This window comes from Peromyscus leucopus, chromosome 1 (assembly GCF_004664715.2).
Source record: "Peromyscus leucopus breed LL Stock chromosome 1, UCI_PerLeu_2.1, whole genome shotgun sequence".
In the NCBI taxonomy this organism is placed as follows: Eukaryota; Metazoa; Chordata; class Mammalia; order Rodentia; family Cricetidae; genus Peromyscus; species Peromyscus leucopus.
The window spans coordinates 154,473,998-154,617,447 of NC_051063.1; the positions used below are offsets into that span (position 1 = coordinate 154,473,998).

Here is a 143,450-nt window from a genome sequence, read left to right on the forward strand (position 1 = left end):
ATGTTGTTCTTGCTGGTTGTAATCCTATTTTTGCTTAGGTTATTACCTTTCCCCTCTCCTGGTCAATACCTAATAATTGTTCCTATTGTGTATAGTTTTGTATTAGGTTAGAACTTTCTTATTTAGACAAGAGGGGGAGATGTAGTGGATAGCTGCCCTGTCTATGACCTTGAAGCATTGCCTCTAGAGCCTAGGCAGGTAACTGCTCTACCTGCCTATGACCTTGAAGTACATGCCCCTGGGGCGTGGCCTCTTGGCCACCCTTAAGACCTGAGACACAGGGTAGGCAGACTTCTTTGTTCCCTCGTGGTTTGGATGTGGGATTGACTCAGGTGGCTGGAATAGCATTCCAGAACCTGCAACAATTCTGTCCTGTACAGTGAGTTTTTCTCTCTTGCTAAATTCCTTTGCCCTTTAAGCAGACTCCATGGACTTCTCGTTATAGGGATGTTTACAGAACATGGGCGAAGAGCTTGAAGGAGTGTAGGTGACTCCCAAATAGTTGCATTACCACAGAGATGAACCCCATGGGTGGTGACCTCATCAAGTCACATCATAGGGTTTTTTCTTGAGACTAACCTTTTACTCTGAATATCAGTCTAGAATCTTTTACATCCCTTGCAGCTGGGGTAAGCAAGGGGGTGAGGGTTTTATGACTTTTAAAACATCTGTTAGGAAGTGTTAATAGACCCATTAAAGTTATCTTTACCATGGACCTGGCTACCACTGAATTGCTGTGTTCTTGTTGCCTTGGCTACTGGCAAAATCCGAGATGGTAAACATCATGTTGTGCCCTGAGGAGGAGACAGTGCCATAGAACAGCTACTCAGAAGGAAACACTCAGGGCTGACTGACCCACATGTCACAGGGTATGGCTTTAGGGTCACAAAAATGAACTCCTAAGTTTGGCAAACGTAGGTCAGAGGTACACTTTTAAGTATATGTACTTGAGAATAATTTTTATTACATATATTTATTTACTGGGAGGGGTGGGCATGTAGTGGCAAGATAGGAAGGTCAGAGGACAACTTTCAGTCGTCAGTTTTCTCCTTCTTCCATGAGGGGTCTGGGGATGGAACTCGAGTTGTCAGGTTTGGTGTCAAGTGCTTTTTCATGCAGATCCCTCTGGACAGACCCTATATGTTTTTTTTTTTTTTTTTGTTGCTGTTGTTTTTTGAGACAGGGTTTCTCTATGTAGTCTGGCTGTCCTGGAGCTCAGTATATAGACCAGGCTGGCATCAAACTCACAGAGTTCTTTCTGCCTCTGCCTCCTGAGTGCTAAAGCCTTCATGGCTATATGGGTTTTTCTGTTTGTTTGTTTTTTGTTTTTGTTTTTGTTTTTTGGATGAAGGAAGTAGCCCATGAAGTGCACAAGGCCCATGGAATTTATTACACAGTCTTATAAACAGTGATGGATATTAAACACATAAACTAGGTAAAACAAACAAAGCAAAAACCCCACCCAGGCAGTGGTGGCACACTCCTTTAATCGCAGCTCTCGGGAGGCAGAGCCAGGCAGATCTCTGTGAGTTCGAGGCCAGCCTGGTCTACAGATCGAGATCCAAGACAGGCACCAAAACTACACAGAGAAACCCTGTCTTGAAAAAAAACAAAAAACAAAAAACAAAAACAAACTCCGAAACACAAGAGTAGGTGCCCTGTGATACTCAAACAAGCAAAGCTAATCAGATTAGAAAACTCTGGGCTCCCAGTGGGGGGAGGGGGGTCACCAAAGCAGAAGAACAAAGGCATGTTCTGGGGTACCAGCATTATAGATCTTGTGCTGGACTGTGTACCTAGCCATGGTATCCAATGTTCTGGAATCATGACCCGAACCTTAAGGACCTGGGCATTTTATGTTATGTACATTACATCATAATTTTGAAAAAGAAAGAAGAGAATGGCCTTGCTACAGTTAATAATCTCTGCAAGGGATTTAATTCGTGAATCTCCAAGACCATGTGGGCTGACAAGAGCTGAGGGTGTCTTTTTGTATGACAGTCTCCAGGAAGGCAAAGGGCAGAGCCTCTGACAGCCTGGCACTGTGACAGGTCAGTGGGAGGTGCTCCCTGTCGCCACGGTTCTAAACTATAAGCAGCAAAGTCCGTCTGACAGCAGTGAGTGGGAAGGTAATTTATAGGCTGAGTAACAGGAAGTCTTCCAAACAGGCTCTGCAAACAGGCCCAGTTGAGCAGGCAAACCAGGGCAGGGGCTCACAGGAGAGCATCCATCATCCTAAACACTCCCTGTCCTTGCCTAGCTGGTTCCACCCTTGGCTTTCATTGATTCTTTGTATTGCTCCCCTATAGTGGAAAAACCCGTGTGGAAGCATTTGATTGGCTAAGCCTAGGCCAGGCCTCTGCCTAGTAATCAGGTGGGGGTAAGATACATTTCATTTTGACTTCTAGGTTGAGTGAACTGTGACCCTTGGTCCCCCAAATTCTAATTTCAATCCTGTATTGGAAAGCATCATTTCACCCCATGTTGAAAAAAAAATGCCTCTTCTCAGGCTGGGGATGTAGCATGTAGGTCAATAATTAAAGTATTTGCCTAGCATGCATGGACCCCTGGCTTCCATCATGCTCCTGGGTTACATCATGCTCACAGCACACTCCATCTTTGTTCAGACTCACATTCTTGGGGCTGAGAGATGGCTCAGTGGGTAAATGTGCTTGCCACCAAGCCTGAGGACCTGAGTTTGATCAACCAAAACCACATCGTGGAAAGAGAAAACAGAATCCTGCAAGGTGCCCTCTGACTTTGATACACCCACCATCACACACACACACACACACACACACACACACACACACACACACACACGCGCGCGCGCACACACACACACTTGAAAAAATATCGTAGTCACAGCATTGTAATCTCTATGCATCCAAAATCAGGGCAGGCACTCTGTGGATAGCTGTGTTCTAACCATTGATCCTGGATCAAAGATCAGACTACAGGATGAGGTTTGGAAATTCTTCCTTGCTCATCCATCCAGAAGGGCGACCAGGACCTGGGCAGGGAGAGCAATCAGAAAACTCTCAGGTCAGCCTGGCTTCTGACCTGAAAGAAGAGGGTATGCATCCTTAAAGAGCAAGATATAGTTTAGTTTTTCATGGAGATTTGGATGGAGCTAGGCTTTTTATTTTTATTTTATTTTTTAGTATTTTACTTCGCTGACAATTTCGTATGTTTATATGTTTTGATCTAACCCGGCACTACCCTCTTCCCATATCTACTCCCAACAAGTCCGCTCCAGCTCTTCAGACAGGAGCTCATACATGCCAGGCTGTCCTAGAACTCAGAATTCACTAAGTTCCCAAGGAGGATGAGCATCCTGCCTTTCCTGGCTGGTATTACTTGTTTGTGCCACCACATCCAGTTTACCTAGTGCTGGGGATGGACCCAGGGCTCCGTGCATGCCAGGCAAGCGCTCTACTAACTCAGAAGGGGCGCGTTTTTAACATGGGGTGAGATGATGCCTTCCAATACAGGATTGAAATCACACTTGGGGGCACCAAGGGATGCCTTTTAGCTGACACCTGAAGGCTCTGGCACCGGGTAGTTAGGGAGAGCACGCAGGGAGGGTTATGGAGGAAAAGGCCAGGGGTGGGGTGAGGCGCAGCGCCGCCCCCGCAGCACTAGGCACCAGGGATCAGCTCGGGGCCTGGGTGCAGCTCCGGCGCAGGGGCGGGTCCCGCGCTCAGCTCCGGCCCTCGGTGGGGCGGGGCCGCGAGCACGCCGTCACCCGGAAGAGGCCGCGACGGGTAGGCTCTGGCTGGGCTTCTCGGGGGATCCCGGCCGAGAGGGGAGGCTGCAGAGCCGCTTGTGGAGCGATGCCTGGCCCCTTGGCTCTGGGCGCGGTGGTAGCCGCGCTGGTGGCCTCGATGCTCCTGCTGCAGCGTGGGGACGAGGGGTCCGGGGCTGGCCCCAGGTAACCCTGGGTTGGGGATGGAGCTGGACCCTGCAGCCCTGCCCGATCCCCGATAGGCCCGGGGTTCCCTACTGTAAGGGGTCTGGTGGTGTAAACACCTGGGCCATCCAGCTGGGCACATTTGTGGGTTGGCCATCGTCCCGAGCGAGCCCCGCTGTGACTCAGCACTTCCCCTGGGCTGGGACTGTGTAGATACAGTCTCTTCTGTCCAACATATCAACCACCCTTGTCCCCTAGGGTACAGACCGTCGCCTAGCACTCTGAGACAGTACCTGTGGGTGTTGTTTCCCCAGCATGGCGGACAGGGAGGCTCTGCCGAAGCTTCGGGAAGACTTCAAGATGCAGAATAAATCTGTCTTTATTTTGGGCGCCAGCGGGGAAACCGGCAAAGTACTTTTAAAAGAAATCCTGGGACAGAACCTGTTTTCCAAAGTTACGCTGATTGGCCGGAGGAAGCTCACATTCGAGGAGGAGGCTTATAAAAACGTGGTGGGTATTTGAGCTGGGGCTAAAAAAAAGTGTAGCAGCAATCATTTTGCTGAGGGGAAGGTGTCTGTATCCAAAGCCTGACCCTTGCCCGGTGGTGGTGGAGACGGAGAAATGATCAAAATTCTAGAAGAGCCCTCCTAGCAAGCCCTGGGTTGTGCCTGGCTTGTAGGCCTGCCTTCTATCCTATAGCATCCTGCAATGCCGTTCAGGTGTCTGGAACCTGGATTGGAATGGAGATTGACGGAGCCTCTGTTTATAGTTCCCAGAGCACACTGCTTGCCCATTTTCTCCACCTGTGTGCTTCACGATGTCAGAGTGGGGGAGTGTGACAAGAACAGGTGGAGTTTTTCCCAAGCAGGAATCTGCCCCCACCTTCACTTCCCAGGCTTGTGTCTGTAAATGCAATATTGCCTTCCTTGTAAGTTACACTTTGATGGTTAAGCAAATGGTACTGCCAGACTTCCATCTGGTAATAATGCCTAAGCATCTGAAGTCAGAGCTTCCGTGTATATTTTGTTCTCCAGTAAACAAGAGTTACCTATCAACTGCAGCAAATTAAACAGTGCAGTGTGCTGCTGGGACCACAATCCAGTCCCCTGGGTCCCACAGAGGGACGTTTGGACTGGTAGGCACACTTGCAAATACGTGTTCTTGACTCCTGTGGTTTCTTGGTCATTTGTTTTACAGATGCCTGGTGCGTCAGACTTGCTGACTTAAATAGACCTCTCTATTTGGGCACAGGTGGGTGCTGGGTAGACTCCACAGTCTATAGTTTCCTGAGCCCTGGGGAGACTCCTGTCAAGAGGAGCCTATGATTGCAGTTTTCTTTGAGAGTAGAGTCTTGGTGGCACATCTCATAACCAAGCCTTTTTGTTTTGTTTTTCTCCAGTATATACTGTGCCAGAAAAATCCTTAGGAAGGGACTGAAGATAGAGACAGCCCCAGGATTTCATTTCATACTGCCAGTTTGACGGCCAACCTATACTCTTAGATAGAGGGTTAGGTTTAGATATGTTTAGGTCTGAAACAGTGTTTCTCTGGCTAGTGTAAGCGGGCCTTGAAGGAAGGCAGGTTCTCTGTCTCTTTCTGTCAATGCTGGGATTACAGGCAGGTGCCACCGCTCTTAGCTTGCCTGGCATATACCAATCTCAGGTAGACCAGAAAGACCAGGGAGAACAACAAAGTGGGCTTAGGGATGCAGCTCAGCTTGTAGAGTGCTTGCTTTAGCAGGCACAAGGCCCCTGGTTCAATCTCCAGCACTGCACAGAATGGATGTGGTGGTGCAAACTTGTAGTTTTAGCATTTGGGAGGTAGAGGCAAGAGGATCGGGAGTTCAAGGTCAGCCTCAGTTACTTAGGGAGTTTGAGGCAAGCCTGACCTGGAGAGGGAGGGCTGGAGGGAGAGAGACAGAGACACAGAGAGAGAGACAGATACTGAGGAGGGAGCTGTAGGACGCAGAGGCTGACTCACAGGTGTTGGAACAAGTCCCAGGAAGACGCCTTTGTCTCAGGTTCTTTCTGGCTAATTCTAATGAAGGTAGTTCATGAATTGAGCAGAAGGAACATTGTCACCCAGACATTCCAGATGAACAGAACTGAGGCATACATGAGATCAACAACTTAGCCACAGGTTTGGAGAGATGGCTCTGAAGAGCACAGGCTGCTCTTCCAGAGGACCTGGGTTAGATTTCCACCACATACATAGTGGTTCACGACCATCTGTTAACTCCAGTTCCAGGGGATCTAAGGGGCCCTCTTCTGGGTCTCTTGACTCTACAGACATGTGGTGCAGAGACATGATGCAGGCAAAGTACCCAAACACATAAAATAAGTTTTAAAAAATTTAGTTAAAAAATAAAAACTTGGCCACAGTTGTATGTCTGTGAGTATCAGGCCTAAGATTGGAACCTGGATCTTCTTTGAGATCCTACTTACCACTCTGTGTCCACATCCAACCTGAATGGTTTTCTTCCTGGTAAAGTACAGTTCGGGTTTTTTTGTTTTCCCAAAGGTAAGGTACACATGACCTTGATATTTCGTTGCTGGGCATACAACCCAGGGCCTCACAGGTACCCTACAAGCACTTGGCCACTGAGTTCCATACCCAGCTTCAGGTTTTTGTTTTTGGGTTTGTTTGTTTTTTGTGGGTAAAGGGGAAATTGGCAAATTTGATGTTATGAGTTTAGACCCTTCAATAATCATTTGCCATTTATCCTTTACATCCTGAAGAGTGTTTTGTCTCTTTTTAAGTGTATGCAATTATATGCCACTGTGCCCTTCCTTGTCTAGAATCAAGAAGTGGTGGACTTTGAGAAGCTGGATGACTACGCTTCTGCCTTTCAAGGTCATGACGTTGGATTCTGTTGCCTGGGTACCACCAGGAAAAAAGCCGGAGCGGTGAGCAAGAAATACCCTGTCTCTTCTCACTGGCCAGTACTATCAAGGATCTCTTCCTTTCTTTCTTATTTTATTTCTCTTATGTGTTTCTGGGGAGGATGTGGGGGGGGGCAGGGAGCACCGGTTAGGGCCACAAGAGAATGCAGGTGCCTGCAGAGTCCAAAAGAGGGCATCTGAGTTACCGGTGTTATAGGTGAGCTACCTGGCATGGGTACTGGGAACTGACTTCAGGTCCTCTGCAGAAGCACTTTGAAACCCTAACTGCTAAGCCATCTCTGCAGCCTCGAGGATTCCTTTCTTGCTTACTCCTTTTTTGTTGGTCATACTGCAGTGCTTAAGTGTAGAATGTGCTTAAGAGTCCATCTGTTGTCCCATCTGTATTATACAAGGGACATTGCAGAGAAAGGTCATCTTCAGAAGAACCTCTGAGTTAAGGCCTGACTACCGGCTACCTCACAGCTATTTCCATGATCGTGCCTATGGAGATATAATCATCACAACATCCCCTGACTAAGGGAAGCAGCCCACAGTCTGGGGGCGGGGGGAAGTAGTTGGCTCATGCTGTGGGCGGTAGGCTCTGTGTTGCTTTCCATAATAAATGGTTTAGGCTTGAAGCATTTTCTCTCACTCATTTGCTTCATCATGCTTTCAAGCTATCCTTTAAACTTGGGAGCTAGATCATCAGAACCCAGAGGCACGATTCAGTCAGCCCCCGTGATGATTTAGCCGTCAGCAGTGATTCAGCCCAGGGATGACTCAGCCCTCACTGACGCAAAACTGCTTTCGTACGCATTTTATTTTCTCTTTAGTGGTGTACTAAATTGAGTCAGCCCCTATCCAGCAGCTATAGTGTACTTCGTAGTTAAAAGTCATGGTTTGTAATATAGATCCTGGGCAAATACTTCTACATCTTATTCAGTTTAGAGATTGAGTGTGGGTTATGTCTCTGGCAGGATGTGCTTGCTGGAGTCCACATAGCTACTAAATATGTAGGATCCTGACTCGGCCATAGTGATTGTTAGCCACTTTTTCATCCCTGTGACAAAGAACCTGACAGAAGCCGCTTGAGGCTGGAGAGGTTTATTTTGGCTCAAGTGTGAGGGCTCAGTCCATCCGGGAGGGGAAAGCGTGGTGGAAGGAACCTGAGGCAGCTGCTCATCTTACGTCCCCAGTCAGGAACTAGAAAGATGATGCCAGAGTCCGGTTCACTTTCTCCTTCCCATTCAGTTTAGGACCCCAGCCCGAGGGATGGTGCCACCCACATTTAAGGTTCAGCTCTCCTCCTCAGTCAACCAAATCTCTACATGCTCTCCAGACATGCCCAGAGGTTTGTGTCCAGGTCAGGTCAAGGTGACAATATTAACTGTTTTTTTTTTTTTTGAGCTTAGGATCGAACCCAGGGCCTTGCTTTGCTAGGCAAGCACTCTACCACTGAGCTAAATCCCCAACCCTGACAATATTAACCTTTAGGGTTGTTTACACTAGTTTTGTTTTGTTTTGTTTTTTAAAGATTTGATTGTGTGTGTGTGTGTGTGTGTGTGTGTGTGTGTGTGTGTGTGTGTAAAAACAGGTAACCATGGAGACCAGAGGTATGGATCTACGTGGAACTGAAGTTAGAGGCAGTTGTGAGCCTCCTGGTGGTGTGTGTGTGTGCTGGAAATTGAACTCAGGTCCTCTGAAAATGCAGTACCTGCTCTGAGCCACCCTGCCAGCTCCACTTAGAGTAGAGTCTATAAACCTGTAGATCAATGTGGTTCTGAACAGCGGTTTCTGTGAGCAGCAGTGGCTTGGTTGTGTCTGTCTAGGCTTCCTGGCGCTACCAAAGGTGATTCTAGAAATGGTTTCAGTTGAGGTGGACATTCCTGCCCTGTGCAGTTTTGTGCTTCTACCCTTGGATTCCAGAGAAGTTCTATTTCCCCAAGAACTGCATCTCTTCCTCCAGAAGGGGCCATGTGCCTGCTCAGCTAGTGCAGTCCTTTCTTTCCCGGGTCAGCCACAGGAAGTGTGTCCTCCAAAAGCAATGAAGAGCCTTTGTGTCGGGCACACTGCAGTCTCCAGCTCCAGGCTCAAGCCTGGGTTTGGCGATGACTCAGCAGAGTGAACTGCAGCATTAAGCACAGAGCAAGGCAAAAATAGTGTGTGGGGGAAATGATAAATGTCACATTGAGCTGGAGTTCTAACCAGAGGAAAACAGGTGTGTAATTGGAGTAGGTCCCACCTCTGAAGCCACTCAGTACCTTTTGTTTGTCTTTAAAATCAGTGTGAAAAGATAAAGGCAATTAGTGAACAAGAGAGCAAAGAACAGCCAGGTCGGTAGTCCAAGGACCAAGAGGTGACGTGTGTGTGTGTGTGTGTGTGTGTGTGTGTGTGTGTGTGTGTGTGTGTGTATGCACATATGCATGCTCGAGAGTGCCACGAATTAGGGTGCACATGTGGAGGTCAAAGGACAACTTTGGGATGTCTCTCCCTCTACCAGGCTTCATGTTAGCCGGCCGTCAAGCTTCCAGGGTATTCTCTTGTTTCTTGCCGTAGTAACACACTGCATACCACCTCAGGCTTTTTCCTGTAGGTTCTAGGTGTGGCGCTCGGCTCATCAGGCCTTTTAAAGCCTGGTGCTGTATGTGCCTGTAATCCTAGCACTTGAGGTGGAAGCTGAAGCCCTCAGCCTGGAGTTTGTGAGGCCCCATCTCCAAAGCAAAGAACAGAGACCTTAAACAAGAGATAATTTGGATTTAGACAATACACTGTTTGGAGGTTGCAGTACCTTAGTTTCAGAGATGACACTACACAGGTGGCTAGGAATCATGGTTCAAAGGGGTTTGTGACTCTGAGCTCTTCCCAGCTGGGATTCTGGGTTAGCAGGCCTCTTTGGAGAAGGACTAGCCAAGTGGTTAATCCGATGGACACCGCAGAGCTGGTGGCAGGCTTTCTATCTTCCGGTAGCTGTTTGTTCCACGAATACACTGTGTTTTTATCCCACAATCCGAGTTTTCAATAGAGAAACTTGGAGAAGTTCAGGTTTCTGTTTCAGTGCTCAGATTCTCTGAGTAGCTGGCTAGGTGCCCTATGACCCTTTGTGGACTGGTCTCCTAAGACCGCCCTCAGGAAGTGGCATTGGGTCAACAGCAGCATGTGTGGCCCCACAACTTTGCAGATAAGGAGTCTGAGGTCAAAGTGTTAGTGGGTGGGTTCTTTGATGGAAGGGTTCTCTCTCTGCCTTCTGATGGTTGCCTTCGCACATGACATTTTTCCTCCGTGCTTGTGTCTGTGTCCACATTGTCTTGTTTTGTGAGGACATGAGTTGTTGACATTGCATGAGGGGCCAGATTGCTCAAGTACAGCCTCTTCCCCAGTTACATCTGCAGTGACTCTTTCTCCAAGCAGGACTGCACACTGAGGTATAGGGATAGGACTTAAACTGTCCTTGAACGCTTGAAGTTCAACCCTTGGATTTCAGGCTGCCCAGATTTCCATTGGAGCTGACACTAGGCAGAAGCCTTAGCTTTCTTCAGCTGTTTGGAAACCAGTTTCTTTCAGCGGTAGCTGATTAGATGCTAAACTTCTCACAGGCCACAGCTGTGTAGCTGGTGCACTGGCCTTCTCACTTGGCCCTAATCCAGACCTGCTGCATGATCATTTCTCAGGCTAGAGGCTTGGAGTCTGTTTTGCAGTTTCCTTGGGAGATCCTTGTTGGACTTGCTTTTGGGAGGCATGAGTTTGTATTCGTCTTCTTCACCTGCTGGTTTTCCAAGCACTGTAGTTCTAATAATCTTGTTTTCCCCAGGCACATGGGCCAAGTGAAGGCTGAGACACCCTTGGAAACCAAATGTACCTTGAAGAGCAAAAGTCAAAGACACTGCTGGGCATAATGCTGTCCCCTTGTGTGCAGTATGAGGTTTGGGCAGTGAGTGCGTAGTTTCACCCCTTCGTGTAGCTCTGTTAGCAGTGAACTCTAGCAGCCCGGGTTTGTGGATACTGTCAATGCTTAATGCTGTTGAAGTGATTAATGCAGCCACTGCACTGTTTATCAGGCATCTGTGGAATCTCGTTGCTTCTGACTCCAGTAATACACTCTGCTACTCCAGCCTGGGAGTTGACTGCCACTAGCCATCAATTTTTGTGTGGCCTGTGACCAACAGATGTTTTCAAATGCCTGAAAATTTTATACCACATGAAAACACAGTAAGTTCAAATTTTAGTATCCATAACTACATTTTGGTTAGAACACAGCCAAGAGGTCCATTACATTTCACATCACGTATGGCCACTTTTATACAATAATGGCAGGTCTGTGTAGGCATTAACAGTCCGTTGCAGCCGACACATTTGTTCCCGTTCCTTTGCAGGATGAGCTGCCCAGCCCTGTTCTGGGCTCCACTGGTTTATTTGATTTCAGGAGGAGGCTTATGAAATGGTGAAGTCCTTGATAGTGCCAAGGACCCGGATCACAGGACCTGTGGGAAAGCAGGTAGCGGTGTAGCCTTGAGCGTGTAGGTTGGTGTCCGTTGAGCAACCCTCCTTGTCCAGCATGGAGCTCCCTTCCACCTGCAGAAGTCCCTGACCGCGAAGCGGGGGACGGACTGACTGGAGTGAGTGCAGTGATGGACTCAGGCATCCTCGGTTGCCATTTGGCTTGGGTTTCTATGCTTTTTCTCGAAGCACGAGCTGCCTCTCATTTCTGTACATCAGCTAGTTGCCCTGCAGGACACAGGTGGAATTTCAGGGGATACCATTTTTCTTCTCTCAACATCTGTTTTCTACTCTGATTTAGGGTGGAACTGAAAAGAGGAACGAGAACCCGAAACAGAATCACAGCTGAGACCATTTACACGGTGATAGGTCTTCTTTCTCAGGAAGGGCCTGCAGAACATTGGTGGTTCCAGAATGTTCTCTGGTCCTATCACTGCTTAGCTATCTTGTTGCATTAGTTACCTTTCTATTTTTGCACCGTGACCAAGGCAACTTATAGAAGGGTTTATTTTGGCTTACAGTTCCAGAGGGTTAGAGTCCATGCTGGTAGGACAGAGGCAGCAGGCAGCAGGCTTGGCAGCTGGACCAGCAAGCTGAGGGCCCAGGTTTTGAACCACAGGCAGGAAGCAGAGAGCCCACTGGGAAGTGCGCAAGGCTTTGAAACCACATTTATTGACATGAGTTGCTCCTGGCCTGTTATCTCCCCACTTGGGAGGCAGAGGCAGGAAGATCAGGGCTTCAACATCATTGCTGGCTACATAAGTGAGTTTGAGGCCAGCCTGAGACCCTATCTCCCTGAGACCCCATCCTAAGCAACAAGAAAATGACAGCAAAGACAAGTTGTTCCAGAGCCACAGTACTGTAGTGCTGTTTTGTACACTTGGATTTTAATGAGACTCGAAAGTATCAGGGGAATTGCCTGTGCTCATGGTGGAGCCCCTGATGCAAGGTGTATGCATTCTTTTGAGTGGGTCTGGGAAAGAAACAGCGTGGAAACTTAATCGCTTACTCTAGAAAGCTTCTCCATCTTAAGAGTAAGGCACATCGGCTGTGGCTGTGAAGACTCACTAACATGATGGGCTCAGTGCTCTCACAAGAGAGGCCCGGCTTTTCTCTGGCCGTGTGGTTAGACAGTGAGGTGCAGTTGTTCAGAAAAGCTGTCTCTGGGGTATGGAGTAGCTTCAGAAGTTTGTTTTTCTACTGTTTTTAATTTGAGCATTAGAGAGCAAAAGACCAGGAGTAAGATGAAAGCTAGGTCCTTCCACGGATAAATGGAATCCTCCTTAGGCCAGCTGCCCCACCCCCCCAACCTGACACACACTGGTGTCTCCAGCCAGCCCCAGGGACCTTGTTTCTGCTTGCTTTTTGAGTCCTTGGGAGCCGTTGACCCTTTTGCTTTCCAGTCTAATTCAGCAGCTCAAAGGCCACGCCATCAGAGTGAAGGAAGTGAAATTCGAAATTTAGTGTGCTCGGAAAAGTACGGATTTATAATGAGCTTGAGGGCTCAGAGGATTTGTGAAGTCGGTTGGGATTAACAGCCATTGATTGCTAATAAAACAATATTTAGCTTTGTCTGGAGAACAGCCCTGGAGAAAGGTGTGGGCACCTTGTCACCAGGGCCCATTGAGAGGGGATGATGGGCTGAGGACGGGGGTCCACACGTTGGCGTGGGTGCTGGTCCTTCAAGAAGCTGTTGTCAGTTGCTAGCCAGGCTGGTGAAAGGAAGGACGCCAGAGCCTGATGGCTGGGGTGGTATTGATGTGTCTCCGCTGACTAATCAGATTGAAAGGGTCCCATGGTATTTATGTCACTTTAATTTCCATCAAACAATTGGGGGCGACAGCACTCTATTACGGAGAGGTTGATCCAGAACTAAAGCCAAATAAATTAGGGTCTCAGTTTAATCAAATTATCCCTCTTCTGGCCCTGGATTAAAGTGAGAGAGATAGCATCGGTCTGGAGGCCTGTGATTGGCTGGCTGAGCCTCTCTTATTTTTTAAAGAAGCTGCTGAAAAAAGAAAAAAAGCATCGGAACACAGACAGCTATAATAATCCAAGCATTGTGCTAACAGAAGACAAAATTTATGTTACTAGCCAACTATGCATTGTGAATAGTAAGCCCTTTATTAAAATTGCTTTTCATTAGACAAAGTGCAAGAAATAAATATGAGAGAGAGATCCAGTGGGGATTTTTCTCAGTAGTTTGGGGTTTTCCCTGTCCACTTGCAGCATATCTAAAATCTCCATTTAGAGAAATCAAGGGAATCAGCTTTCTCTCTCTCCCTCGGGAAAGTATTGCAATTTGGTTTGCTTTACGTTTATTTATTTTTTCATTTATTTATTGTGTTTTGGAGACATGGTCTTGCTGTGTAGTGCTGGCTGGTCTGGAACCTGCTATAAAAAGCAAGCCGGCCTCAAAGTTGCCACGGTTTTCTTGCCCCCCTGCTTCCCCAGGGCCGTGACTGCAGGCATGCGCCACCTCCTCCGGCTGTTCCACACGCATGTTAAAAAGCAGAAACGTGAATTCGAGTCAGCACACGGGTCGGGCTGGCAAGTGTGAAGGTATAAAACACCGCAGAAGACAGTGGTGCTTCCTGGGCAGAGATGAGTTCCAGGCCTGGAGAGATGGCTCAGCGGTTTCCCGCTTTTGCAGAGGATCCGGGTTCAGTTCCCTTTGGGAGTGAAAGCATGTGTCCTTCAGTTAGACCCCATTACTATGTAGTTCTGTTTGTTTGTTTTTATCCTAACTGGACTTAACCTTTTTGTTCAGAGATTTTTTAGAGCTCTGACCCTATGATGTAGATAAGAATGAAGATTCAGCGCTGTCCTCACTGGGCTAAACCTTGGGTGGATGGGGGAAGGAGTCAGGGAGTCGCCAGCCTTGTTGGTTTTTGTAGCTCAGGCTGTCTTCAGACTCATAGCAGTCTTCTCCAAACATTTAAAAATTGTGTGTGTGTGGTGTGTGTGTGGGGGGGGGTAGTGAGTAAACCAAGCACACTTATGGAGGCCCGAGGACAATTCTGTGGGGTTAGTTCCCTCCTTCTACCTTTACATGGGTTTGGGGTTGAACACAGATTCAAGGTGGCAGGCACCTTTACCCACTGAGTCCTCTTCGTGGGTCCCTCTCCAAAATTTTTTATTACACACTTACCAGGTTTTTTAAAAATAGAAAGCTATGCATTGCCATTTACTCTGCAAAGGTTTTGTACAGGCCCCACATAAACCCGATGTCAAGGTTTCCATTCTCCCAGTGCCTGGGTGTTCCGGTGTGCTACTCTGAGACCCCAGCATGGTAGAGCCGACGCAGGGAAAGAAAAGCAGAGAAAGCAGAACTGTAAAATTGTTACAAGAAATGGGCTGGGGTTGTGGCTGCCTGGCGGTGTTTGCTTGTCATGTGTGAGGCCCCGAGTTCAATGCCAAGCAGTACAATAAACACACAAACAGGCAATCAAGAAAGAGGTGGCACACGCGTGGCTGAGAGCGAACCTCTCAGTGCAGCCCTACCATTGGTTCGGCTCCCTGGAGGTTTGTTTGCTGTCGGGGTAGTCGTCCTGTGGTGTGGTGGAGTCCGTCTTTGTCGCTGAAGGTGCTGTGTCCATCTGGAGGACCACACTTGCAGCCTTTGCCCAGGGTCGAAGTCTGCCCCCAGGCCTCCCGGCCTGCTGCCCAACCCTGGGAACCATCTCTAACCCGAGCATGCGACATTAGGAACTAACGCGGGTCCTTTCCCCCAGGAAGGATTCGTCCGTGTTGACCGAGATTACGTGCTGAAGTCTGCAGAGCTGGCGAAAGCAGGAGGCTGCAAACATTTCAACCTGCTGTCCTCCAAGGGGGCCGACAAGTCCAGCAGTTTCTTGTACTTACAAGTAAAGGTTTGTGCGTGTTCTCTCTTCCACATACAGAGGGGAATTGACAATACTAAGTAACCTGTATAATCCTTAAAAAAAAAAAAAAAAAAAAAAGAAAGAAAGAAAGAAAGAAAAAACAAAACCCCACATTATATTGTGGATTTTTCAAAGCTGCAGGGACTGTTTTGGGAGAAACATCCTTAGAAAGCAGTCATGGTTTAAAAGATGTCTTGCCCATGAATTATTCAGTAAACTGGGTGGAGGAAGTAGAGGCACCCTTGGCCTTGGATGGCATGGTTTCTGGGCCTCGGAGATGACGTTCCCTCCATTTTCCTCAGGCTAGGGAGACAGAATTTTGTGCCTCTTGCCAGTACAATACATGGCTGTTGGTGATTTTAACCAGAAGTTTCCATTTCCTAACCTTGAGGTAGAGTTGCTGCTGCGGGACGGCAGACCCAGTTCCGTGCTGTGCGTCTCTAGACATGGCTCTCTGTCCTCAGGGTAAGAGCAGTGCCTGAGGGATTACCAAACCACAGACTCCTCAGTGTGAAATCCTGTTTCAGAAGCGCACTTGCCTTTTGCTCAACTACTCCAGCAGAAGGGACTTTCGTCTAGTTAGGCACCATTTGTCAGTGGTGCTCACCTGGACGTGGAGTGGATGCTTTGTACATGCCCGTCAGTTAGAGACTCAGTTCCTCGCTGTAGTCATAGCCATCACTCGGGATCCTCATTGCCTTAACTACTTTTTTCCAGGCACAGCACCCTGAAGTCTTGGCTCCATTTTTTTATTGGTTCCTATGCCTACCCACTTCACGCCTTGGTCTCTTTACTGAGTAGACTTTGAAGAACACATCACACTATAGCTCCCCTGGCCTCCCTGATTACATGCCTGGTGTGGAAATCCATGGCTTTGTAATTTAAAGCACCTTCTATTTGGAACTTCATTATTTTTTTCCGGTCTGGGTGGACGTTGCTAATGCTTAGAAGTGATTGACATGCGGGGGGGCGGGGGGGGGCGGGGGGGGGGTTGCCTATGCCCTGCTGGGTGGAGGCTCATCTCCTGACCACCATATTTTTCTGACCTATCACAACTGCCTGCCTGTATGCTAAAAGGTGGCTGTGGGGCCTGTGGCTCTAAGGACGGACTGAAGGGGGTTGGGTTGATGCTTTGTTTACCCTCTCCGGGTCTGTTTAGACACTAATAAATGGAGTACTGTGGAGCATGGCCAGCCTACCAGGGGTCCCACCCTGAAAGAAAACTCACTTTCCTGCCTCTAGAAGCCATCAGCTGTCCACAGTGCCTCAGTTAGGGGAGGGAGTTTGTCAGCCCCACCCACCTGCATGCTAGACTGTCGACCAGCTTGATCTTGTTCAGGCAGCCACAGCTGCTGAATTCATGAGTGCAGCGGCCCTGTCATGTCCAGAAGACACTGTCTTGTTCAGGTCCGTCCTAACCTCTGGCTCTTACAGTCTTTCTGCTTCTCCTCCTCTACAGTGGTCACTGAGCCTTGGGGGTCCTGGGTGATGTCAAGCATTTGAGGTTGAGCATTCCACTGATGGTTATTCTCTGCGTTTTGACCGTTAGCAGATCATTCTCAGTGTGCCAGGGTTAAATGGCCTCTTCCTCCCCTCCAGGCCCTAGACTCAGGCTGTCCGTTGGGACTGATGTGAGTCTTGACAGCTGCAGAAACAGATGCCCTTCAAGCCCAAGTGATGCCCGCTCAGGCTTTAGCTGAGTGCTTTGGTCTTGGTCAAACACTGATTTGGTTTTACTTTATTTTTTTTTTTTTTTAAATCTTAACAGGGAGAAGTAGAAGCCAAGGTTGAAGAATTAAAGTTTGATCGCCTCTCAGTGTTTCGTCCAGGGTAAGTTTTATCCTGCCAGGAGTAAGTAGAGAGAGGCTGACAGCTAAGAAATCTGTGAACAAGGCTGGCTAGTGATGAATTGCTTCTCTGAGGGACCCACCCTGCAGCTTTGAAAAAAAGAGCAGCTTGGGGCTGCCTCAGAATCATCTGGAACTTTCTGGAAGTAGTTGGTTGTCATGTGCATTTTTCTTAACATTTTAAATTTTATTCACTTAATGCCTTTTTAAACCCCCACCCCTCACCCTTTATTTAACAAATCAAACTTTATAACCACATGAGCCAACTGATTTTCTTGAAGCTGGAGGTTGGTCTCTGCCGAGGTGCCCCTCCTTGTTGGCAATGCCACCTTCTAGATATGGCCTCTCTTGTGCATGTGCAGAAAGACGTCTCATGTCTTTCTCATGAGAACAGCAGCCCTGTCCTCCCTCAATACGTCTTAACTCTAATTACCTCCATAAGGGCCATTTCCAAATACAGTTACCTTTGGGGTTAGGGCTTCTGCTGACAGGTTCCCGAGAACAGAACTCAGTCTGAAGTATCTGTAAAGTCTTGAGAGTATGTGCCATCTCCTCCTCTGCCTTTCTCTGTCTCCTAGAGTCCTCCTGTGTGACAGGCAAGAGTCTCGTCCCACTGAATGGCTGGTTAGGAAATTCTTCGGCTCTCTGCCGGCCTCCTGGGCCAGTGGGCACTCTGTGCCTGTGGTGACAGTGGCGAGGGCAATGCTGAACAACCTGGTGAGTCCCAGCAGTGGACAAATGGAACTTCTGGAAAACAAAGCCATCATCCACCTGGGGAAAGACGGTAATGTGCCCCAGCTGTGACTGCGCAGGAGGACAGCTTGTTCTCAAACCTCAGTGCCTGTCACCAAATCAGTCATCTGGGGGTCTATAAAACAGCCTCTCTCTAGTCTTTGTGGTGTCCCCTCTCCTCGTCCATGTAGCTCTCTGGAAACAACAGTGCTCTGCCCCAGTTGTTGGTGTACATTTAAGTCACCCAGGGAGCTGTGGAAGGACAGGTTTGTGTCGCAAACCTTCCGGACTTGGTGGGTTGAGGACAGGGATCTGCGGTTTTGACTTCCATGTTCACTGGAGGCCTCTGGGCCTCTGGTTGTGAGCCCACCTTTGAAGCACTCCTACAGAGACACCTGAGCATTGGTGCCCTCACACTCCAGGCAGGCGAGTGCTGGTGAGGCTTGTTGACAGTCTAGTCTCCAAGCTGCATGATGCTGATGAGCTGCACAGTGCTGGATGGACACGGCACCTTTTCTGCATGTCAGCACAGAAGTTATGAAATGAGCTCCTGTGATTCTTTGAGGAATAAAAGTAGATGAACAAACACTGGGTGCTGTTTCAATTGCTGAAAACTGTGGAGGTATGAGTGGGAAGGTGCAGTGATGGTCCCCGGGGATGGCGTCCCAGCCCCCAACACTGCAGGTGTCTGCAGAATCGTAGGTTTATGTTCTTAGCGCTCCTAACTCGCCAGCAACCTTATAAAGCCATACTGTTGCCCTCACATATTTATTTTTTTCATTTAAAGTTCTACTCCCACCTTCATATTGCAGGTGGGGAATCTGAGGCACACAGTGGTCAAGCACCTTGTTCAAGGGTCTAGAGCTGAAAAGCTAAAGCTAGGAAAAGGCAGGGTCGAGATTAGCCCCACTCAGCCTGGTCCCATAGCTTATATTTATTTTTTATTTGTGTGTCTGCCATATGTGTGTGTTCCCTCAGGCCAGAAGCTGGTATCAGGTCCCCTGGACCTGGAGTTACAGATCCACCTATGCGGGTGCTAGGAACTGAACTCAGGTCCTCTGGAAGAGCAGCAAGTGCTTTTAACCCCTGAGCCATCTATCCAGCCCCAGAAGCTGGTTTCTTTAACCACTCTGTGAAAGTACCCCATGTCCATCTATTTCTAGAGGGTTCCAATTAATTTAGTACATTGAGGATGCATAAAACTTAAATTCTTGGGTTTCTCCATTGGTCCACGGTCCTTACAATTAACTGCCAACAGTGGTTAATCTAAAATACTTTGGCACTAAACTCAAAGACTCAGTATGATGTACTTTTCTATTGTTTTGTTTTGTGACAGGGTCTTGGGTAGCCCAGGCTGTCCTCAAATTCAATAAATAGTGCAGGATGACCTTGAACTTCTGATACTTCGGCCTCCACCTCCCAAGTTTTGGGGTTACAGGTGTACCCCATCATGCCTAGTTTCTATAGTACTGGATTGAACCCAAGGCTTCATGCATGCTAGGTAAGCAGTTTACCAACTGAGCTATGTTCCAGTCTGAGCTGATACAATTTAACCAGGCTGGTAAGGAAAACAGAGAGTGGGAAGGGTCAGTGCCCAGAGGAGCACACGGTGCCAATTCCATCACCATCACCGCGAAGGTACGACTTAACTTCTGTGCTGGGGAACCAAGTCACTTGACTTCAGTGACTGAGTCTATTGTCCCAATTACACCTCACGTTCTGGTGGACACTGCTGACTGAATACCATCCCCTGCTGTATGTGGGTGCACATTCTTGGAAGACAGTACACATTATCAATGTTAATTCTTCTAGAGCAGACCGAGATCTTGGAATGTGTGTTACAAGGAGACAGTGCTGGATGCATGCCTGTAATCCTAGCACTGGGGAGGCTGAGGCTGGAGGACCATGGCTCAAGGTCAGCCTGGACTAGAGTAAAACCCTTCTCAAAATTAGAAGTTTACTTCCTGCCAGTGGGGTTCCCTTGTGGCTGGGCTTGGAAGAGCCCGAACGTGTTACCAACACATTGTCTTGAGCCCCCAGAAGTGAAGCAGCCTTTGGGGGTACTTGTAAGGAGCCGCCATTCTAAGATGGCGCTCACTTCCTGACAGCCTAGTTGTAAACAACTCCATATTTGGCTATGCTCTCAGGACTACATGTCCTGTGACCTGCGCATTCGCGGGTATGGTAATCGACCTTATGTCCTCAGCCTATCCCGTGGCTCCCCGTGCTAGCATTCTGGCGGGATCCAATCACGGACTGACCCGTGTGCTTGAGTCCTCATATAAGCAGCTGCAATTTAGTTCTCCGGGCCCCTCACCTCCCGCTCTCCCTTAATCAAGAGGCGCTCCAATAAAGTGTGATCTGAGAAGAATCCTCGAGTGGTGATCGTTCTTCCTCGCTGGCCGAGGAGCTCGCCGCAGGTACTCATAAGAATATGCTGAGCCTTGTAGGCTCTGAAAGCAACCAGATTCCATGGCCAATTACTATACCATTTCTGCACATCAAACATTAAGGAGCAAGTGAGTCCACACTCAGATCTCTGTAACAGTAGAGTGATGTTCATGTTTGGAAGAGAAAATTAGCCCATGCCCAAGCCCTGCACCATGGTGAAATGTCAGCTTCATAGAAGCTTCTGGCCCCTCCAGTCTGGCATTGTGGTCACTGACAACATCTGGGCATCACTGTGATTCAGCAGGTTCCTTCAGCAGAGAAAAATGGGCCTTGCTGGAGAGAAAAGTTACACAATGGAAGTTGGATGGGCCAGGGTAAAGAAAGGGCATACATTCATTAATTTCTTCAGCAAGTGCTTATTAAGTTGGTGATGAATTAGTGAGCAGTGTACTAGCCAAGATTTCTGGCGATGTCCTAGAATGTCAGGGTGCTTCAGAAGTTAACATTTGGTGGGCTCCATCCTCTTCTGCGAGTCATTGTGGAGTACGGTCCTTGGGAAAGGAGGAAAAGAGGAGAAGGGGAGGGAGAGGAGATAGAGAAGATAAGTAAATAGATGGTGGCAGTAAGAAAGACACAGGCTATGCCTGGAGTAACACAGCCTGTTTCTAGAGATGGTGGAAGACCAATCACACCAGGGAGGACTGCAGAGAAACCGTGTCTTGATACTGGTCATGATAGGACCTCTGCACTCCAACTCAGCAGCTGTGGCTGCCTGTACAAGATCGAGCCAGTCAACATTCCAACCAGGAGGGGGCGGGATTCATGAGCTCCCAACTGAGGAGCCATGAGAGAGGGAGAGGGAGTTTTCTTTAAGGATGTGGCCACTCCAGTGAATGTCCCCACTCCCAGAGTATATGGACTCCAGAAACTGGAACCCATGTTACTATTTTTTTTTCCAAAGGATGCAAAGGGGAGGGACATGGGAGTGGGTAGATCTGAGAGGAGTTAAGGGGTGGAGTGGGAGGAATATGATCAAAATACATTGTATGAAATTCTCAATAAAAATATTTTAAAGAATATAAATGGCGGCGATGTGAGCAAAGTCCTGGTGGTGGAGCAGACCAGGAGGAACCGCCCACTGGAGAGCTTCAGAGATGAGCAGTGCACAGGCTTGAGGGTGTGCATGGTGAGGAGCTGAGCTGAGCTGATGGCGAGCTATGCAGGCCTAGCTGGCCATGTCCTCAAACATGCCCCGTGCACAGTCCAGCCTTAGACTGCAGCTTGGAGGCATTACCTCTCCAGAAGTACTGCTGCCCACCTGTCTGAGGGAATCCCATGGTTAGATACTAGGAATATTAGAAAGGAGGCAGCCTGAGGGGTGGCAATCACCCCATCGCCAGGGCAGGACGCCTCCTTTGCCGGCGCGTATCAAACAGTCCACCTGTTTCCATGGTGTGGGATCAAGTTAATGTCTAAACTTCTCACACACATGTATCCATGTAACCCTTACTATAGCCCTCAGGCTACCGCAGTCGCGATCATGTTTTACCAGCCGGGAAACTGAGGCTGAGAGGAGGCAGGGATACCTGCTCATGATCTTAGACTCCTAGCTAAGGTTGAAATAGGGTTCAAACTCTGTGTAGAGCCTATGTTCTCACTTTCCCACTTTAACGCCCCTAGTAGGGGGTGGGGCTTGGCTCCATTTGACTTCAACAGTGCACATCTACCTATCAGGAAAGTTGTTCCCTGAGCCTTCTCTGTCTAGGGACCTAGAGTTCTGAGCCTAGCCTGCACTAGCCGCAGCCGCCGCCAGAGGGCGCTGCGGCAAGTCGCCGCTCAACCTTGCCATTGCGCATGCGTCCACGCAGCGGTCGGGAGAGGGCCCGGCTTCTCGCCCCACCCGGTCGAGAAGCCCACGTGACCCGGAAGCGCTCGCCTGCCGGCGCACGACCGGCGTCTAGGTTGCTCCGTGACTACCGCGCGCCCGCGCTCGCTCCCGGCTCCGGTGCCGCGCTGTGCGGCCGCGCGCTTTGGTCGGCGGCCATGTGTTCGCTGGAGGCGGGGAACGGTGGGTCCCTGGCGTGGGCGGCGGGGGAAGGGCGGCCGGGCTCGGGACCCGGTGCTGACAGTGTGCCCCGCAGGCCAAGGCGCCGAGCTGGGGCCGGAGCCCCCGGAGCTGTCGGACAGCGGAGACGACGCCGGCTGGGAGGACGAGGACGCCGAGCCCGCGCACGGCCGGCAGCACACGCCCTGCCTGTTCTGTGACAGGTTCGTGCCCGCGTGGGAAGCGCGCTGTGGAGCTAGCGAGCACGTGGCGGGCCGGAGGCCGTGGTCCACGCGTGGCCGCTGATTGACAGGGGCCGCTCACGTGGCCCGGGGGGCGGAGCGGAAGCCGCTCTGGGTTTGTCTCTGCCTCCTAGTCAACTATCTCCCCCCCAACACACACACACCCCAGGTCCGCTTCCCGACCCAGATCCTAAACCGGGTCTGGCATACCATCACTCTGGAGGCTGAGGCAGGAGAATGGCCACGAATCCCAGGCCAACCTGAGCTACCTAGTTAGACCTCCCTCTCAAACCAAAAAACCAGAACTCCACACTTTAGTCTTAACTCATGAAGACACAGTGTGGGTAGTTTTAATCTGTTTTACTCGGTAACAGATTCTGGGTTTACTTGGGTAACAGATTTTCGGAGTGTGTAGTCTGGAAGAGCGCTTCTGTTTCTACCATCCTATGAGGATTGAGGGAGAAATTGCTGCCTTTTGTACTTAGGGGAAATGAAACTACAGAACCACCAACTTGTTCAAGGTCACGAAGCTGCGTTTTGTATTCGCAGAACACACCTTCTTTTCACTTAAAATCCTGCATCTTAGTTTCAAGAAAGTGACTTTGGGTGTGTGGGCAGGAAAAGGGGGTGTTTGACATTGATCAGTGCTGCTGGGCTCCCAGTATGGGGGAGGCATGGTGCAGACTGGTGACATTGGTGTTCCTAGGTGGCACCTCATTGGAGAGGAGGAATAACTGCACACTCATATTTATTGAGCATCCGTGGTGGTGCAGTGCCCTGTGATAGGTTGTGAGGACGATTCAAATGACCTATCTTGGCAAACACGGGTTGAGAGTTACCTGTGTGCTAGGCATACAGAAGGGTGCAGAGTCTGTCTGCATATTCTTGTCGTTCCTGCCCTTCCGTGTTGGAGGTTACATACAAAGAGGTGTGATTCTTCACCTCCAGTGCAGGTGCTGTGGGACATCCAAGGTCGCTTGAATTCTCTGTCAGCTGGACAGCTGTGTGCTGTGTGTCTAAAAGCATGTGCTGTGCGGGTTCACAGGGAGGAGGAAGAGAATCAAGTAGGGGACTTTTGTGATTTGAGAGACACAAAATGCATCAGAGAACGCTGTGTCCACCCAGAAGCCTTTGGGAGGTTTTAGGGTGGTCAGCATTTTGACTTCTTCCCTGCAGATTGTCCCATGAGGCTGTTGCTTGTCTCTTCAGGTTGTTTGCATCCGCTGAGGAAACATTTTCACACTGTAAGTTGGAGCATCAATTTAATATTGATAGTATGGTCCATAAACATGGTGAGTATCTCTTAGAATAAAGACAGTTTTACTTGGGAAGTTTAGGCTCAAATTTTACCATTTTCCAGACCCTTCATTTTCTTTGTGTGTGTGCTTACCCAAAGTGGATGTCAGGTGACTCCCTGAGTTGTGCTCCACTTCCCGGGATTGAGGCAGGGTCTCTCACTTGAACCCTGAGCTTGCTGACGTGGCTGGTCTGGCTAGCCAGCGTGTTCGAATGATCCCTGGTCTCTGCCTCCCAAGCACTGACATTATAAGAGGCCACCACTCTACCTGGTGTTTTGTGTGGTGTGGGGAATTCGAACTCACGTCCTCCTGCTTGTCATGTAAGTGGGCTTACCCAGTTAGCTACACAAGTCTAACAGCCCGAGTTTGCTCCCGAGAACTCACACAAAGGTGGAGGAAGACAGCCAGTACACCTGTCCCTCCCTGACACTCATACCATACCCCCACATCATACATTATAATAATAAACAAAAAAGGCAAGGAAAGCACTTTAACACTCGTTCAATATGGCTGTTCCTCAGATAAGATATTTACAAGTATCAAAATTATAATTTCTAATTCTTAATACAAAATTCCAAATACAAGTGATACTTTAGGGGTCAGAAATACCTCATTGGAGGAGCGTTTAGTATCAGTTAAAACAAATATATTGTATTAAAATCAGTGAATTATTTCTTCTTCTGTTTAGGACTTGAATTTTATGGATACATTAAACTAATAAATTTTATTAGACTTAAGGTAAGTTGGAAATGTAATAATTTTAGGAATTTATGAAGTTCCCAGAGGCTGCCATGCCCCTGGGCTGATTATTAATGGACGATGAGTGGTTGTTTCAGATTTGGCATTTTTCATATTGTGAGAGTTGTGGACATGAGGGAAGAGGGTGGGGTGAAGCTCCAGGCAGGGGTGTTTCCCGCTTACTGCTGTCATGTTTAACTGTATTGAGTCAGTACTGTGCAAAAAGCAGTTGTCAGGTAAAAGGAAAACTCAGTTTTTCTGTAAAATCAAATAATTTCTAGTCTGATTCCAGGTACTTTGGATGTACTTTTGTTTTATTTTTTCACAGTTTATTCTCTTTTTTTAAATTTCTATTTTATCTTTTTTTTTTTTTTTTTTGGTTTTTTTTTTTCGAGACAGGGTTTCTCTTATGTAGCTTTGCGCCTTTCCTGGAACTCACTCTGTAGTCCAGGCTGGCCTCGAACTCACAGAGATCCGCCTGGCTCTGCCTCCCGAGTGCTGGGATTAAAGGCGTGCGCCACCACCGCCCGGCTCTATTTTATCTTATGTGTATGAATGTTTTGCCTGCAACTGGTTCCTGCAGAAGCCAGAAGAGGAGGACGTTGGATTCTCCGGAACTTGGGTTATAGATGGCTGTGAGCCACCGTGTGGGTGCTGGGATTTGAACCCAGCTCCTCTGCAAGAACAGCCACTGCTTTTAACCTCTGAGCCATCTCTCCATCCTACATTGTTTAATCTTTTTTCAAATGTTTTGTTCTTTGACCTATTTAAATGAATGTTTGAGCTGGGGTCACTTTGCCTACATCAGACAATGTAAGAAATGCTCCAGCCATTTAAAGTGGCTGCTAAACACAGATGTACCAGTCTTGTGCAGAATCGGGTTCTTTTTTTTTTTTTTCTTCAGTTCCCCACTTTTTTTTAGGGGAGCTTTGTCATTACATGCAATGAATACAGTGTGCTTTCACTTCATACCCAGAATCCTACGGTTGAGTATATGAATTCCATATACAACCCTGTGCCTTGGGAGAAAGATGAGTACCTGAAGCCAGTATTGGAAGATGACCTTTTGCTTCAGTTTGGTAAGGTGAACCTTCTTTATCTACTTTAGCCAGCCTCAGGCCATTTGTTACACCAAATGAAAGCAAAGTGCTTTGTGAAAATGGATCTTAATTGTCACCCCCATCCCTGCCACCCCCCCCCCCCAAATGATTGTTTTTCTCCTTTCCATTGTTTTACCTGGTCGATTAAACTGGATAATTCTGAAAGTAACCAGTTTGTAAGTTTTAAGTTAGCTGCTGTTTGGGGAGGCATGTACTGTGCCAGCCTGCTCTCTCTCTTCCTGGCCTGCACTTTCTGGTTTTGTTCAGTATATCCACACTGAGTGTGTATGCCTCTCACTCTTTAGTTGTAGATATAGGATTGACTATTGCAGTACCACAGTGCTCATGTTCAAGTAATCCTTTCAGGAGACTATATTCGTACACTTTTTACTGTAGTGCCTTGTAATTGTTAATTTTTTTCTGCGTCTTATTTATTGACTAAACTTTATGATGGATATGCAGTATGATAAGGAAAACATGGTTCATAGAAGGTTCAGTTCCAGGCATCCACTGTAGATCCACCCTCATGGATAATGGCTTCGTTTCATAGGACCTCAGCAGGCTGTCAGTTTTCACAGGTCTGGGGATGTAGCTGAGCCGATGAGGGCTTGCCTGTCATATCCTGGGTTTGACCGCAAAGCACTCCCAGCCTCAACAAGACTGCAGTCTTCCTCCCGATCATTGTTACTGATTTACTCTCTCATTCCACATAGACACACACAGAAGTTTTTATTGCAGCATTGTAGCTTATTTCAGAATATGGAAAGAAGCTAAATGCCCCCTCAGAAGAGAGTGGCTGAGTAAACTGTGGGCAGCCACACTTGGAGCAGTATATCCTTAAAGAGAAGAGGCATCCCTGTGAACTCTGTAGAGTTCTGCACCCCACAGGACTCAGTGCTTCATGCAGTAGGGCCACGCCTTCCAGGGCTGCCCCTGTTGACTGCTTCTCTTTCCCTCCATTTTATAAGATTAGCATCACTGAACGGTGCTGCATATTAATGTTAAATTATGGCTTTTTTTATTGTAGCTGAAGTAAAACCAAGATTGCCAAACAGCTTGAATTTGGAAATAGAAAACAAAGTAAGGATTTGTATTAGTTTTGTAGTTGATGATCAAGAGATGCAATTGGAGGAGGAAGGGCTTACTCTGGCTGACCATTTAAGAGGACCATTCTGCACTGCAGGGAAGGCATTGCAGAAGCAGCTGGTCACATTGGGTCTACATCAGAAAGTCTAGGATAGGACGTGGGGTTTAGGTTGGGGTTGGAGAGATGGCACAGGAGTTAAGAATATACACTGCCCCTTTGGTTCCCAGCATCCACATGGCAGGTTACAACCTAGTATAACTTCATTTCCAAGGGATATGACACTCTCTTCTGGAGGCTTCTGTGAGCACCTGCATGTGTATATACATACAGACCAGCAGGTAAACATACACAAAATACAAATAAAAGTTAAAAGCTTATTGTCCTCTCCCAGTAACCCACTTCCTGTAGTGAGTTCTACCTCCTAAAGATTCTACAACTTTCTGAACATGACCACCTAGGGACTGAGTGTTCCAAACACATGAGATGACTGTTCTCTGAATTGAGGTCAGTGATGTGGCATTGTGTGTGTGGTGGGGGGTGGGTTCAGCTTGGGCTCTAGACTCCGGGAGCAGCAGTGTGTCCTGGTTAGCTTAGCTGTTGGGTCCCAAAACTGAAGAAGTGTCTTCATAAGTATCACAACAGAACCCCGAGTGGGGTTGGAGTACTGTCCTTAGTCCTGCATGGAGGACAGTGTCAGCAGTGTTTGTTGCTATAGGTAGACCTGAAAGTTAATGAAGTCTCCTGCTGATTCTGGGGTTTCTTAAGACTCACTGGCTCTATCTCTACAGGGTTATTTTTACACTAGATGTTAATGATGGAATTAAGATTAAATCAAGATTTTGTTTGTTTGTTTTGCTTTGGTTTTTCAAGACAAGGTTTCTTTGTGTAGACCTGGCTATTCTGGACCTCACTCTGTAGAATAGGCTGGCCTCGAACTCACTGAGATCCACCTACCTCTGCCTCCAGAGTGCTGGGATTGAAGGCAGCACCACCACTTCCCGACAAGATTTTTTTTTTTTTTTTTGCCTAAGATTTTGGCTGCATCATAATATCATAATAAAATGTTAGTGTTTGCCTGGGATGGGAAGGATTTGGATATATAGTAGTCCTTATCTGTACTCCATCCTTAAAGAATGACCTGTCTTCCTCATTTGATGAAGGTGTGATTGAGTATAACCTTCGGGGATGCACAGTCGTGATCCTGTGAATATAGACGTTATGAAATGGCTATTGCAGTCAAGCACATTAGCATCCAGCATTTACCCACCATTTTTATGATGGGAACACTTAAGCTGTGCTGTGTTGGCACATTTCACATGTACACCAAGGCATCAGCTGTCGTCACATGGGTGAGACGTCCTGAATGTATTCATCTGAAGGGAAATCTTACAGTCCTAGCACATGGTGGCCCAACTCTCTCTCTCTCTGCCTTGGTAGGCTGTGTTTTAAATGCACTTCTGAGTGAGATTTTGTGTTTGCCCTTTGGTATTTTGGCAGGTTTTCCTTCACACACTGCCCTCCTCTTGTTTCACCCAGCAGGATTACCTGTGTCTGCATGTGCTATCTGCCATACTGAGGCTAAGGACACAGGCTGAGAGGTGACTTTGTTAGGGTCAAGAACCTGGCCTGGTAAGGCAGGTGTTGAGTTTTCTCTTCTCCAATGAGTAACTGTATGACTTTTGAGTTGGTCACTAAGCTTTTTCGAAATTTATTTTCTCTGTGTCTGAAGTAGGAATAACTGTTTGCATTTCAGATTGTTTGAGAGTGAGATGTGATGTAATATGTGCACACTTGAAAGCTTAGTGGTGAACACTGGAGTCTCCCGCCTGCGTTTGGTTCAGTGTATCCATGCATACACATGTTCAGTTTAGCTAGCTAATGAAAGGCAGACTATCATACTCCATGAGGTCAAATCCATGTCAGCGTGGATGACAAGTATGTGAAAACTGCTTTTCGTCATTTTTCTCACTTGACCGTGGTAGGCACTTAGGCCTGTTGGTCCCCACTGTGCTGCTGTGAGGTGGCCTGATAATGATGTCCGTTTACCTTTTAGATGTAGAAGATCTTTATGAGCCAGTGTCGACTCCCTTCTCATACCCCAATGGACTCAGTGAAAGTACATCCATTGTGGAGAAATTGAAGCACATGGAGGCACGGGCGCTGTCTGCTGAGGCTGCATTGGCTCGGGCGCGCGAGGATCTGCAGAAGATGAAGTAACTCCCTGTCCAACCAAACGCTGCTTTAGGTGTAGGGTAGTTACCAGCAAGAACACTTGGGATGCTAGACACTCAGTGCATATACTTACTTTAGGAGCATTAAAGACACACAGCGTTTCATGGCATGTGAATATAGATCACTGTAGCATTGCATTTTTATGTACTTGTACATACCTCATAATTACTTTGCATGTGTGACTGTTCTAATTTCCTCTTGAATATTTGTTTTTTGTTTTGGTTTTGGTTTTGTTTTTTTTTTTTTTGTTGTTTTTTTGTTGTTGTTGTTTTTTTTGAGACAGGGTTTCTCTGTGTAGCTTTGTGCCTTTCCTGGGACTCACTTGGTAGCCCAGGCTGGCCTTGAACTCACAGAGATCCGCCTGACTCTGCCTCCCGAGTGCTGGGATTAAAGGCGTGCGCCACCACCGCCCGGCTTGAATTTTTTTTTTTTTTTTTTTTTTTTTTTTTTTTTGGTTTTTCGAGACAGGGTTTCTCTGTGTGGCTTTGCGCCTTTCCTGGAGCTCACTTGGTAGCCCAGGCTGGCCTCGAACTCACAGAGATCCGCCTGGCTCTGCCTCCCGAGTGCTGGGATTAAAGGCGTGCGCCACCACCACCCGGCTTGAATATTTGTTTTTAATATTTTCTGCCTTTCAAATTTTGTTTTGTTTTGTTTTCTTACTGAACTTTTTTTTTAAGTTTTTTTTTTGTTTGTTTGTTTGTTTGCTTCTAGTTGGTTTCGCCTCTTTGATTGTCGTATCCTAGTTTTTCAGAAATGGAAGAATTATTATTATTATTATTATATTTAGGTACTGGGAAAACACAGTGTTGAAATTTTGTTTTGTTTTGTTTTTTAAGATTTATTTATTATGTATACAACATGTATGACTGCAGGTCAGAAGAGGGCACCAGATCTGATTACAGATAGTTGTGAGCCACCATGTGGTTGCTGGGAATTGAACTCAGGACCTCTGGAAGAGCAGTCAGTGCTCTTAACCTCTGAGCCATCTCTCCAGCCCCGAAATTTTGTTTTTAAAAAACCAAAATGTGACAGTTGTATAGAATTGAACCCAAGAACCAGATAGATGGGGAAAGTTTTTCCTTGCTGAGTTGGCATTCTCCAGGAGTCCTGCATCTCTTGGGGGAACTTGTTAGTCTAGAGGTGGGCACAGGCCTTCACATGTGGATCCATAGCGTGTCCACCTCCCAGCTCCTCCCTTCTGGATCTGTAAGCTGGTCCTTAGTACCTGAGTTCCTATTTGATGACTGGCCAGAATGGGGCAGGGAGAGCAGAGTCCCTTCAAGTTCCTGGTCCTTGTTTCTGACTGTCATGCTCGGGAACGTAGTCAGCTGTCACCAGCTCAACTTTCTGCCCTTTTGTGCTCCTTACTCTTGTGTAGCTTGTAGCTCACTAAGATGTCATCACCTGAGTGAGATCTGGAGTGGGTGGGGTCAGCTGACTTGGGTCTGCTCTGCTCTGTTCATTTAACCCGTTTCAGGAACATTCAAAGTTGAAATAGGCTCCATAGAACAGTAGGAAAAATACATTTGAATAAAGCAGTGTATTGACAGGTCACCCAGATATTGCTTCAGATCCAGCAGGGGGCGCTGTTGGGGCTTCAGCTAGAAAAGGATTTAAGATGCTGGGCACACTGTCCCCCTCCCTCTCCCCTCCCTCCCCCTCCAGCCTTGCCTTTTCTCATGGTCCAATAAACCTGTCTCAAGGGTATATTTCAAATTGATTACAGACAATTTGCTCAGGACTTTGTGATGAACGTAGATGTCAGAACCTGCTCCTCCACGACTGCCATTGCAGACCTGCAGGAAGATGAGGATGGTGTCTACTTCAGCTCCTATGGGCATTATGGGATACATGAAGAAATGCTAAAGGTTGGACAGAGTTCATGTGCATCAGATCCTCCAAGGGAGAACACTATAGAACAGGCCTTAATACCCAAGAGTGAGTGAGTGTGTGTGTGTGTGTGTGTACACCTCTGGTGCTTAGATAACTGCTCCTCAGATGAAAAGATTACAGAGGTGTCAAGTCCCTGTGAATCCTATTAACTTAAACATTCATCTTTTCTTTATGAAGCTACTTTTTGCTTGAAATTGAATATTGAAAAAAAAAAAAAAAACCTGCTTAGTGGTTCTGGTCTTCCCAGGAATATCTACTGTGTGAAGTAGGAATTAAATGACGTTATAGTTCTCACAGTATTCATGGTATGACTGACTTATAACCCACAAAATCATTGATAGTATAGAAATGTTTCCTAATGTGGTCAGACCTGGTATTTGAATCTGTTCAGTTTTAATAGTCATAGTGGTAATGTCCATATAAGATAGAAGTAGTTTCTAACTATATATACTGACAGTACATTTTATCCAATAGTATAGATTACAATAGTAAGAGTTTTAACTCAGCAAAACCGAATCTACCTGACTAGCATAAAATGGAACAAATTTTGGATTGTAAAATTGTTAGATGTTTGTCTCTAGGAATTTTAGATGTTACATTCTCTTTTCCTAAAATCAGTCAATAAAAATCCTTCCTACAGCCTCTCTCCAGATTATTCTATTTAAAGTTGACCCAAGGACTTTAAAGCAGTGTCATGCAATTACTAATGCCATATATCAGTTGCTGTCACCTGGGTAATGATGGTATAGCATTGCAGACAGTAGATATCATATAAATGAGTGAATTTATGTAAAGTAAATGGACATGCTGTTATTTTTATCTAAGTTGTTCTGTTACCAGTAAAGACTAAGGAGTCAGATATTGGGGTTAAAAACCTGATAGATCAAAGAAGTGGAGAAGGAGGGGCAGGAGGAGCAACCAGCTGACCTTCCCTTTTTTCCCAGAGACCCAGCAAGCGCACCTCTCTCCTCTCTCCAGACCAAAAAGGACTGCGCATCTCTAAGTCTCTCCCTATTCCTTCATGTGTGTCTTCTCTGTCCGTCTGTTGGGTCCTCTGTATTCTCTGTGACTAATTCTTGTCAACTAGTTGCTGGCTCTGCCCCCAATCCAAGGTTAATTTTATTAACACAGTCCTAAAGTTGCACAGTGTGATCAGATATCCCAAAACAGCATGCTTCATATTCGGAGTAGACTATTTTCTGTAAAGATGATAAGCTGTCATCTAAGCCCAGTTGGTTGTTTTAGATCTGTCCACTTAGTGCTTCATGCCCTTTGTATCTTTAGTGTGGAACTTATGTCGCCTTTTCCAGACAGGTCATGGTCACTGCAAGTCCTGTGGATGGAAGTGTTTCCACTGCAGTGATCAGAGAAGGCTACTTTGTATAAAAGAGAGCTCTGCCTAGGACTCATGCGCCTACGTGTCAGCACTTAGAGACTGTGACATGTGACCAATGCTAGACTCCTGGATGCACATGCGACTCCAGCTGGAAGGCTCTTTACTTTTAGAGAACCACTTAGGTGCTGTCTGCCTCAGTTTAACTTACTGTGGTACAGAATTACTCTTGGAGATGTGGATGGGTTTGATTGGCAAAGTTAAGGAGTAGCATGCCCTGGAGCAGGTTGTATTTCCTGATTTTCACCAGAACAGCTCTCAGCACAAATGAACTGTTCCATGGTGTCTTGCTACGGAAAACCTACCTAATTCTGTCAAGTCATTTCAGAGTGGGAAGCATTACATTAGTGTAAGACATTTAAAGACTGACTGGTGGGTTTTCTTGTTTGGTCGCAGACATTTTATCGTAATTGCAATCTCATTTCTAGGCTTTGGATGAATGTAATTGTTCAGAGTTTAAAGACACAGTTGACAGAGGTGTGGGTTAAATGAACTTCAGACAGCCCTTGCTACTTTGTGCCTTTGAAGAGGGGCTGTTGACTGTGATGCAGATCTCAGCTGCACCCCAGTCTGCCTGTGTTTGCTGTGGCAGTCGCTGTCTGGGTGTGCAGGTGTTCTGTCACATGCTGTTGAGAGTGAAGTGTGAGTGCTTATTATGTTGTCTCCTCGCACCTGCAGCTGACTTGGGCTTTGTGTTCCCTTCCTACGCCAGGGCACCTTGATGGGTGGTGTGTGGATGTAAAATTGTCTCGGTGGCTTCTCTGCCTGAGGCTCAGCTGCAGTGGTTTGTTTAGAGGGATGGAGCTGAGCTCCGGTCACCTCCACACAGCCTCCTGTGTATCAGAGCTCTGATTTTGTCCTTTGCATCTGGTTGATGAGAAAGACGCCTTCCAAGTTTTATTCTGTACTCTTGTTGGTCTTTTGTTAGAGTAAGTCTTCAGAACTTTTGTTCTATTTTGAGGATTTTCTTTGTTGTTTTGTTTGTTTGAGACAGGGTCTCCTGTAGCTTAGGCTGGCCTGAGACTCTGTGTGTAGCCAAGGAGGACCTTGAACTCTTAACCTTTCACTTAACCTCCCACTGCCACATGCTGCAGGGTCACAGGCCTACACTGCCATCCTGGTTTGGAAGCAGTTTTTAAGGCGAGTTCTTTAGTAGCTTTCCTGTTCAGGATCGTGGTTTTTTTTTTTTTTTTTTTTTTTTTTTTTTTTGTTTGTTTGTTTGTTTGTTTTTTTAGCAAAACATCAGTTATTGAGCTGAGGCTTTGTGTGATGAGCTTCGGAACAGGGCAGGTGATGGGGGAGACCACAGGAGGAGCATAGCCAGGAGGCAGTGTGGTTAGGACAGCAGCTGGGATGCGTGGATTATTTGGAGTGTGGAGAGGCAGGGTGATGGGCAAGAGCCTCGCACGCTGCTGCCCCTGGGACTGATGCACACTTAGAGTTAGTTCTGTTGTGTCAGCAGAAAATGTACAAGTGGTGTGCATTTAAAGGGGCATTTTATTTTTATGTTTTCTTTATTCTTGGAAAAGGCATAATCCTACCCACTCTCTCCTCCCCTCCAATTTGCCCCACACCCAGCACTAATTGGACCAAGTGGACTCCCCACCTCCCCCCAACAAAAAGAGAAAATTAATTTTGAAATAGGTCTGTTCGAGGGATTTTAGAGGAATTGTCTTTGTGATGTAATTCCTGTTTATTTTGTGGGGAAATGAGAAGACAGGTCACTGTGGTGTACATTATTTAGGGAAAGATAACAAGGTCGAGTGGGCTCAGGACAGATTTGGTTATTTGTCTGAATCCTTAAAAGTGACACACACAGGTAACAGAGGGTCAACTGTTTTTATTTATTTACTTAATTTATTTATTTGTTTGTTTGTTTTGAGACAAGTTTTCTCTGTGTAGCCCTGGCTGTCATGGAACTTGCTCTATAGACCAGGCTGGCCTCAAACTCACAGAGATCCATCTGCCTCGCTTCCTGAGTGCTGGGATTAAGGTGTGCACCACTACTGCCCAGCAGACTATTTTTGTTTTTTATGTGAAACCCAAAGGTAGAATTTCTCACTTGGTGACACCTATCTTTACCATACTCATTTTTCCTCTCCTCATCTGCAGGCTGTGTGTGTCTGACTTGGGGATGCAGCTAGGTCACCAGCCAGCAGGAATGTGAGGATGCTGCAGGCCTGCATGGTAACAGCTTATGAGGAACTCCTGAGCATGGAGTCTGGTAATGGATACTGCAGGCTTCACCTGAGTTCCTTCTAGGCCTACAGGCTTTGAAGCATCATTTCCTACTGCAGACATTTCTAGAAACAAAATAGTACTCTAAATCAGATGCTGATGTGGATTTCTTAGAAAAACTTCATCAGTGTGAATTCATGATCCTCGTACCTCACCTTTTCATGTATCTGTTTTATTTTTTCTGTTCCTAATTTTCAGGTAGCTTCAGTGCAGGGAGCCAGGCTCAGCTTAAAGGGTGCCTTCTCTTACTATTTATCATCACTTGAGTCTGACAGTGACCATGTGTGGGAAGAGAAAGACATGCACATTTCAACTAATGGCTAGATCTAACTTTCACTGATACTTTTCATATAAAGATTTTTATGTGTTGCTGCTATTTTCCTTCTTTATTGCTTTCTTTTAGAAAGAAAAAACATTAAATAGCTCAGTTTTCCAGGCAGAATGTAGTAGCTGTGGAAGCTAGCAGTGTGTAATACAGTAGCCATAAGTTCATAGAAGAATTCATTTGCTCAGACTGTCCCTGTAAACATAGTGCTTTGCTCTCTACTCTAGGACAAAGTCCGCACAGAAAGCTACAGAGATTTCATATACCGAAATCCACACATCTTCAAAGATAAGGTAAGTGAGTGTCTTGAACCGTCCGTCCTGGATGATTGACTCAGGCTTTGCTTCCCAGGGGCCTTTGATGCACTGCTGTGTGGTGCTGTATTCTGATGTCCAAGATACTGATGAGGCTGCCATTCAGGGGGTCTTTTGTAAAGCTGAAAGTCGTTCATTACAAAAATAGAGCCTAGTCAAACTTCACCTATCCAATAGTCTATACATTATAGTTTTTGATTTGTAGTGATTGTGTGCTTGGAATGTATCAGATAAACCCCATGGCAAAGCACACTTTTAGTTATTATTCTACTGTGTTGTATAGTTAAAAATTCATAATGTTGATTAGAGTAAAATATAAGAGCTAGAATTTTTTTCTGTAAGATTTAGTCCTTTGTGAGTTAAATGCTTAATTGGGACATCTTGTAATCAGTTTTAATACTGTCTAACTTATTTAAAGACATTAGTACATTTTACTTATTTCTTCTTCCCTCTCTCTTCTTTACATGTATGTGTTGTGTATGGTGGAGTGGGCATATGCGTACCACAGAGTGCGTGTGGTGGACAGAGGATGGTTCTGTGCTTCTACCATACAGGTTCCAGGTTGTCAGACTTGGCAGCAAATGCCCATATCTACTGAGCCATCTTGCCTCACCAGTCCTGGTGTGTGTGTGTGTGTGTGTGTGTGTGTGTGTGTGTGTGTGTGTGTGAGAGAGAGAGAGAGAGAGAGAGAGAGAGAGAGAGAGAGAGAGAGAGAGAGAGAGAGAGAAAGAGAGAGAGAGCGCACAGATGGAGTATGGAGTTCAGGGACAACTTGCCAGAGTTCATTCTCCTTTCTTTTTTTTTTTTTTTTCTTCCCTGAGACAGGGTTTCTCTGTAGTTTTGGGGCCTGTCCTGGAACTCACTCTGTAGACCAGGCTGGCCTTGAACTCACAGAGATCCGCCTGCCTCTGCCTCCCGAGTTCGGGGATTAAAGGTGTGCGCCACCTCTGCCTGGCTCTCCTTTCACTATGTGGTTCCCAGGGATCAGACCCAAGCTTACCTGATGAGCCATCTTGACAGCCATGTTGTTTATAAAATGATGGTCATATACTTTATGTGTGTGTCTCTCTCTGTGTCTTGGTGTGCATTTGTCTCTCTTTCTGTGTGTGTCTATGTGTGTGTGTATGTGTATGCACACACATGTACACGTGTGAGCTTGTATACATCTGTGTGTGTCTCTGTGTATGCACATGTGTACATATTTATGTGTGCTTATGTACATGTCTGTGTGTGTGTATGTGTGTGTGTGTATGTGTGTAGTAATCCTTCCTCACAAGTTCTCACATTTTCTTCTCTCCACTCTGTCCTTTCCTTCCCTTTCTACATTGGCATGGTTGCCTACAGCATCATGTTTCTGTTTGTCTTTGTTAGAAGTCACCCCAATTTGATCAGGAGTTACCAGTTCTGCCATTGGAATACCTTTCCTGGAGTTTCTCTTCATGGTTCTTCCTTCACAGGCGTTTTTAGTTCTTCAAGCTCCTGTGGATTATTTTCTGGGCTTTTGTCTTGGAAGAGCAGAGAGTGGAGACCTTTGTTGGGAGAGCCGCTTCTGTTCACACACTGGGGCGTGTCTGGAATGGCTTTCTATTTACTTGCTTTTTTTTTCTGTGTACATGTGTATACCTTCTTGTCTGTATGTGTGCCATGTGCATGCAGGTGCCTGTAGATGGGATCGGCCCATGAACATGTCACTTTATAGTTCTAGTTTGGTTATTTGCAGGTTGTTATTTATTTTTACTTTATTCTTAACCTAGTAAACTGTAGAAATGAAGCAGTCCTTATCTGGCCAGGCAGGAGCCAGCCGTAGGATCCGGGCACATGGGGAATTGCTGTGTGCCTCACCTGCAGACTGAGTTTTCAGGTCCTTCCTCATTGACGATGCTGTTGTCAGAGTGCTCTCCTGTCTTTGAGGCATCTTCTCATTGCTTTGTGATGTGAGTGCTGTAGGAATTGAGGCGGTGATTTAGAAGTTGTTCTCTCATGCACTCTGGAGTAGAAGGGATCAAATAGTTACTAGAGGATTTAGTCTTTTGAAATAAGTTTTTTGTGACTAGGAAGAGTTCTTACTAAGTTCATGAACCTGTACACAGTGACTTTTGCTCATAGTTTCTTTGTTGCAGTGCTGTGTGTGTGTGTATGTTTGTGTGTGTATTTGTGTGTGTGTATGTATGTTTATGTTTGTTTGTGTGTGTGTGTGTGTAGTTGTGTGTGTGTGTATTTGTGTGTGTGTGTGTGTGTGTGTGTGTGTGTCTGTACTGGGGCTATGGATCAGTACTAAAGCACTCGCCGCACAAGCCAGTTCACATTCCTAGCATCCTTGTAATTACCAAGTGCTGTGATCCAGGTGCAGTGGAGGCACAGATGGGTTTCCTGCAGCAAGCTGGCTAGCTAGAAAAGCTGAGTCATCGGCTCTGGGCTCAAGTGGTGGAGAGTGGTAGAGTAAGGCACCCCAAGTCAATCTCTGGCCTCTATGTACAAACATACATACATGTAAATGTACATCTGGACATACATGTGCATGCACATATGCACACACACACAGAACAACAATCAAGCAAATAAAACATGGTACTTTTGCCTCATCAACAAACCATGGCAAACTGTGGAGTCGGTTTGTGATCTTCCACTTCTCTTATTGAGAGAGCCTGCCCAGGGAAGGAATGGCAGGCTAGTGTGAGCACCTCCTTGCTGCTTTGCCCAAGGTGTTAGCCATTAACTTTATCAGTGTGATGAATTTTGCTTGGCATTTGTGGCTTCTCAAAAGTCACTGTAACGTGAACTATTTAAGCTTCTTAAAGCACGTTAAGGACACACGTTTTTGTGATGAAGGATATTAAATAGCCTACAGCTTTTATCTCCCCTTGGGCTGTGGCTGTGGCTGTGGCTGTGGCTGTGGCTGTGGCTGTGGCTGTGGCTGTGGCTGTGGCTGAGGATGCAGTACCGTGTATTTAAGTGCATCTGATAATGCATAGGTCATTGTGTAACACCATGGGACTAGATGGCATTTGTCTGCTTTACCTGTGGTTTGTCTTAAGTTTACTTTCAAACTGGGAGGTTAATTGATGTCTTCAAACCACAGAACTGAAAAAAAAAAACCTAGGCTTTGTGTTCTAGTATAGTGCTTACAAGCCTAATTCTTGGCACTGAGAAGCAGTGTGTCAGTGTAAAAGGGATGGTAGTTAGGGTGGGACTTGTTAGTTACAGTGTGGCTATTAAGACACGTACTTATGTGGTTGTTGCTGTGTGGCATGGTCATGTAAGTTTTTATGTGTCGTTTTAAAAGTCCACTTTTTCCTGCATTTTATTACTATGTTTCCCCTTTTATGTATTTATATGTCGTTGTTTTAAAAGTCCATGAAGTTCATTTTTTCCTGCATTTTATTACAATGTTTTCCCTTTTATGTATTAAGTAAACTTCATGTTACAGCACTGGCTTCTATAACTGTACAGTGCATAGTAGAGATGTGTTTCTCCAAGTGTTGTTAGGGGATGGGGATGGCTTAGTGGTTATACATGCAAGCATGAGGGCCCAGTGAATTTGTATCTCCATAGCCCACATAAAGCTAGATGCAGTAGCAGGTCTGTAACCCAAGAGCCCCTTGGGCAAAGGGAGGCAGTGCCAGGAGACTCCCAGGAGCTCTGGACAGCTTGCCTGGGGCACACAGCAGTTGATAACAGAGATGTTGTTCCAAACTGCAGAAGGCAAGGATGGCACCCCAGGTTGTCCTCTGACCTCCACAGCATCCTGTGGCACCTCATCTTCACAAGCACACAGGGCACGGTTGTTGTTTTTTAGGGTGGCTGTAATTAAAAATGGTCTTCTTCTTCTTCTTTTCCGTTCCCTCCCTATCTTCTCTCCTTCCTTAATATTGTTTCAATTCTCAAAATTCCTGTGGAGACCATATGGTAGCTCAATTAATTTAACTTTGGGTGACATTTAATCATCCTCTCCCATGCTCATAATTAATTTGTTTGGAGTCCATTGAAGAAATTCCCAGTCAGGTGCCTTTTTTATGTTGCTGGCTTCTGTCTACAGTTAAGGTTTGTTAATTCTCTTTATTTGTTTATTTTAAAAAGAAGGAAATCAACTTCTTTTATCATTTTATATAGTAGCACCAACTTATTTTGTTATTTTTACTACTTTTCCTGAGTCAAGTTTTGCCTGTCTGATCACTCAGTTATCAGCTAGATGTAATTAACTACTAAAGTTCAGTGGAGAGTATAATTAGGCTCTGGAAGCAACTTGACCTGTATTAGAAGCTAGTCACATGGTTCACCAGCTGTGGGGTCCTGGACCTGCTTCTTCCTCTTTGGAATTTACTTTGATCATTTGAAAAATGAGGATTAAATAAGAAAGCGTGTGTGTGTGTGTGTGTGTGTGTGTGTGTGTGTGTGTGTGATCTGTGTGGTATGTCCCTGTTAGCACAGGCCCCAAGGCCAGTAGAGGGCATTAAGTATCTTCCTGTATCATGTCCCCCTCACCGCAGTCCCCTGAGTCACATTCCCTGGGGCTCCCATTTTATTGGCTAGGATGGAAGCCAGCAAGCCCCAGAAATCCTCCAGTCTTTTCCCCACTCAGAGATGTGGTTGCAGGCATGGCTGCAATACAGGGCTTGTTGCGTGGGTGCTGGAATCTGAACTCCAGTCCTCATGATTGCCTAGCAATCACTCTTACCACCAAACTCTCTCTCCAGCTTGGAAACATATTCTTAATTGAACTATGCGTGTATGTCCTAAATCTTTTTGTGCAATTATTCTTTATAGAAATTTTCCCTTATTAATATTTCTTCTCTCGTTTTCCAGTGTGATTAAACAATAGACAAATTTTTCTGTCTTAGTCATTTTAAGTATACAGTTGAGTGGTATTCGGTACAGTCCAAATGCTGTGGCCCATCACCCCATCATCTCTAGAGCTGTGTTCATCTTACAAAGCTGAAACTGTACATTGGTGACTCCCCACTTCCCCTCCCTTCGGCTCCTGTACATCACTATTTTTCTTACTTACTGCTGTGACTATTCTAAGCGTCTTATGTAAGTAGAATCATGTGCTCTCTCTCTCACATAACAGTGGCTCCAAAGACTTCATATTGGAGCATATCTCAGAAATACTTTCCTTTTTAAGGCTGGGTAAACTGATGACACTTATATGCCCTGGTATCCATCCATCAGTCCATGGGTGGTCAGGTTACTTCCATACTGCTCTCTGTTGTGGATATTGTTGCTGTTAACATGGGTGTTGAGATGCCCTCTGAGAACCTACCCTCTTTATTTGGAGATGTGCCCAGAAGTGGAATTGTCTTAAAGGCTGCCACATAGTTTTTTAAAGTGGGTTTTTTCTCTTCCATTCCCAGCCATGCACAAGGCTTCTGAGTCCTTGCTAACTTTAGTTTGTTTTCTGTCTTGTAGCTAACATGTCTGAGAGGTTCTTATAATTCAGATGTGCATTTCCCGAATGACTAGCAGTATCTTTCCCTGATACATTATAATTGTTTATATATCCAGTGTCCTTAGACACCTTTGCCAGTGCAGCATATGATCAAGCTTCTCAGGCCCTTTCCAACCTTTTATTTCTAATTCTACAAATTGTATTTTAATGCGCATTTTTGGAGATGCTATGGATTCTGTCCTTGCCACAAAAATGAACTTTTTGGGGAGCTTTTGCCACACTGTCATGCTGCATGTAGCCACAATGTACATTTGTACTATGTGCTCTACTGCTTTCTCTCTGTTTTGGTGTTTGTTTTTTTTTTTATTTTTTTTTATTTTATTTTTTTTTTTTGGTTTTTCGAGACAGGGTTTCTCTGTGTAGCTTTGCGCCTTTCCTGGAGCTCACTTGGTAGCCCAGGCTGGCCTCGAACTCACAGAGATCCGCCTGCCTCTGCCTCCCGAGTGCTGGGATTAAAGGCGTGCGCCACCAACGCCCGGCTGTTTTTTTTTTTAAAGATTTATTTATTTATTGTGTATACAGCATGTATGACTGCAGGCCAGAAGAGGGCACCAGATCTCATTATAGATGGTTGTGAGCCACCATGTGGTTGCTGGGAATTGAACTCAGGACCTCTGGAAGAGCAGTCAGTGCTCTTAACTGCTGAGCCATCTCTCCAGCCCCTGTTTTGGTGTATTTTATTTGGAACTTGACAGAATTATTTAGTTTTCAATGGTATTAAAAGAAAATTCTTAGAGATTGCTGATGTTGCCTCATGGGAGGAAGAGGTCCAGCGGGTCATTGGGCCCTCACTGAGATTCCAGCCTCCCCTTCCTGCATTGTCTTGCCATGGTCTGGGGAGGTGCTAGAGTATGTAGAGGGAAGAAGATTAGCTATATCCCAGCATTTAGGAGACTGAGGCAGGAGAATTGCAAGTTCAAGGTCAGGCTGGGCTACAGTAACATCCAGTCTCAAAACTACAAAGATAGGGTTTTGGTTTGCTTGGTGAACTTACCAAGATCAGAACCTGGCGCTTAAAGTGGATGGGCCCTGGAATGGTACTTATTTGGGACAAATTTATAGCATTGCGGTCATGTCACTGACAATGAAAGATCTAAAGCCTGGCAGTTTACTCCAGGTATTTCTTAGGTTAGCATAGAAGGCATTAGATACTACTGTGACATTCTCAAGCAAAGTGTTTGGCAGATTCCCTCCCCACTCATGTCCCTAGCCCTTCCTTCTGGTCACCTCCCTCATGTCCATTGTGCCCTTTTGCCTTTGTAACTGTTTCTAAATTGTATGGGATCTACTTTAATTCCTTTTGCTCAAACTTGAAAAGCTTGTTTCTACCCAAATTTAGAATCACTGAGCCTCAGTTAGACTCTAGCAATTAGCAGGGTAAAGCACCTTTACATTGGCAATGGAGTTACTCAGTTTGTGCAAAATGTCTTTTAATTTAGCACTATTGGCCTAATTGTGGAAGACCATGGCCAACTGCACCATTATTAATAACGCATAAATTAAAATAACCCATAATATGTTGTTTCTGCACATAGAAATCACCATGTTTGATCAATAAAGTTAAACTTTTTAATCAAAAGATATTCCTGTCCCCAAATACTCTCACATTTTGTGCAGGTGGAAATAGAGGCTGTCCTCAATAGTAGCTGTTTTATTTTCCAGGTTGTTCTGGACGTTGGGTGTGGAACTGGAATTCTCTCCATGTTTGCTGCCAAAGCTGGGGCAAAGAAAGTGATTGCAGTTGATCAGTCTGAAATCCTCTACCAGGCTATGGATATTATAAGGTAGGTGTACGTTTAACACTCAATTTATAATTAATTTTGGACTTGAAAATTTACACATTTCCTAATTTTTAGTAAATGTCTAGTAAGAGATAGTCAAGATATTTGTCTTTTTGCAAAATCCACCAGCACAGTGTTGAGCTGGAACTGCATGCCGAATCATCCTGACAGTTGTTATGGAATTGTTTTTATGCTGTTTTGACCCAGAGGATACTGATTATATATAAAACCAGGAACTATCATAGGATGATATTAACTCAAGATGCCCCAGAGCGAATCTGTCAGTGATACTTTCTTTAGGACTCAGCAGTTATATTAAAGTTATATCATATATGCACACATATATTAAAGTTATATTAAAGACTGAGCTTCCGTTTTTATTCTCTGACATCAGCTGGATTCCTCCTGATTATACAAAGTAAATTATGGAGTGTCTAGAAGTGAGCTGAAGTTGTGGCTGTGTGTATGCCATTCTGCAGTTTTGTAAACTCAAACTGCAGTTTGAGTTTTTATGTCTCATTTATAGGATGCACAGTTAAGTAGTCACTGTCACTCTAGGGGTCATTAGCAGGTATCTCAGTCGCTTGTACAAACAAACATGAGAGACACCATCCCAAGGAAAAGCTATTTTAGAACAATTAACAAACACTCACTGTTGGTAGTAAGATTATAGGAAGGCACTTTTGCCAGAAGTTCCAGTGTTCAATACCCTGCTTCTTTGTGCACTAGCTTGATCCTGCAGGACTGGACCACCTGTGCTTTCAATTGAATTTTGTGTTTTATTAAAGTGATGGAAAAGGATAGTTTGTTTCAGTTCCCAAGAGTTTTAGATACATGTTTATACACAATCATGTTCACATTCATTGTATCTGAACTGTAGAACTCAAGTGTATAGTGTTCAAGTTTAGAAACACGTTTAAAACTTTTTTTTTAGTTTAAAGGAAAATTGGATGTGTTTGGCCTGTGTGTATGTATATATGTGTACCGTGCACATGCCTGGTGCCTGCAGAAGCCAGAACAGGACATTGAAGCCTCTGAAACTATAGTTCCGGGACAGTTGTGAACCACTGTGTGCATGCTGAGAACTGAACCCAGGGCCTCTGGAAGAGCAGCCAGTGCTCTTACCTGCTGAGCCATTGCTCCAGCCCAAATTTATGTGTACATGTTCAGGTTTCAGTTCCATGATGAGCTCTGTTCTGCAGGAGAGCTTAATTCAGCTCACTGTTTCAGAGGTCATGGCTCAGGGTCAGCTGGATTTGTGGTGTTATGCTGGAGTTGAGGCAGAACACTGCTGTGGGATAATGCTAAAACCTTCCGACTACAGAATACTTTGGTAGAAGGGTGTGGAGGAAAACTCACTTGATGGTATGGGTCAGGGGAAACCCAGGGGGCAAGGTCTCGTCTTCAAGGTTTGGTTCCAGCTAGTTCCTGCTCCTTAGTCCCATGTCCCTGTGACATCATGAGGTGGACTTATCTACCCATTGATGAAGGCTGTGCCTTCATTACCCACGCACTTCCCCAAAGCCCCACCAGCTGGCAACACAGCCTTGGCACCACTGCCAGAAGGAAGGTGTCTGTGGTAGACAGGGCAGCTACTTTTTAGTCTCTTTTCCTTTGTGGTCATCTTAACACTTTGTCATGACCTGTCACTCATGGAGGATGACAGTGACATTTCAAGCAAGCAGTAGATTTTGGAGTGTGGTGCCCCTGCACATGCTTCTCTTGCATCTATGTGGTGGGAGCTGAGAGGTAGGTGGACATCCAGGCCAAGGAAGTAACTTCCTGTCACAGTTCTTAGTGCTGTGGCAGGCCACTGCCTCTGGCTGCTTGTTGAATGAATACCTTGTCACTTTAGGTTTTTTGTGTTTTTTTAAAGATGGATATTTTCAGAGGCAATAGTTGTATCCTAATACTGATGTTTCTATAGTCTTTATCTCACTGTGCTAGGTGGTCTTGCTTAAGTTACAGTATGGACATTTGCCACAGAGAGGAAATCAGGCACATTTTGCTAAAACTCTAATTTTCTTGAAACTGTTAGATAGCTGTGTAGCCTAATCCACTGTTTCAGCCATACATGATACATGGATCATGATTCCCAGCGGTAGCAGTTCTGACTATGTTCTTGTCTATCACAGCACATCCTGTTATTTATCCTGTTATTTATTTTTGTGGGAGAATTTTAACATTATCTGATACACCATATCAGTAAGTGGATCATCAATCATGTATTGAATCTTAGTTCAAATTAATTACTAGTAACTTACCAACAGTGCTCAAACTATAGGTTCTGCCATTTAGTAATAAACTACTAACATTTCTTTAGTTCTTTCTATGGAGTTTAGAGTGAGATACACTTTAGTTATTTAATTTGAGTCATTGTGTTAAAGTGTAAAAATAGTGTGACCACCTGTTCTGAGGCTGCCTGTGTGAAAAATATGCTGAGGATTTCAGAGGTATTAGTATAGCAAATAAAACTAAAACATGGAAGAGAAAGGCATTGCTTTCCTGCTATTGTGGTTTTAACTGTGCAGAGAGTAATCATTTCAGAAACATAAACTTACATGAGGATAGCAAAGCTATTCAACCGCCAGACAGTTACATACTGCGTTCACTCTCAGATCTGCTGGTTGTATTTTGCCATTTCTCTAGTTTCTCCCCGACTCAGCCATGGATGGCTAGCTCATCATTCAGACTTTGACGTAGCTGGAGAGTTTTCATGGGAAAGCTGATATATCTCATGTTCACAGTGTGGTACTTTCAGCCCTAGTGTGAAATGGAAGGTGCAGTCTTTCATGTTGCCTCTGTCTAGTGTATTAAACAAGATAAGAAAAGCCTGGGGAGGTGTATAGCAGCCAAGCATCTGCCTAGCATATGTGAGGCCTGGGCTTGACCCCAACACCACAAACAGAATACAGAGAATAACTGAGGCCTGTTTGACCTGCTGTCCTGTTTATATAAGTGTCCTCCAGACTCTCATCTTTTCTTCCCTAACACCTGCAAAACAAAATGATGGTGGACACTTGGCAACACTTTGAATAGAACTGACATAGACTTCCTGAAATGCCAGCTCCTCTGCTTTGGCAGGGACATGAGGGGCTCCTGTGGACACCTGTCTGGTGAGTGAGTAGATTAAAGAATTTTCAACACCTAGGACACCACAGGTTCAAAGCCAGTTAAGTTGCCCTCCTCGGATCTGGAGCCTCCTATCTGCTTGAATCTGATGATTGTTTTAACTGAGGTAGAGACTGAGTTATTGTATTGTGACTTGTGCCAACGGATGCACTGGGAGTGGAGAACTCAAGTAGAAGCCTTGTCCTGGCCCACTTCTGAGGTGTGTGTTGTGAGGAATGGCTTTATCCAGTCTGCTGTGCACTTGAGTGCTGGGTTTTGCATAGGTTTGCCTGATTGGATTTTTCTCTCCCACCAAATAACCAGAATTTTTTGTTTTCTGATATGCTCTTATAAAAAAAAACCTCTGTTTTTATTATTACATTTTAAATTGTCGTTTCAATATGTTTGGGCAACAAAAGATGAAGAAATAATGTGGTTTTGGTTCACTGAACTGAAAGCTCATCAGTGCTATACCTATTAGAGTATTCTCACCTGCTGTCATTCACTTTCAACGTTTGTTGACACACCTGTGTTCTTTTCTGCATTTTAGGACTGTCTGTCACCACTTTTAAATGTCATTCACTTGATTGTGAATTCCCCTGATGCTCTGCTTTTTACTTGTGTATTTTCTTATGTTTCTTAAAATGTTTCTTAAAACCGTGGGCAAAAGTGGATAGCAAACTTAACGCTACACTGCTTATTCCAAAGATACATAAATGGTTCTTCATTGTCTTAAGGAAATATGACTGTCAGCCTCACCTTTCAACTCTTGGTGTGACCCCTGCCTCTTCCATGTGGTATGCTACTAGCTCTTTTCTCCCTGGGGCCTCTCCCAGCACCAGCTCCACCGTGGAGATCCCATGGCACCCTGTGCTGCTCATCATCCTCTTCCCCTTCTGACCTTCTCCATAGGGAGGGCACTGGTGTATGTCAGCTCTCTTGACACCTCCTCCAGTAGCTTAATGAAGTAGATGAGGTTGCTGCTCTGCAGACAGGAATAAGTGGAGAGGGTTTTGCTCTAGTGCAGTTTCCATGCTGGAACAAATCGATAATTCGGTGCTTATTGGATTAGTTGAGAGCTACTTAAAGGGTTTTTTATTACAGAGAAATATTCCCACAAGTTGAAGCTTTACTAGTTTTACAGCAGATTTTGCTAAAGAGATTCATTTAGAAAGCTTTTAGGCTCAAAATAAGACTGGGGTGCACTTGGGTTTCTAAGTTCAGTCTGTAGATTTTTTCCTTAATGGGAGAAGTCAGCTGGTGCTGAAAACTGTGTGGAGCACTCTAAATCCCCCTGGGTTCCTGGGAACAATGGAACTTTGTCTCTTCTGTGTAGCCTTGAATTATCTTCTCTGCATCCATATCTGAGCAGGTGATTGCTGGTGCTAACAGCATTGTGAGTTGTGGCAAGATTGTAAATTGCCCAAGCAGACAGTTGTTCACAGAGCAGGCCTTGTCTCCACACAGCCTTCCTGAGATGTGGCTGCATGGGTGGGTAGGTGGATGGGGTGCTGCTCCTTTCAGAAGCATGAAGTGTTTATAGTTGCTAGAGCCTTAGTGTTGTAGAAAACAGCAAGCAGATATATATATATATATATAATTTTCAAAGTATTTCTTGGAGAAATTCAAAACTGAGCAGTTTTTCCTTTTTTGTTTTGCATGAAATACAACATAGATATAAACAAATACAGAAACATAAGTGAGCAGGAAAATGCATAAGTATTCAAAAATCTCAGAGGAAAATAAACATACAGTAACTATCACCCAGGATGAGAGCCTGAGTCCGCTTTATCCTCTGCCCTTCCCCCATCAGACAGGCTTCCGTAACTGCTCTATTACAGTTATCTTCCACCTGTGCCCTCACACATGTCTGTGGGATATGAACCTACAAACAGAACAAGAGTCATCTGGATAGACCTACCTGCTGACTTCCTGGGCACTGCTGTCCATCCTCTAAAGTCTGTTTTGGCATCAGTCATACTTACACGTTCTCATTTGAAGTATCTGCAGGGTTGTTAATAAGTTTTTGTAGGGCCCACATAATTCTCCTTGACACCCTCCTCCCCGTGTGTGTTGGTTTTTTTGAGACAGGATTTCTCTGTGTAGTCTTGGCTGTCCTGGGACATGCTATGTAGCTCAGACTGGCCTTGAACTCACAGAGATCTGCCTACTTCTACCTCACAAGTGCTGGGATTAAAGGCGTGTACCACTACCGCCCAGCAATACCCTTGCTTCCTTTTTTTGGTTGTTGTTTTTTTTTAAGTCATCTAAACAGCCCCTCTTGGTAAGCTATTTATTGCTTTGCTTATCCTTTCTTCCAAAGAATTGTTTTCAAGATAGCCATGATATTACAGTTTGAATTTAACTGTAAGTGAGCAGGGGCCTCCAGAGAACCTAACTCATAAGTGGAAAACCCTCTTATTCTCACACCTACCCACAGACCTACTAAAGAAGCCAGGCAGGGAAGCATGTGTTTCATATGATTCCCTTAGTATGAGTCTGCAGACTAGAAATTTCCTAAGTGGTGAAAGAAAGGAAGCCGCCAGGAGTTCAAGACCAGGCTCAGTTATATAGTGAGTTCAAGATGGTCTCCAAGAGGGAGACTCGCGGGAGAGGGAGAGAATTTTCTGAGAATTAGCAATCATAGTCCTTCTCACATTGTTGATCATGGTCACCCACGTGTAAGTGTTTCAGCAAAATATACTTTAAAATGAATGCTTTAATGTACAGTAATGCCTTGATGTTAGGGCGAGTCTCTTCAGCGCAGGAAAAACTTCCATGTAATTAAAATGCATGTTCTCTAATTGAGAACGTGGTTTAATTAGATAGCAACTTAATCTACAGCTTGCTTCCTGAGATGGTCATTTTAATTCTATCCTCTTAAATTGCAGAAAAGGAGGGATTGAAAAATATGTGCTTGTCATCAAGCACATAGTAGTATGAGTACCTTTGGGCAAGGTTACAAGAAATTTCCTTTTTCTTCTGGTGGCTTTGTGATTTGTTTGGTTGGTTGATTTTCTTTGTTTGTTTGTTGTTTTATAGCCCAAGTCAATCCTGAACTTGTGGCAATTCTCCTGTCTTAGCCTCATGAGCATTGTGATAACAAACATATAACACCATGCCTGGTCTGAAAATAGTATGTGAATGGGATAGGTCCTTAGTTCTTCTGCACGGTAATGACTTTGCTATTCTGTGCCATGTTTGAGGTGTGACCATGGTGTTCACCAATTTGTGTTCCCCCAGGAGCCTGTGCATTGAACAGGCCGGGTGCTAGCACTGTCTCTTACCATGAGTTCCACTAGGCAGGGAGGTTAGCAAATTCTCTGAAGTGGGCAGCTACAGTAGGGGAGGGTGTTGTGAGCCCCTGCTTCCAGCTTCCTTATTGCTGTCACTCACTAGTTCTGGGAACCTTGCCTTTGTGTCCTTGTTGCTGTTTCCACTCTTGCTCTTTGTTTCTAAAGATACCATAACTACGTGGAGCAGAGTGTTCTTCATAAATGCAGATTTCTTTTCAGGCTGAAGTATTGTTGTTAGTTCATTGTTACTGCCTTGTTAACCAGAGATGTTTTGGGGCACCCATCACTAACACAATACCCAAGGAAAGGGACTTTAAGCAGGCTCTTTGTTCAACAAACAGTGTGAGCATTCTGGAAAAAAATATCATTTCATTTAACCAGCCTCTAGAGTCTGTTTAACAAACTAGAACAATAGGGTCCGCAAGAACTTTCTGAGTAGAATTTTCATGGCATGGGAGCTAGTCCCTGATGTCAGCAGACAGGACTACATGAAATTAAACAGCCTTTGCATAGCAAAGGAAACCATCAGCCAAGCACACAGACAGCCCACAGCATGGAAGACAAGCTTTGCTAGCTGTGCTTCAGGCAGGGGCTAATGTCTAGAATTTACAAAGAAATGCAGAACCTAAACACCAAAGCAATAAAACTTCCAGCCAACAAATGGGCTGATGAAACAGTTCTCAAAAGAAGAAACACAACTGACCAGTGATTACTTTAAAAACTGTCCATACCCCCAGGCATCAAAGAAATGCAAAATAAAACTAGTTTTCGATACCACCTCACCCTAGTCTAGCTGTCATTAAGAAATCTGACAACAAATACTGGAGAGGATGTGGGGAAAGATAAGCCCTTATTTGTTGCTGATGGGGGTACAAATTAGTACAGCCATTAAGAAAATCAGTTTGGAGAGACCTCAAAAACCTAAAGCTAGAACTATGTATGACCCAGCCATTCACACCTAAGCACTTGCCTACCACAGAGATAATTTGCACATCCATTTTTATTGCTGCTCAGGTCAACTGTCTGCAAGGAGATGGAACCAGTCTAGGTGCTCGTCAGCAGATGAATGGAGAATGAACTGTGGTGCATGTACAGAATGGAATATTATTCAGCTTAAAAATTAAATCATGAGGGCTGGAGAGATGGCTCAGAGGTTAAGAGCAATGCTTGTTCTTCCAAAGGTCCTGAGTTCAATTCCCAGCAACCACATGGTAGCTCACAACCATCTGTAATGAGATCTGGCGCCCTCTTCTGGCCTGCAGGGATATGTGCAGACAGAACACTGTATACATAATAAATAAATAAATCTTTAAAAAAAAAATTAAATCATGAAATGTACAGGAAAATGCATGAGAAATATATTAATATAGGTGACACAAATTCATGAAAAACCTCATGTTCTATTTCATATGCAGATCCTAGCCTAAAATGTATAGTGTGTATATGTAAACAGGTGTAAGTGTGGGAACCACTTAGAAAGGAAACCAAGAGAAGCTAATGTTAGGTGATGAGAGAGAACGCAGGCAAGAGGGCATGAGTCGTGGAAAAGGACATTCAGATGATTTTTTCCCCTAGTTTGAACTCCATATTTTTTTTTTCTCTCTCTTTCTATGGTATAAATGCATAAAAAATTAATTGATGGTAAATGTGTAAAACCCTAAGCTTCATGCCTTCGGAATGACCATTCTAACTGCAGAAGTTCACTGAGGTCTATAGTTCAGGACTGGACAAGTGTTGGAGTGGCTACACTAATCTAGCTGTGCAGTGTCTTATCTGAGTTAAGTAAAATATGGTGATTTTTCTATATACAGTTTGTCAATAAATAAAATATTTAACAGGCTGATCTAATTCATTATAACTTTCAGACTAAATAAACTTGAAGATACCATTATACTAATCAAAGGAAAGATTGAAGAAGTGAGTCTTCCTGTAGAAAAGGTGGATGTTATTATATCAGAGTGGATGGTAAGTAAAGTTTAAAAATGTTTCTTTTAAATGAACTTGGTCGCAGTTTTATTCATTATATTTGATAAATGATGATGGCGGCAGCTGTTTTAGATAGTGCTGACTTTGTGGCCTCTGCGGTTGTAGCAAATGTCTAGGTTTGTAGGGACAACTCCAAGGGCTAAGAAGGATAGGCTAGGGCTGTGCCTTCCAAGTGTCTCCAGCCTGCTCTCTGGCCTCTCTGGCCCACTCACTGTGCTGTGGCATCAGTGGCCTTTCACACACTGTGGAGTTCATTGACTTGTGTTATGTAGTGTTATAGGTTGTGTTAAAAGCTTGAGTCAAGGCAGAATATTTAAGTATATAATTAAATGATGGTATTTACCAACGGATAGGAATTATTGATGCAACTTGATGAAATCTTTTCAGTGACAGATTTCCTGTATGGATATTTGAAGTTTTTTTGTTATTTGTTTTTTTAAATTCTGTATGTTAAACTATATTTTCATGTAATAAATTTATTAAAAACAATGTAAGCTGCAATTTTCTATAATTCTTTTATGGACATAGTGACAATCCAGCAATATAGCAGTAACTTTTGGGAGCTTTCAGAGTGTGAGGGTTTAATAGTTGGTGTCTAGTTCAGAGCGAGTATCACCTGGGTGTGGACAGCATAGCCTTAAAGTTTATGTTTCAGTTTCTTCTTTCTTGCAAGTAGGTTTTCAGGACTTGGTTCAGCCTGGTGTATCATTCCAAGAGGCTGGCCCTGCACCCCTTGGTCTCTCGTGCTGCTGGGTGTTGTGTTTCGAGTCAGCTGGTCTGCCAGTGAAGCCCTTGCAGCTGGCACTATGAGGGTGGGCACTCTTTCCTGATCTCCTCTGCTTTAAGGGAGAGAAACTCATATGTGCATTATTATTGGGAATTTTTAAGTAATATAAAATTGAGTGTTAAGCAAATACCATTTTATTTACCACAGTGTTTTCTGAGGTAGTTAATCTAGTTGTAGTAGTGGCTCAGGATGAGGAAAGATAAAAACCAATTTCCTTCAGTGGACACTGCTTTTTTTTTCTTTACAATTCTTACTTCTCTGTTTCTTCATTTGTGGAAGTGTTTTACCTTGGACGTCTGCTGACGGCTTCTGCTTGGCTGTCTGCTCCTTAAAGACATGTGCAGTTTGTTCCTGTGTAAACTCTTTCTCCGTTTTATTTTATACTATTTGTATAAATGTTATTGTGATTATAATATAATTATATCATTACCCCATTTCCTTACCTCCCCAACCCCTTTGGTGTGTGTGTGTGTGTGTGTGTGTGTGTGTGTGTGTGTGTGTGTGTGTGTGTGTCTTCCTAGATACATATATATATGCTCAGTCCATGTAATGGTACTTGTGTGCATATGTTTTCAGGGCTGACCTCATGCTTACCTTTTGCACTTCAGTTGAAGCTTTGTCACAGCCGTCACAGCTCATGTTGTTATAGACTGTTGTTATTAAGTCTTTTCTCCAGAGGATGAACAACTCACTTGGTCCTGGCAGATTCCATCACAAGTCTTGGTGTAAATAAATAATGATGGACTCTCTTTGCAAGAGAACTTGTCCTGACAGAAGTTCACTGGCCCTGACGCAGCTGTATTTGTGAATTTGTGAATTTCTGTACGAAGGCAGATGGTGTATGGCAGGTTGAGGATGTTGCTGGGAGTCAGACTGCCTGAGCTCAGCCTCATTTCATTACCTCTGGGGCATGTGCTGGAACCTCTTTCTGCCTCGGTTTCCTGCTCTGTCAAATGTAGAAACAGTAGCACTCATTTCATGGGCTTTTGTGAGGATCAGATGAGCTGCTGCTTACAGATGTCTCAAGATGGTTCTGGTGCATCCTAACATCTCAGGAAACAGCTGTTCAGTTTCGGACAGTAGCACAAGCGAGTGAATGAGTCACTAGACTGGGTTGTGAAGCATAGAATGGCTGAGTAACTGCCCAGATGGCTCTCCTGGACAGCAGGCCCTGCAGAGACGGTCCCAGGAGTCATCCTGTTCTCCCTCCTTTTGGACATGACATTTAGGGTCATCCTGGGTTTGTCTGTTCTTAGCAACCCCTTTCAATTCTGGAGAACAGCTGTGACCTTGATTCCCTGGATGAGGAGGACAGTGGAACCTACTCCGTGTTTCCCATCTTCACAGCTGATAAGTCATCCTGTGAACGTTATGATGGGATTGTAGTGTTTGTTTCTTAACCACTGTTCACTGTCAGAATGTTGGCACCAACTCTCCTTTGACCGTGGCCTCTCCATCCTTCACTTCCCATTCATCTCTTCAGCATGACTGCAGTCCCAAGTTCTCGTTCATGTGCTCTTAAGTCCCGTATCCCTGATTTGATGGCTGTGAATGTCTGCTCTGGCCTTAGCTGCTAGACAGTTTCCTGGACCATGCTGTTTCCCACAGAACCTTTTCCTGTCTTGGAGAGAATTGGTTTCAGGCTGATTTCGTTCCCCTGCAGGTGTTTTGTCTTCATGTAGGAATGACTGAAGAGTCCTTGGATACGATATGTGTCTGGATGTGGAGAGCCTGTGTCTGGTGTCCCTGGAGGGCATGTTCTTCTGGGCTGCAGTTGTCTGATTCTTCATTTAGGATATGTCTTCAATGCATCTGCTATATCATAGCCTCTGCTTCAAGACCTCGTGTGTTGAATGTCTGGTCTCCCGATAAGATTTTTTTTTTTCAGTCTCTAGTCCTTGCCCTGTGTTAGATTTTCCTCCAGTCCTTCCTGATCATTGGTGCTTTTGTCTTATGTAGTGATTGCTAAGTCTTTCCTTGGTTCACTTTCCTGGTTTTCAGCATCTCATCTTGTTGCTTTACTTTCTCGTCTTTGAATTCCCTTCCTGTTTTATGCTGAGTAATGTCCAAGTGTTCTATAAGTTGTGCTCGTTACTAGGCTGAAATCTATATCTTTTGCTCGTTATCCTCTCGCATTCATTGTGTGGAATGATGGAAAGGAATTACCATGGAGTGTTGTGTAGCTGCTGTGCTTCGCTTTGTTTTTTCCTCCTGCAAATGCATGGGCTCTGAGCAGATTTGCCTAACATTAACATTCACAGAATGTTATGTGTCACATAGAGGTAGGTAATAAATGGCTGTTCAGGGCCTGATACTTATTGTGTACCCTAATAAACTTACCTGGGGATCAGAGGAGAGTCCACAACCAGGAGAGAAGAAGTAAAAAATCCAGCCATCTGGATCCAGCTGGTTAGGGAATCTGACGCACATGGGATGGAGACTCTGGTCATGTACAGCTCAGGACTGAGCTGGGGCAAGGGGCTTTTTCATGAATTTGTGCCACACATGTTGGGTTCCAGATGTAGCAGGACTCTTAAAAGGTCTTATAATAAAAAATCCAGTGCCAGATACTGGGGTGAAAGCTGAAAGATCAGAGAAGCAGAAGAGCCAGCCACTAGCTTACCTCTACGAAATCCTCAGCCTCAAGAGAACAAGTTCCTGTTTCCTCACACCTTATATACCTTTCTGTGTCCTGCCATATTACTTCCTGGGATTAAAGGCATGTGTCACCACTGCCTGGTTCTTTTTCTCTCATGCAGCCTAGTGTGGCCTTCAACTCACAGAGATCCAGATGGATCTCTGCCTCCCGAGTAATAGGATTAAAGGTGTGTGCCACCACTGCCTGACCTCTGTCTCTGATTTAGTGGCTGGCTCTGTCCTCTGATCCCCAGGTAAGCTTTATTGGGGTACACATTATATCACCACAGATACTGGCCTAAGATAACTTGGCTCTGAACCTGCAGGATTCTAACCTTCCATGCTCTTGGAGTTCAGTAAGTCAGCCTTTATAGCTACATCTTCTTGGGAACTTTCACTCACACAGCGGAACAAAGCCCCTTGTCAACTTGAAATACAGGAAGTACACAAGGAATTTACCTTATTGACTTTGGCAGGATTTTAGATTACTGGCTTTAGCTCAGTTCTTTGAGCCACATCAAGCATTAAATTAGGACTTTATTCCCTGAGGCTGATTTGTGCTTGAAAGTCCTTCAAAGTGGGGTAGAGTGAGGAGGAAACAGTACCAAGCTGCTTGGGTGGGTTACGGAATTCGTTGTGTTTGGCCAGCCTTGTTATATGGGGCAGTGTCTTGCAATCTCACCTGAGCTGCACCCCTTGCTGCTTCACCAGGTTTAGGGTAGAAGCGTACCGTGCATCTAACAAGACGGTCCTTCCTTCTTATACATTTGCTGTATTTGGAAGATTCAGGTCTTGTTATTTTAATTCTCCAATCATACTGCTAGTTATCATTTCCTATAGCCTTGAAATAGTGTGTGTGTGTGTGTGTGTGTGTGTGTGTGTGTGTGTGTGTGCGCGCGCGCGCGTGCGCGCGCGCATTACAGAGTCACTCTTAGTGTTTATGGTACTATAGCAAAGTACTTGAGGCTGGGTAATTTGTAGATATAGACAATAAAATTTTCCAAAAATTCACAGTTTGCAAAGCTATAAGTCCAAAGTCAAGGTTCTGGCAGGTTCTGTGTCTGGTCAAGATCTGGTGTCAGCTGCCAAGACAGTATGTTTTTGTTGTGTGCCCTAGAGGGCTGGACACTGTCTTCACATAGACAAGGACAGAAGGGGGCAAGCCCACTACCTCAAATGTGAGAGCTTCCTCCTCACAGCTCAATTTGTTGTGTAAAAGTCTCTAGTTCTATTCTTTGGAGACAGGGTCTTCCAGGCTGATGTCACATATAGCCCTGGCTGGCCCTGAACTCAGTGTTCCTACTTCAGTCTCCTCAGTGTGGAATTGTAGGCATGCTCCACCATGGCTAGCTTTCCTTCCATCTCCCGTGTTTATAGTCAACTTTTAGTTAGCATACAATATAAAGTGCTCTATTATAGTCAACTTTTAGTTAGCATACAATATAAAGTGCTTTATTATAATGTATGTCATTGTATGTTGCTCATAATCACCCACTGGCCTGCCTTCCCCTTCCCTGCTCTCCCTACACAGCTTGCCTCCTCTACACGGCTTTCATGTCATTCTTATATATAAATGTGTGTGTATATAAATCAAGTTGACTCACACGAGAGAAAACATGATTCTTCCCCTGTTGCCCCCTTAATCCCCCTTTATAGGCTCCTTTATGTTCCCTTATCTATTTTCTTGTCCTATGTATGAATTTTTTTAAAATACAAAGTCTACATATGAGAGAAAAATAGGTTTGCCTTCCTTATTTTCCGTTATGCCAGTACATTGTTGGTTCAGTTTTAATACATGAATTTGGGGAGACACATTGAGATCATAGCACACTCTGTTGTGTGTATCTGTAATACGGCTGTCTTTGCTAAAGGTGCCAGCTAATACTTTGGTTGTTCTCATAAGTGTGGAATACCCGCTTATAATTAATGATTTGATGTGGGGACTCTTGCTTTAGAAATGCATTACATTCTTCAGCCGTGAGAGCTGAGTCTGGAGTAAGGGTGTGTGTGTTCTGATCTTGAGATGCTGTTGTTCTCTTTTGAATTTCCTAAAACACTGCCACAGTGCAAGAGGGTCTTATACTGATCAGATCAGAGTGCCATCTAGTGGAAGAAAGGTTTTAAACGTCAGCATTTTCCAGTCTGAGAAGAGCAAGTAGAGGAAGGGGCTCTTGCTCTCCACATGTCCATGGCACTAGAGAGGAAGCAGTGTGTGGTCAGGGGTTGGTGGGAGGACCGTGGTGTTGCAGGACAGTGGCTAGCACATAGATGCCTGGCAGGAGCAGCCTCTGCTGAGGTTCATGTTCACTCTTCTTCACACAGAAGGCAGTCATCAGATGAAGTACTAGGAAAGAGCTCCTTTGACCAATGTTTATTTTACACATATGCAATTGTACCATCTTTTGACTACACACTAATGTAAAAATACTAGAATTGTATCTCATCTTTCCTATCTCCTAGGACTCATCCCCCTCCTCCACCAGAATCTGCGATTGCCCTCTGGAAGTGTGTGCGTCTCCATCCCCAGCATGCTCATCCCTTGACATCCTATGTGTGGCAGAATAAAGTGCAGGGCACCGTGCGTTCCAGCCCCACACTTACGTTCATGGACACTTATGTTACTGGACGTTTTCAGTATTTATATTAGGATGTCATGTATATTTCTGCCATTTCCCATTTTATTTCGCTTTTGTTCTTGTGGCAATTGAACCCAGAGTCTTGTGCATATACTAGGCAAGTCCTTGACCTCTGAACCATACCCCCAGTCCTTCCCTTTAGCCTGTTTCTGTATTTAAGTGGATTTCTTATATAACAAATACAGATGGTCCCTAACAAGATATCCCAGGTTACAATTTGTAGCTTTATGTTTAAAGTCCTCTGGTGTTTGCCCAGCAGTGGCATAGCTGGGTCCTATTGTGGATATGGTTCGGTTTTTTGAGGTCCTCTGTCCTGATTTTCATAACAGCTGTACTAGATTACACTCCTACTGTTTGAGTAAGTGTGCTCTGTGTCTCTTTCTGTGCCTTTTGATGAGGTCTGAGTTTTGATGTCAAAGTCCTTGGTCCTTTCCCCCAAGAAGGTGAAAATATTTTTCATAAACTTTATCCCTTCCCCTCATACACTTGGTCTTGAATCTACTCTCGGGCTTTCTGCAGGGCAGTTTGATGATACTGACCTCAGTGTTGAATGTGCTCGTCCAGAAATTTTGGTAGAGGTTAGATCCTGTAGGTGTATTAAGGTTAGATCTTACAGTCTTGTTACTGAGTACAAGGAATCTTTTTTTCCCCTCTAAATTATTTCAGATGACTGTTTGTCTACAGTCTTTCTCCAGAGTAACTTTATTTTTAACTGTTTCTTAACGTGGTTTTTGCCTAAGGGTGTTTTAGTCATTTGGTTATTTGAAATTAGGAAAGAGCCTGGTACTCAAAGTATCTGCCGTTATTTAGTTGCCAGTGAACCTGTACCAGGAAGATGTGAGCATGTTAGGAGCAGGCTCCCGTTTTCACAAATGTGAGTCTACATCCCTGTGTTCCATGTGTTCTTTCATGGCTCTTAAGATTTGAAGGGCGAATGCAGTATTTAATTTTATAAAGTAAATGTCAGTCTTGAAAGAAGAATGCCCCATGAGCATCATAGGAGGCAATATCAGGTATAATCCTTCCAGATGGTGCCCTACAGGTGAGGCAGCAGCCTGTGAAATTGTACTCTGAATTGCACCACAGATGATTGGGGCGCTAGGTGCAAAGCTTTCTGGTATCAGGAATCAATGACTTGATTCAGAACCAAGGACAGTTCCCAGGAAGTTAAAGGCTGTTTAGTCACATTGGAAGTCTTTAGTAGAATGAAGTCAGCAAACTGGAAAGTTAAGAAGGACAGTAGCTGTTAACAGTTCATACAACATCTTCACCCACTTTTTTTATTCTTCGCTGATATATTACATCCCGACTTCAGTTTCTCCTTCCTCCTCTCATCCCAGTCCCAAGCCCCTCCCTCCGCCCCCATGTCCACGCCTCTGTTTGCCTTCAGAAAAGGGCAGGCCTCCCAGGGATGTCCACCAAACACAGCATCACAAAGCTACAGTAAGACTAGGCACAAACCCTCATATCAAGGCTGGATGAGGCAACCCAGTAGGAGGAAAAAGGTCCCAAAAGCAGGCAAAAGAGTCAGAGAAACCCCCATCTCACTGTTAGGAGTTCCATAGGAACACCAAGCTACACAACCATTATATCTATACAGAGGACCTAGCTCAGACCCAAACAGGCTCCCTGAATGTTGGTTCAGTCTCTGTGAGCCCCTGTGAGCCCTGGTTAGTCACCCACTTGCTTTTAATGAGATGTGTTAATTAATTTTTCTCAGTGTCATGTATTAATTCTACATATAATCTACATGTCATGTAATCTTTCACGCTAGTGTTTCAGTTGCTCACTAAGATGCCACTCTGAAGTATTCTGATTCACATAGTTTAAAATTCTGATCCCATTGAACGTGTTCTGTGGGAACTTTTTCATTTCAGAATCCCTGAGTCCTGCAGTATCCATGTCATCCTAATACAAATATGTAATCTTCTAGTCAAGCAAATCAAATAGAAATTCAGACCTTGGCTTCTGTCATCAGACCAGGTTCACATTCTGCTTTAGTTCAGTCACTGTTTGTGTGACTGGATTTATTTTAGGCTTAAGCTTATTTCTAAGCCTTGGTTTCTTCATGAGGTGATGGCAATGAGAAATGTATTCTGTGAGATGATGAAATGACATTCTCTATAAAGCACAGTCAGCACCATTCTTTTACTCAGCAGTTTTAGTTTTAACAAAGAGACTATCACTTTAAATAACTTTATTTTGTTCCATTTCAAAGCAAGTCTCCTTCATTTTATCAGTGTGGATACACACTTGTTACATGCTGTTGCTCATTCAGAACTTGCTGTTCCAGACAGTGTGGGCCATGTGCTTGAACTTCTCGGAGCTTACGTTGTAGGGCCATTTATGATTGGCTGAGACAAAATAGTCAAGGAAATAGATGTGGATGAATGACAAAGAAGAGAGCATACTTAGTGACATTGGAACAATCCAATTAAATGGATTAACAATTGAGCAATTGCCTGAATAGCAGGATAACCAGTTACCAGTGAACTTGTCAAGCTGAGTCTTCGGTAGTGTGCCAAAGCTCCCAGCTGTGACATGTATGATTTGTTGTTTGAGGGGTTGTTTTCCTATTGACTGGCTGGCGCCTCTGTTTTTTGTTTGGTTATTGTTGTTGGGTTTTTTTGTGTATGTTGGGGGGGGGTGTCTCTTTATGTATTCCTGGCTGTCCTGGAACTCATTGTGTATACCAAGATGGTCTCAAACTTACAGAGATCCTCCTGAGTGCTGGAATTAGGTGCATTCCACCACACCCAGCCAACTCCCCTGTTCTGTAACTTAGGGTTTACCAAGGACTTTGACATAATCTTGCATTAGAATGGAAACCCTGATCGGAGAGAGCCATGAAGAGAGGAGAGGAGGTGGAAATGGGAAGAACTGACTTACTGTAGCTGTCTCTCTCTGTCCCTGCATCCCTGATCAAAGCCCATCACCACTGAGTCTGTCAGACTTGTTGGTCTCCATGAGTGCCAGGTACTATGCCCAGTCCTGCATATGAACTGATGGAATTCTTTGTTGCTTTTGGAAATCTGACCAGTAACATCTGGGTGGAAACTGGGGAGCAGAGACCCGGCATCTATGGAGGGTGTTTATGCATGAGTATTTATGTCCCTTGTTACTCTACGGTAGAGCCTCAGAGTTGAAATTGGAACTGATTTGGAGAGTTTGAGCAAATCATTTTTATTGTGCTTAAAATTGTATTTCTTAGTTATAAATTATAAAGACATTTTGAGAGGTTTTATATTTTCTTGTCTAGTTTAATTAAATGAATAATTCAAAAAAACGTATTGAGGGTATTAGCTAGTTTTATGTCAACTTGACACAGAGTTCTTTTACCAGAAGGCACCTAGACTGAGAAAATGATCCCACCAAATTGGCCTGTGGGCAAACCTGTGAGGCATTTTCTTAGTTTATAATTTATTTGGAAGGACCTGGCCCATTGTGAGTAGTGTCACCCATAAGCAGGTGGTCCAGAGTTGTATAAGAAAGCAGGCTTTGTGTATGAATTTTTTTGCCTGAATGTATGTGTCGACTTCCATTGACCTGTGCAGATCTTGTCTGCTGAACCTGGGACCTGAGGACCTGAAAGAATGGGGTGGGCTACAGTCTAATGCTGTAGATAACCTTACTTCAGTTTCAGTATACTTGTATTTTATTTTACAATACCATTCAGTTCTACATAACAGCCACAGATTCCCTTGTTCTCCCCTTTCTTGCCCCCTCCCCTCAGTATACTTTTATACATGAATGTAACAAAGAAAGCAGTGATCCAAGGAAGGTTGTTTGAGTTCAGAAAAACATGTAATAAATGTCAGTAAGCACATACTAAACATGAACAGAGCAGCTCTTTCCCAGAGCTTTCTCAGCACAGACCAATTTAAGCACAAATTGTCTGGTACATAGTATAGATTATATGTAGGAAAGCAGGAAAGCAAGGTAGAGGCCGTATCTAGATTCAGTATATAATGACCAGGTTGAGTTCTATAGTTATGATCTGACATCCAACAAAAATAATGTCTTATAAATTGAATGTAAATGTTTGTCACAAGAGACATGAAATCACATCCAAGAACAGTCCAGGGAACACAATGCACCTGAGGTAAAAGGCCTTCTGCTGTTTTTTCTGGAGCCTCTCACAGTTCCCCAAGGCATTGTTCACCATGGGTCATTCTTTTGATCGTGTTCTGACCATATGTCTGTGCCCCACATGCGTGACTGGTGCCAGAAGAGGGCATTGAATCCCCCTGAAACTGGAGTTACAGATGGTTGTGAGCAACCATGTAGGTGCTGGGAACTAAGCCCAAGTCCTCTGGAAGAACAGCCAGTGCTCTTAACTGCTAAGTCATCTTTCCAAGCTCCAGGCCTTCAGTTTCTTTTCTTTTCTTTCTTTTTTAATTTTTAAAATTATTTTGATTTTGGTTTTTCAAGACATTGTTTCTCTGCATAGGCCTGGGTCCTGTAACTTACTCTGTAGACCAGACTGGCCTTGAACTGAGAGGCCCACCTGCTTCTGCCTTCCTAGTGCTGGGATTAAAGGCATTTGCCACCCATGCCTGACTTCAGGTGATCTTTCTATTCCTGGGGTAACCCACTTTTAATAATTCCTTGACACAAATTATGATTCACTTTACTCAATGCAAAGATGCCCATTTACAAGCATTTCTGTGTGTAGATCTCTATGAACTGGTAATTCATTGATGGAATTCTACACATCCCCTGTTCCTGGGACACACAGGGCATATTAAAGGATGCTAGTGTGTAGTGTTTAGCATATGATGGACATACTTGTTCAGAAATTTCACCTGAGCCTTAGTTTCCATGGTGTAAACACATCTGCAACTCAGCATGGGTGCCTGGACATTCTCTTGTCTGAGTTTGTCGGGAGGAGGTTGATCCAATGCAGAGGCAGTCTTCAGACCTGTTTCCATGAGTTCAATTGGGTCACTCACCTGTGAGAACAGTTCCGGGTCTGCTGCCTTTTTGTTCCATTTGTTCATGTGATTAAAAGTTTTCTGGTGGGTGTTTATCCCACCAGAAAATAATGTGTACACAGAACAAAGGAACAGATGAGAAAACAGCTTCAGCTAGAGCACTGATGTGAAGGTGTAGCTCACACTCTCCCTGATACTGAGGGATATGGCTGTCTGCATAGTACATACTGTGCAGTTTGTTAATAGTATATGGCCTTTTTAGGACCCCCAAGAGTGTCTCCTTTCCCTGTGTATTCCATTATCCTTTCCCTGGGAAGGGTTCACCACCATTCCCTGGTTACACTAGGGTCCTGCTCCTTGAGCTGGTGCATGGCAGGTAGCAGATGAACTCCAGTGGAAAAGTGTGACACTTGCTCAGAGTATGGGCAGCAGCCCTATTCTCTCAAGAACTTCTATTATGTGAATGTGCCCTGTGAACCTCTTTGATGAATGAATGTTCCTCCTGCTTCTTGATTTTTTTAAAAAAAATTCTAGGCAATACATAGCTACAATCTGTTTAGACATATCTACCCCTCTGACATCCCTCCCAATCTCTGGCTCCCCCTCCTCCCTTCTTGGTGACCCACTGAGTCCAGTTAGTGCTGTCTGTATGCACACCAAATAATGCTCTCTAGACAGTGCTTTGGGAGATGGCACTTTACGCCCAGGTTCTCTGCCTCAGTCACTGGTCAGGTAGCACTTCCGCGGTGGGCTGTCATGTTCATGGCAGGATGTGTGGTAACATGCTGTGGCTCTGCTCAGTGACACCAGTAGTGTTTCCACCCTCACCCCCAGTGTGATACTGAAGGTGTCCAGTGTGACAGATCCCACAGAAGACAAAATCTATCAGGACCATTACTCCCGATGAATCTTGCAACATTCCACGGAGTTGCGGGCCTGACAAAAAGTTTCTGCCTGAAGTTTCCCTTGCACTGGGGAAGAAACGGTAGACTGAAAAGTGGTTGCAGATGCAGATTTTGTACTTGCTCCTGATCGAACCCCCTATGTCTACCTCACACCCAGGCCAGGCCTTCCAGTGCTCACTGTATAGAAAATACAGTGACTGGCAGAGTTGCATGACAAGGAAGAAAGTACTTGGTGACAGGGCCATGGGGGCCACTGGGTCTCTTGCAGCTGTGCCTGTTCCTGATGCTCATCATTTCCTTTCTGCACAGGGCTATTTTCTTCTTTTCGAGTCGATGTTGGATTCTGTCCTTTATGCAAAGAGCAAATACTTGGCAAAAGGAGGATCAGGTAAGTAGGACATTTCAGTCTTAATCTGATTTCAGTGTGGTGCAACCAAATGAACTTCTGAATTTCAAGCACACTGTGCATACCTAAGAGAGTTTCAGTAGAAATGAAAGATGTTCCCGTTGGAAGGAGCCTTGGTTACTTAAGATATGGGGACTCCAAGGCCATCGTTTCTTAGGACATCTTTTTTTTTTTTTTTTTTTGGTTTTTTTTTTGGTTTTTTGAGACAGGGTTTCTCTGTGTAGCTTTGCGCCTTTTCCTGGAACTCACTTGGTAGTCCAGGCTGGCCTCGAACTCACAGAGATCCGCCTGCCTCTGCCTCCCGAGTGCTGGGATTAAAGGCGTGCGCCACCACCGCCCGGCAAGGACATCTTTTACTAGGTTTTTATTGTTTGTTAGCTTGCTTGTTTAATAGAAAAATAAGGACTAGGTGTGGGAAGCTTTTAGTTTGCAAATTAAAATGTGTCAGAAGCATCTTTGCATTTTTAATCCTTGTGTCATTTGGTTCCTGTTTTCCACACTTAATCTTAGCCAGAGGCCAATAGCATGTTTCATACTAGGTTGGAGACTATTGGCTTTAATAGCAAATTTCCCTTACCTCACTAATTTATAAGCTCCTTCACTCTGTGATATAGTTCTGGTGGCTAGAAAGGTGAATCTACGCTAAGCAGATCCCTCTCAACTTTTTTCCACGTCTGTGGGAAAGTAGTGTTCTGGTTGCATCTTCAGGCAGAAGTGTACTTCCCAGCCTTGTGCTTGGATGCCTGGTGTCCTTAAGAACAGGGAGTATGCTGTTGCTCAAGCCTCCTGCCCACAGTACCCTGCAGCTGTATAGACTGTTACAGCACAGTTGAAAGTCCTCAGGCCAAACCAGGAGAGCCAGGACAGGTCCTCCGGATAGTGGAGCACTCTAGTAGCACTCTGTGTATTCCTTCCTTCTCAAGGGACACTTGTCATATAGTCCCTGCATTCACTTTAAAGTAGTTCTTGATTTCTGCTGTGAACCTGGCTAGAATTTTAGATGTCTTACCTTGAAACAGTCTCTGCATCTTTGATTATTGTGGGCTTTTTAGTGACTGAAGGAAATAATATCACTGGATGATTCTCTAGTGGTCATCACCATCACCCTTGCTTTTGTCATACATAATCTTTACCATGGCCCTTTGAGATTTGGGGAACAGTATCAAAGGTGTCCAGGAAGATGACACCATTAGGCAGCCAAGCCTGCATTTCTTTTCTTGTTTTTAAACTCATATCTGCCTGACCTAATCAATGTTCATGTTCTTTTCACTAAACCTTGATTTCCCTATTAAAATGCATTTAAAGCAGCTGACTCTTGCTGTGGGGTTCTAGGGAACCCCCCCCCCCATACCTCCCCAGTGGTGTCCATTGATCTCACTGAAGAACTGACAGCAGCTAATGCATTTAAATCGAGTGCTCAGTGAGGTGCATTAGGCCCATAGCCATGGGACCGTGGCAGCTGGAGGGATAAACGGGAGGTTAATGATTCTAGCTCAGTCCATATTTTCATAGAACTGATTAACATTAGGATCATCTGGGGGCGTAGTCAGAAGAATCGGCATTTAGCTGCCTGAGCAGTGCTGTGGAATGCTATTTGTTAATATAATTAGGAGAAAAATAAGTAAAATATGAGCAACATGAAATGAACAAATATTGCCATCAAATGCTCGTGTGTATTGTGAAGTGTTAATGTTTTTCTTAAGGGAATCTTTACCAAGCAATCGAAATGGAAGAACTTTAGAAAGAATGATTGCATTCTGGAATGGGGTGTCAGTAATATGGGTCCATGATGTGAGTGTAAGTTCATCTGTCTTCCTCTTCTCTCCCATGAAGAAGACCTAAATCAATGTACTAAGTTCTTGGATAAAGAAAATTTATTCCAGAAGATGTCAGTTCACCCAAACTTACTGCAGACTATGATGAAATCCAAAACTACTAACAATTGTTAAAATTGTAGATGAGAATTATGTATATTTTCCCCTTTTTTGATGTTAAAAATTATACAGTAGCATTTCTAAGTTTGTACTGCTGTCCCAACCAACAGGTTTGTCTTTAATTTAAGCTGATTATGAAATTGATATGGAAAAGTAAACAGCAATGGCAAGAAACCACCAAATTAGCAAGACCCTGTGGTAGTGGAGACAGGAGGAAGAGCCCTGCCATATACGAAGTGCACCCTGAAGTCTAGACAATAAAAGCAGCTGTTTCTGCTTCCTGTGTGGAAGACAAGCTGAAGAAAATTGAAAATCTGGTTAGAACGACATATGTGACTAGTACCTCTTACAGTGTGGGAAATTGTTTTTAATAGAAAATTAAAATAAAATTTATTTAAAAATAAAACCAAGCCAATTATGGTGGTTTACACCTGTAATCCCAGCACTTGTGAGATGGAAGCAGGAAGATCAGGAGTTCAAGGCCAGCTTCAGCTGTTCACTGAGTTGGAGGCTGTCCTGGGCAACATAAGCCCTTGCCTTAAAGGAAAAAAAGGTCAAATAAAGTAAGGTTCACCTGGGCTCAGTGGTACATTCTTGTAGTTCCAGCACTTAGGAGGCTGAGGCATGAAGAATGCTCAGGCCCAGAAGCTCAAGACCAGCCTGGGCAACATAGTAAAACCTTCAGACAGCCCTTCTTCAAACAGCTTAATCCAGACAATAGATTGATCATTGTAATTTACCAGTGAATCAGATAGAATGCAAGCACATTAGGCTTGAAGGAAGAGTTTTCTAAGAACTTAAATTTGAAAGCCCTGATAGATGATTTGTGAAGTTGACTGTAAATCCTCACGTGACAGACTCTACTAAAGCGGAGTCACAAGGACTGAAGTGGGGAACCCACCCAGCTCCTACCGGAAGTGTAGTTTCTTACATATTGGTGGAGCCTCCAGTAAGTAGCCAGCAAAGCCAGAGGAGCACTGGACAGAGAGTTGAATGAGAGCTTCTAGAAAGGGATGGGGACAGCTGAAAGGTGCCGCCTCTGTCCTGTTGCACGCATGTCTCATCGGAGGACACACTACTTGAGGTCACACAGGATCTTTTAACTTCCTCCTGGAAGTTTTAGTGTTTTCATGATTCACTTCAGGATCAGAGCAAGAGAGACAGAAAGCAGGGGGTGGAGAGGGGAAGGGCGAGGGGAAATGGGAACATGAAGGCCAGATCTCGATATGGAGCATCTTCGCAGTTTCTCTCCCGTGCTTTTTGAGACAAGGTCTCATTCCTTTCACCTCCACATTGTTTTAAAAAGATTTGAAATTAAAATGGCGTCTAATGAATAGGACAGTTAGAAAATAACCAGCCTCTTTGCATTGAGCCCCCTGTGAGTTTACAATGCTGTCCTTGCAGGGGCAAAGCTCTGTACTGTTTTTCATTTTGCCTGCCTGTGGCATAGAACATAGAAATGCTTTGCTTTATTAAACGTATGTCCTATGGTATTGCTGAGCTTGGTGGTTATTTCTAAAAGGATTTCCTGTGTAAACAATCCAATCGTTTGCAAAGAGTTTTAATGCTACCCTTCTGTACCTATGCTTCCTTTTCTTACCTATAACCCTTTGGTTAAAAACAAGAAATGGAATGTCCTTTCAAATACAAATGACAAATAAATAACCACAACTTGAAGAATGAGATGTTTACTTGCTTTCAAAGATCCTCCGTAGAATGTCTGCTAATTACAACAGGGCAAAGCCAGTCAGTTCGAGTGTGAAAGCCCAGCCACCACTGAGAAATCAAAGCTGACATGCTCAGGAGTGGAAGAGATTGAAATTGCATCTGCTAATAACATGGAGAAGTAATTCACTCAAAATCAGCAAGAGTTTCTAAAATCATTTTTTGCAGAATAAAGTTGAGAAGCTATTGATCTTCCTCTATCAGGAAGGAATTGTTTTTGCGCTTTGCCATTATGCTGTCCAGGACTGTGAAAGCAGGTCCCCTCATGCTAAGATCCCAGATGCATTTTGGGCTCTTTCAGGCTTTTATTCACTTTCAAGTAGGAGGGCTAGCAGCCTGTTCCAGCTCACCGCCTCTGATTCATTTTACAAGGACCAACACAGTCAGGAGGGGCTTTTCGTTAAAATATAGATGCTCGGGCTTCGTGGAGGAGGCCATTGAACACAATCAGAGGCAGAGTTTTTTTTTTTTTTTTCCAGTGGTTCTTCTCTTTATAGCAAATGTGGTGAAAGGACTTGTTGCAGGAAACAGAAATCCACCCCAGTCGGTGGAAAAAGGACTTACTAAGGGGCAGGAATGCTACAAAGTGTGAAAACTGGGAAATGATGCAGCCAGAAACTGTTGCTTTGCCAGACCTGTGGGCTTCAGAACAGAGGCTCCTGCCTGTGACTGACGCATTATGCTGTGTAGGTGCCCTGGAGATGACACTGTCTCTGTACCCCTTTACCAGAGGCTCCCTCCCCTACCAACCTGGCCTCCTTTAGACTGAAGAAAGCGCTTCTGTCATGTGCCTCCTGAGGAGCAGCAAAATAGAGCATAGGAACACAGCCAGCAGCCTCAGCCCTGCCCTGGACCTGTGCACACCAGAAGCTACCTCACGAGCATCCTTCCCTTGATGCCTCCTGTTCTCATAGCCGCTGGGCTGTTTGCCCTTCACCTCTCTCTCTGTCCTGTTACCAGCCACTCAGCCCATACATCTTTGCTTTGCTCACTTAGCTTTAATAATAGTTACAATGTACTTGCTCTTTCTCCTTTGCCTTCTACCAAGTGCTCATTTGCTTTAGAAGGGTGGAGTTGTAGCATTTGAAGAGCAAGGCAGTGGGCAGGCATGCAGTGGGAAGTCCGTGGTGTCTATGGGCAGACCTCAAGACTGCATGTCAGCTACCTGGTTGTCTTCTTAGCCAGTGAAGACTGCTTCTCCTGGCGTTACTTACCTCCGTCCCTTCAGTCTCCTGTTGTGTGAAAGCCCAGCTATAGACAGTCATCTCAAAGTCTGGCTTTTCATTATGTATTACATATCCTGTATTCTTGCTGGAAACAAGAGCAGCATTGGCTTGTGCCTTAGTGGTGAAATGGGTTTGAACATGGCACCTTCGTCCAGCACATTGAGTGTCATACTTGTACATAGATGACATCACACAGAAGCCGTGGAGGTTGATTTCTGGGGCTCAAAGTTTCCTGTGCTGTTTCTGTACTTTTTTGCCACATTTGTTATTTTGGTTTTTTTTTTTTTCTAGAAATATCCTGATAATGTTGTTTACTTTTTTCAGTGCGTAGTTTTTCAAAGCATATTCCATCTACATATTAAGTCTACCTAACTTTAATGGAGCTGACCACTATTTATAAGGTACTGTGGAGGAATAGGTCTAGTTCCCAAATGAATATTTAATTTCTAAGTTACTTGTGCTCTGTGAATTGGTGAGTGTTTGCAGTGCTTTGACTCCTGTTTGCCGGTGTTTTGTGGGGATTATATTCTCATATGCCTCAGTCTCAGCTTTTAGGGCCCAGAAGTTTGTGAGGTCTTCCCTAGGGATGAAGGAGTTCCCATCTTGGTCTGCTCACCTCGTGAGTCATTCCAGTGACAGATGAATTCTGGGCAGTGAATCGAGAAGGACACAGATGTCAGAGCCATGGATTTATAAATGGTCTGGTAACTGGCTGCTTTTGTCCAATCAGCACTTGGCTGATTTCACCTACAAGCAGGCATAATTATTCAATTATAGCTTCTATCTGACAAAAAAAAAAGTGACAAATGTATGAGACTGTGAAGGTAAAGGGTTAGTAGAGTTCTGGCAGGTGGCCCAAGATTTAGGCAGCTGTGCCAAGGTGGATGCTGAACCCCATTGACCTCTAGCACTGATTACAAACCTTTATGAATATTCATGTCTTTCTGAGGGATGAAAAATCATTTCTGAGTTTAAAAATAAAAACCAGGAATTTTATATCTTTGAAATATAATTAGCTTAAAAACTATGCTTCAACACTTGGAGAAGAAGAACCATTCTGCTCTTGATTTTTTTTCTCTAAACCTGGCTTGCAGTCAGCCACAGTTTGCCTTACGAAGGGGCCATCTTTGTTCTCCATGGTGTCCTAGCACACCACACAGCTTGTGGGGGTGGCAGATCAGCGGCTTTTGGCCAGGGTCCAGGTTGCATTGTCAGTGTGACCGGCCACATCCCTGCCCTCTCTCTAGCTCTGGCGCTGTATCACAGTGCAGCTGTGGATGATGGGTAAGCATAACTAGTACAGAGGGCTTACAGAGCATTTACAGACCTGTGCAGCAGACTGGATTGATGCATGGCCTGTGGTTGCCAAACTCAATGATGGCATTAAAAACAAACGCCAGATTCAGTGAGGATTTTTAATCATATTCTGAACTGCAGTATGTCACATGACTGTCCTTATCCTATACAATGCTGCAGTACGTTTAGTTCCCGTGAACTACAGGAGCAGTGGTACTCCTAACAGTAACAGTTAACCACTGCGGTAAATCTTACCATCATTGTCTTCCCTCTTTTCTCTGGCAGGGTCTCTGGGTCTGACCCACTGCCTGTCTTATGGACAAGGCTTTATTGAACACAGCCATTCTGCTTTCATAGTAACCTCAGAAAGTGGTCATTTCAACAAAAAAACAAATGGCTTCCAAAACCTAAAGTGTTGACTTGACAAAAGATGTCTGCTGGCCTAACTGCCTTCCTGTGTTCCTCAGGCCATATGCAGAAAGCTGCAGCTTTGGCACAGATATTATAAAGGATAGAGGAAGCTACTGAGATACCCAGTAGTGCCCCGCTGCGCTGCCTCAAGATCAGTTCTTTGTTTCACATGTTAAGGGTGTAGCTCAGAGAACTAACTGTAGTGCCTATGGCGGGTCTGTTGTTAGTCAGCATCCCAGGAACAAATTTGTATTCCTCAGACTGGAACCAGCCAGAGAGCTTGGCATGCTACTGGAGGAGTAGAGCATGACCCTGGGCACTGGGTGGCCAGCACACTCTTGTGCATGGCTCTTGGGGATGACTGCAGAAGCTGAACTGTGAGGCAGCATTAGGGCCCGTGTCCTGCTTTGATGCAGATCTTATCCTGGCCTTTATTTTAAAGAGAACTTAGAGCTTTGACTCATACAGTTTCTAAAGGTGAAGTAGAGGGTGATCTCTAAGTCGGAAGATTGGCTGCTGACCATGGACCATTTCTGTGGTTATTTTATGGTTGTCATTTGATATGGGAGCATATAACTGACTTTTTTTTTTATTCATGAATTCCCTAAAAAATTGATGTTTGAGATATTCACAGGAAAAGTTCATTTCCACGTTAGTCACCAGAAAGGAGCCGTGTGCTGTGTCATAACGACCTTTACTGTCCCACAGCATTTCTTCTAGTTCTTCTAAACCATTTCCCACCACCCTCAGTGTCCTCTTGGCTCTCTTCCTTCTCTGTCCCCTCAGCCCCTTTTGCTACTTCTCCTGGTGTTGGTGACATATCTGGTGCTGGGTCTACAGGCGTCTGCTGTGTATGTTTCTGTTTGTATGTTCACAGTCTTCAGTTTTGTATCTTAGACCCAGATAATTCCACACCTTAGGTTTCGTTCATTGACGTTTTCATCAGTGCCGGAAGCAATGCACTCATTCCTCCTGGGTCTGTGCATATCGATGCCCTTTACAGTTGACAGTCTGCTCAGCTGCTAAAGCCGAACACTGTTCCCGATTCCTCCTCATCTCAGCCGGTTTTGCTCGAGTTCTACCTCCCATCTGTCTGTCAGGTCCATTTCCTCTTCATGCTGTAGCCACAGGCCTGGTTTTCACCACCGACTCATTACATGTTTCTGGACTTGTCTGTTCTCCTCCTAGTCATTCTTCATATAGCACTTCAAATGGTTGTTCTGAAACTGAAATCTGATCACAGTGCTACCCTAGGTGAAATTTTCATCGAGTTATCTTTCTTAAAATAAAGTCTAGTTCACTGCAGTGGTTGACAGAGACCCCACTGAGCCTTGTGTCTTTCTGACTGTCTAGTTAGAATGCAAGTGCCACCCCTTAATGGTGACTGCTCCACACACTCACTCTGCTAGAACACTCTTTCTCGCCCCACTTTTGAGCTGGTTTCTATTCTTACATGGTAGCCTGCTTCCCCTGCTGCAGCCTCTTCTGATTTGGCTGATTTTGCTGGGTGATCCACAATGCCTTGTGCTTTCTCTTTTGAGGCCAGCCTGGGATACAGGAGATCCAGTTTCAAAATAAATAGATAAATACAAGTTTCTCTCTGAGGGTAAAAATTTGTGTCCACAGTCTTTATTTAGACTGTCATATAGTTAACAATCATTTTATATTAAATAAGAGTACAGTATGAGCTGGCCTCTATCTGCCCAGAAAACTCCAGGGTGGTATCCACTCCACCATGGCGCTAAATACTTTGCCAGATAGTTTGTCTCTATATGTGTACTTTAGAGGAATATATGAAATAACAGTTTTTCAAGTTGTCATATTTTAAGTTTTAATATTAGTATTTTTTTTTTTTTGAGACAGGGTTTCTCTGTGTAGCTTTGAGCCTTTCCTGAAACTCACTCTGTAGCCCAGGCTGGCCTCGAACTCACAGAGATCCACCTGCCTCTGCCTCTCAAGTGCTGGGATTAAAGGGGTGCACCACCACCGCCCGGCTGGATGCTGATTTTATCATCATGATTATAGGCACTCGGGGAACTTAGTTGTCTCCCCATCTCTGTCTTCATTGATCTCTCCTTGCTAGTGGTCTGTGCAGATAGGTTTGGTATTTATATTTAGCCATTTAAAACCGTCCTCTAAGTGAAAAGAAGATGCTACATATAGGAGCATTTTTTATTTATTTATTTATTTTTATTCCAGTCTACCCTGACATTTGCACCATCAGCCTAGTGGCCGTGAGTGATGTGAGCAAGCATGCTGATAGAATTGCCTTCTGGGATGACGTCTATGGCTTCAACATGTCCTGCATGAAGAGGGCGGTTATTCCAGAAGCTGTTGTGGAAGTTGTAGATCACCAGACTCTTATTTCAGACCCTTGTGGTATCAAGGTAGGTGTGTCTGTGAGGTTTGATGCTAGGACTCCCTGCACATGTCACAATCCATACATGTGCAGAAAACCGTTAGGCAGGATGAGGAAGTGTCTGCATGTGGCCTGCACGCATCCTGTCATGCACTTTGAATTACCACTCACTTCACTTATACTTATTGCAAAATGAGTGCTGTGTAAGTAGCAGGCCATCTTGTTTAGGGCATTTGAGAAGGAGTTCGGGTGAGAATAAGGTAATACTTTCAGTCCACAGTTGCCTGAATCCAAGGATATGTCTGCTTACTGACTTTCCATGTGGGCTTCCTCTGATTTTAGTTTAGTCTAAAATGGGATCAAACTTGCTTCTGGGCCATCATTGCTTAGAATCACTTCTCATTATTCCATTTATCAGCCTTCAGATCCAAGTCCTGGAGCTGGTTGAATCACTTATACGTAGTTTGACCTCCTGAAGGCAGAGGCCTGCTTCTGCAGTGCTGGCACCTGCCTCAGGACCACCTGGCATCACACTGGCTCCCACAGAGCATTATTCCCATCTGATGTGTCACAGTTTAACTTTTTACTCAGATTTCTTCCAGCCTCGTTAGATTAATTACCATGAACTTACCTGAAACTGCAGGGTGACTGTGGAAAAGTCCTTATGAAGTCCTTTTGTGTTTTATTTTTGTCCATGTTAACCTGTGGGTTTGCTGTGACTGTCAGTTTTACATGAGTTCACCATGGCTTGGCAGTGAGGAGTCACAATGAGTTTCTTAGCACATTGGTTGTCTAAATAGATAATGGAGCGTGTGAAGATTTCAGCTGTGGGTTTAGGGCAGTTGTCTCCTTCCAGTAAATGACTTTTGTAATATGTAACTATTCTCTGCACAAAGGAGACTCCTCAGCAAGCAAGCTTGGTTAACTGTGGGGATGCTGGGTGCCCTGGTGCACTGATGGCCATTACGGGCCTGCTCCATGCTCTGCTGCCCTGGTACCCTGGTAGGAAGGTGTGTGGAGCTATTTGAGTCAGAGCAGAGGGGAACAGTTACTGCCACCTTGGCCGTGTTGCAAAATAGGGGGAGCGTAGGGAGGGAGTGCTGAGTGCTTTCCTGCTGCCCTTTTGCTTGACCTTCCAACTACTGTGAATAGTTGATGTAGCTGGTTTAGGGCTGAGTCTCCAAGATGTTTAGTAGATGCTCTGTGACATCAAACTTGCCTGTTCAGCATCATTTGTGTTCCTCCATTCTTCCTATACCTAAAAGCCCTCACACTCTAACTTGCTTTAAAACTTTGCTTCAACTATCTTAAAGAGAGTGATGTCCCAGCCTGTGGTTATAAATTCTATTACTTGTCAACCCTTCCCACAGTGACCTGGAGAGCTTGAGCCAGGGCAGAAGACAAAGGAATGGGCTGTTTCTTTCCAAGATGAATCCTAATTTCTGCTGTTTGAATTATTATGACTTTTCCTACTACCTAACAAGCATATTTAAATACATTGAGAGAAGAATTTTCCTGACAATCTTTCCCTTCACCAGCATGTGTTTTCAACTTGCCCTTTCCTCTAGAAGATTAATTTTATTACCTGGAGCATAGCAGATATGGGTGGTGGGCAAGATGATCTCGGTGGAGAAAAGAACACTAGGTTTTAAATTTGAAGTCTTCAGTGTATCAGCAAGACTAGCAGACAGATCAGTGTGTGACTTTGTAGATATTATTGCTTACAGGAAGTCAAAGTAGAAGAGACCAACTTGATTTAAAGAAACATTAACTAACTGTTAATATTCCATAGTTTGGAAAGAATCCTCAGAATGGCTTGTGATTAGAAGTTAGGAAACACTCATTTGCAGTTGTTGTATATTAGCTAGACTTTGTTATTCATGTTTACTGATCTTTTTCTTTCTCCTTTCTGATGGGAAGCATATAGATTGCCACACTACATCTATCTCAGACTTGGAGTTTTCTTCAGATTTTACCCTGAGAATCACAAAGACAGCCATGTGCACGGTAAGTCACCCTTTCCTACTTCCACAGATCTCACTGGCAGTGCAGTTGATTGGCAGAGTAATGAATTAATTAACAGACTTGTGATAAATGAAAACGGCTATTGCCATTGACAGTCTGTCTTTGCCTTTGCTATCGCTGGACAGATCTGCTTAATAGATGAGTAGACTTCAGAAAGTCCCTGCAGCTGGGCGTGGTGATGAGTGCCCGTAATCTCAGCCCTCAGGAGATGAAGGATGGCCGCAGCTATGACACCCTGTCTCCTACAGTTAGTTTAGTTAGTAGACTGTAGTGTGCAATCTTAGTTTTTATTTTCTTTCCTTTTTTTTTTGGTTATTATCTATCATACTCAATGGAGAACATTCAACTTTATCTTCAAAAACGAAAGTTCTTATCCTGTGCCTCCCTGTAGGTCCCCACACATAATTTAGATGTGTTTAAGGACTCATCTCTGGCACAGGAGAAAAGGTACAGCCTTTGAAATGGTAGGCAGATCCAAATACACATTTGTGGGTCTGTCTCCCTACAGAGACAGAGTCTCACTGTGTAGCCTAATTCTATCTGCATGGACAACATGCTTGTGAGGAGGAATCCAGGCCATGTTAAGCCCAAGCTGTCAGGGAATTGTGGTAAGTTTTAGCTGAGAAGCAGATAGTAGTACTGAATGTTAACATTTGTGAGAGTTTTCTTTCATGTAATTTTGAAATAAAGTACATCTTCCTCTGGTGACAGGAAGAGTGCACATGTGCACTGGGTAGCATTCTGTCACTCAGTTTTCATAATCATTTAGGCTGACTTGGTCTGGGATGTTGCATTGTACTGATGAGGAATAGAAACTTTTGTCATGTTTTACTCATGTACCAAATGCCCTACATTTTCCCTGACCCCTAAAAAGCTTTGTTAGTGGGATTGTACGAGTCACCAAAGAACACAAGGAAGCCTGAACAAATAAGACAGTACAGATGTGCAATCAGCCAGACTATACACCTGAAATAAGTGTGAAATGTGTTCCATTATAGACATGGGAGCCAGTAGTCTAGCAGCTATTGATGGAGAAGAGGACGGATATGTTTGAATCCTCATGCAGTCCAAACAGAGACAGAGTTAGATTTAGCTGAGGAAGTAGGCCATGCATCTCTCCTTTGCAGCAAATACAAAGTAAATCCTGGGCTAGAGAGAGATGGCTCAGCTGGTAAAGGGTTCAGTCCTCAGGTCTTATGTAAAAGTGAAAGGTGAGAATGTGAGAATTGATTTCACAAGTTGTCCCCTCACCTGCACACATATAACAATAAGGAAGTCTTTTAAAGAAAAAGGAACAGTAGATCTTTAAGTTTTTAAATCCTGTCTTTTGGAGAGGACTGATGTTTGGTGAAGCATCTGCATTTCCAGCAAACCCTTTCCTTCCCGTGCTTGCTTGACCTGGAGTCTGAATAGGATACTTCCATCTAATGCTTCTAATAAGCTTCGTCATCTGAAGCCTGGCTCACCCCATTGGCTCTGCTTCACCTCTCTTTGGTCTGGAGCAGTTGTGCGAATATGGTCTCTGAGGCTGCTCCTGAATAGATAGCCTCTATGTTCATGAAGAATAATCCAGCATAGACATATTTCAGAGGATAGGTGTCTGAGTAGAACTGCTCCCCTGCTATTTTGGGCAGAGCTAGTGAAGGGCAGTGCCACTGATGGGCAGAGCCAGTGACGGGCAGACCTGGCGACAACCAGAGCAGGTGGCAGGCAGTACCAGTGATGGTGGAGGTGGAGGGCTGAGGGGCAGCCTGGGGAGTGAGAGGAATTTGTTGTGTGAAAGTAGAGGGAACAAAGTCTGTGGATTTGCACTGGGAAGAATAAGCTTCAGAAAAGCTAAATGCCTTTCTCATTCTGAAACTAGAATACATAGTGACAAGATGAACAATTTCTTTTTTTTTTTTTTTTCTTTTTCTTTTTTTCGAGACAGGGTTTCTCTTGTGTAGCTTTGCGCCTTTCCTGGAACTCACTTGGTAGCCCAGGCTGGCCTCGAACTCACAGAGATCCGCCTGCCTCTGCCTCCCGAGTGCTGGGATTAAAGGCGTGCGCCACCAACGCCCGGCTAAGATGAACAATTTCTAAGGAGTTAAGCATGTTTAAATATATGCATAGCCATTTTTCTCCTGATAAGAGTCCAAATTTGTGGCCTAATTAAAAAACTAGAGAAAATGGAAGTTTTCAAAATAACAAGAGCACCCTTTGCAAAGATTTAATTTCCACAGCATGTGTGCTGCCGGCTGATAGGCTTCTGTAGAGCCTCTCAAGGTGGTTAGAACCTTCTATGCATAAACACCTTTTCTTTACACAACTGTACAACCCCCCCTCGCTTGTCCACACATGTACACACAGCATGAACATTTCGAAGCCATTTTAATTTGTTAGAGTTTGTTGACTCTAAAACTAAAACAAATAGCTTCATCTTGTGAATTCTAGGTTTGTTATTGTTGTTGTTTGTTTTTTATTCTCTATGGATGATGGGTGTATATGTGCATGCCAAAGAACATTGGGTGTCTTCCTCAGCCACCTGCCTCCCTGTTGCCTGGAGACAAAGTGTCTCACTACTAGCAGAAACTCAAATTGTAAGCTAGGCTGAAGCCAAGAGAGAGGCACATGCCTCTGCCCCGAAGTTCTACTGCAGAAGGCACACAGCCATGTTCGGGTCTCTTCCTGATGCTAGGGCTCCCTCCCCTCAGGTCTCAGTTGCACAGGAAGTGCTCTTCCCTGCTGAGCAGCTCCTCAGCCCCAGCTGGATCCCTCCTTTGTCTTTGCTTTTGTTCTGTAGCTGTGTGGTTTCTTACTGTGCCAAGCACCTTTACAGAGCAGCTTCTGAACCCCTCTCCAGGAGAGGAAGTCGTCTCCACTGGGCATGGTCGAGTGTGCCTCTGAGACCAGCCTCCCTATGCCATGAGATCTGTCTTAAAAACAAACAAACAAAAAACTTTTTGGGGGACGAGGAGTTTCTTTCAAGAACTCACGCTGTAGATCAGGCTGGCCTTGAACTCAGAGAGCCACCTGTCTGTGCTTCCCTAGTACTGGGATTAAAGGCCTGTGTCGCCACCGCCACTAGCCAGTTTTAGAAGTCCCCCCCCCTTAACTACATTTACAATCATTTTTAAGGTCTGTATTTGCTGCCCCCTGAGCCAACCCTAACTATGTTCTCTTGCTTAACTTCTTCTAATTATGAGTTTTCCAATTTATTTTCATACTACATATGATTACTAACTGATTAGAAAAGTGGCTCAGTGGTTAAAATTGCTTACTGCTCTTACAGAGGACCCAAGTTCTGTTCCCAGCACTTAAATGGCAGCTCACAACTACCTGTAACTCCACTTCCAGGAGATTCAACACCCTCTTCTGGTACCCAACACCCCCCACACACACACACACAGACACATACACATAAAGAAAAGCCATGGGAGTCGTTATATAATAGGATAATTCAGACTAAAGTTCGTAGTATTCCTGTAGAAGGTCATTCTGGAGGCAGTAGTTGGGGAAAGGACTGAGTGCCATGGTGCTTGCTCTCCAGTGTCTTTAGAATGAATCAGGCTGGCCTCTGTCCAGCTTCCTGGGGAGCTCAGCAAACTAAGGCCAGGTTCACAGTTAGCTGCAGGAAGAGAACAGTGCCCTGACAAGCACCCTCAGAGGGAAGCAAAGTCATTGTGTGCAGATCGTTCGTTCCACTGGTGAGGTCAGATTGAGAGAAGGTCCCCATCAGGTACTGGACTGTTGAAGAGTTGGTAGGCAGCTAAGTGGTGGGTTCCAAATTGTTCCACAAACACTTAATACTGTTTGAGTTACCTGTTTCTTACTCTGCTCTTGCTCACTCAGTCACTTTTTCTTGAGTCAAGTTCTCATGAAAAGCCCAAGCTGGCCTTGAGCTTACAGTTGTCCTGTGTCATTTTCTCAAGAACCAGGACTACAGGAGTTTGTGAGCACACCCAGCAGCCTTCTGTTCTGGAGAAGGTTTTCACTGCGTTAGTTAACCATCCTGTCACTCATAAATAGGCTCTTCCAAGGCACCTAAAACAAATGTCTGTCTTGGGAGGGCATGTGGGACACGGAGAGCTGACTGAGGAAAGCCTCCTGTCAGTGACACACTGTCACGGTGAACTTTGGGACACAACCACCCAACCTCACCCTGCACCTGACAGTGACAACAAGAACTCTGCCCTTGGGCTTCTCTCCATTTCCCAGAGCCCCAGGCCCGGGCTCATGTCTCACTGTGCCCCAGCATTTGTCCTCAGCTCCAGAAGCCACTGTTGGTCTGAGTCTATGTGATATAGAAACACCCCTCTTTGGAAATAGCTTAGCATTCAAGGCTCCTTCCTAGTTTTTCCATTAGTTTATTTGAGACATATCTAATATGCCACATTAATTCATTTTCTGAAGAGGTTGCCCCTTTTAACACGTGCTTTGTGTTCATTAAATGGCCAAACTAAAACATCCTTACATGGTTGGTGTCTTACTCCAAGAGCCAGAGTTAAAGTTTAAGGTTATCATTACTGGTATCAGCCACTGCATCCCACTGTAAATGGCTTGTGCTTTGCCTTCTCATAGCAGTGTTGAGGGGTTCACAGGCTTGTGGCCCCAGAGGCTTGGGCCCAGCAGGTGGGGGAGGCTGCCTAGAGGAAATGCTGCCCTGGACTCTCCTGTCTGTGATCTTCATGAAAGCTGGCTGGTCTGTGTGGCTAGACAGTATCCTGAGGCCTAAAGAGAAAGTGTCTGCCTAAGAAATCTGGGCCTCCCTATCTAGGGTTTTGAAGAGTTAAAAGTAAATGAAAGAACATGAAGCAGGAGCTGAAAGTCATGTTGCCTCTCAGTTTAGTTCTGCCTCACATCATGATGTGCCTGATGAGTAGCGGAAGCGATTTTGGGAGCACAGGTCTTGCCCTTGTACAGAGTCAAGACAGGCCTTCAAGCTGTTCAGTCTTTAAGGCAAATGGCACTGCTATGAGAATAAACTTTAGAATGTTTACAATCGAACCTCAGTGATTCCTTAGTCATAGTACTTTATTTTGTTTTATTTTTTAATCAAGCTTTACATTTTTCTAATGGCTTAAGAAAGGAACCCGTTTCTTTGCAACTGTTCCTCAAATCTTCTTTTAGGGCTCTTTGACAGATCTGATGGTGGTAACCAGCTCATTCCAAACTCATTCCCGGGTAGTAAATCAGCACTTGACACTCCTTGGTGCAGTTTGACCTAATTTTGACCTTGCAAAGCTAATCAGCTAAACAAACTAATTATTAAAACACATCTGTGCTGCTTAGAAATGGTCAGATTTGTCTTGAACTTACGTCATAGATCTCAGTGAGACAGCTGGCAGATGTTGTAATAGGCTGCCTTCAGGAAGGCTTATGCTGTGGGGGAGAGTGGTTCTCACTGACTTCTCTGTAGCTGGTGTTAGGTCTCCCTGCCAGGATGGCCATGCCATCTAGACCTGAGCCTGACCCGTCTCTGCTGCTCTGTGTTCCAAGCATCACCAGGTACTAACTGACCTGTGCTAAGAGCTGGAGGCATTGGGGTGTGTGTAGTAAGCTGACAGTAGTTCTGTGTCCACAGTCAGTACTGGGAGACTCAGATATCCACTTGACACCATGGATATTAGCTAGCACCAAAGAATGACGGAGAAGTTGGTAGACCGTGATAAGAGCACTCTCATTACTTAATAAGGCCTGTTTAGAGAGGCATGCTGTGGGGTACTTGCTTCAGAATAGTTAAGCACAAAGAGAGAAGAGTTAAGGTAGAAGTAACTTGCCAGATACTGTTGGTATTGGGTAGTGGGTGCTGGAAGGCTCTATACAGTATTTGTCTTTGAAAGTCTGTAGCAGGGTGCATTCTCAAGTGTCTCACTGAGCTGTGCCTGGCAGCCTTCTGAGAAACATGAGATGGCAAAGCAAAGGCAGGGGAAGCTATTTGGTTTTTCATTTGTTTTTATTATACTTTTCTCTAGTTTTACAAGAGGTCCAAGAACAACTGTAGAAGTTGACTTTCCTTCCACCATGAGGTTTCTGGGGATTGGAGTCAAGTCATCAGGCTTGATGAAAAGTACCTTTGCCCTCTGAGCTACCTCATCATCCCAAAGAGGTCTGTTTCTATAAACTCAGCAACCTTTTCGGCCACAGAAGTTGCATAGGTCACAGCAGAAGTGCGTTCATATGCGTGTGTAAGAATATTTATTCCAGCCTTCTTGTTGCCCCAAACTGCAGAGAATCCAAGCACTTAACAGAGCAAACAGGGTATTTAAATGTGGTATTTAACATTAACAGGTATTTAACAGGGTAAATCAATGTGATGAGAACATAGCAATGAAGAAAGCATGTGTGGCCACAATATGCATGAGTCTCGGGAGTGTAAAGTTCACCCCAGAACAAAGGGAACACAGAGGAGAAAGTTTCATTGTATGAATTTTAGGTTAAATTAACATGATTTTTAAGACCAGGGGATGTGGTGGAAGGGGAAGGGGAGCGAAGTTCCCAGTCAGGGAGTGGGTCATTTGATCAGTGCATGCTGTATGCATATACAGAAGTAGCTTCTGCTCGACCCCATTGGTATGAACAGGTAACATGTTCATCTTTAGGAAGGAAGTCTAGCTTGGCTGGAACATGTAGACCGTAGCATTTGCAGAGGTGGAGAGCCTTCCCGATCATCTGCTGCCCTGTGCTTCCCTCTTAACACAATGAGAAGTGAGTAAGATGCTCTGTCAGCCCAGTGATGTGGTGATAGCGGCACTTGGAAAAGAGCTTTGCTGGATAGAGAGCTAAATGGACCAGAGTGGGTGCAGGCGCCTGGTGGGTAGGCTAGCCCAGTATAGCCAAGAAATGACCATGATTGACGTGAGCGCTTTAGAAAGGAGGTGATGGGAAAGTGAACACAGATGGGAACTAACTAGAGATGAAACCAAGAGAATGAAATCAGTAGAGGGGATGAGAGAGGGTGACATAAACCCACAGGACCGGAAGTCATAAAGTCACAGAGACGGATCCTTGGGTGAAGTGTGAAGTACTGCAGCACTGAGACAACGGAGACATAGACTGAGGCAGGGATCCAGTGCTCAGCTGCTGATAGTGCCCTTTGCCTGCGTAAGTGCTCTTGGGTGGCCTGCCAAGTAGGGCTTGCATCTCTTCTGGTCCCAATAACCATTTTGCGTCACGACATTTTGAAAATGTTTCTCAAATGATGTTGACACTGTTTGACAAAGCTTATAAAAATTGCTGTTAACAAGTGTGGTTTTGTTCTGTTGTGTTGTTTTTTGTTTTGTTTGTTTTTTGCTTTTTCGAGACAAGGTTTCTCTGTGTAGCTCTAGCTGTCCTGGAATTCATTTTATAGACCAGGCTGGTTTCAAACTGCTTCCTGTGCTGGGATTAAAGGTGTGGGCTACCACCGCTGGCTAACAAGTGTGTTTTTAACCTATGCTGTTTTCTAAAGGTTTGGGGATTCTGAAAGCTTCTTATTGGCAAGTCTATTAAGGCAGCTTCATGTACAGATATAATGCAACAGGTTGACCAACTGAACATTCACATAAGCGGTGTCCCCAGGAACAGGAACTACCCCAGTGTAGAGGATTCTACTGTCCCAAGCAAGCCTGGCTAGTGGCCATTTTCCATTCCTTAGCATCTTGCTAAACTGCACATGTTTGTGGTCTTCAGAAGGAGCCAGGAGAGTGGTGTCATCTGTGATCCCAACACTCTAGCAGCTACTGAGTACACAACGTGATATGTGTTCTTTGATTAGAATGTTGAGAATGGCCTGCAGTGTTTAAATTGCTGTTCATGCATCATCAGAGAGAATGTGAAGGTCTACAAAACAGGTAGCTCTGGAGCTGAGGGTGACTTGTCTATGGAATCGGGGTAGTTCTGAAAGTCAGCCTATGGGTGGAGCCTCAGATTTGCAGACTTGAAGAACTGGTAACCCTTGACTCCAGAAGCTCCAGACAGAATTGTACTCTAGAGGCATCATAACATCATTTGTTCTGAGACAACCTGTGTGGAACCAGAGATTCATGAGCTTTGCTGGACTACTAGGACACTAGGTGGGACAGGGGTGTCTAGGTGGGGGAGTGTCATGCTGGGACTCAGCAGTGTCAGAGTAGTCACACAGCCTCAAGCACAGTGTAAGAGCAGAGTATTTATTAAATAAGCAACGGTAGGTTCTGTCTTAATGCTGCCAAAAGGCCTCTCCCTTGCCCTGTCTCCCAGGCCACCTATGGGCATTGTTGGGTTGTGATGATAAGTGAGTTGACTAGGTGTTTCCCTGGAGTGATGACCTCTGAGAAAATCTTGCCCGTTTAGGTCTTTTTGACAGAAATCACTGTGAATACTGGCCCTCAAAAGGACAAGGCTAACATACCCAGTGTTTCCAGACCTCTCACATATGCAGGCATTGAGAGGAACATCAGTCTTTGTGAAAAGACAAGTCAAGAATTGAAAACTAAATTTCTGTTGCATAAACTAGAAAAGTCACTGTGTCGTTTATAATGTTCACAGAAGTGAGTCAGTCCATCTTTTTCTTCTCACAGCAAAGGAACAGGGACACTTGGATCCTTGTTCAGCTTTAGAGCCATTTAGGGCTCATTTGGAGGTAACACCACTAAAACCCCTTCCTAGGCATTATTTTGTTATAACACATGCACACATGGTCTACTGTGCTTGGCCCATGAAAATATATATATATATATATATATATATATATATATATATATATATATATATATATATATACTAACTAATCTGTCCAAGACTCACAAAAAAAAAATCCAAAAGGGGCTAGGTATGTGGCTCAGTTGGTAGAATGCCTGCCTAGCATATGAGGAGGCCGGGGTTCCATCCCTGGGACTGCATCAACCAGCCTGTTTTCCCAGCACTTTGGAGGTGGAGACAGAAGAATCAGAAGTCCTCCTCAACTGCACAGTGAGTCTGAGGCCAGTCTAGGGTATGTGGGACCCTGTCAGAGAGAGGGAGGGAAGGAAGACACAAGGAAGTTAGACAGACACGTGTGGCGGCGGCTGCCCTGCAAGCACTGCCACTCAGGAAGCGGCCGACGATTTCGTGTTGCCCCTTTGGAAGCCCCCCATGCCAGCAAATAGAACGGGGTGCTTGTCTTCCTAAGGATTTGCAATGGGAATCCTGAATGACTGACATCCAGAACAGGGCAGTGCAGAGACCAGAGAACTGCCAGGACTACATGACCCAGGGGATCTAGAACCCAGCAGTGTCATAGGATGACTCTGGGTTGCTAGTTCCCAGGGCATTTCAGAAATAAATTCAAAAATCTTTTCACAAGATTATTGTTATAAGCCTAAAATTGTTTCTACTGGCAATTTAAAAAATTCAGTGTATAGGAGGACATAATCAAAGGCAATCTGTGATTTTGAGAGAAAACAACATGGACCAAGAACCAGATGAAACAGGAGGGGATCAGATCAGGTCTAGCTGCCATAGCTATTAGTTAGTCCAAAATAGACATCCAGTCAACTAGACTTGATATGTTCAGGAGGAAAGGACTTAAAACATTTTGAAAAATAAGGTACCCAATGTGAAAAAGAAGCAAACATTCTGAAACTCAATAGAGTACAAATTAGCAGCAGATCTTCATAGTGTTAAAAGAGTCTGTGAGCTGGGCTTCATACCAAAAGAAAATAACTCAGGAGATGCAAGGACAAGGACGAGACATGTCCTCACTACCATTCCTATTGCTGTGATGAAATAACCCTGACAGACAAACACCCAAGGAGAGAAGGATTTGTTGTGGCTCTCAGTTCACGGTACCATTAACAGCAGTTATTCTCAGGAACTAAAATGCAGAAGGATGAGTAACAAATTGAGATACATTCAGGAAAATGCTGGAGAAAGCTGGGGTTAGGGCACACATATAATATTCACGGATCTGGGGATCAAGGCTATTCTTGGCTACATAGAGAGTTCAGGGCTACTCTGAGCTACAGGGGACTCAGTCTCAAGATTCGAAGATTGAAAAAATGAAGAAATGATGAAGTGCAGATAAAACCTGCAGCATTGTGCTTTGGGACAGAGACCGGGTACAGCATGGCGTGTTGTGTGAGTCCTTCCATGTGGGTGATTCAGAACAGGCAAATGTAGGCATGGACTAGTGTAGTATGTACTAGGGCTGTGATGCTACATAGCTCTGGCTGCATTGAAGAGCATGACTTCATGCTTATTTAAATGGGTAGCTTTTATGGTATGTGAATTCTGTCTCAATTAAAAGGGAAGAAGAAACCCTAGACCCATTCTGAAAAAAAAAAATCATAATCCAAGGAGAGAATTTTAAAAACTGTTAGTGGTAGTAGGTTTTCTGACTCCTGGTAATAGGTTTCTCCACCGACACAGTAAGCCAGACCAAGCTGAATTGAAAAAGTATAATAATAGGTTTATTTGAACAAAGTAACTCCTGGGCAGGTTCTCCAGTCTCAGAGACGAGGCCCGAGAAGCTGTGCCCACAAACAAAAGCAGGGAGACTTTATAGGTTGTAGGTGAGGCATGATGATGAAGCTGCAGTTGCTTTTTGGCACCTTTCCTTTGTCCTTAGACTCTCTGAACGGGTAGGGTTTGGAGAGACAGAGACAGAGGAATGGGGCTTTCCTGATCATGCGGGAGTGAGCTGGGGCTTCCAGCCAAACAAGTGGGGCCTGGTGGGACATGGGGTCTGTGCCTAAAGCCAGCAAGTAGACTTCTCAATGGCAATGCTAGAACCTGGAAAGAATATCCCAGCACTTGGGAAGCTGAGGCAGGAGGATTTTGACTTTCAGGTCAGCCTGGGTTACAAAGCCTAGCCTAAAAAAAAGGGGTGTGTGTGTGGCCAGGGGGGAGGGGGCGGGGAGTTAAAAGCACTCCAACAAATATTCTACCACTGTATAGTACTAAAAGAGAGTAAACCAACCCTAAGCTCTGCTCCAGTAAAGTTTCAAGGATTAAACAAAGTGCCGTATGCCTCTAATCTTTTGAGTTTTTTTGTTTGTTTTGGTTTTGGTTTTTATAAAACAGGGTTTCTCTGTGTAGCTTTGGCTGTCCTAGAACTCCCTCTGTAGACCAGGCTGGCCTTGAACTCACAGAGATTCCCTCTGGCTCCCAAGTGCTTGGATTAAAGGTGTGCACTACCACACCCAGCTGCTTTCTGTTTCTTAATTTGAGTTTGAATTTCACAACTAAAGTTGGTTTGAAAGCTCAATGAATTGTGCACTCAAGTGCATTTTTCTACATGCACATAATACATTGAGAGACTTTTAAGCCAGGCATAGTGACTTAAGCCTTTTAGCACAGAACTTGGGAGATGGGAGGATCAGCAGTGGAGTGAGTTTGAGACCAGCCTGGCCTGTATGAGATCCTGTTTCCAAAGAGCCAAATAGGAGTAACACTATTAATATTTTAAAGGTAAAAATACTAGCTACATAAAACAATAGTTTATACATGACAGATGAAATGTACAATTAGATGTGTTAAGGTAACAATGTACAAAATGTCAGATGCTTGTTTTAGGTGAGGACAGTTGTATATGTCTTTAGACATAGGTAATATAACGTGATTCTTATTTTTTTTTAAAGCAAACTCTACTGTAGACTCTAAAAAGATGATTCAGTTTGCTCCTAAAATCATGTTAATAAGTAATGTGAAATAATAAAAGGATGTGATCTAAACCTGAAAAGGCCTTCCAGCCGATATCTGGGGATAAGTTAGCGTTGTGGTGAGATTTTGCAGAAACAGGTCTTTTTAGGCATTTTGTGTGTTTTGTTGTCTCCCATGTTGTGCAGTCCTTTTCTAAACACCACTCAGGCTGGCATTGCCCCTCGGGAGTTGCACAGCACTTAGCATGCATTGTCCCCTAGAGGGATCACAGCAGCAAACAGAAACGCAAATTCACTCTTGGGGTAAAATAGAAATTAATTGAAGAAGAAAGAGTCTATAATTTAAGGCATAGTTAGCCTTGGGAGGAAGCTGTAGCTTCTACATTGGCTGATCTCTATGCCAGTCATCACAGCACTGCGGTCTGCTCAGCTGCCGTGTCCACATCCGTGCTTGTGTTTTCGTGCGTTTCTGTATTATGATATAAGCCCTGAACCTTCCCCTGCTTGCTTCAGACCCTTCCATTTGTTGGCATGTAAATTCAGTGTTGAGATTTTGAAAGAAATACTCCATAGTAGATGAATTGTGCTTTTGCTGCAGAGATCCTGCCACATGGATTACAAGCTCTGTTTCTCCATGCTTGAATAAACTCCATCAAAAGCACATTATCCTCCACGGCTGTGGCCAGCTGCCTAATTGTATCTGCTGTAACCACGCGCTGGTGGAACATGATACCAAAGAGGAACAGAAATGATGAATTACCCCCTGCAGGTGATAGTGATCATGATGATTTTTAATTTCCTTCCTCATACAGTCTAGAGTCTAGACTGATTTCATTTCATTGGCTGCCATCTTCTTCCATGCACACATGGGTGTCCCCTTTGTAAAAAGACCCATCGCACTGACACACATGAAGAAGTCATTTGTTTAATCTACCTCATTATTCTCCAAATGCATGGGTGTAAAATGAGCTGCTTACTTTTATGCATACAAAGTAAAACAAGCAAAAATGTGGCTTAAAAGAGACTTAAAATGATTCTGTTTATAACTGCTTAGTGTTATTTTCTTCTGTGACACCCACAAGAGACATGAGCAGTTCCCTCTGGAACAGTGTTCTCCACAATAAAGCTACACACTGACTACTTCCTCATGTGCCTCAAATGTCAGAATTAAAAGATTCTCAGCAATGTCAAGAGTGGTCACCTGTCCTAGAAATCACTGTCCACTCATCTCTCCTTTCATACTGTCCTCTGTCATCATTATCCATCTCACTTTTTACCAAGGTGTTGATGGCTGCCCAATCCCCCTCTTGGCCTCAGAACCTTGAAGTTAAAGCCTCTGACTGATAAAGCTGAGTGTATTGTGTGTGTGTGGGGGGGGTTAGTATTTAATTATCACTCTGACTTTGTAGATTAACCAGCTACTTTTGATACCTCTTTCTCCCAAGCAGTCCCTGCTGCTGCTGACGAGCTATCTAAGGGAAACTAACAGAAATGTGCTCTGTGCCTACCTTCTGAGCCTCCTGCTCTCCCTCAGCTCAGCTCTAGTCATTCACTGCTATTACCTAGATGTCTCCATTTCCAGTTCTCCATGGTAGTAGTCGATTTTTGTGTTTGAGTGACTTCAGTGTTTGAGTGACTTCAGGGGGCATGTAGGTCATTGAAATGATCACCTGAGCCAGCTGTGCTGGTGCAGGTCTTTATCCCAGCACTCAGGAGGCAGAGGCAGGCCTGGGCTACACAGAGAAACACTGTGTCAAACAACAAAACCACAGAAATGGAAGTAGGAAGTTAGTGCTTGGAGGACCCAAGACAGCCTGTCACAGTGCTGTCACAGGACGGTGGCGCTGTAATTGAAAAGCAGTAGCACCTTATGTCTCTGGATGGAATAGTTTTGTTCTCAAACCAACTGGCATTTGATTGAAAACAGCACTCTGCCCAATGGCTCTGTAGAAGTACGAGCTCCACCCATAGTTCAGCTGGCTTCCACAACTGCATTTGAGATTGAGTCTTCTTCCTGTTTCTAAGAACCGCTTATCATAGCCCCGAGTGCCTGAATCATGGACAGTACCCACACCAATGTACCTCTTGTACTTGCCAGCACATAAATGAATGTCTCCAGTAGTTTACCATACATCCAAAGCACAGTGCACAGTGAAAGGGTAACAGTATTAAAAGAGGACAATTATAACATTATACTATAGTAAATTACTTGAAATTTGTGACTATTTCTAGAATTGATTTACTGTTTTTAGAATAGAGTTGTCCTTGAATAACTGAAATTAAAATAAACGAGCAAGCACAGATAAGGACAGATTACTAACTAGCCACACGAAGGGAGAAGGAAAAGACTGAGGCATGGTAAAGCTTGCTCTATCTAAGAACAAAATATAGTCCCAGCACTTGGACTGAGTCAGGAGGAGCGTGTGTTTAGGGCCAACCTGGGCTACATAGTGAGACCCTGTCTCAAACGAGTCCAGAAACTGCCCCTTTGGCTTTCCAGAGCCAGTGTGTTCTGTATTTTTGGTCCTGGGAAAGCATACTGAAGAGCAGGCTGTCTGCAGATACTGCTCAACATTTCCTAAGTCCCCTCGGTTTTCTGGGGTCTGGGTCTCCAGATGCCATTGTGACGACAGACCTGACTGAGGAAGCAGAGGCAGACGTACATCCAGAGGGGAGTAGGTCAGGAAGGTTCCAGATGCTGGTCACCAGAACAAGAGAAACATTGAAACTTTTCTTCCTTTCTTTTTTGTTTGTTTCTTGTTACCCCAAGTTCATCAATATTTCTTTCACTGTTTGTGGTGGGGGTGGGCAGATCAGCTTCATCTTTGATTTTTTAGCTGAAATTCATAGGCAGTTGTTTGGGGTTAGAAGACAGCTCTAAGGTATCTTTGTACTTTGAACTCTCTCTTCAGACTGGCATTCTGTCCTCATTCTGGCTGTCCTGCAGGTGATTGGTTGACAGTCTACTTTTATAAAAAGCAGAATTAGAGAAGTAGTTTTCTTTGTGTGTGTGTGTGTGTGTGTGTGTGTGTGTGTGTGTGTGTGTTTTAATGCATCTCAGATTTGAGAAATGTCTTTCTTATCGTCTACACTTTCTCTTGCCTCTTTCTGCTCTCTCTTAATTGGAAAGTGTTGTTATTATGGTGGTGTTAATTAGGGAAGCGGTGACTCCTCCCAGGTCAGTCAGTTCTTATTGCATGTGAAACAGTTGGCCCAGTCTTTGGGGGAGCTGAGATAGGGATGGTGGTTGAAGTGTATGTCTGTGTAATGTTACAGGTAAAAAGAAGTAGTAGTCACAGTTACCTATTCCTCATAAGCTGTTGTTTCTGTTAGAAATATCAATGCAGACAGATACAGCAAACACAAATAATTCAAAGTTGTCACCCGCCCTCCCTTGGTGAGCATCTTCACAGGTGCATTGTGGTCACACATGCACACACCAGGTTTACCTGCCACTTAATAGTGTGCTCTGACTGTTTCACCAGTCCGCAGTCACCTACAGAAAACCATTTCATTGCCTACACACTGAACACCAAATGTCTGAGTTTTCCACCAACCTTCCCATTGTCAGACACCTGCTAGATGCCCTATGATTTCATTTCTGAACTACTTGGTTTATTTAGTGCAGATTCCATGCGTTAAGGTCTCAGCCTGAATAGCCCCACATTTCATTCACCAGTGGTAGATTTCCACATCACCTACACTTCTGTCAAGCTGGGCTACAGATCCCTCCCCTCCTTGGTTTTAAGCAGTTTGCTTTTTCCAGTGTCTTATGATAGACACAAGAGCAGGTCTGGAAGTTCCCAGCCCTGGAGTTGCCCTTGCCACAAAGGCACTGTGAGCCACTGTTCTAGCACACAGATGCATCCACCAGTCTGAATGTTCCCTGAATCTCCTTCTTAGGGGTTTTTAATGAAGATTCTATTGTGTGGGCATGGTTGATTAAATCTTTAGCCATTAGTACTTGACTTAGTCCCTCCCTGGTCCTCACTCTCCTCCCAGAGGAAGATTGTACCCAGTCATTCTCCTTCTTTTCTAAATAAGCCAGTCTTAAAAACATACAAGAAAACAGAAACAAAAAGACATAGTAACAAAACATGAGATTCTTCTCAATTTTCTTTATTTCTATTCATTTCTGTGGTGAATCATCAATGTACAAAGTACAATGACTTAGTCAGTTATCCTAACTACATGAGGCTAGCTGTGTTTAAGAGACAGAGAACTTAAAATGTATTTAATAATGTTTGAGAGCTACATAAAATGATGCTGGGTGAGAAGTCTAGAAATTTGAGCCATGCCTCAGCCCTGCTCTTAAGCAGACTGCAGCCTGATAGGGCAGAGTGTGATCAGTGTGGTGAGTGGTGTACTCAAGTTGTATCTACTCATTGCCATCCAGCAAATCTTCATTGCATGCAGTGGGCCAGGCACCAGGAATGTAGTGGTGAACACAGCAAGCACGCAGGAATATTCTTAAAAAAGCAGCTCCCTCATCTGTAAGGTGCTGTAGGTATTTGAGACACAGAGATGTGTTATAGAAGCTCACGATAGCCTCCTGGCTCTTCAGCATAGTCTGTGTCTGAGAACCTCGGCTTGTGATTCTGTTTGGCAGAAGTATCAACAGCATTTCCATTCCCTCTTGGTGTCTAAAATGTAATGAACTTCAAGGTTAAGTATTGGATTTGCTTCGGACTCAATGTGAATTAGCCCTCCAAGATCAATAAAACTCCACATTCTTTGCAAAAGCAGCAGTGCACACAGATGGGCCTGATGGTGAATTTTCAATAATCAATGCCTTGTTTTGAACACTTTGTAAGCTTAATTTAATGCCAGTTTTGAAAACAGATTAAGTCCACCTAATCCATTATGAAAGAAAAGGGAATGGTAACATTTAAGTTTTAAACAAACAAAGGTAGAATTGGGCTATAGAGCTGCCTTGGCGGTCAATAGGTCATGCTGGTCTTGCCCAGGACCCAGGTTCAGTTCCCAACACCCACATTCCAAAGCTCACTCCAGTTTGGGGGACCTTTGCCCTCTTCTGGTTGCCACAGATGTCAGATACACAATGAAATGACTAAGTAAGGCCATCCTGGTCTGACTCCATTTTGTGTTTGCTTAGACATTTCTCAACCCTCTACCTCCTGCCCCCCACCATTCCTCTTTCTGCCTTGGCCACACATTTGAAATTGCTATGGCCTTGATGGTCCAGGTATATTAGCCAAAATAATTGGCAAGTTATGTCTAAAGTAACTACTATCCTCTGCCAGGAATGAACTTTTCAAGGTTACTCTGACCCTCATTGAATTCTGATGTATCTTTGTGGGTTTCGCCTGTAAAATGCTGTATCCCTGAGCATGAGCGTGAGCACCAAGATACTTTTCAGAGGCTCAAGCCCACCTTGGTCTGGCCATCAATGAGAAAGACTTAAACTTTCAATTTTGGATTATTCATCATGTTTATCAATAATTATTTCATGTGAATCATTACCATATGGTACCCATACCTACATGCAAGCACACATTATTAAAAATAAATCTTTTTTCAAATGTGAAATATATATTTATCTGAATGTGCTAATTTTTTTCTGGAGACTTTCTTGTATTGTCCTAATAATCTTAGAGTTAATTTTAATGTTTTTCCTCATATATATGCTTTCCACATATATTTTGTCAAAAAACATGTATATGTTTATAGTAAGTGCAGTTTTATTTGAGTACTGTGATTTATGCTCATTATATTTTTATAATAAATAGTTACATTTAAAAATTACATCTATAGCCGGGCGGTGGTGGCACACGCCTTTAATCCCAGCACTTGGGAGGCAGAGGCAGGTGGATCTCTGTGAGTTCGAGGCCAGCCTGGTCTACAAAGCAAGTTCCAGGAAAGGCGCAAAGCTACACAGAGAAACCCTGTCTTGAAAAAAAAAAAAAAAAATTACATCTACTAATCCCATCACAAAGCTATTATAATTTGCTTTAAAGTTAGGTAAACTAGATGAAAAGAAATTAAGTGAGTTGTGTAAGAGAGCTTTTTCTGTAACCCAAACCAAACTGTAGCCATGATCTCATAGACCCTGTTTTTGTGGCTCACAGCCTGGACTGAGCTCTGGCATTCTGGCCTTTCCTAACCTGCCCTCAGCTACAGATGTCTGAAATCTGAGGAGAGCTGGAAGGTGCAGGGTGTGCCCTTGCTGTCTGCCAGCTTTTCATCTGAAGTCTGTTCAGGCAGCCTCGCTGGGCCTCTGTTCCTAGCCTCTTATGTTAGGCAGTCTTGCTTGACTATTTCTCTGAGAAGCCATTTATTGATTGTTTGATTAGCCTTGTTACCCTTATTATCACACTGTTCTATGGGGAAAAGCTAATTATATTCTTCATTTTACTTACAACATCTTTTCCCGGAAAGATAGTGACAAATAAATAAGTTTGTGAGGTGTCTAGTCTTTGAGATAGTTTCTAATTTGTCAAGTCTTAAAAGGCTGAATAGTTAATGATTGCATCATGTAATTAGTTTAATAATCAATCATATTCTTTTTTAAAATTACAGGCAGTTGCTGGGTACTTTGATATATATTTTGAGAAGAATTGCCACAACAGGGTAAGTATCATGAGTTATTCATAAGGATTAATTATGCAGAGTACTCTGTTTGATTTGTGCCCCAAGGTATTTGATCAGAAGCATTTTGCTGTTGTAAGCAGTCACAGCTTGTATTTGATGTAGTAGATTAATGTACCATGATATTAAAAATCGTGTACTTCATCAGATACTTCTGAACTTTACCAATGCAGGTCGTGTTCTCTACGGGCCCTCAAAGCACCAAAACACACTGGAAACAGACAGTGTTTCTGCTGGAAAAACCGTTTCCAGTTAAAGCAGGTGAGTAACATTGCCTTCTTTCTGGGGGAATGGTGGTTACTCATTAGAACATAAGAGATGTTGAGGTGGGAGGTATTAGAGCTGCCCACCTATGTATGTTTAAAGTATTTTAGTATTTGATTCCAAATGTATTTTAAGGAGTGAAGAGATGGCTCAGTTGTGAATAGCATTTGCTGCTCTTCAATAGACCCAGCTTCGTATTCTAGCATCCATATCTGGTGACTCACAACCACCTATAACTCCAACACCAGGGGATCCAGTGTTCTCTTCTGGCCTCAGCAGATACCCATACATACATAGTATACCAACACACACTCAATAAATAAGTAAGTTTAAAATAATCTGTATTTTAAGAAAAGTTTCAAAATTTAAGTCTCTGGTTTGTTGCTTGTTTGTTTGTTGTTTTGTTTTGTTTTTGTTTTTTTACTCTGTGTTTAGGAGCTAGGGACTAAACCTATAGTTTCACACATGCTAGGCAAGCATTCAGCCATTAAGTAACATGCTCAACCCTTACGTCTAATTTTTACCTTCTAAAATAAAGAATATTATATACCTCAAAACTAGCAGATAATTCAGAAAAAAATTAAAATTTATTTTATGTATGTGATATTTTGTTTGCATGTATATATGTGTACTACATACGTGCATATGCCTGAGGAGATAAGAAGAGGCCTTTGGAGCCCCTGGAACTGGAGTTACAGATGGTTGTGAGCCACCATATGGTGCTGGGACCCAGGTCCTCTGCAAGAACAGGAAGGAAGTGTCTACGCTGAAGCTGGTTGCTTCAACTTTCTCCATATGTGTATGCAAATAGTTAAACTCATAAAACTGCATGTAAGTGGGGTATTGAAAGAGTCTTTCACCGCCTCGGTTTTTCTCATTCTGTTTGTGATTTACACACACAGCATTATTTATCTGACCCACATCTGTTTTTTTTGTTTTTTTGGTTTTTTTTTTGGTTTTACGAGACAGGGTTTCTCAGTGTAGTTTTGGTGCCTTAACTGGAGACCAAGCTGGCCTTGAACTCACAGAGATCTGCCTGCCTCTGCCTCCAAGTGCTGGGATTAAAGGCATGCACCCCCATCACCTGACCTTTGTTACTATTTTGAGGCAAGATTTCATTCTGGAGCCCAGGCTGGCCTCAAGCTCAGAGCAATCCTTCTGTCTCAGCTCCCTGTATGCTGGCTGCTCTACCTCTTCTTCCATGTAGCTGCCAGATTTACTTACTCATCTTTTCTCTGCCATCGTTCAGCTTATTTTCTCTTTTCTCATTTCTACAAAGCACTGTAAACATTTCTGTGACCATGTGCTGAGAGACTGTTGAAAACACACCCAGGGAAGGTGTGGGGAGAGAACATCGAGACTTGGTAGTGTCCAGCAGCAGGAGCATGAGTTCTGTTGTGATAGATGGGAATGGCTCCAGACAGGTGTTCAGACTTGGCAGGCTGCAAAGGGGTTCAACGTCAGAGATACTTAGTGCTACTTTTAAAACTGAAGAATCTGTGTTCCAGTATTAGGATTTGATAAAGCCGAGCAGGGACTGCATATCGCCATTATGCTAAGCTCTGTATCCTAATTCCTGACCCTCTGAGATGGCTTTGATTTCATGGTTGCTGCACAAATAGAGTGTAGGTGCAGATGTGGCCATTAGAGGAAAGCTGTATGTCCTGGCACCTCTCACTTCAGGTTTCAGTGCTGTCTGTGGGAATGAGACCTTGATAGTCTCTGAAGCATAGCCCAGCGGACCCAAGTAACAGAGACGAGGACTTTGGATGCAGCTTGCTTTCATTTTAGCCTTGCATGAAAACTTGAAAGTCTTTCTGTGGTGAGCTAGCCATCTTAACTCTAGGATGTTAAAAGCAGGCCCCCCCACCTCTTGTGTTTTAGACTTGAGGGAGATGGAAGGTAGCCTTTAAGCTTGCTTCTCCGGTCTCTTTTCTAATTTCAAAGGAATGCTTGATAACTGGTAAGAATCTGAAATTCTACCTACTCTTGTAGTTACCCTTAAGATGACTGGTGCGTGCTTCACCTCCAGGCTTTTCCTAGTGTTATGAAGCATGTGTGTGATGCTAAGGCTGCCCTCTAGCCTCACCCACTTAACACCCTTTAATGAATAGAGGCTAGAAGTTTGTTGGAGGGCAGGGGTCTAAAGAGGACAAGCAGATGAGACAAGAGCTCTAATGCTGCATAGAAGGCTGATGAGAGAGCACATCGGCTAGGTGCACAGGGCAGACAGACAAATCCAAACACTGCAGTCCACTGTGACTCCGGCGGCTCTCAGAGGTTGCCCGAATGCTGCTTTTACCAACTGTATTCCTTCAGTAGGGACTCAAGAAAGTCCATCCCTTTGTGGTGGGAATGTGTCATTCCCATTACCGGCATGCATCCAGCAAAGCTTTGAAATGAGCTTCAGGGGACTAAAGTGCAAGAAGCACCGTAAGGGAAATGATGAAACCTGCCACTCCCCGTGAAGTCCTTGATAGCAGCATTTGGTCAGACACCAAATGCAGGAAAATAGGAGCTCATAAAGACCCAGCAATGACAGGATTAGCAGAGAAGCACGTTGAAATAAGTCTGTTTTCTACATGAAATGAGTATGTGAGAAGACATTGCACCCAAATGTCACTCTCTAGGTGGACAGAGGTATCTTAGTGGAAGACTAAGTGAGATTAGTAGCAGGACAGATCATTAAACTTGACAGTCCATGAAAGTGCTTTGAAAATGAGCTGGGCACTGGCAGATGCCTAAAGTAGAGGTGAGTGATTAGGGTCATCCCTGCTTCATAGTGAGTTCAAAGCCAGCCTGAGCTATGTGAGACCCTGCCTTGAAAAAAAGTATCTCTCAGGTAAATAAATAGATGGATAATAGAGTGAGAGATAGATGCTTGAGTGATAAAGATAATAGATTGATAGATATAGATGATTGGTAGATGTCAAAATGAGGGGGAGATTTAACAACAAGCATTGAGTTTCTCGCTGTGTAGGGAAATTCTGAATGCCCTGTCCTCAGTATAGTAACAGGAGTCCCTAAGAAAAGCAGGAAGAAGAGGCATAGGGCAAAAAATAGTTATGACATAATAGTCAAATTTTCTACACTTGATAATAACTGGAACCCACAAATTGAAAGTCCAGTAAGATAAACTCCCACATAAAACAAATAAATAAATCTGATCAGCAGATTGAACAAACTACCTTTATAGGGCAGACCAGAAGGAAATACTACATAGAGAGAATGAAGAGAGAAGAGACTCAGATCCACATCAGAGGCCTGACAAGATGGCTCAGTGGGTCTGGTGCTTGCTGTCAAGCTTGACAATCTCAATTCAATCCCTGAGACCCACATGGTGGAAGGAGAGAATCAACTCACAGGTGTGGATCTCTGCATGTGCACTTATGCACACACACACACACACACACACACACACACAGTGATGAACGTGTGTCCACATACACACATTAAATAAACAAATAAGTAGTTTTAAAAGAAAAAATGTTTAAGACCTGTACATTAGAACTACAGAACATTACTGAGAGAACTTAAATCCTAATAAATGGAGAGGTGCACTGTGTGGTTGGTTCATTCTCTGCACCATACACAAAGGCGAACACAAACACTCAATGGATTGTAGATGCCATCTGTTTTTGTCAACAAAAACTTGTATTACATTTTATTTATTTGTATATATAGGTGCACATGTGGCAGTCAGAGGATAACTTAGGGAGTTGGTTCTCTCAGTCCACAATGTGGGTCCCAGGGATTGAATTCAAGTCCTCTCACTCAGCCTTGGTGTCAATGCCTTTACCTGCTGAACCAACACCAGACCTAGACACATAAATTTAAAGGCTTTAACTATAAAGCACATGGTCAATAGATCATCTTTTGAGAGTTTTGGAGTGGCAGGCTTATGAAAGGGAATGTTGGCAAGACTCTGAATTGTATATGCCATCAAAATTTTAAACTCCCTGGTTGGACAGTTTCATCCAGATAAAATTCAGACTTTCCCAACGCTGTTTATAAAGAATTTTTGCCTTTCATCCTTCCCAGCTGCACTCTTTCAGGGCCCCCAAACTAATGCATGCTCCAGCTACATTTTCTGGTTGGGGGTTTTGTGGTGCTTGGGAATCAAACCCAGGGCTTCACAGATGCCTTGGCAAGCACTCTGCCACTGAGCTGCATCTCTGCAACTCCTAGACTGGCTATTTCTTATTAGCTCGTTGTCCTATTTTCTTAAGAACTTCCTCGGGTTTAGTCAAGATAGTCTTGTACATAGCAGCAACTGTGACTTTTCTGTGTGAGTTTCACTTCAGCTCTGCTCACTTTGGGGGAGTCTTACTGGTTGTCCTCAATCAATGGCTCCCTACTCTCTTCTCCAGGTCAACTTGTACATACATCTGCTGCTGCATCCCCTTAGGCTGTGCTGAGTTCTATTGGCATGAGTCTTTAGTCCTTCGATTTTATCTGTTAGTGTTAGGCATATCAATATTGCTGTGTTGAGGGACTACAGTAAGAGAATAATCACTCGCTTAAGTCTAATTCTTCTGACACTTAGGGTGGCACAATGCCAGGGCACTCAACTCACTGCTGCTATGTGGCCATCTTGCCAGCTCCATTGTGCTTGGGGTCCTTAATGTGTTGCTGGACTTGAACAGGTTGTTTGGATTTTATCTTGCATAGCTGAAAAGAATTTTCTGTGTGTGGTTTTATGCATGGCAGGTTTTTAGGTAGAGTTCGAGCCAAGAGTCTTCTATTTTGAAAATTATACAACATAAGAATTTTGGTATCCATCATGTAATATGCAAGCTATTTGTTTGAAGCAGGGTCTCAGGTAGCCCAATCTGGCCTTGAACTCACTGTGTACTTGAGGATAACTGAACTTCTGATCCTTTTGCCTCCTCTTGAATGCTGACATTATAGGTGTGCACCACCATACACTCATGTAATACGTTTTAAGTATAGCCATGCAGTTATTCTTCCTAGATGGTTTATGTGTGCATATATCTGTGTCTGTGCTTATATCTTCAACAATGGCCAGTGTTGTTTGGTAAACTAGATTCACTCCCTGTGAGGTAGACTGAATACCTAAAAAGCAGGAAGATGGCTGGACCCCATAGTTTACACTAGGCAGGTAGATCTCTTGAGTTCAAAGCTAGCCTGGTCTACATAGAGAGTTCCAGGCCAGTCAGGGCTATACAGTGAGACTCTGTCTCCAATTTTAAAAGAAAAAAGAAATAAAAAGAAAAGGAAAATAACAAGGGAAAAAAAGAAAGATGTAAATAAAGAATTTCTCCAATTAAGAACATGTCTGAAATAAGAATTCAGCCAAAATCCATTTGGATTGGAGCAAAACTCACTAGGTTTTTGTTTGTTTTATTTACAGACTAGTTGTAGCTAAAGTTTTCCTGGCTTGCCCATAGTCAGGACAAATCTTTGTCACCCGCCAGTCCCACAGCCACTTAGACCCAACCAAGTAAACACAGAAACTTATATTGCATACAAACTGTATGGCCATGGCAGGCTTCTTGCTAACTCTTCTTATAGCTTATTTATTGACCAATCAGAGTAATTTGACAAACAGACCATCCCACAGCAACTAGTTCTAAAAATAATTGTAAAGAAATGGCCTACTTCAGAATTTGGGGGTGCTCCAGCTTGATGGGGGGCCTGTCTCCAGGATGGAGGGTTTAGTTGCAGAAGACTTCCTATTAATGTATGGTGTTTTTTTGCATCTGAAAATAATACGTGCTTTTTTACACGGCTTGCACAAAAATTTTGTATTAAAAAATCCTGATCTGTTTCATGTTTATATTTGAAAATATGATTGTGATCAGGCCTTTTACACACACAGTGCACTTGCTTCATATTCACACATGCAGTGAGCTTGCTCAGGTTGTTTACACACAGTGAGCTTGCTCAAGGTTGTTTACACAAGCTTGCTCAAGCTTTTTCTCTATGTACAGCAAGAGCTTGCCGTACACACTCGTAGCAGCATCGGTTATTTATATCTGCCTGACACTGACTAATGACTCTTATCTAGCCGGCAGTGACAGCCACTGCCTTGGCACTTTAGTTAGGTATGGACAGTTGAAGGGGGCTCAGCAGTATGAATTATTTGTTTACCACTGTGACCCTTCACACCATTTAATTAACTTCAGTAAGTGTGTATTGCACCCTAATCTTTGAAATTATTGCTGTGGAAGAGAGGTCTTTTGTTTTATCTTCAAACATGGGAACAGCAGCAATATCCGCTTCATATTTAAAGCAGTTCATGGTTAATGTTCCTACCAGTGCTGTGACTTCTTACCCAGTTTGTTTCAAATACAGTTGGTTATTTTAGCAATTCTTTTGGGTGCATAATTTTATCTGTACTTTCTTTGTTGTCTTTGTGTCTCTGAGACAGCCCCACTCTGTGGTCCAGTATCTCCTGCTTCAGCCTCCTGAGTGCTGGGATTATGACTGGGTCACTGCCCAGCTTTGTGTTTGTATATATAATTTGCATTTGTCTGATTACTAATGACATCATTTTTCATCTGTTATTGGAATCTGTGTGTCGTTTTTGGGGATTTTTGACACAGACTATGTATCCTTGCCTGGCTTGACCAGGCTGGCTTTGAACTTGCTATCCTCTTACTCCTGCCTTTGCCTCTTAAGTTCTGGGCAATAGTCATGCGCTACCACATCCTGCCCTTTTGCCGAATTTTCGGGTGTGTTGTTTATTGTCATTTAGTTGTGAGAATTAATTGTTGGCATAAATGGAAACAAGTTCTTTATCAGACAGGGGCATTGAGAATATCTTCATCCCAATTCCTGCCATGTCTTTCCAAAGAATAGAACATTTTTATGAGTTTTACTAGGTCAGTCACCGATAGCATGTGCCTTTTGTGCTGATTCTAAAACTTCGGCTGATTCCAACAAGGATATCATGTTTCTTCTGGAACGTTCAGGCTTGCTCTCAACATTTAGGTCTATAATCTATTTCGTGTTCATTTTAAGAGTTAGTGATTCATCTTCTCAGTTGTTCCATCTTCATTTCTTGACAGAACTGTCCTTTCCCCATTTAATTACCTTGGCTCCTTTGTCAAAAATTAATGGGCCATATGCATATGGGCCTCTTTCTGAGCGCACACTTTGTTCTGTTGATCTATGTGTCTGTCCTTAAGCCAGGAGGACACCATCTTTATAACTGTTGAGTCCTCTTGCTTGTTCAAACTATTTAGGCTCTTTCAGATTCCGTTGACATAAACTTCAAAGGCATCTGAATTTCTGCCTTAAGCCCTTGCACTGGGGTTCTGATGAGGATGCACTGAGTCCACAGACAGTGGGGAGAATGTGGTCCACACAGGGCTAAGTCCATCCCCCTGCGTGTCTCCTCATTCATTTTGATCTGTAGCATATTTCATGCTTGATGTTGATACATGGCATAAGTTCCATTTCTCTCTTATATACCAAGACAAGTCCATTTAAATCATTAAGCAGTAAACGATAAATTCGACCAAATTTGTTGGTATAAAATAAAAGTTTAAAACTACAAAAGGATATAGCTCAGTTGGTAAACTGCCTGCCCTTCAAGCATGGGGACTAGAGTTCAAATCCCCAGCACCATGTAAAGAATCCATATATATATGGATTTTCAAGACAGGGTTTCTCTGTGTAGCCCTGGCTGTCCTAGAATTTGCTTTTTAGACCAGGCTGGCCTCAAACTCACAGAGATCTTCCTGCCTCTGCCTCCTAAGTGCTGGATTAAAGGCATATGCCAGACTGAATATACATTTTTAAAGGGATTGGTAAGAAAAATCAACAACATTATTATGTATTTTAAATTGCAATTCTCTTAAGATTTAGTGAAAATATTAATGCTATTGTTTCTTCTCTTAAGTTAATGCCATAATAGATAAGTATATTATAATTTATTAGAATTGTATAATGTAGACACTAATACCATTACAGGAAGATGTGACTGGGTAGTGAAACTGAGGGTGTTTCATGTCCTTGCTAGCATATTTATTTGGCTGTAACATATAGCTATACAGCAGAAGGGCACAGACTTGAGAATCAAATGACCTCTTTTATTAAATCCTGGTGTTTGGGGCAGGGTAGGCAGTTCAGTGGTAAGCGCTGGCATAGCACATGCAAAGCTCAGGGTTAGTCTTAGCACCAGAAATACAAAACAACAACAACAACTTTTTTCCCACTTGGACCATTTGACTAGGAACTCGGAATGGTGGTCATGCTGCTGTTGGTGAGCATGCCGACTTGAGATCATTTCCTTCATTTTCTTATTGATACAGAGAAAAGGCTAGGTGTGAACCTGCAAGGCCAGCCTTGACTGCATAGTGAGATCCCAGTCAGCCCTGGGCTATAGTGAGAGCCTGTCTCAAATAATAATCACAACATAGAGGAATATACTAGCTATCAGAGCCACAGGTGCACAGAACTTTTTTGTTTTGGTTTGGTTTTTCGAGACAGGGTTTCTCTGTGTAGCTTTGCACCTTTCCTGGAACTCACTTGGTAGCCCAGGCTGGCCTCGAACTCAACTCACAGAGATCTGCCTGCCTCTGCCTCCCAAGTGCTGGGATTAAAGGCGTGCACCACCACTGCCTGGCCTGTTGTTTGTTTGTTTGTTCGTTTGTTTGTTTCGAAACAGAGTTTCTCTGTGTAGCTTTGGTGCCTGTCCTGGATCTCACTCTGTAGACCAGGCTGGCCTTGAACTCACAGAGATTCGCCTGGCTTTTACTTCCTGAGTGCTAGGATTAAAGGCATGCGCCACCACTGCCCGGCTCAGGCACACATAACTTACACATCAACATATAAGTCACTTTTAGATTTTGATGAATGGATTGTGCCCTTTGCTCTACCTGTGAGTCTTGCCTCATTGCAAAGATGAGTGGAGTATGTGAGTAATGAAACTATCATATCTCAAGAATTGCTGTCTATTTTAGTCCATATTGGAGTGGGGGAAATTAGTGCCGGGCTTTCGTTTTTAAATGTGGCATATGTCATATGTTCAGTATTCAGACCGTTTTACACACACACACACACACACACACACACCTATCATCATTCTTCCCCCCACATTGTGTCCATCCACAGTGTGAAGCTGTGCCTAGGGCTGTGGTGTGGTCTTACTAAAGCAGGGAATGCTGAGGATACCACCGTCGGCCTTGCTTTGTTGCTTGAGTGACTCTGCAAAAAGATGGGGAAAGTTAAATGAGAAGGTTTCCCACTAGAAGGCACACAGCCATTCCTTTGAGTCTTCAGGAAAGCCTGGCTTTGCCCTGTAACAGGTGTTGTTTGGTGGCACTGGTTTGTGTTCACTGTTGGACCTCTGTTGGTTCTTCCTGTTTACAGTGGCAGGACTCGGAAGGCCAGCAGCCATGTCTTGTGCCTCTGTGATCACAGAAAAAGACAACCACTGGATGTTATGTTCACAACAGCCTGTTCTCACTCTGTGCTTTGCCTTTCTTTGTAGGTGAAGCCTTGAAAGGAAAGATCACAGTTCACAAGAATAAGAAGGATCCTCGTTCCCTCATTGTGACCCTGACCTTGAACAACTCAACCCAGACTTATGGTCTCCAGTGACCGTTATGGTCTCCAGCTGCCCCAAAGCCTGAAGCACACATGACTCTCATCTTTAAAGTGGGAGGGGCAGGCTCCACAGAGCTGCAGCTCCTGGGTAGTAAGTGTAGATAGAGTGGGGAGCTCAGTGGAGTATGGTGCCCTCCCGCCTCTGCTGTGGGGATCCTAGTCGCAGAAGCTTGCTTGGAAGATTAGCTGAAGGGAGTCATTTAAATTGGCTTACTTTGGGACCAGTAATAGTCCTGGATTTTTATATATATAAGTTTCTTACTGTAAATTTTGTTTTTGATAATGAGCAGCACAGAGCAGTGTTTTGTTGTAGAGTTCCTTTCTGGAGGAACAGTTTCTAGTTACACTCTTGGCTGCAATATCAGGGTATCTTAAGGCTCCTGCGGATCCTCTTTGCAGAAGCCGAGCCAGTTCTCCAGCCACCTGCAGCTCTCAGCCGTCTCTCCTCAGCATCCGCTAGCCATACATAGCACTGCCGGAGGGTCTGACTTCAGTACTTAGCCTAGGTGCCGTAGACTCCTCTTAAGGCTGAGGTAGATGTATGCCTCTCAAAAATGCTGCCTTTCAGACCAGGTTTGTGTGCCAAGATCACACATCTCCTAAGATTATTAAATCATGTTATTCAGGTTGAAAGAACAAAAATATTCAATAAAATGTATAACTATTGGAAAATTGGAAGCGTCTTTACACTGATTCCTGTTGTGAGGTCATAAGCATTTAACAAGTCAAGGAAGGAGTCAATTTCAAGAAAATGGTGACTTCAGCAGGCCAGCCAGGCATGTTCTTTGTCTAAACTGGACAGCAGCAGGAACTCAGTCCTGAAGTAGGTGGGTTCCCATGAAGCTGCAGATCTCAGTGTAGTCGTAGTCTCTTTCCTTAGCCCGACTCCCCTTCATGAGATGCCGGTTACGTTAGTACAATTCAGGTGTTCAGATCAGGACTTCCATAAGTGGAGGTGACGGTATTGTCACCAGGACCACAATGAATGACCAGCCTCAGCAGGCTGGCTCCTACCCTGCACAAGAAGGGTAAGAAGATTACAAAAGAAAAGAACTAGACTGTCAGCAGAGAGGAGACTGCCCATCAGATTTTTTTTCCTTGTATTTTGTTTTGCAGTATTAGAATTTTACCCCAGACCTCACCCATAATAGGGGAACACTGAGCAATGCCCCAGCCTTCTCTTCCTTTTTTTTTTCTCTTTTCTTTCAGTGAATAAATATTTTCAACTATTTAAAAAAGTATTTCTCAAAAATCATCCCTCTTGCCAAGCATGGTGGTGCATGCCTTTAATCCCAGCTCTCCGGAGGCAGAGGCAGGTGGATCGCTATGAGTTTGAGGTCAGCCTGGTTACATAGTGAGGATGACTTCAAGCAGGGGCTTTGTGGCAAAAACAGGGAAGGGAAGGGATTTCATTATTGACAGACTAGGGGAGTTGGCTGTTTTCCTTAGACAAGCTTGTTTTGAAACTGCAGTCTGTTGTCTCTCTGCAACCACTGGGTGTTGGGTTGGGCAGCCACTTTTCTACAGTTTCCACATAGCTGGTTTCTGGGAGCTTTGAGCTCAGTTATGTCCTTGGCTTTTGGGGTGTACTGGGAAGTGTTCCTTAGGGGAAGGTTGTTTGTTTTTTTGTTTTGTTTTTTGTTTGAATCTCACGTAGCCCAAGCTGACTTTCAACTTGCTTCGTAGCCAAGGATGATACAGGATTTTAATCCTCTTGAATTCACCTCCTAAGTAATCTGTTTCTTTTCTTTTTCCTTTTCTTTTTTGGGGAGGGATGGGGAGGAGGGTTCAAGATAGGGTTTCTCCGTGTAGTTTTGGTGCCTGTCCTGAATCTTGTTCTGTAGACCAGGCTGGCCTCGAACTCACAGAGATCCTCCTGCCTCTGCCTCCCAAGTGCTGGAATTAAAGGTGAGCGCCACCACCGCCCAGCATGTTTCTTTTCTTATCACATTCTCGGAATTAACCGATGTGTCCCACTTGTACCTGCCCCTTAGGGTGGAAGAACCAGGATCTCATGTGAAGTTACGTATGTAAGATCGGTCTCAGGGCTCTGTACTGCCTCTTTCTGCCAGAAGTAGTGGTACACTACCTGCTAAGAGCTTTTAGCCAGAGAAATAGCAAGGCATGTGAGCCATCCCACACTTTCATGGAGACCAGGAGGTCATTTGTAAAGACTGAAACGGTAGCTCACAAAGGCACAGATTTCATCTGGACCTGCTTTCTTCTCATAGGGAGACCAGTTTGTAATGAGAGGTAAGGTCAAGGATTGCCTAGTGCACACTAAGTGCCACCATTTTGGTTAGTGCTCTGAGGTCTGCCACCCTCTTTATCTGAATTTCCTACAGTTGCTCCTGCACCGCCTTGTCAGATGTGGCTCCCACAGCTAATGGTACTTCCCTGCTCCCAACTGCAGTCGGCTCCCCAGCTCCTCTCATGCTCCGTAGTTGGTTGTGGGCTTTCTACTTTGGTGAGAATAACAGGGTAACTCAACGATAGTGTTTAGAGACCATGTTTCCTCAGCTGAGACTGAGGTAAAATCTGGGTGAAGTAATTTGAGGTAAGGTTTATAATCTGTGCAGAAAAGCTACTTAGGAAAGGAATAAATGTATTTTTAGTGACAGCCGTGAGAAAACAGCTCCCTCCTAGGACTCATGACTGGTCATGGCAGAGAAGGCAGGCACAGCAGGACAGAGGTTACAAGGACTTTGCTTTTGAAAATCAAAAACATGGATTGAATGAAGCAATTGGAGTCCGTCCATCTGTGCGGATGGAGGGTTGACTAGAAGGTAATGTTTGCATTTGTGTACGTTAACCATGTCTAAACAGTTACAGTTGCTGCTCAGTTTAAAAATTTAGGAAACTGTAACTTTGTAGCTCATTATCCCTTCAGTTAGAACGCTCCAGCAGACTGGGTAGGCAAGAACCAAGCACAGTACTCACTGGTAATCCTTGTACTCAGAAACAAAGGCAGGAGGATTGCAAGTTTAAGGCCAGCCTGGGCTACGTGACAGTATGGTTTGATGTGTTTCCCAAGGCTGGTATTGGTCTCTGGTCCCAGCTGGTAGTGCTACTTTTCAAAGTATGGAAACTTGAGGTGACAGAACCTAGAAGTAGGTCCCTGAGGCCAGTTCCTTGCAGAGAGCTTATCCAGGCTCCTGCCTTGGGGCCAGGTCCTTGTATAGACTCCCTACAAGCACACGGGGACAAGTGAGTACATGCCAATCCTTTGAAACAGTGAACCAAAAAAACAATTTCCAGGCCAAGCGTGGTGGCACACGCCTTTAATTTCAGCACTCAGGTGGGAGCAGAGGCAGGCAGATCTCTGTGAATTCCAAACCAGCTTGGTCTCCATAGTAAGTTCCAGGGCTGCCAAGAGACCCTGTCTCAAAAGAAAAACACCAGCAGCAAAATGTAATTCCTCTGATTTTGATCAGAAGAATGAGAAAAGTTACTACACATAGCCAGGCCATCTCAACAAACCAAACAGAAATGTGTCACCAGAAGTATTAAAAGTTGCGGTTATCACAGCGCTACCATAAACTACGAAGTGACTCAGCAAATGAATGGCTTCAGATTCTTAAGGAACTTTCAGGAGTCTGGCTGACCTCCAGATCTCCAAGAGGGGCTCGGGGAACTTATGTCATGTCAGCAGTGTTGCCCATGCTGCTAGGCGGTTTCCTGACACCTCCGACCCTGAGGCAGGATATTTAGTGCGCCCTTGCCCACCTGTCAGCAGGGCATTGTTGCCTTGAAGGCTCATCTGGTTTTTAACCTTGTCATGATTTCATGTGTCTCCTTCCTAAAGTGAAACTTTCCAAGCAGAATGATAAATAAGCAGTTTCAAAATACCTTTACAACTCACTTGACCTTCCTAATACATTTTTCATATATTGTCTGGGCATCTTGGCTGATAGGAAGTAATTCATATTCCTCTAGGTCCAGATTGTAGCTGAATAATAGATAAAAGCGTTGTCACTGAATTCATGGGATTATTGAGAGTTAACAGTGAAGAAAGGAAGAAGGCAGCTAAGTCCCAGTGTGTTCTCTGCATGGAATATGCAGTCAGTAAAAACCAGGTCTTCATGACAACGTGAACCTTGCCGTGGGAATGTTGAACCAAAAGGTAACTTGGGATGAGCCCAATACATTTATTTCTTCATTCAAGATTTTTTTTTATTCATTATATGTGTATGAGTATTTTCCTGTATGTATTTCTGTGTACCACGTGAATATGTGGTACCTGGGGGGCTAGAAGGAGGGCATCAGATCCCCTGGAAATGGAGTTATAGATGTTTGTGAGCCACCATGTTTTTGCTAGAATGGAACCTGAGTCCCCTGGACGAGCAGTCAGTGTTCTTAACTGCTGGCCCATCTCTCCAGCCCCTAGCCCAAATTTTTAAAAGGCTACCTATGCCAGAACATTAAAAAAAGAAAACAATTACTTGTTCAAGTGTTTGCATCATGCTTGATTCTTCATAGCCTCACTTTCTGTGGAGTGATAGAAATTTGATCAATTTTTAAAATTCTCAAAATAAACTGAGTAGCTGTTGTGTGGACTTTTCCAGGGGCAAAAGAGAAACATTAATCACTCCAGCTCAGGCTCCAGCAGCAGACCAAAAAGCAAGTCCACCGCTGAATCAAGACTGGTGAAACAATGAGTTTCATTCGGGTTACCTGCAGGAGCATGGGCAACTTAGAAGTGGCTACAAGCCCTAACAAAATCTCTTCCCTCTGCCACCGATAACTACCTGTATGTCCTGCAGGTGGAGAGGCCCGATGGTGGTCTGTTAACGGGTCTGGGCTGTGCACATGATCCCTGAAGCCCAGAGAATTCATGAGGGTAGAATTCCAAAATGGTAGCACTTGAAATTGCATTGCCTAGTGTTGATAGTAGCAGTGAATCCGAACACACCGGTCACCCATCAGCTGGAATGTGGAGGCCCAAGAGCTCACCTAGAAAGATCACTGAGTCTCAAAATTTACTAAACACACTCCTGATGAGACCCCTAAACCTTTCAGGCCATGCAGAAGAACAGAGCTATTGCTGACAATGAGAGGATAATTGCCCTTTATCCTGTTCACAGTTGCACTGATAGCACAGAGCAACCGTGGGGAAGTCACAGGCCCCCAGAGAACGTCTGTTTACATTTTGTGATCTCTTAAATTATATATGAAGTATTGTATGAAGTATTGACATCTTTTTTTTATCACTTTTGTGTGATGGGGCGGGGAAATGCATGCCACACACAGCACAGGTGGAGATTGGAGAACGATTACTACCTGGTCTCCGTATATATTCTGAGCTGGGCATGGTGGCACATGCTTATAATCCTAGGGCTTAGGATCCAGAAGCTGGTGGATCTCTGAGTTCAAGGCCAGCCTGCTACAGAGTTCCAGCCTAACCAGCGCTGCCCAGTTGAGACCCTGTCTCAAAAAACAACATACACACGTACACACACACACACACACACACACACACACACACACACACACACTCACTCACTCGGCATGGTACTAACACGGTGCCTTTGCCACATGCCACAGTACAGTATTCGTCTCCAGGGAAACCACCTGTACATGGCATTGTGAATCCATCTATCTTTTTGAATACATCATCATTTTTACTGAGAGAATGACTCACAAGCTGTGACAAGTAAAACAGAAGGAAGAGTTCCTTACTAATGAATAGTAAGACTCAAGAAGCTAAAATTAGAATTTTGGAAAATAAATATCCCTCCTGCGAGCTCCAGGCTTCCCTGAGATTGTCTTGTGCAGGTAACCACAGCTCTAGTGAGTGCCACGGTGGGTGGCTGTGGTGTCCTGAAGACACTGCTGGGCAGCCCTCGGGCTCCCTGCTGGGCCAGGTGAAGGCTGCAGCACCCCTCACTTCCAGGCCCATCCTCTGTTCTTCCCATGGTTCTGATAGCTGTCCCCTGTTATCTTACCAGTCTCTCATACTTTCTCCAATGGAGTAAGAGCCCCAGGAAGATGGGGGGGAGGGGTCCATTTTGAGATTTAGTGGTAATATTCACATGATTTTAGTACTGAATAATAAACTGTACCAGCACTGAAAGGTCTACATAGCTCAGTGAACTAACACACACACACACACACACACACACACACACACACACACACACACTGGTAATGTTACAAATGCCTTTTCAAAGGGCATAGTAAATCTTGGAGTTTCATGCCAAACATTTGTTGGTGCAGTTTAAGATTCCACACTGCGAGTGACCTGTAAGATACTGTTGTGTGTTAGCTTTTGATGAGGTCATTTTTCATAGACTCAACCAGAACGCCTTCCCCTAACTGTGTTCTGTGAGATTTGTCACCAAGACAGGCACTTCTCACTAGATGGTGGGTTTGAAAAATAAAGCTATTTTCATAACTATTATTTCTGTTCCTATCTATGTGCTTATCATTTTAATTAGTAAGCACAAAATTTTCTATCAGAAAACAAAACGACTCACACCACAAGGGCCTGAGCTTGCACACCAGGCTGGAGAGTCCTGTAGTCTGCATGTGCACATGTGATGTAAGACTGGCAACAGCGGATCCTGCCATAGGAAACTGGTTGCCCAGATACGAAGCTTTCCTTAAAAGATCTGATTATTTCAAATTAAAATGTGTAAAAAAAACTGGATGTGTTGGCCAATGCCTGTAACCCCAGGAGGCTGAAGAGGACAGATAGAGGAGCTGAGGCCAGCCTGTGTTCTATAGCAAGGTCTTGTCTTCAGATAAAAATACTAATTCACTTAAAATTAGCAAGTAAATAAAAGGGTGCAATCATGAATGACTCAGCAAAATCTTAACGTACCGCATAGACAGTTCTAATAATTAGAAACATTTCAATACGGTTCTGAGCTTGTCATGGGAATTGTTTGAAGTGGTTATCTTCCCATCTCTGTTCAGAGTTTTCAAAAGAACCAACGGCTTGTGTAGGCTGGGAGTGTGTTAAACATGAGGTCTTCATTAGCATGCGTCTCCATGTAGCCCTGCTGAGATCTCTAATAGGATTCTTCCCACGAACCTTCGCTGTGGGCGCCTCTGCAGTTCTCCAGGCTGTGGCTTAATGATCCTGCCTTTTCCTTAAATAGACACAGGTGTGGCTGAGGCATTCAAAATTCTGCAGTATGTCCTGCCATTTTGTTAGACTTCGATGGCATCTGGACTATGCTGAGCCAGGAGGGTCACGGTAGCCACCTAGCCTGGGAAACGTGGGCAGGGCTGGTCCATTCTCACCACCTGGAAGCTTAGTAAAGTGGAAAGGGTGAGAACATTCTGGAAAGTTGGAACCCCCAAAACTGCTTCTTACTAAGTGAGATCTTGAGACAATTCTAGTGCTTAGGAACTAAAGAATTTAAGTATGGTGTCATTTAAATTTATGTGTATTTGCTTTTGTTTTCCTTTTATTGACTGAGGCAGAGGCTTGCTATGTAGCCAAGCCTAGCCTCAATTCAAATCAGTCCTCTGATCCAGCCTCCTGGTTGCAGGCGCACAGCCCCATGCCTTGCTTTGTTTCGTTTTGCTTTTTATGTTGGTTTTTATTTTGAGACAGGGTCTCACTCTGTAGCCCAGACTAGACTTGCAGTGATCCTCCTGCCTCAGCCTCCCATATGCTAGGATTGTAACTCACCATCTTTAATTCATATATAAAATGTTTTAACCAATAGTTCAGACACAGCAAGTGCAAGGCCCTTGGTTTGACTCCCTGTACCATCAAATAATAATCAGTTGTGGAATGAGCATAGTAATGAATACCAGGAAGGACGGGGTGGAATAAATACATTTAATTCTCTTCTAGCATAAGAAAAATAATCATAGGTCCCATTTAAAATGATGTGTCAGAGAGAGGGGCCATTTAGGAGGTGTAAGAAATGAACACAGAAAGGTTAAACACATTATTTGTAAGGTTGGTTCTGGGAGAGGATGGGGTTGGAGAGGACTGAGGCACAGGCATCTTTGTGAGAAAGGCTTCAGGCTGTAGTCTAGGTTGACCTGGGACTCACTGTGTAGCTCAGGCTAGTGTCAAACTCCCAGCGTTTGTTCTGTCTCAGCCTCCGGAGTGCAGGGTTACAGACGTGAGCCACCATACCCCATAAGGGTGTCTGTGTGATGACCAGTTTTTCTTTTGTGTTCTTGATGATTAGAACCAGCCTGTGTACTTCATAGGCAATAACAGCAAAGCATTTCAAACAGAACCATAGCTAGCTAGCCCTGACCTGCCTATCAGTAAGCTGGGCTAGATGGACAAGGGGAGCCTGGTGGGACACATGTGACTCTGGTCTGGTAGAGACCCAGCTCTGGCAGTTGGCCTTGTTGAGACAAGAATGATGGCAGGGAAGTGCAGCCTCCAGCTGTTCGGGGGTGTGGCCTTTCTTTGAAGATTTGTGTGCCAGGCCAAAACTCCTGCTGGACAGAGCCTTATAAAGTGGGCCTTTGTAGCTGAGATTTTATCCTCTGGACGGCCTGGGAAATGGCTCTGTTCTGGCTGAGTTACCGGTGAAGGACTATGGGAGCCTGTCTTTCCCGAGAGCCGCTTGGCCACTGCCTGTACAGTACATCCTAGGAGGCCACCCCTGTTGGTCTTCTCAGACGGATCTCACTTGGTAGCTGTGACTGTTCTAGAACTCATTTTGTTGACCATGCTCGCCTTGGACTTGTGGTAGTCCCACCTCATCCTCCTGAATGCTGGGATACTGGTGTGTGCCACCATCCCTGCCTAGTATTTTATGTGTGTGGGTTTTGTTTTGTTCTGAGATTATGGGTGTGCCATTATACCCAGATTCCAAGTTGTTTCTTTAGAACACACAGTTTAGAGCCTTCCTAAGAAGTGCTGAGTATAGGGATCTGTTCCTGTCATCCTTTGTTCCCACTGTCATGTGATAGCAGTCAGCGTCTTGCAGCTTCAGTATTCCTCAGGATCCAGTCAGGGAAGCACTGCATTTGGAAAAAGACTGGTGAGGTCATTATAACTACCTGCTCTGGAGCTAGAGCAGCCGAGGCTCATCCTGGCTGCATGCTTTTCCACTGGTGTCTCCTTCCTACCTCAGTTTACTCTGAGCCAGAAATAGGTAGAGTCTGTCCCTGCAAGGTGAGCCCTGTGTGTGTGTGTGTAGTGTGTGTGTGTGTGTGTGTGGGGGGGGGGGGGGGGGGGGGGGTGCGGTGCTGCAGTGCAGAGCACTAGGAAAGTGCCGTGAACACAGTGACTGTTGACATTTCTCCATCATCAGCCTCCAGCATGGCCACAGAGAGTCTCCCCCACTCCGTGTCCTATCAGACTGCACCAGGAAGGTGACGGGATGGAAAGAGCTCCTGATGTCCCCCTGAGCTAAAGCATTCCCAGCCACACGAGAAAGGTTGAAAATTTGCCGTTTTCTTTCCAGAACCTGCCAGCAGGGAAAACTGGTTTCTGACGTGTGTGCATTTAAATTAAAGTTCCTTAAATAGAACCCATTTAGCTGTCCCATGGCTATAGAGGACTTCCTGTGGCATCAGGAATGACGGAGCTTTTGAGGCCAGCCTCTTCTGTCTGCATCAGCAGCATCAGGAGCAGGATTCGTCACCCTTCACACAAGACTGGCCTGGGTTCCGACCTGCACCAGCCACCTCATAGCCCTGGCTTTCCCCAGTCCAGTGAAGGGCACGAACCCCTCACTGCTTTGCTGGCTGCCGATTTGGCCAGCTTGTAGCACAGGAGATGAGGCTGCGGCAATGTAGAGTCACAGAAGAGCTGGGGAGGAGAGACCAGCTGCATCCTACCTTTGTGAAAGTTGGATTTTATCAGGGAGAACAAGGGTGAGCTTAGAAGGCAGGAATGAAGAAAGGCATCATAAGAAGTACAAAAGGAAATAAACGATATTTTGATCTTGAACCGGACTACAAGAGAATGTCTCAAAAATATAATAAAATAAATGGTTTCAATTTCACTAGACATTGAAAACATTTAACAAGCATCAAGACGTGTTTGCTTGTCAGGATGAGAAAAGATGGCTTTAACTCATAAAACCTAATGTTGGCAGAAGTGCGAGGAATCAATCCAGCATGGTCTTGCATAGTGGTTAGGATTCTGCCATCTTCTTGGAGCAGTGATAGACAGGATGTGTCACTGTTGGAGATGCATATGCTGTTTGCCGTGGATGGCTGACTTGAGAAATATCTCTGAGAAGGTGATCAGTCAAGTTAGCCAAGGTGTGTGTCCAAAGAGCTTCAGATAGCTGATAATAGTGAAATATTGGATGGAATCCAGTAGTAGAGTCAAAATTAATCCCAATAATAAAAATTTTAAAAAGAAATCCCAACTGATGATTCATGTGGTAGAATGAGCTATTGGTCTCGGGATTTGAAATGGAGTTTTACTATGTTGTTCAGGCTAGTCTTGAGCTCATCAGCTAAAGTATCCTCCATTTCACCCTCTGAGTAACTGGGACCCTAGGGGACCCCACCTTGTGGCTTGGTCTCAGTACCTCACCCCTGTCTAGTCACATGTGATCCTCACAGGCAGAATCAGTCAGCCTCTGCATCCCTTTACCTTGGACTTGGCATGTGATGTCCCTTGGCGGGTTGTTATGGAAGTCTGGCCACAGTTACCAGTAGATAAGTAACATCCCTAGTCAGACCCTCACCTGAAACTCTAGTCTGCCCCCCCACACACACACACAGTTGCAGGTAACCTGCCCCAGCTGTGGGAGAGCGGCTCCCACTTTTTCTTCAGGGTACTCTTGAGGAGTGAGGGATAAGAGATTTAGATAGAAATATAGAGGGGAGAGAGAGAGATAAAAACATGGGATAGCCTCGGGAGGGCCTCGATCCTAATCCACCAGCCCTTTCTGTCGCTTCTAAAGGGCTTTTTAAAGGAATGCCAAGGGGTGGAGCAAAAGACCTCCCCCCTAGCACAGCCAAGTGCAGACCCTTCCAAACACCTGGTAACTGCTCATGTGGTCAATCCATCTCCCTATATAGCCCCGCTGTGTAAAACAAGTTCAGCTCTCACTAGGAAACGTCTGTGGGCTCCCACACCCAGCTGCCTGTGGCCATGGCATTGCTAGAGTCCTTAGGTGGTGGGAGGTTCACTGCAGATGGGGATCTCATTGGGGCAGCCTTCATACCCCACCCCCAGTGCTGGAGTGGACTGCTGGGGCAGCTGCCTGACTCATCCTGCTCCTGTAAGCAGTAAGCCCAGGGAACCCACTGGTTCCCTGAGCTGGGCTTGGTTATTTGGCCCTGTCTTCAGTGCCCTCTTCTCTGTGGGGAACGTGTGTCTGTTCACATTGTCTTAGGAAATGTCACATAATACAAACGCTGTTAGACCGACGTGACACAGGCCATAAGAAATCTCAACTTGGCATTCCTACTGTATTTCCTGTAAGAAGGACATGCTCCTGTGCTTCCTTCCAGGAAGGGTCAGCTACCCAGGCAAGACTCAAGCTAGCCACTGTTGTCGAGCTGAGCACGTGTCCAGATGGGGCTATTCCAGCTCAACCAAACCCCAGCCATCTTACGGTCTGAGTTTGCTTAAGTGTGTGTACAGTTAGTAACTGAGTGTGGGGTAAATGGTTGTGCAGCAGTAGTTGATGATACAGTCCACCAGTTGCAAATATCTTTACCATACTAAGCAACTGTTTCAATGGTCAGCATGACTTCAGAACACAAGCTTTCTAGGTAGAATTACATAGAACAACATGGGCACTCAGACATACAGAGAGGTGAACTGTTGTGGGTACTTACACAAAATGAGCTGAAGTCTGGTTTTATTTTGTTTCAGTTTTCAAAGATCATGGGTCTATTTCATTCATATCTACTAAGAAAACAGAGGAGCCTGTCTAGAATGAAGAGGTGTTCTGCTAGAGACTAGAGGAGCCCAGAGGACAGGCAGTCAGGAAGAAGGCTGGAGCACAGGTCCAGTATGTAAGGAGGCAGGCAGTGATGAGGGCAGGGAAGAATGCTTGCCAAGGGCACCGGCTCTAGATCCTCCCAATACATATACAACATTATTATCTTAACTGGCTTCATTTTGAAGGGAAGAAAATCTCCAAGATTCGGTGGAGACATTTTTCTGTGACATGACTTCAGAGGGCATCTTCTTGCCAGTGTGCACATCTATTCCCATTTTATGGCTTTGAGCAGAGGTAGTGACGTATGGGACTGACAGGAAGCACCAGATTTGGGGTTGTAGCATCTGAACTCTCGTACAGGAGGGACATGGATGAAGGTCAAGCAGAGAGCATATAGCACAGGGGATGCATTGCAGGATCAGCCAGAAACAGGTCATGTGCTCCATCAGCCTTGGTAGCTGAGTCATCGTGTTCCAGCTACAGGACATTTCTAACCTGGCTTTGTCCTGCCATGAAAAGCAAGAGGCACCTGCTTCACTGTTGTGAGAGTCCCTTCAGTACCTGGAGTCATCAGTCAATAGCTGCTAAGATTTAATACACATGAGATCACTTTGAAAATTAAATGCTAACCAGATACTAAGAGCTGCAACCTAGGTTTGGGGGAAGTAGAAGGGGAGTCTGCAATCTTAAATCACACACCCTATTCTTTGAGAGCAGGAAAGGAGTCAACCGGAGAGACACACCCAAGGAACAGACACTCTACAGGCCAGTGACAGGCTGGAGCCTCGAGATGAGTCAGTGTGACAAGATCAGAAGGTTGTCAGGGTTTCAAACCAGAACAAATACTGGTGAGTGTGATGAAGACCCACTTCATTAGGAATTCATCAGAAGTGTGTTGACCAGTCGGAGGGGCAAAGTACAGCTTCTGACAATGTTTTCTAGGCTACTCGTAGAAAACCCCCGGGCTTTGTGTGAAATGCTTTATACAGGTTCAGTGTTAATGTCGAGGATTCAACCTTCCCATCTGTATTTGAGAAAGAAAAAGTGAGAAACAGAAACTCTTGCTGTAGTTTAGGCATGACCCTGCAGTCAACTGAGTGCAAGCCAATGTCAGAGCAGTGACAGCAGCGTGAATGGAGTCAGCTGAGTGTCCGGCCTCCTCAACTCCAGGGAGCAGAGCCTGCCAGGACACTAGACCTGGATGTCACTGTAATTTATGGCATAGGAATTTTGCTTCATGTGGGCTGGGAGAAGTGGAAGCTGCCAGACATCACTTGCTTATATATTTTCATATGCTAAAAAATAAAATAAAGTCTTTAGCTGCTATAGAAATGGCTCAGCAGTTAAGAGCACTTGTTGCTCTTGCAGAGGAACTGGTTGATTCCCAGCACCCATATGGTAGTTCACAACCAACCATAACTCCAATTTCAGGGGATCTGATGTCCTCTTCTAACCTCTGAGGGCACCAAGCATGCACAAGGTGCACATACACACTTACATCAAGCAAAACACATAGAATTAAAATGAATCAATAATTTTTAAAAATTTTATTTTTTATTTACTTGGTTTTAAATTTTAGTTTATTATTAGTGTGTGCATGTGTGTGTATGTACACGAATATACTCATTATGTAGGGGGCACTGTACTGTGACGTGTGTGGAGGTCAGAGCACAATTTCTTAGAGTCCATTCTGTATGCCCACCTTTATGTGGGTGCTCAGGATCAAACTCAGGTCTCTAGGCTTGCACAACAAGTACCTTTACCCACTCAGCCATCTTGCTGATCTGTTTACTAAGAGTTTTGAGACATGCCCACAATATAGTTCTGGCCAGTCTAGAACTTTCTACATAAACTGGATTGGATTTTAACTTGCCATGACCCTTCTACTTCTGCCTCTTCCAAAAACATTTCATATTTTTTAAAGGTTGTCCAAGCAATACATGAGTAGCTTGCCCTTCTCCCAAATTAAAACAGTACCAGGAAGGTGAAGCCTCTTCAATGCCAGTCCCTGGCCCTACATTGTTGATTCAGTGTTTGTGGTTCCAGGTTATCTTCTAGTGAGGTTTCAATGACAACCGATGATGGTCCTGTGGGATGGCATCAGACTCTGTCATTCCATAGCTTGCTGTTTCCCACTCCTGTGTGTGCCTTACAGAATCGTCTGTAGGGTCCTAGTTCTACCGTGTCTTTCCTAGTTCTTTTGCACATCATCATGGAATAAACTAACAAGGTTTGCTTACAGGCAGAGGCTCTCCTCTTTCCCTGTTTACTTTTTAGTGGTGAAGAACACGGGCTTATAGGTACCTTTTCTGGTGCCTCTTGTCTTCATGTCCCATCCAAGTGCTCCCAGCCCATCACACAGATCAACACATTGAGTGACAACCAGTCCATATCAGACAGCTAGCTTTTCAGCACCGGCACCCTCACACCTTCTATTTCCTGTCCCAGACCATCTCTGACCCCTGTTGGAAGAAGAGGGCAGTTGACACCCAAGGACCACAGCTGGCAGATGGGAAACCTGGCTGTTAGCCTCCCCGGTATTTCTTCAGATTCTCAGGCCAGCTCACCAGCTACATTAGCCTTCATGTGTGTTAGCCTTTGTTTATTTCACTCTGGCACATTTCTGATTGCCACTGTCTGAGAAGCCATTCCAGATCCTGGCGGAGAGGCCACATCCTCCCCAAAGGCACCATCTCCTGTGGAATTGGGCTGTGCTGTCTTCCTAGAGCATCCAGAAGAACAACACAGCAATGCTGTGCATTAGAGGGAAGGGCCCCTGCCCTCTTCTGTCTCCTTGAAGCAGGCTGCTCATGCCTCAAGAACTCACATAGCCCCTCACGAGACCACTCTACCGACCTCCGAGGCCTCAGACACAAGTCTGTGGAACCAAGGCCAGGGACAAAGAGTTGAGCAGACATCTTGGTGACAACCAAATGTCACTTCTCATTATTATGATGTTTCACATGTCACACACATCTGAATCCATTCTAGGCTCCATTAGCTGAGTCTCCCAGGTATGCATGAATGATAAAAGGTCCCATGAATGTTACAGAAACCCATATCTGCTTCAGAAAGAATCATTTCCCCTGGCCTGAGCTGGTAATTTTCACTCAGAACTTTTCACTTCAGAACTTAGCCCTACAGCCCTTGAGGCCCCGCAGGCAGATTGGGAGCCCCTTTGATATCTTGAAGGTGTCCATGTAGGACACTAACTCCTTCCCTTCTTTGCCAAAACCATTCACAGTGCTGACACTCCCATGGGGCCAGTTGAATGTTGAGAACAAGCTGCCTGGCTTGTCTTTAAATTACCAACTCATAGCCCGGCCTGTCTAGGCAGTTAGAAGATGCCTCTCAAGGGAATAAATGAAGGAATGAGACATTGAGCTCTTCCCTGAAGCAGAACCATCAGTGCTGGATGGACTCCCATCCGACTGGCTCAGGCTCAGAATGGCACCTTCAGTCACAGGCTGACCTCACTCAAAGGAGGATCTGAGCCAGGTACAGAAGTGAAGAGGGGGTGGGGGGCTACCAGAGGCTAGTGAGGGGTGGGAAATAGGGGACCCTACTAGTTTACTTTTCTTTTGCTATGATAAAACACTTGACTAAAAGCAATTTGGGGAGGAAAAGGATTGTTTGGCTTACAGGCGTATTTCATTGAGGAAAGTCAGGACAGAAACCAAAGCAGAGACCATAGAAGAATGATACATTCTTGCTTGCTCCCCATGGCTTGCTCAGTCTGCTTTCTTGTACTAACCAAGCCTACCTGCCCAGGGGCAGTACCACCCACAATGGGTTAGACCCTCCCAACTCAATCACTAAGAAAATGCCCCACAGGCTTGCCTGCAGACCAGTCTGCTGGAGACATTTTTCCAATCAAGGGTCCCTCTTCCAATGTGACTCTAGTCTGTGTCTAGTTAACAAAAAACTAACCAACCAGCACAGGGAGAAATGCAGCATGTGTCCCAAGTGACAAGAGTAACCAAGTCTGGACATTTTGCACAGACGAGGAATATAGTCTAAAATAATGAAGTCTGTACTCAAAATAGCTAGAAGATAAGTCTGTAAGTAAGTTGAAGTAACATGCTAATTAGATGTAGCAGAATATCACAGCATACCCCGTAAGTTCCTATCATTATGAAAATGGAAGTCCCTGTTGGACGTTGCCCTTCTCACTTGAACAGACACTTCATGAAAACATTCTACTTACTGCTGTGCTTATCTCTGGAAGAGTGGTTCTCAACCTTCCTAACACTGTGACCCTTTAATACAGTTCCTCACGTCATGGTGACTCCCCAACCATAAAATTATTTTCATTGCTACTTCATAACTAATTTTGCTAACTGTCATGAATTGTATTGTAAATATATGTGTTTCCCAAGGCAATCCCTGTGGAAGGTGTTGCAGCTCACAGGTTGAGAACTATCTGGTGTGTAGATGTAATTCTGAATGGTTTTATTAATAAGAAACACAGAGCCAAATGCAGAGTTAAAAGCCCAAGAGGTCAGAACAGTAGCTAAGAGCTGAAACTAAAACCTCCTTATCACACATGCTACCACTGCCGTCCTAAGAGCTGAAACTAAAACCTCCTTCTTATCACATGCTATCACTGCCATCCTGAGAAAGAGACCTACTTCCTGTGTGTCTGTCTTTTTATTCCCTTCTCATTGGTTGTAAACCCAACCACATGACCTCCTCGTCATTGCCTGTCTATACAGACCTCCAGGTCTCTGGTTGGTATTGAGATTAAAGGCGTGTCTCCATGCTGGTTGTGTCCTTGAACACACAGAGATCTGCCTGTCATGTGATCGGGATTAAGGGCATGTGCTACCACTGCCAGACTTCTGCTATGGCTTGCTAATAGCTCTGACCCCCAGGCACTTTTATTTATTAACATACAAATAAAATCACATTTCAGCACAAATAAAGTATCATCATACTGGTGGACAGTAGCTCTTCATCAGTGTCCAGGGAAAAATTCAGTGAGATACATGTGTATTCCATGCATCTCCTCCCTGGAGACATTAACTGGCTTGATTTTCCCCAAGACATGGAGCTAATCTCCATCCCCTCTCCCAACAGAGCAGGACAAGGAACTGTATTATTGCATACACAAGCCTATGCCTCCATGGCAGCGCAGCAGAGGCAGATGAGTGGCCTCCCAGAGGGATGGGCAGGTGGGATGTGACCACTGAATTGAAACTGCCAGGCAGAACGTAGAGGGACTTTTCTTTCTATCAATTGCGTTTGTAAAAGGTGGTCCATGATCCCCAGGAAGGAAGAAAGGCAAAATCCACTACAAATCCCACAGCCCTGAGCTGCTGCTGCTGCAGGCAGGAGTGTCTGCACACACAAATGTTATGTTCAGCTAGAGATGACGGCGAGGAGAAAGGTGATGGTGTAACTGTGGCAAGCTTGTTTCCTGTGTCAGTCACCCATGCTCACTCTTATCTGCTACTCTATAAATTGTGACCCCACCTCAAAGTTCTCAGGACAGCAACTGCATTCTAGGAAACAGGAAGAGGCAAACTGATAGTGAGAAGGAAGGTATGATGTTCTCAAGGAAGCATCCATTTGGTCTTTTCACTGAAGCTTCTTTGGCCTGAACTAGGTGATGCAGTGTGTCCAACCGCAAGAGACTTGGGAAATGTCAGGTTCCAGCAGCTATGCGCCCAGCTAAAGTCCCCTTTGCCATGAAAGAAGGGAGGGGGCTGGAGAGATGGCTCAGAGGTTAAGAGCACTGACTGTTCTTCCAGAGGTCCTGAGTTCAATTCCCAGCAACCACATGGTGGCTCCCAACCATCTATAATGAGATCTGGCGCCCTCTTGTGGCCTGCAGGCTTACATGCGGGCAGAACATTGTATACATAATAAATAAATAAATCTTAAAAAAATAAAAAATAAAGAAAGAAGGGAGGAATGGCTGGCTATGGGTAGCTAGAGCCTCTGTCACATTGTTGATGTAATATCATGTAACAGTAGCACTGGCGCCATGTGATAAAAGGATGACGACATCAGCTCTGGACGTGTCTGTGGTAGGAATCTGCTTAGCACCTATCCATTGATGCTCTTGTCTATAAGCCACTTCTCAGAAGAAAACAAGCTGCCTCGTAGGATTTCTGCGGGGATCCAGGGAGCTGACATATATGAAGAGAGTCAGGATGATGCCTGACAACAGATACTACGATCTTGGGAGAGTGAGCTGGGATGTTTGTAGCTTTCCCATATTTTGTATGATCTGACTGTCTATCTGTCTGTCTGTCTATCTGCCTATCATTCATACATACATACATGTATACATACATACACATACATATCCTAGAAATATATAATCTTAAAAAATAATTCAGGAGACAGAATTCCAGAATTTGAATCCCAGCATTTAAAAATTAAAAAGTACACTTATTTATTTGGGGAGCATTTGCATATGCCATGACACACATGAGAGGCAGAGACAGCTTACAGAAGTTGGTTCTATCCTTCATTGTGTGGGTACCAGGGCTCAAACTTGGGTCATCAGGCTTGGCAACAAGTACCTTGACCTGCTGAGCCGTATCAGAGGCTCCAAATTTTAGTCTTTTTTTTTTCTTTCATAAATTCATCAATTTGGTGTGTTCAGAGTTCCATGTAATCCTTGGTAGCTCTACAGATCTTTTTGTGTGTGCCCAAATGGTCCTGGGGATTTAAAAGGGGGCCTTGTGAGTCTAAGCAAGTGCCCTATCAGTGAGCTACATTCCCAGCCATCTTTACATTCCATTTTGAGATGGTCCCTTACTCCACTGACCAAGCTGGCTTAAACTCATACAAAACTCAAGCAAGCCGACATGCTGCCTTCTTGCCTCAACCCCCCAAGAAGCTGGGCCTACAAGGCTTGTGTACCATACCAGGATGTAAATAACCTGTAGATTTTTCTTTTGAGTGCGAGGCTGGAGAGAGTTCAAATTTCACGGTCTTCCATCACCATCTTACATCCTTCCCACTTTTTGCCGTTGACAAAATATAATTTTGCACTTCAGGCTTGCCACCGTAGGTCAGTTCCTAGAAGTGAACATGCCCAGCCAAACTCACACAAACTTCACATCAACATCACCAAACTTGAGGAAACAGCTTCCACCACAGGGAAGCATTCCACTTAACCAGAAGGTTTTGAACAATTGCTCTTGGCTGAGCCGTATGCTGGATGCTGAGGAGAACCCAAAGAGGATGAAATACATGCCCTGTGGCAAGGAAGGAAATGACTGCCAGGATTTGTGACGAGCTTTGGGACACTGAGTGCCAATGACCAAGGCTTGGTCTAGGATAGGCATCTGGGAAGGTCACTGTAAGAAGGCGGTGATTCACCTGAATTCATGATCCAAAGCGGGTGGGCAGAGGGAGGACCACAGGGGAAAAGTGTGTCTGGGGAGAGGGAGTGTGTGAGAGAATGTAGGGTGTGAGATCAAGAGCACACATCTGGGGCAGTGCACTTAGGTCCAAACCAAGGCTATGCCACTTTGGTGCCTGAGAATGACCTCTCTGGGCCTCAGTTTACTCACCTTGGCAATGAGGCTTACACCAAGCTCATGGCAGGTATTCACTACAGCTAACACCAGCTCTTCCATTTTCCGGGAAGTCACTGGTCAGCAACATAGCACCTCATGCCTGTATGCCTCCCTCTCCACATCCAATATTTCTGAAGACTCCAAGGAGACCATGCTGAGCAAGAACCCTAGGGCAGGCTTCAGAGAGCTGACTGCTGCTAGTAGGAAAGATTTTCAATTAAAATCCTACAGGTAAAGGCACTGAATTAGCTACAAGCCTATTGGTGTACTATGGAGAAACGGGGTGATCTGCAAGGGCCTGTCAGGGGCACAAACAGAGGAGGCCTGGGAAACAGCATCACTGGACACCAACTGCAGGCTGAGAAACATCCCAAGCCTTTTTCCCCTCAGTTCTCATTGCTGTGAGGAAATACTTGGCCAGAGGACCTTAAGGAAGAGTTTGTTTGGCTCAGAATCCATCATAGTGGCAGAAATGCAAAGGCAGCTGGTCATTTGTTGACAGCCAGGAAGGAGAGAGGTGAAGGCTGCTGCTCAGCTTGCTCTCTCTTCTTTATTCATCCCAGGACCTCACCCCATGGAATGGTGCTGCACATAATCAGGGTAGGTCTCCCTGCCTCAGCACAGCCTAGAAATTCCCTCACAGACATGCCCATGTGCTAGGAGATACTAGAGCCTGTCAGCTTGGCAATCAGTGTTAACCATTATACCCACCTTATCTTCTCCTGTCCAACACTCTGTGAGTTGAACATGCTGGATAATGAGGAGACAGAGATTCCAAGAGCTCAGCTACCAAATGGTCAGGCCTCTGAGTGCCAAGTCCTGATTGCTTACCCCGTGATGCTCAGACCACTGGAAAGGCCTGGAGCTTGCTACCTGGGTCCTTGAGACTCTCAGGGAGGTGTTCCCTCATGCAGGGATGTGGTTTCAGGCAGCAGAGAGCTGGAAATTGTGGAAACATCCCTTCAGTCAAGTGCGCAGATCATTAAGCTGCAGGAGCTCTTAATATCTTCAGCATATCGCAGCAGCCTTGAGCTCTCCGAATACATAGAGCACCTGCACCCATCCTTAAAAAGGTGAATGAAATCACTAGCTCACCACAGCACCTAAGCATCTTCCTATTTGCCTTCAATTACCTCGGTCCCCAGTTACATCATTGCTAGTGAGATGATTAACAAAACCATGGTAATGTCAGCAGCAGTGAATTAAATGGGAATAAAGGGAGCTCCGTTTCTGTTCAGTTTCCCACTTGGGGAAAGCTCTTAACTATGTTCTTTAGCTTCCTATTGGGCTTCCCACATGGAATAAATGTGCCTGGTCGAAACCTGGACAAGTCTGTGTTGAGCACTGGAATCCAACTATGGGGTCACTTCCCCATCCAAGGGTGAGCTCCCAAGGCTGGTGTCATTGAAGATGGATGTCCTTCATCAGACGTTCTGATGAATCATGTAAATAGAGGCAGACACCTTCCAGGACTGACTTCTGCCACAGATGATGACATCCCCCTTGCCTAGCCAAACCAAGTGGAAAATTGGATTTGAAGAACAGGGCTTCCATCACAACCCAGACACTTTGTGGTGTTTGGGTACCAACTACCACAGATCAGCACAGCCCCACAAGGGATGTCGCCAACCGATGTGGCAAGGAGTGGACAAAGCAGCCAGGGTCCAGTTCATGTCATGGACAGGTTTTTATTATGCCAGAGACCCTTTATCAGGATTTCTGTGACAATCATTACTTTTTCTAATAGGACACCCTACAAGGAGAATGAGAGAGACCTGCCTTTAAAACTTAGCATTGCCTCTGATCACCTGGGATTTCAGATGTGTTACTTAAAAAGCTTACTGAGCACCAATTTCCATACCTTTCAAATATGGGTGATGATGGTAGTGTTCCTAAGATAGTTGTGGAGGTGGGGAGGGAATCCTTAGGAAAGCTGCCAGTGCCTTATCAGACTGATCTCTTAGGAAATGGGAACTGTGCTTATTACTGGACGTGAATTAAAGTTGATTATCATATTTCAGGGTAAATGTAAGTTAGGTGCTCTCATTCTGGTTGGGTGCTTAGACTCCATTGTGTGTGTGTGTGTGTGTGTGTGCGCGCGCGCGCGCGCGCGTGCATGCACCGATGAAGAGCCCTATCCTAAAGAGATAGGATAGAGATAGAGCTTGAATCATACCACCACTGGAAAGAGACTAGTGCCTCATGTTACACACTTGTGCTGTGCCTAGGAGGCCTCTGCCTCACATCAGAAAGCTGGGCCCCATTGTTTTTTTTTCTATTGATTCATTTGTTGTTAGACAATCACACTACCATCCACTTTCACTTCCACCTCCTTTCTACCCTTGTCTACCTTCCCATCTCCCCACAAATCTCTCTCATGTCCATTAACTAAGGCCACCTGTGTGACCATGAGTTTGGAGCGGTCAGAGCCGGGGATGGGGGGCTCAGCAGAGGGCGCACAACTAAAGAGATGGAGTTAATGATGCCTGTAATTGTTGAGTCTAGAACGTGGCGTTTCCCAGCTCTTCATCTTATCTTCTACTCTTACATACTTCCCACCCTCTCCTTCCCAGTGTTCCCTGAGCCTAGAGGTGCTAACACCCTTGTTTTTTGAGACGGGCAAACACATCCCTGTTCCTGGAGCTGGAGTTTTCGCTAGGTTAGCTAGGCAGCAAGTCATCCCCCTGTCTTTGACCCTTCGGTGCTGGAATTCCAGACATGCACTCCCCGCCTGGCTTCCGTGTGTCGGGATTCAGACAAGGACAAGCCCACCGAGCTATCTCCTCAGCCCTGCACTCTGCTGGCTTTTGCTTTTTTGTTTTGTTTTAAAAAGTGACTTGAGGCCTTCTTTGGTCTTGAAATAATATTGATTTTAGGTTAGACAAAGTCAAGTTTGTTTTTAGAAATTACTTATGTTACTTATTAATGATATGGCTTACTTCCATTCCTATCTTCACTAGGTTTCAATTTTATTCCTGTTTTATGAGATAGTCTGAGCTAAATGTGACTCTAGAACACTCTGAAGAAATATGGAATCAGATTTTTTTCCTAATCATTTATTAGGCAATGTGTTCTTTGACACAAAAAACAAATGTACAAGTGTGGTGATATTTTATTTGTGCTTTAATAAATAAAGCTTGCCTGGAGACCAGAGGAAAAAGCTAGCCATTATAAGTAAACACAAAAGTCAGGCAATGGTAGCACACGCCTTTAATCCTATCACTTGGGAGGCAGGGACTTGTCTGGATATATGTGAGTTCAAGGCCACACTGGGGAATAGAGCCAGGAGTGGTGGCACACACCTTAAATTCCAACAATTCCAACACTAGTTAACCATGGAGGTCTGGAGGTCTGTACAGACAGACAGGAAGTGACAGAGCTGGGCAGGAAGAGGAAGTGATGTAGCTGGACAGAGAGCAGATCAGAGGGCAGAACAGCTAGGCTTATAGGCATGGGTTGACAGGAAGTCTTGCCTTTGGAAGCTGTGCAGTTGGTGAGGTGAGGTTAACATGTGGCTGTTCCTATTCCTCTGATCTTTCTCAGGTTTTTTTCACCCCTATATCTGGCTCTGTGTTTTCTATTAATAAGACCATTTAGAAATTCATCTACACACAGTAATAAAAGAAAAATAGACACATTGGACTTTGCCAGAATTTAAACTTGATGCTCTAAAGGACCATTAAGAAAGGTAAAGGGGGGCTGGAGAGATAGCTCAGGAGCTAAGTATCCTTGTTGTTCTTGCAGAGGACCTGGCTTGATTCCTAGTGTAGTTCCATGGCAGTTCACGACCATCATAACTCCAGTTCCAGGGAACCTGATGCCCTTTTCCGACCTCTGCATGGTGCATGTGCATACATGCAGGCAAGGCACCCACACATAAGATAAATGCCTCTAATATAGCTTTCAAAGCAAGTTAAATGACAGCTGGGCATGGAGTCACATCCCTGTCATCCCAGGGATGTGGAGGAGGCTGAGGCCAGAAGATTTGGGCAAGTTCAAATCCAACCTGGCCCATATAGTGAGACTACATGTGTCAGAAAAAAAAAATGAAATAAATAAAAAGCATGATGATGTATTCCTATATTCTCCGCACTTGGGAGATAGAGACAGAAGGATTAGGAGTTCAAGGTCAAGCTAGGAAATATGAGGACTTGCTTCAGAAAACAGCAGTTAAAGGACAGGTCCTTAATGGTAGGAAATACTTACAAATCCAGACAGATTTCAAGGGACTCGAATTTGGAATAAATAATACTGTCACTTTAAAACAAAAAGATAAGCCCAGTCTAAACACGGACAAAAGATCTGACAAATTACTTCTCTGAAGAAAATGGGCACGAGGCCAGAAAGATCGTAGGTGTCATGAGCCAGCACAGAGGCAGAGCCAAGCTGCCGAGGTCACACTTCACTGTCCCCGAGTGACTCTGTAACAAGTGGGGAGGCTCTGGGGAAACTTGAGACTCCCCCATGTTGCTAGGGCATGTGTGGATCTGCCAGGATGAAATACATTTCTTTAAATTCTGAACTAAAAAAAAATCAACAAAGTAATAAAAGATAGAGGGGGGTCTGGATGGGTGTGATAGCCCCTCCCCATTCCCCCTTCCCCTTCCCCCCTACAATGAAAGTACCACCCATCTGCTTCTTGCTCTGTGGCCCATGTAAGAACTGCACACAGAAGCCACACAGGACCTTTAAACTGAATTTGTTGTAATATGTTTTTTTCAACAGTAACAAAACCTCACCAGTCTCTTGTGAAAGCCGTTGGACTCACAGATCAGCCCCATTATACGCAACTGGAGAGCTGAGTGCCCTGTGACCGCTGAGATTGGGTGGGGCCCTGTTCTACGGACTTCTCATGAATCTCGCTTAACCCTCATTGCAGACCTATGGGGCTTCAAGCGAGAAACTGAGCCTCAGAGGGCTACAGAGACAGGAAGAAGCCGAGTCTGCAATCGCGGGCAGCCTTCCTAAGAGGCTTGTTCACACAGCTACCTGGATGCAGGCAGATTATGCTTAGTCAGCAGTGAGCAAATAACAGTGGTAGAAATAACCTCAATGCGTCTTATTCTGCTTTTTTAAGAGCAGGGGTGTGATGAATTCAGCTTTCCCTGATGCTCAGGCAGGCACTGCCATTTACTTGCAAGGCACATGCTCCTGGCTTCCTGCGGCGAGATGCGTTCCTCTTATCTAAGCCAGGCCGACTGGGTTTTTTCTCCGTTTGTAACTGTCTGAAATTCAGCGTTCTCCCAGCGGGCTGCTGGAGCTCTCTCTGCACGGCTCTACACCTGAGATATTTGCTACAAGAAGAGCCCATTAGCCAAATGCCTAAGGCCTGCTGCTTGTTTTCCCGCTTGCTTGCTTTGTTTTCCTTCGGACATAATGCTTTGTTTGCAACACAGTAATTGTTCCACGGCCAGTGATTCCTCCATCATAAACAGGAATGAGAATCCGAATGTGCAGGCAGGGGGAGATGACGAATGTCACTGGAGGCTGGTTCTGATGTCAAAGCTACACTGCAACACTTCCTCTGCAAACCTTGCCCATATTGCCCGCACTGCCTGCCCAGTCCTGCTGTTACTCTTAAGTGGGGGCCGAGGTGCAAGCCTGAACCCAACGGAGGCTGATAAGCCCAAACATGTGCTTTTAACTTGGGGACCTCTGTCTAGCCTTGCAACTTACCACAAAGGCACAGCAGGTCAATGCCCAGCCGTGAGCAAGGACTGTCCAGTTTCACAGGGGACTCTGAGTCTCTGGGTGGATGCTCAGCCTGCTTCAGGAAACGCTGAGCTGTTTGGTTACCTGGGGCTCCATGCAAGCAATCAAGCTTTGGGACAGTCACGCCCGTCGATGTGGGTACAAAAACCTTTCAGAGGACAGCCAAGACTGAAGCCAGTCTGGATCTCCAAGCCTTTCCAAATGAGGCCTGGGAATACCTCTGCCAGTAAGAAGACAGTGGCCCAGAGTGCGGTTTTGCTTCCCAGAGGCCTCTGGGAGAGAGTGACAAGGAGTCTCCCAGCTCGCCTTGAGGAAGCGTAGTCACATCCAGGTAGGGATGTAGCTCAATTGGTAGAGCGCTTGCCCAGCACAAAGGCCTTGGTTTGATCCCTAAAGCCACATAAACTGTATCCCTTCCCTGCCCTCCTCCCCCTTCCCTCTCCTCCTCTCCTCCTCCCCCTTCCCTCACCTTCTCTCCCACTCTCTGTGGTTTGGTCTTTGCCTTCCATCTTGTCTTTTTTCCCTCTGTGGGTGCACTCTCTCCTCAGTCCTCCTCTCAGCGGAAGCCCCTCTTGGCTACCTCACCCTGGTACACCACCCTGGGGAGGGAAGGCGTCCTCTTGTCCAATGGCCCCTTGGAAGGACATTTGTTTTGTCGATAGCTTGAATTACATGCATTCAGTCTGAGAAAAAAAAATGAAACAAAACAGAACCAGAAGGAAAGCCAGTTCAGACCGGAATGGCCAGGTAATCACCCCTGTCGTGCCACAGCCTCTGCCTGGGCTCTGATCCTGCCCTTCCAGCTTCCACTACCTGGTGGGGGTCTCACAAGGGTGCCAAGTGTGGCCTGAGGCTTCACTGCACAGGTATCAATTCAAAGGCCATGGATAGAGGGTCTCGGGGTCATGCCACCGCCTTCCTGCATGGCTAGACCTCCCTCCCAGAATTCCATCCACTGTTCTGATGAATGTGCTTCGACTCCTCAGTGAACCAGGTAGCCTGACAGTGAGACATTTGTGTAGATGGGGCGAGGGGTGAGCAGCTGTCCCCAGCCCCTTCAGGGAAGGTGAAAAACATGTGCATGAATCATAATGGGGAGATCACTGGGCTCCATGGGATGGGGGAGGGAGGAACCATGTAATCCCTGGAAGTGGGGACAGGCAGTGAGACCTCCCAATCCAGCATGCCAGCTCATTAGCAGGTAAATGCTGCCTTGCACAGATCAGAGAGACTGGGTGTGGTGATATTTTGTTTGTGCTCTAACAAATAAAGCTTGCCTGGAGATCAGAGTGCCGAGCTAGCCACTAGTTAACCATAGAGGCACAACACACCTTTGAACCCAGGGCTTGGGATCTCATGCCTTTGATCTCAGCACATGGGAGGTGGAGACAGAAATATAAGGTGAGTGGAGACAGGATCTCGGCCTTTTCAGGTTGAGGAGTTGTAGAGGTAAGAGGTGACTGTGGCTGCTCTACTTCTCTGATCTTTCAGCATTTACCCTGATATCTGGCTTCGAGTTTTTATTATTAAGACCAATTAGAATCTGTACAACAGCTGGGCCACAGCTGATGGCTTGGGCAAGGTGAGAAGTGGATCTCTGCTCCTTTCTGCTCTCCAGAGACTGCCCAATGTCTGAGTGAAGAGGCATCTAAGCATCCCGGCTCCCCCAGCCATGACTGCATGGATGCTTTGGTTCCCTGGTATATTCTCTTCTGCATTGGAGAATGTGGGGCTGGACTCCACAAGTCTCTCGAGCCCCCCCCCCCCCCACTGGTCCCTATGCTAGCTGGTCATGATCTAACCCCAGGCTGCATGATGGAATTGGAGGATCTTCCTGTGTTCTCAAGATAGCTCTCTGGGTTTGCTCACCCACACCAGCCTGCATCTCTCAAGTTCTGGCCACAATTTGACAACCAAAGTGACCATATCATAAGACTATCACTCTGATGTGTTGTGGCCTTCACATCTGGATTACCCAGTGCTATTAAGTAACCTTCTCTAAGCACAGACCTTTAAAACCTAGGCATCAGGAACCTAAAGTCAAAGTCCTTTCTGGTGTACATCAAGACATTTCTTCCTTCTTTTAATAAAGACCGATTTATTCTATGTGTATATGTGTGTGCCTGTATGTATGTATATCATCACATGTGTGCAGGTTCCTGAGGCTAGAAGAGTGTTAGATCCCTTGGAAATAGAGTTACAAGCACTTGTGAGCCAAAGCCACCTGATGTAGGTGATGTGAACCAAACTTTTGCAAGATCAGCAAGCTCTTAACTGCTAAGCCATTTCTTCAGCTCTGAGAGCTTTCTATCATAAAAGTTTATCATAACCTTTCTCCCATCCCGAAAGGGGAATTCATAAATAGAAGCCATCTTTGCACACAAATTTAAATAGCATCTTGATGTCCTTGTTTAAGAAACATAAAAATAATGGCATTCGTTTTAAAGACACATTTCAATAGGGGAGTGTTTGGGGACTACTTATACATTTTCTCAGGATCACATATGTTCTTAGAGAATTACACAGATAGTGTCCCTATACATGGAGTGACACCCACATCACACACAGGGTTCTGTCTATGGCTGTGTTCTGACAGCTCTGTGAGCAGAAGGACACCAGGAGCTTTGCACTCCCCCAAAGATGAATTCCAAGTCTAAACTCTCATTAAAAAGAGGAGGAGGAGGAAGAGAAAGAAGAGGAAGAGGAGGAGGTGGCAAAGCAACCCAGCAATTCCATCCCTAAGGATATGCCCAAGAGAAGTTAAAGCCAATGAAATTCACACCAAGACTCTACTGGAACACTTCCAGCAGCACCAGAACCCCGAGTAGAAACTGTCCACTATCGACTACTGAACAGGAAAACCAAGTGCAGCATCTCACCGTGGAAAACTGTGAGCCAATGAAAAGTAAGAAATGATAGCAGTATGTGATGGGTTGGCCTAAAAATCAGTATGTTAAATGAAAGAAGAGATGATGTCATTCTGTTTAAGCAAATCTTCCATAAAAGACAAATCTAGGGGCCAGAAAAATGGCTCAACAGGTAAGAGCACTGGATGCTCATACATAGGATCTGGATTCCACTCCCAGCACCTAAATGGAAGCTCACAAACATCCACAACTCCAGTTCCAATGCCCTCTTCTGGCTCCCATGTGCACAGCACACACGCAGGGCACAGACAGAGGCTGGCAAAACACTCATGCATGTAAAAAGTATTTTTTAAAGAGACAAATCTAGGGAGAGATTAGGTGGGGATAGGTCCGTGCTTGAGGAGCATGAACAAGACTTTGACTCAGTCGTGGGGGAGAGAAATAGTCATTGCTTGTGGTTGGAGTGGGAGGAACAGTTGATGGCAGGCAAGTCCGAAGGGCCTTCCTAGAGTGACAGGAGTGTTGGGAAGCGGCCTGAGTGTCAGTTGCCCAGCTCTATCACACTCACCAAAGCCACAGAATCGGTTAAATACTTAGTTGGATTGACAAGCCTTTGTTTGGGGGATTAGACACAGGTTAACTTGGGGGTCACTTCTGACTGAACAAGCCTGTGGGGTTTGCACAGTCATTTTAATGTCGCTGCATCTCAGATGTGTCATCACTGAGACAGGAGTGAGTAACAATGCCAGGCAGGCTGGGGTTGAGTGTGAGTCATGCAATTGCCCTTGTTAAGGCTGGATGCCTGGCACATGGTAGGAACAAAATCCAGAAATTCTAACATCCTCTTCCCTGGGCACCAAAGAGACAAGGAGATGTGAAGTAATGGCCATCGATGGGTCCTGCTAAGATTAGTCAGAGGAGACCCCAGAAGGGGGCAGCCAGGAGCTGGCCTTCAACCTTCAACGGATAAAGGCAAATAACTTCCTGGGAGAGGGTGATTCAAGAACATGAGTGGAAAAGAGATGAAGCACCTCAGGCAGATGTGATGGTGCATGCCTGGGACCGCAGAACTCAAGATGCTGAGACAAGAGTATTGAATGGCAAGGCTGTCTTTGGCTACATAGTGAGTTTGAGGCCAGCCCAGGCTACCTGAGACCTAACCAAGGAAAAAGACAAGGAGGGAAGGAAGGAAAGAGGAGGAGGAGGAGGAGGAAGAGGAGGAGGAGGAGGGTAGAGTCCTTAAAAAATAGTTTCCAGAGCCAGGAAATAATGAGCAAGATTTTTTCCTCTTTAAGTGTTTATAAGAAAGATCACAGAGTGTGGCTGGTTCTTTAATTAGGAACTATCCTTCGCCCTTAGGACAGCTAGCCACCCCACCCCCTGCCCACTAAGTCTCAGAAGCAGCCATGAATCTGCAATAATGAAAATGACCCTGTAGAGTTCAAGTCACTCAGAGGAAGTGACCTCTTCCATTCTGAGCTCTTGGCTTTAGTCTAACATCACACTGAGGGGACCCAGGCCACCCAGGGGCTGAGACCTGACCAGTGATGCATCAAGAGCTTAGCCAGATTGAGGGCAGACATCCTGATGGAGTGCAGACATCATGGCCCAGGAGAGACCTTCTACTCTTGATATTTCTCTTTCTATACTTCTCCAGCATTCTGATACCAAGAGCGTGCTCAGTGTCATCCAGAGCTCTGAAGTGACTTCTGGTGAGGAGCATGGAGATTGTCGGTGTTGGAAGTCACTGTTGGAAAGTGAAGCAACAGGGAATGACTGCTGCTGTGAGTCTCAGTTTTGAAGGTGGGATGTCTGAGTCCGGGGGTGTCAAACACCCACTATTCAGGCTACAGTTCCATTCTCTCTTTCCACAAGAAATGCAGGTGGATCAGTAATTCAAAGCTATCCTTGTCTACATAGTAGTTTAAAGCCAGGCTGGGCTACAAGAGATGCTATCTCAAAAGGACAAATATAAATTAAAAAATATAGCATATAATATAAATATATAATAAATACATAATAGAAATATATAATATACAATAATGGTCTGCCTTGTTTTAATAACAGCTCTATAGACTTCTACAGTATGGATGATTTCTTAAACTTTTTAGTTACATGTATTGATGTGTGTGAGTGCACACAGAGGTCAGTGGCAACTTGCAGTGGTCAGTTCTCCCTTTCTACCATGTGGATCTTGGGGATCCGACTTAGGTCTTCAGGCTTGGGGGCAAATGGCTTTACCTGTTGAACCATCTGGCTGGTCCTTGATATAGTTTAGTTACAAGGTGGTTTATGGATTCACAGTCCTGCTATAACAAATTCATGACCCAACACTGAGTATTACAATAAAAGTGTCTTGGAACACCCAGAATGTGCTTTGGTTTTCTTATTGTGATCCAATGGCATGGCTCTCTAGGACTAGAGAGGATAGCATGGGAGGCCATTTCCTAACAAGGGCCATTCTTTTTTCTAGACATACTGCTCTCGACTCATTTCTCATGTCCTCCCAAATTGAGTCCTGAGCAGAGACCCTCACCAGCTAGACTGAGGCAGCTTTGCTCTGCTTTTCAAGATGCCCAGCTGGCAAATGCCTTGTTTCCAGTAACTTGAAGTGACCATCAAGTGCCTTGATTTGAACAGTAGTCTTTTCTGGAGGGAAGGAAGGAAAAGGCAATGCACAGACAGATGGATCTAAATTGAACACATTCTCAGTGCTTAATTTCCCTAATGCGGAGCACAAACAGCCTTCTGGGAATACTTCCCCAGCAGTGCCTGCAGTCTTAACCACTCACAGCCGTTAACCATATTGAGTCTCAGGGCTCCACTCCCCAGCACCACCCAGGAACCCAGCCAGAGCCACCATTTACTCTGGTAAGTGTCCTGTAAGGAGCACCAACCAATCTTCCTAGTACGAGCCGACCACAACACCGTGCTCAGCAGAGCCTTGGTGTATAGCTCTGATGAAAATAAGAGAGAGCCAGCACAGCCCTTCAGAGGCATGTGCTCCCTTTCCAATTAAGATGTCCATCCTTTGGTGTCTCTTTCTGTCAGTTGGCCTATTCATTAACAATCATGTGGTCAAAAAAGATCAAAATGAAGGACTTCTCAGGCATCATTCTCTTTTCTCAACCTATATCCAATTAAGTCTCCTCTGTGATTTTTGCCCTGCTTTGTTTGAGACAGGGTCTTAGTGTACACACTGGGCTGGTCTTGAACTGGCAATCCTTCTGCCTCAGCCTCCCAACTCTGGATTATAGGCTTGTGCTGCTATAACTGACCATGATAGTACATTTGGTTTTGTACAAATCTTGACATTGGCATACAAGGCAAAACACACATAAAGTGAATAAATCTAATTTAAAAGAAAAATTTAAAAGAATAGAAATATCAGAACCAGGGCAGGGGATGTAGCTCAGCTGGTTGAGTGTTTGCCTACTGGCTGGAAGCCCTGGCTTCAGTCCCCCAGTACCAGTTAAACAACATTGGGTGTGGTAGCACACACCCATAATCCCAAAATTCAGGACATGAAGGGAAGAGGATCAGAAGCTCAAGGTCATCCTTGGCTACTTATTGAACTTTTGGCTAGCCTGGGCTAATTGAGACCCCAGCCATAAAGACAGAAGAAAATAAAGTAGGAAGAGGAGCAGAAGAAGGAGAAGGGAAAGGAAGGGAGGAGAAAGAAAGAAGGAAGAGAGAAAAGAAAGAAAGAAACAGGCCAGGATGAGAATTAAATCCCCCCCCACAACCTGATCTGTTAAAAACAATGGCAACAACAAAACCAGCAACACCAAAAACAGGTGCATGGCTGACAAGATTGCTCAGTGGATAAAGGCATATGCTTTGAAAGCCCAATGTCCTGAGTTTGATCCCCCAAATCCACTTAAAGGTGGAAGAAGAGAACTAATTCACAGAGTTATCCTCTGACCTGCACGCTAAAATTGTAGTGTGCACACACACATTACAAACTGTAAGGCTTTGGGTGAAGGAGAATGCCAGGAACGAATTATATACCAACCTGATAGACTACATGAAGCTGGCAACCATCTGTATTTGTGTTCTTTGCAGAGTGACTTTTTAATTCTTCCATCAGGAGAGGGAATCTGGGTCCCCAAGATGGCTGAGCAGGTAAAGGCACCTACTGCCAAGCCTGATGACCTGAGTTCAATCCCTACAACCCATGTGGTGGAAGGAGAGAATCACCTCCCCACAAGTTGCCCTCTTATGACTACATGTGGGCTGCACTTGCCCCCCACAAGCATCTATATGCATGCACACACACACACATAATAAAGAATAACGTTTTGCTTTAAAGGCATGAAATCTGCTTTCGAACCCCTTGTTTCTAGACTGGTGTGTGCCTTCTTTGGCCAGTAGAATGTGATTGGAAGAAGGTAGTTGTAACTCTAGTCTCAGTCATGGACCTTGGATATTTTCTCCTTCCCTTCTCTGTGTCACCACCATAAGCTCCGAGATGACCCACAGGAAGGTACAAAACCATGAGAAATGGTGGTGGCTGGGAGCTAAAAGCTGACTGCTCCTCTATTCTTGAGAGCCACATAACTGAGGTCAGTTTACTGAAGACAGCTGTGGAACTCTAGCCCAAACAAGGAGGACCAGCCCAGCTGGCCAACCTGAAGAACTGTGAGCTGAATAGCTGACTTCTATTTCTAAGCCCCAAATCTTAGGGTGATCTGTTCAATAGAAACAGCTACACAAACACAAGAGCCCAGAGAGCAGCCTGTACACAGGGGAGCAGGAAGCTGAAGGCTGTAGGACAAGACAGTATTCTGAAATACAGTGAATGAATATTTACGTATTTAGTGAAGAATTGTACAGTGCTTTGCTTTGGTTCATGGAAAGGTTGGCAGTTTGCTATCAGTGAGCTGGAACAGGGCTGGGGATAAAGTTCAGTGGGAAAGAGCTTGTCCTGGTGGGCACAAGACACTGGCTTCAATCTACACACACACACACACACACACACACACACATACAATTTGTATGAGAATAGACCTGTAACCCTTTGGTTCTAAATGTCTCATTTAAGAGCATTGACATGACCACCATAAAACAAATGCTGGATAGTATTTCAACCCCATTTCTGATACCTGCTGATACCAACAAGCTCAGAGGAGGGAACTCTTGTTCATTTGTAGGGGAAAGTGAAGTGACACTAGGAAGAAACCCAAGTTCTACCTTCCTTAGAGGTTAAGAAATAATAGAACAATTGATATTTGTTAGATGCATGAAGACAAACATCAGACGAAACAGCTCAGAGATTAGGTAGACAACTTGATCAAGCTGCATACATGTTGGAGGTATTGAGACAGAGGACGGTAGATTTTTATTATAAGTCAATGGAATTTCTTTATAAACAGTTCTTGACTTACAAATTCAATGTACAGTGGTGGGATATACCATGCACTCAGAATAAGCATGCTGCAAGCTTGGGAATTTTGGTTTTATTCCTGGGTTAATAACAAGGGGCACATTTCTCTCCTGGTGCCAGGCAGCTTCAAGACACCACTTTCATTCAGCCATATGATTGGGAGATAGACAACAGACCATCCACAGTGTGCTATATTGCTAAGCTGGTATATTGATCACTGACCTGTGTTAAATGCACTTGACTCCAATGTTTTCAAATTATGACAGACTCATTGGGGGTATGAGTCCATATGGGCATACATACACATGTATAACAGGTATAAATAAAATTCAAATTTAAAAGCAGATTTGATGGTTTTCTTTTTTCTTTCTCCTCCCCGCCTTGGTCATATTTGTCAATTCAGCATCAGGAGCCTGAACTGGCTATGAACTCACAGTCTCCCATCCAGCCTGTGAACACAAGACTGTAGGCCTGCAATGCCGCTCATGGCTCAGCAGCCACGCTGATGTGTTTACTAGTGGAAACCCAGATACTATTTATCCATAATGGTCTTCAGTTCCTGGACCCTCGCTTCTGAATCCATCATCGAGATTTGACCTCCTACAATGGCAGTCTCCTTCTCTCCATCCCCATCCTCTGGGCGACCCAGACACCATCATTCCTCTCTTCCCCTCCACAGCATCCCTCCAGCTACTTGCCCGCCTCTCATCCTTCTTGTCTTCAAATAGTCTTAATGGAGGTGTCAGGATGACTTTTCTAACCAGTCATCACAGACCTTTGACCTGTCTAAATTCCCTGTGGAGTCCCCTTCATCTTCGGGGTCCATGGAAACTCCTTAGGATGCCATGCAGGGCTGTTCAGGCTCTGTTTGCTGCCGGTCTCATCCCTCACGCTTGTCTCCCGTACTGGGCTTCTTCTGGCCCCTTTATCTTGCTATGTTCTGGTTGGTTGTCAAGTTCTTACACATGTGATGAGGTAGAACTTCAGTCTGGTGTGGCAGAGGTCATTGGTTGCCTACTCAAAAACCCACTTTTTTTCCTCCCCAACAAAATCCTGGAGACCTTTTGGTCTCAAGGAAGGAAGTGGGTGGTCTGGAGAAAGGCATATAGACCAGTGTGGGCTAATGGTTTATAAAGGGAACCCTGTGAGATGCCTCTCCTCCCTCCTAAGAGAAGGTATATGAGCAAAACCTTTTCACCCCAGGTTCCCTTTCATCTGCAGGAACTGGTTGTGTATAGAAGTCAGGAAAAGGCTGATACACAGAGCTGTGATTTCCTGGATCCTACCTAGGACCACTGCTATTGTTAGGGTCAGAGAGAAGACCCCAAGAAAGACCAACAGCCACATATGCAATTTAGCAAGAGCGTTTATTTTCAACATGTTGAGGTGGCAAATAGTGACCACCAAAGAAGGTCACAAGTTCCTTTTAAGCAGAGTTAGGGGAATTCCAGGGAGGAGGGATTAACCTGGTGCTGATTGGTGGAGGAAAGATTAGTCTGGGGGCTGATTGGTGAGAGACTGTAGTGGTTAGGGGCCGGTGGTGGAGGGTCTAGTATCTAGGGGCTTGTTGACAAGAGGGTAGGAAAAGCTGTCTTTAGCTAGCAGAAGTCTGGGGCATCTGCTGAGCCAGCAGAAGGAGCTTGGGGTGTCTGCTGAGTCAGCAGGAGGCTGGGGGGATTGCTGAAACAATCAATCACCTGTTGATTGTTTGCTGTGGTGGTATGTGTTCCCCAAAATACTGTGCACGCTAATAAACTTACCTGGTGTCAGAGACAGAACAGCCACAATATTAAACATGAGGATAGGCAGTGGTAGCACATGCCTTTAATCCTAGCGTTCCAGAGGCAGAAATCCATGTGTTCAAGGATACAGACAGGCATGGTGACTCACGTCTTTAATCCCAGAAAGCGAGCCTTTAATCCCAGGGAGTGATGGCAGATAACAGAAAGGTATATAAGGCGTGAGAACCAGAAACTAGAAACATTTGGCTGGTTAAGTATTTGGCTGGTTAAGCTTTCAGGCTTTCGAGCAGCATAGTTCAGCTGAGAGCCATTCGGATATGAGGACACAGAGGCTTCCAGTCTGAGGAAACAAGACCAGCTGAGAAGTTGGCCAGGTGAGGTTAGCTGTGGCTTGTTCTATCTCTCTGATCTTCCAGGGTTCACCCCAATACCTGGCTCCGGGTTTGATTTAATTAATAAGACCTTCTAAGATTCATGCTACAGGTTACCCCTAAGTTGTGATTTTCCTGAGAACTGCTTGCTCAGCTCCAGCCCGTTCTAGTAAACTGAAGCTAAGGCCTGGTCCATGTTAGGGCTGCCAGGGGAGCCTGTCATGGCCTGGTTTGGCCACCCAGTCCTCTCACTAGAAATCACTTACCAGCAATAACTCTGTACAGCAGCTCACTGCATGGCAGGCTTCTCTGATTTGCAGCTGGACACAGCTGTCCCTTGGAGGCTAAACCCTGTCTGTCTTGCAAGGTTCAGCAGAATCTCTTCCATAAGTATATAGGCCAGATTAAAGAATTGGGTCCCTTTACCCTATATGCCCAGACCTCCTTCAATCATAGCAGAGGGGCTAAAAGCATCATCCCTGAGGGCGATCATGCCAGTTCATAGCCCAGCTCTGAAGTACTACCTACAATCTCTCTCTCTCTCTCTCTCTCTCTCTCTCTCTCTCTCTCTCTCTCTCTCTCTCTCTCTCTCTGTGTGTGTGTGTGTATGTATGTGTGTGTGATGCTTGTGCATGTAGGGGGTGATGCACATGCATGAAGAAGCCAGAAGAGGACATCAGGTGTCTTACTCTATCACGCTCCTTTGAGACAGATTCTCTGAATCACTGGCAAACCTAGTGATTCTCTTGTCTCTGCCCGCCCCCCACTGTAAGATCACAGGCCTGCTCAGGACCACATGCAGCTTTTGAAGGTGCTGATGTGAACTTAGGCCCTCATGCTTAAGCAGGAAGTTCTCTCATCCACTGAATCCCTCATTCATGTGTGAAACAACAATAAGAGTATTACCAACCTTCTCTACCTTAAATGAGTTAATGCATGTTAGTGTACTTTGTACCTGACTCCTGACAATCATTCAATTACTGTTAGCTGTTAACACTAGCTTCATCATATTCTTATCACAATAGCCTAATAGTTCCCCCTGGTAGATCATAAACTTAATGAAGGCAGCCACTGCATCTGTCTAGTTTATTGCTCTGTCCTGTGGAATTCCTGGCCCAGATACTACCCAGGAAATGTTTGTTGAATAAATAAACACTTTATCAACAGTATGAGGCATATATGCAAAGTCAAACATTATCCCAACTGGAATGGATTTCATTCACAGTAAAGAGTTAAAAACCTACAACTTGGTGAGTTCTAGAAGGCGACTGTAGAAAAAAATCCCACTGTTGGCTCATAAAATCCCATGTGCTCATAAAAATCCAAGGCTAGAAACCTTCATTTGATCAAGAAAAAAGAAATCACCAGATCAGTCAGGAGATATTCAAGGCCAAGTCAATGCCAATGGTCCATAGACCTCAGCCTTGTCCAATTCTGGCCTTGTGGAGTCTGATCAGAGACAAGACAAGTGGGGAACAGTGAGTCAGAGTGTGCCAGACCCAGGTCAGGGTCCCCAAGACAAGACATGTGGGAGATAGTGAGTCAGAGTGTGCCAGACCCAGGTCAGGGTCCCCAAGACAAGTGGGGAACAGTGAGTCAGAGTGTACCAGACCCAGGTCAGGGTCCCCTAGCATCTCCCTTGTTACATTTTTTTGTACTAGGCTTTTCCTTGCCATTCAGTCAGCAGAACTTCTACCCCCTGGCCCTCATCGTTCACTTGTTTGGACCCTCATGGCATAGTTATCCCTTGCAGCATCTGTGGATGTGGAGGTGGGAGAGAAGCCTGCCCAAGGATGATTGCGGCTAAGGATTTTCTGGTGAGTTGTGCCGTTTCATTCCGTCACGTCTGACAGGTGGGGTGTCGGAGAAGGCGCCTGCATTTTTAGTCTCCTGCCATCGATCCTCTGGATAATTTACTTCCTTATCTCTTCCCTTGCCTTCACCTTGAGCAATTATGGCGCCTCTCTCTGCAGACACTTAGTAATTGGAAAACTGGTTTACAAATCTGGTAACTTTTTCTTCCCTAAAGTTTTTTTTTCCTTATCACACAGAAAGGAGAGACAAAGATATGAGAAAGAATAAGAAGCATTCATTTCAGTGAGTTTTAAAGGATGAGAGTTGAATTTAACAACCCCACTTGTTACCTTTCAGACAGAATTTGAAGGTCACAGGAATTTGATCTTGGATATTACAGGCTGATTTTCCATTAATTTAATGATTTTCCTTTAAGATACACTTCTTTTTTTTTTTTTTTTTTTTTTTTTTTTTGGTTTTTCAAGACAGGGTTTCTCTGTGTAGCTTTGCGCCTTTCCTGGAACTCACTCTGTAGCCCAGGCTGGCCTCGAACTCACAGAGATCCGCCTGGCTCTGCCTCCCGAGTGCTGGGATTAAAGGTGTGCGCCACCACAGCCTGGCCAAGATACACTTTTAAAGAGGACTGAGGCCACTAAAATACTTACCTTGCAAACTTTATGACCTAAGTCTGATCCCTGGAACTGATGTAAAAAAAAGCCAGATGTGCTAGTTATGGGGCGGCATGCCCTTAATTCCAACACTTGGGCAGGGAGGCAGAAGCAGGTGGATCTTCAAGTTTAAGGCCAGTCTGGTCTACATAGTGTGTTCCGGGACAGCCAGTGCTACATAGTAAGGACCTGTCTCAGAGACAAAAGAAAAATTCAGATGTGGTAGTGGTAGTGTGAGTTTATAATCCCCATGCTGGGGAGGCAGAGACAGGGGCTTGAAGGTCAGCCAGCCTGGTACTTGAACTCCAGTGAGAAACCCTGAATCAAAACAAACAGAAAAAAAGATGTTACCTGAGAATGACAAGGTTGTTCCTGATCTCTTTATGCATATGCATATATGCACCACACACACACACACACACACACACACACACACACACACACACCCACAAGCATGCACACACACTGTTTTTTTTTTTAAGTGCTTGCAACATTTGTGCTGATTTGACAATATCTTTGTGCGTGTTTGGTACAGAGATTGCCTTAGGATAAGGAGAAATAATAGTAGCAATTACAGCAGTAAACTTGAAGATGAAGATGGCTTATGTTCACCAAGGGCTGTGCCAGGCACACTACTCCCTTCTCTTTCAATTGCCCTAAGATGGAGCTTTGTACTTTAGTTTATACAGGGTTTGTCTCCGCCCCCCAAAGCATATGATGGAGTCCAGCCATTGCTGTGAACTGTTCCCAAGAGTGGAGACCATGGTCTTAAGAGGTTGGGTCTTTGAGGGGTGATATGAAGCCAATAAGATTGGAAGGATCCCCTATAATGGGATCTTTACAAGAAGAGTCTGTAAGAAGAGGAAGATAGAACAGAGGAATCAGCTACATGGATGCTTCCTGTCTCTTCCTACATGTTGTTTGTCCCACAAAGACACCAGATGTAGCCCTTAGACCTCAGACCTCACAAACCATGATCCAAATTCAACTTTGTTTCTTGAGGCCTTGCCTGCTCTGTGGCCTTGTATTGTTGGAAAAAAAAAAAAAAAAAAGAAAGAAAGAAAGAAAAAAAAATGGCCTAAGATAGCTTTGTAATTATCTCACTTCCAAAAAAGAAGACTAACACTTAGAGAAACTGTAAGTGACTTGCTTCCAATAAGGTAGTTCTGAAGTCAAGGCAATCCAGTCCAAAGCCCAGTCTTTTTTCTTTAATTAGAAAAATTATTTTATATGTATGAGTGCTTTGCCTGCATGTATGTGTGTCCAGTGCCAAGAGAAGCCAGAAGAGGGGTGATGGATCTCCTGGGACTGTAGTTACAGACAGTTGTGAGCTGCCATGTGGGTGATGGGAACTGAACCCAGGTCCTCTGCAAGGCCAGCCAGTGCTCTCAACTTTTGAGACATCTTTCTAGCCCCCCCTCCCTCCACAATGCCCAGTCTTAACCTCTTTGGTGACCAACAGAGCGTGTATGACCTGCATGCATATTACCTTTACCAGTCACCTGGGCCAGGTACAAAGCCGTCCCTGGCTCCTTCAGAGTTCTTCCCTCCTAACTGCCCATGTTTTGGGAAGTTGGTTTTGAGGGAGTCACATGGAGACTAGGTAGAGTCCAGCCAACACATGCACCTTGCTGCTACAGAGTATTTTTGTTTCATTTTGTATGTGGGGGGGCGGAGGAGGGCAGGTTGAGACAGAGCCTCTCTCTGTAGCCCAGGCTGACCCTGAAGATTACAGGTATGTGCCACCACACTCATCATGGAAGTCTTTTCAGACAGCATCAGCCAGTGGCTATTCTTCCCAGCACTTGTTTGGAGATACATCTCACACATCTTCTACCCATCTAGATGCTGTTGACATCCCAGTTTGTGTTTTTTTTTTTTTTTTTTTTTTTTTTTTTTTTTTTTTTTTTTCAGAGCTAGAAGGGTACTCTGAGGATTGTTTGTCAGCTGTTCTTGTTTTACCCATTTTGGTCACTGTTTTATTTATACAGTCTACCCTGGTTTCCTTGTGCACGTCATGTCTGGGCTCCCAGGCATCATCTAGCTTTTCCTAAGTCAGGTTTCAGGAAGGGCCCCAGTCTCAGCAATAAGAACAGCAAAGACAAACTGCTTGTTTAGAGTTGAGTGTGACTCTACTCTGTGTGCTCTCTGCTTGGGGATGTGGGGGGAAAGGCAGCTCTATCTGGGGTATATTGGTCTCTTGATGGAAAAGAGAGCTATACAATGCTTTTTGTTGTTTGGGGACAGAATCTCCCTATGTATCTTACGTTGGCCTCAAAGTCACCACCCTTCTCCCTCAGCCCCTGAGTGTTTGAGATTTCATGTGTGAACTACCACCACCCCAGCTCTCATAGAGTTCCTTGAAATGTGTCTAAGCTGCTGTAACAAACCTGTCACTTGGGCAGGGCATGGTGTCACACACCTTTAATCCCAGCGCTTGGGTAGCAGAAGCAGGCAGATCTCTCTGTAAGTTCTCTGCTGTGGCCTCCATGGGTGCTCTTCACAGTTGAGAACATTCTATCGGCCTCATCGTTCAATGCAGGACCTTCATTACTTCCCCGAATCCTTGAAAATAACATTATCATTTTCCTTTTTGGAGCTTCTCAAGCTTAAGTTACTTGATTTCCCTATTTAATTTCTAAGTTAGCTTACTGTAGATGATGTATCTTTGTGCATAAAGCTGTGCCTGCATCTGGAATACCCTACATATAAAAATACCGCATGTTAGCGCTAACTGATGGTACCAGAGAGTGTTCTATTTGTTAAGGGAGATAATTAGACGATGAACTCCTATTTTTCAGATGAAAACTCAGTAGTTGAGAAATAAGTACATTGAAATGTCATTTTCATGATAAAAGGCAGGCTACTACCAACTTAGAATTGCATTTGAACAGTGTCACACTTCTGTCAGCCTTTGCCTGAGGGTTGCGAGGCTGGGTGATGTTCACATCAGCTCGATCTAAGAACTTCTTTTTGGTCCCCACCTGGCATAGCAATCAAGTTCCAAAGTCTTGTCAAGCAGGTATACCTCGGACCCTGTACTTACATGTAGTCCCCAGCATGAGGATAAAGGGGGAGGGGAATCAAGGCTATTTGGTTCTCAGCTGGAAATGGTGAGGCAGACAGTCTGCTTGACGGTAGGACATCCAATGAGAGCAACATAGGCTGTGGAATTACACATCTTCTGTGTCTCTGATATCTGTGTGGCCTCAGGTTCCTCTCTAAACCTCTCTAACACTGTTTTTTGGTCTGAAACATCTTCAGGCTGTGGATCAAAGGCACTGAGCACAGTATCGGCATCCCAGCAGCCAGTCCCATCTGGGGCTGCTAGAGTGAGCAATGCTCTGCCCTGCATTCGAGAGCCAAGCAGTGGTGGCAACGCATGGCACACTCAGCCTTCATTGGGAATAGGCACTGCTCACCTCACAGAGGTGACCTTGACAGGCCAGGTTGATAGAACTGGCTTTTAAGGAGAATGGCTGGAAGGTCTGCCAATCAAGCAAGGTGACAAAGAGTACTTCAGTGTCACAGACACTGCCTCAACTTGGCAAAT

At 44.7% G+C, this 143,450-nt stretch overlaps 2 protein-coding genes across 7 annotated transcripts; both read left to right on the plus strand.

Moving 5' to 3' along the window:
• The first annotated feature begins 3,697 nt into the window (after positions 1-3,697).
• Htatip2 (HIV-1 Tat interactive protein 2) lies at positions 3,698-18,340 on the plus strand. 4 transcript variants are annotated; one of them, XM_028880163.2, is made up of 6 exons: positions 3,698-3,767; positions 4,172-4,423; positions 6,712-6,819; positions 15,024-15,161; positions 16,942-17,003; positions 17,599-18,340. In XM_028880163.2, exons 2-6 carry the CDS (start codon positions 4,229-4,231, stop codon positions 17,822-17,824), a joined length of 729 nt encoding a protein of 242 aa, XP_028735996.1. In that variant the 5' UTR covers positions 3,698-3,767; positions 4,172-4,228; the 3' UTR covers positions 17,825-18,340. The 4 variants fall into 4 exon arrangements, with proteins under 4 accessions (XP_028735996.1, XP_028735997.1, XP_028735994.1 ...); XM_028880164.2 differs by having other exon boundaries at positions 3,715-3,767; positions 4,228-4,423; XM_028880161.2 differs by lacking the exon at positions 3,698-3,767 and adding an exon at positions 3,774-3,934 and having other exon boundaries at positions 4,228-4,423.
• A 3,707-nt stretch (positions 18,341-22,047) lies between these two features.
• On the plus strand, positions 22,048-102,657 carry Prmt3 (protein arginine methyltransferase 3). 3 transcript variants are annotated; one of them, XM_028880165.2, is made up of 16 exons: positions 22,050-22,211; positions 22,285-22,411; positions 23,639-23,721; positions 24,416-24,465; positions 25,442-25,544; positions 28,706-28,865; positions 30,611-30,752; positions 34,961-35,026; positions 42,156-42,277; positions 50,547-50,646; positions 62,876-62,954; positions 71,764-71,951; positions 73,844-73,930; positions 92,068-92,118; positions 92,310-92,397; positions 101,864-102,657. In XM_028880165.2, the coding sequence occupies exons 1-16, from the start codon at positions 22,187-22,189 to the stop codon at positions 101,971-101,973; spliced, it is 1,581 nt and encodes a 526-aa protein (XP_028735998.1). In that variant the 5' UTR covers positions 22,050-22,186; the 3' UTR covers positions 101,974-102,657. The 3 variants fall into 3 exon arrangements, with proteins under 3 accessions (XP_037055087.1, XP_028735998.1, XP_028736000.1); XM_037199192.1 differs by lacking the exons at positions 92,068-92,118; positions 92,310-92,397; positions 101,864-102,657 and adding an exon at positions 79,903-81,114 and having other exon boundaries at positions 22,048-22,211; XM_028880167.2 differs by lacking the exons at positions 22,050-22,211; positions 22,285-22,411 and having other exon boundaries at positions 23,655-23,673.
• The last annotated feature ends 40,793 nt before the right edge of the window (positions 102,658-143,450 follow it).

Excerpts from the sequence above, each read along its gene's own strand:
- Htatip2 (XM_028880161.2), top strand. The coding sequence starts at position 3,837 with ATGCCTGGCCCCTTGGCTCTGGGCGCGGTGGTAGCCGCGCTGGTGGCC. Across the intron at positions 4,424-6,711 it reads AGGAGGCTTATAAAAACGTG|AATCAAGAAGTGGTGGACTT; the intron begins GTGGGTATTTGA and ends TTCCTTGTCTAG. Across the intron at positions 6,820-15,023 it reads CCAGGAAAAAAGCCGGAGCG|GAAGGATTCGTCCGTGTTGA; the intron begins GTGAGCAAGAAA and ends CCTTTCCCCCAG.
- Prmt3 (XM_028880165.2), top strand. The coding sequence starts at position 22,187 with ATGTGTTCGCTGGAGGCGGGGAACG. Across the intron at positions 25,545-28,705 it reads TGACCTTTTGCTTCAGTTTG|ATGTAGAAGATCTTTATGAG; the intron begins GTAAGGTGAACC and ends TTTACCTTTTAG. Across the intron at positions 92,398-101,863 it reads ACCGTTTCCAGTTAAAGCAG|GTGAAGCCTTGAAAGGAAAG; the intron begins GTGAGTAACATT and ends CTTTCTTTGTAG.